Raw genomic sequence first — 144,179 nt, 5'->3', positions numbered from 1 at the left:
TGACAGCCCTTTTGAGTTTTGCCATCATGGGGAAGAGATTGTAACAGCTGGAGCTCGGGGTCCAGTGACTGAGATGGGTTATATATATGTTTTTTAAATGTACAGCAGTAGAGTTTGTTTGCCTGCCGATGGGAATGATCCAGTAGAGAGACTTAAAATAATTATTCATAAAGAACAAAATCCTTGAGAAGTTGGGGCTTGGGCTGCAGAGCACAAGACGAGGATGCTAGGGTATTTTAGGTGAGAAATGGTGAGTGCTTGAACTGTGGGGTGGGATGAAGTGGAGATGAATGTGTGGTCTGTTCAGGACAGAGACTCTTCAAAAAGTGATGTTAATTGGGTGTGTGGGTGGGTGGATGACACTGTAAATGGGGGTCTGGTTTGATTATAAGGCAAGACAAGGGGACCTCTGGTACGATGATGGGTCCCAGCCTTTCTGAGGGTGGTAGACGATGCTATTGTCACTCCTAAGGAACTTCTAATCTGCTCTGGAGAGTCCCAACAATCCACCTCCTATATGTACTAAAAACAAAGTGAATTCCACAACGACTACCACGCACTACTTTCTCCGCTGAGTTGTAAGCTTCCTCTGGGCCCTGGGGGTCTATTTTTATTGCTCCAGTGCCTCTCACACACTGGCTGTTAGTCAAGGCTGCTCTGGGAAAAGCACACTGCGCTGGGTCTAGTCCTGCCTCTACTGCTTTACTAATTCTAGAGCAAGTCACGTGACGTCTGCGGCCTCAGTTTTCTACCTCACAGGGCGCTTAACTGCCTTGAGGCTACGGCTGGTGAAAGACTCCGGGGGTGGGGCTGGGGGTTAAACCTTCCCCTGAACCCCAGGACTCCAGGTCTAACTGCTCCCACCCCACCTCTCTCCCGTCACCACCGCTGACCCCTCTCCAAACACATCCTCGCATTTTCTTCCCCCCCTTTATGGCTCCAAGTCTCCACCAGAGTCTGTGGTCGGACGTCACCCCCAAGGGCCGAGGGCTCCGTCTGGGGCCCTGCCTCGCCCACCTGGCCACCCCTGCAGATTTTGGACCCTTCTGGGCTAACGGGGACCCAACAGAGCAGGCAGCCTTGGAGTCCCCACATAGGTGGGTGGCCACCACCCGTCCCCCGGGGTGTGCACCTGTCTTGGTAGACAGTCCGGGGGTTCCAGGTGCGAGCCAAGATGAGGTTATCTGTCTGTCTGAGGGTCCGTGGGTCCCGCCGGCTGGTGAGCGCTTGCTCGCGTCGTCCGCTTCTCTGGCTCCCTGTCCCTGGTCCACCGCCCCCTCTGTCCCTCCTCCAGGACCCTCCCCCGACACCTACCCCCACCCCTCCACCCAGGCTCTCGGTCCTTCCTCCTGTGGGTGTCACTCCGCCCCTCCTCTGCAGGAGCCAACCGGCGCGCCGAGGGGCCGCTGCGCTCGGGCTGCGCTAGAGCATAAAACTCGCTCGGCCGCGCCGCTGCGCTCCAGCTGCCGCTGGTCGCCGCACGCCGGCCGGGGCGCGTGGGCTCGGCTGGGGCTTCCAGGCCGGCGGGCGACACCGATGGCCGGGAGCGCGCCAACAAGCAGGCTTAGGGACATCCGCTTTCCGCTTCCAGAAAAGTTTGGAGAGAGTGGATTTGGGGTGGATTTGGGAGTGGTGCCAGCTCCCCCAGCCTTCTTTCCCGTCCAGAGGCCCCACCGTGCGCAGCCTCATCCATTCTTCCTTTCCTGACACCTTGCCTCCCTGACCCCTCCTTCCCTTGGCTCCTGGGTTCCCCCTCCCCTCTCCGGGGTCAGCATCTTCTCCTTCCTTATCTCATTCTCCATCGTCCTCTCTATCCCCATCTTCTTAACGATTGCCATCCAGTTTCAGCCTTTTCCCTGTCATCCCCAACCTTCTCCTTTTTTCCATCTTAAAACTTCCCCTCCCCACTCCATCTCATTCAACCAACCTCTCCACTCACACTCACACTCTCCATCCATCCCTCTCCTTCCTCCCGTTCCCTCCCAGCACACTTCCACCATGGATCCTGGGCCACCTTTGATCACCAGCCCCGCCCCCGGGAGCACCCTCTCTGTCCCCAATGCCACCACACCCTGGCTGGGCCGGGATGAGGAGTTGGCCAAGGTGGAGATCGGCGTCCTGGCCACTGTCCTGGTGCTGGCGACAGGGGGCAACCTGACTGTGCTGCTGACAGTGGGACAGGCAGGCCGCAAGCGCTCCCGCATGCACCTGTTTGTGCTGCACCTGGCCCTGACGGACCTGGGTGTGGCGCTCTTCCAGGTGCTGCCCCAGCTGCTGTGGGACATCACCTACCGCTTCCAGGGCCCCGACCCCCTCTGCCGGGCCATCAAGTACCTGCAGGTGCTCAGCATGTTCGCCTCCACCTACATGCTGCTGGCCATGACACTTGACCGCTACCTGGCCGTTTGTCACCCCCTGTGCAGCCTCCAGCAGCCCAGCCTGTCCACCTACCCTCTCATTGCAGCTCCTTGGCTGCTGGCCGCCATCCTCAGCCTCCCTCAAGTCTTCATTTTTTCTTTACGAGAGGTGATCCAGGGCTCTGGAGTGCTGGACTGCTGGGCAGACTTCCGCTTTCCTTGGGGGCCACGGGCCTACATCACCTGGACCACCCTGGCCATCTTCATCCTGCCTGTGGCCATGCTCACGGCCTGCTACAGCCTCATCTGCCATGAAATCTGTAAGAACCTAAAAGTCAAGACCGGGGCCTGGAAGGTAGAAGGAGGGGGTTGGAGGACTTGGAACCGGCCCTCACCTCCTTCTGCCCCAGCTGCAGCCACACGGGGGCTGCCATCCCGGGTCAGCGGCACCAACACCATCTCATGGGCCAAGATCCGAACAGTGAAGATGACCTTCATCATCGTGCTGGCCTACATCGCCTGCTGGGCGCCTTTCTTCAGCGTCCAGATGTGGTCTGTGTGGGACGAGAATGCCCCTGATGAAGGCAAGTGTGTGGTCTGGTGAGGGGTGATGTGGGAGCAGGAGGTGGAAAAGTGCGGAGAGGAGAGGACAAGAGTATTAGGACAGGGTCACAATGGCTCACAAGGCCACATAGGTAACAAATGAGCAGTTAGGAAAGACGGCGCCTGTCCCATGTGAAAAGGGACAGCTGCAACTCCCCTCCAGCCAAAAGACGCCATGTGAGTATCTTTGGCGTGAATTTCCATCTTTTAAAATTTTGGGAACTAATGTAAACATTTTAAAATACTCTTTGGCCCTAAAAAAATATGACCATTAGTAGATTTGGCCAAGCAACTGGTAGTTTGCTAGATGTTTGAAAGGGATTTTCAAATGATTCCATCCAGGATGGAAATTTGTGGCCCATGAACTACGTCTCTCGGCACTCTTACCCCCTGCAACTAAATATGACGTTGAACTCCTTTACAACAGCCACTTTCAATGAATTAGCCTTGGTGCACAACCCTGAAATTTCAAGTTCAACACTTTTGTCTTGCTAATGAGCAAGCAGAGGCTCAGAGAGGAAACATGACTTGCCCAAGGCCACACAGCAAAGTGAAAAGTAGAACCCAAGCCTGGTGCCTCCTTGTTTTTTCCCTCAATACATCCTCCTGCCCCCCCCCGCACCCCCATAACCCTGGCTCTGAAAGTGATGAGGAGAGGGCCGTTCCTCCTACGTGAAAAACAAAATGGGACTGTGTTCCGGTTGGCACATAGAAGGCCTTGTTCTGGTCATTTTTTGGAGTGAGGTAGATGGCAGCCTCCTAAGTTTTAGACACTGCCAGACGATCAGGCCATTTGGGGGTGAACTTGTCCTCAGAAAGGTAGATGCGGTGTCTGGGCACCCAAAATGTTGGAGAGGGGTATTCAAAGACATCTGTTCCTGCTCCCCTAAGAAGAGTGGGGGACGAGTCTATGAAGAGGGGTGACTGTGTCCTCTGCAGTGCATCACATCTTATGCACCGCTTGGGGTATATAATGGGTGCAGCATGTGACTGCCCTAGGGAGGCCCTGTACACAGTTTCCTCTGGAAGCTTCCAGGGGGTTCACTGGCCAGCAGACCCTGGCTACCACTTCCTACCAGCTCTTAGGGAGTGGTCCCCCTTCCCTGTGCTTTTGTCTCTAATCTCATTTTGCTCATCCGAGCACACACTTAAGTCAAATGCTTTGCTTTTCTGGAGAGGCGAAGCAAAGTGGACGGCTGTTCATGTTGTTAACACAACCCTGTGAGAGAAGTGTGACAGCAATACTGACTCTTACAGTCCCATCACACCCCTTCTTAACCACCTTTCAGACACCAGTCTGGACCAGAGACTTTATAAATTACCCTTAAAGCAATGAGCACATTAATCCCAACCACCTGTAGGGACCTCCCTGCTCTAGTCAAGCACAGAATAGAAGGAAGGAGGGCTTTCTAGTGCCAAGCACATTCGGGCCTTGTGCTACTTCGGGGTGACCTTCTCTACATCTGAGTAACCTGAGACTCAGAGAGGTGAAATAACTGGTCCGAAGTGCCACTGCTTAGTAGGGGATGGAGCCAGGAATCGAATCAAGGTCTTTATGGGCCAAGCTTTAACCGTGGCATGGCTTTCTTCCCAACGATCACAGCTGAGCTGATGTCACCAGGGGTGAGAAGGCCGTTCACCCCCTTTATCAAGGAACCTCCAAGAAGATGGGGATCCTGCCGTTCAGCCGGTGCAGGCTTTCCTGCTCGCCTGCTGTACTCGCTGTCGTCATCAGCCTGTCCCAGAGACCCGTGTATAGAGTGACTGACCGCTTACCAAGAGCCTCACTGAGTATGAAGTAAGGAGCTAAGTATCCCTCAGAAAACTGGAAGCCCTCTGGGACCTTTGAGTCGGGCTGACATTCATTACTTTAGACTTACTTTCCAGTACACCCAGTTTTCCTCCACAGCAAACTAGCCTCCTGGCCGCCTGTCCCTGAGTCTTTGGTGAGAAGCTGCCTGTATCCTTGCCCTTGGCCCTGCCCCCGACTGTCAGCTGAGCTTCCATCAAAATGAAGTGCAGCGGCTGGCCAGGACTAGTAGTGGATCTGCCCTCGGGGGCTGAGAGGTGAAGCCTCTGCGGACTCCAATGCTCCGGGCCCATCTCCAGCCCCTGCACCGGGCCTGGCTCAGACAGGGCTAAATCAAACAGATGCTTCCCAAGTGAAGAAACTTCTGGAACCCCTAAGTCTCAGGCCGAGTCTAGGCACTACATATATAGGTCGATGGAGCAGACAGGATGAATACCACCCCTTAGCCAAAGCAACTTCCCAAGTCTTCTGCAGCCCCTGGGTATTAAGTTAACTGGGGAGCAGGCCAGAACCCAGACAAGCCTGAAGGAGGCTGTGCTGGTTGCTGAGGATGGTCTCTCCTCCACTTACAGGTGCTCCCTCCTTGCCCTCACTTCTGTGCCCTAGACCTGCCCATCCAGGCCCAGGTGTCTTCAGCTTTCTAACTCTATGATTCAAGCCTTCTCTCAAACATTCTGACCCTGTATCTTCCCTTCTCTTGGGCTATGAGTACCGCACTGGAGAGCATACCCTCAGGAGAGGCGCATGAGGAATCTGTGTATCGGAAGATTTCATGGTGCTTTACGGAGCAGGCACTTGAGCTTTGCCCTTCAGTTTGTTGGTTGAAATGGTGGCAGGGTGCAGGATTGCTGTTTCGAAGAGGGAAGACCTAGGGTCAAGTCTATGCCATAACCCTTAAGGTTCCTTCCAGCTCTGACATTGTATTTGATGATTCCACCTCTAAGGTTCCTTCTAGCTTAAGCATTGTGCTCAGTGATTCTACAGCCTCCACGGAAGAGGAGGGTAACTCAGTATGCAACCCATGCCATAACTGTAGCCGTGGTGCATCTAGCAGGAGGACGGGGCCCATCCCAGCAGCTTTCCTGTTGTCATAAGTTTCATTTCATTTTCAGAAAGAGTATTGTATCTGGAAGAAATCTTACTAGGGTCTTTGAACTCTCACATTTTGACTGCCCAGGAGAGAAATTAGCTCCCCCACCCGCCAAGGATGGTGCATTCTTTGGATGTAATTTCTGATGACAGAGAACAAGTACTGGTCTGGAACGGGATGCCTGGATGCCCTGTACCTAGAAGGTGCACAGTTGGAGATGACATCATGGGACCTGTAGGACTGTCAGGCTCCACTGATCGCCCTACCACGTCCCTATCACTGGCCTGGCACAGTTGATACTCACATGCAAAATGACTGAATGACAGAATGACTGGGACTGACCCCTAGGGGTCAAGGAGGACAGAATTCGGAAGGCAATGTGCACCCGTATCTATGACATAAGTGGGGATGGAGGTGTGCCTGAACCTGGCTAGAATCATGGTTATTTTTCCTGAATGTTTTATACAAGTTGCTTCATCCTAGCTCTACATCCATTAGGGGATTCAAGAGCGAGGTTTTGGAACAAAGACAGTGTCTCCTATTTGGGCTGGTCCTGTCCCGGACTATGTTTGCACCTCTAAAGTCAACTCAGAGCAAGCCTTGGATCCTGTCATCACCCTGTAGTACAAAACGAACAAATCAATCAGTGAGGCAAGACTCTGGAATCAGGAGTCCCAGGTTCATGCCCCAGCTGTATTCCTTTCTAATTACAGAACCCCACGTGAGTCCCAGGTCCCCTCTGGGATTCAATCTCCTTCTCCGATCAGTAGGGACCGGGAATCTCTCCCAGGTCTAAAATTCTTGTGCTTGTCTCTTGGCAGATTCAACCAATGTGTCTTTCACCATCTCCATGCTTTTGGGCAACCTCGGCAGCTGCTGCAACCCCTGGATCTACATGGGCTTCAACGGCCACCTGTGGCCGCGTTCCCTCTGCCGTCTGGCCTGCTGCGGGGGCCCGGGGTCCAGGATGCGCAGGCAGCTCTCCAGAGGCAGCCCATCCAGCCGCCGCGCCATGCTGCTGACCCGCTCCAGTGGCCTGCCCACCCTCAGCCGCAGCCCCAGACTCAGCCAGAGGCCGGGGCCCGAAGACCCACTGAAGGATGAAGAGCAGGCGGACAGGGACACCATCACCAAGACCAGCATCTTTTAGAGAACACTCCCCGGAGTGTGGCGAGGGTCTCTACCCATCTCAGCGCTGGGTGTAAATGCTGGGAGCACAGGGCTGGAGTTAGGGGAGCCCAGTTTGAGGCAGGGCGAGGAGGCCAGAATGGCTGCTCCTCTTGGTTACACAGCTGCTGTCGTTTGCTCCCAACCTCACATGCTGGGAGTCAGGGAGAATCGAACTGTCTGCTTCCCTGATCCTGCCATATTCACAGGGTGTCTGGGAACCACATGGGCGGTAGATGTGGTGCCCCGGATCTGACAGGCCTAGGGCTGTCCTGTCTGGGGGTCCACAGGCAGCAGGGACTCAGAGGCTGGTCTCCTATCTTGTTTGTCTCATCCTAACCTGACTAGCGCATCCCAGCTCAACCAGGAGAGGGAAGGAGTGAAAACCTGTGAGAAGGACCCTGTCTGCATCCTGAGGTTTTGTTTTTTGGGGTTTTTGGTAGAGAGAGGATTGTTTAACGAAGAAAGTGAATAGGTGTGAGGACTTCGCCTGCTATGCCCACCTGTCTACCAAAGGGAAATGCAGGGTTAGCACAGCACCTGGTAACTGGTAAAAACTCTGCAAACGCTACTTCTCTTCTCCCCACGCACCTCGTTTAGAGTTAGGGTGGGTGACGGGGCAGAGTATTGCATATTCTCAGTGGAATGACCAACGGGGGGTGAGTGTGAGAAGAAAGAGTGAGGAAAGGAGGAGATGAATATGGTCACAATAAAATTCCGAGTGGGAGGAAGCCTCGGAGGCAGCAGGGATTGGTTGCTCTCCCTCCTCCCCTCAGGGGGTCCACATGGCTCCTGCCTCTTGGGGATGCACAGAGGAGACATCCTTTGAGAAAGTGTGACTTAGTCATGGCTCTGGATTTGTTTGAGGCTCCTCAAAGCTTCCACACGAATCACATGCTTGCCGTGATCAAATCAGGAGCCCAGGACTGGAAACTCGGCTCTGCCGTGGGGTATCTGTATGACCTTGGGCAAGTCACCTCCCTCTCTGGGCCTCAGCTCCTCACCTGTAGAACAGAGATGATCTCTAAGGTGTTTCTCAGCTTGAAACTTTCATGACTTTGCAAGACTGGAGAAGCGTTCTCTAAGGACGTTCTAACCAGTAGGCTCTGGAAGAATTGTTGTATTTTCATGACAATGACATTTATGCCCTTTGACTCAATTCTGGTGACTTTGGTTCCTGCCTTGGCCGTACTGTCCATTTTTGCCCTCAGTCCTGTGATGCTGATGACAAGAGAGCCTGGCAGGTAGAATCTGGGGCTTTGTCCCGCACCTCATTATCCGCAGTGGGATTTATACCATGGGATAACCTCCGCACCATGATTCTGGTTCTACTCAAAGCGATGGTCTTGATGGTGGAAAGACCATCAGCTGACGTCAGGAGAACTGGGTCCTGGTTCTACCACCATGCCACCACCAATGGCCTTGCTCTCTTCATTATGAGGGTCAAATAGGACTGTGCGTGTGTAGGTGGTTTGTAAACTCTTGAACCATACTAAACACATGGGCCCATATTAATGTAGGGATTGCTGATCTAATTAAGAGCTCCTGAGTGCGCTCCAGGGAGCAGTCACTCTCCACCCTCCACTCCTAGGGAAGTTTTGAGGAGTGACTGTGGCTTTGGGGATACACTTCTTTAAGAGGCCACTTAGCTCTAAGAAGTCTCATTAGGCTTCCTTAAAAGAAAAGAACCTAAGCTGAGTGTTGTGAGTGAACAAAGCACCCCGGCCCTTCAATACTAGAGAAGTGGAGAGCGGGACACAGACCCTAATGAGACCAAGGCTCAAGGTGGATGTGGGAACCCACTGTCTCTCTTCACTGCACCCTGTTGCTAATGTCAGTCCCTGACGTCCAACCACTTCTTCCCTGTCCATCTGTCCTGATGGAGCTGGGCTGAGGAGCCTCCCATGCCAGCGTGAGCTGTTGAAGTTGCTCCTTCCTCTGCTTCCACTTCAGACCACAGTTCCTGACCCTGGTGCCCATAGTAGGTACTAAGTAAATCTTTGCTCATCACGATGACTGGGAGGTACAAGGGATACCGGCCTTGTACCCCCAAACCTGGGTTTGAGTCCTGATCTCACCTCTTTTCTACCTGTTTGAACTTGGGCAAGTTATCCAATCTCTCTGAGCAACAGGCACCTCATTTGTTAAATAGAAATAACAATGCCCGTCTTGTTGGGAGGGCGAGAATGTGAGGCTGTAGACTATGCAACACTCTACTGACGTTAGAGAAGATAGTGGCCTGGCTCGGGATTGCATCCAATGGGTGACTTCCAGGGCACTGGGCCCAGGAGACTCTACAGTAGGGAGGCGAGAAGAGACCTGGAATCAAGATTGACTAGAGCCCCTTCCATGCCTACTCTGTGCCTTCTCTAGCAAAGAGTAGCACATAATCCCACTATTATATTTCCAGCTTTGCATCGCATGAGGGCGGATTTACTTGTGGTGGTGGTTTGGGGCCCTCCCTCTTCCTCCCATGGAAAGGCTGCAGTTGACCTTTTCTGGAAAGCTAGTGCTGTCCTATGATGAGGCCAATGGGGAACAGCTGGACACTGGGCTGGGGGCTTTAGGAGCCTATTCTAGGAGGCTCCTGAAGGAGATGGCAGGATCCTGTCTGGATCTATGAATGATGGCGTTTGCCGTCCCTGTAGGAAGCTCTCACAGGCATTCAGAGCCAGCACCAGGGCCTCGGATAGGGTCCAGGGAGGTGGGCCTTGTGGGAAGCAAGAAGGAGGTCCCGTGCTCTCTGGGTCATCCTCATTTCTGACAGCTCACCCCAGGAAAAACTGAGCGATACTGTCCCTGGGCTGAGCAATTTTGTAAAATGTTTATGCCGTCCTGTGGACTCTGTGAAATACAGTACTTCAGTCCCGTGGAACCCATGTGGGAGCAGGGGTCTGGGGGTGGGCAGGGCAGAAGATGGCGAGAGGAGGTTAATCGCTTGACTGTGGGCATTTCTCAGAATGGCTTTTTATGTTGTTTGGTACAGGCCAGTAATTTTACAGATGGCTCTGTGTTTTGTATGTAAATAGGTATTTTATCTCTCGAGGGGCTATAGCCTCAGCCTAGGCCACAGCAACTCACTCCTGGGTCCAGAACCCAGACGTGGTTGAAATTGACCAATACAACTACTTAATAACCAGGAGATTTCTGGGCATCTTTGTTTCCTGTGGGCAATGACAATGGGATATGTAAGCTAAAATACAACTGTGATCTCCTTGAACAGGGCAGGACCAAGGGCAAGGTTGAGGGGCGGGGAGCCACCTTCTTGGTACCCCTACATTCACTTAAGAGGGAAAAGGAGACAAGAGTGACCTGGGATTTGCCCTGGGGCCACACGGTGGCAGTGTGGAGCTGAAAGTGTGTCTGAAACAGTAATGACCCACAGGGACCTACTGGGAAAGTCACACGGGTCTTCCAGTTCTTATGCCATACTACCTTTCCTTCAAGTTCTAGAGTCTTGATCTCTCATTTGACCAGCTCTGTTGAGATACTTGGACGTGCAGTTCTTTTCGTCTAAGTTTATGGAGGATGTATTTGGCAAGGAGGGGCAAAGAACGAGAGGTTTCTTCTGCAGGATAAGGGCCTGATATAGAAATTCCTTCCTGAAAGGGTGAGTGTATGAGAGAGCTAGGGGACCTCAATGATGAAATTATAATGTGTTTAGTTTAGAGGCCAGGGGCTTGGGTAAGAAGGCCTCTTGAGACCCCTCTGGGCCAGGAAGACTGTCCTGATCTGAGAGCGAATATCCCACTGGTGTTGAGCATAAAATACCTCCTCACCCTGTGGGTCTTGCTGGCCAATAAGTTAGTGTCCCTCATGGAATTCTGCTTCAGTTCTATGGTGAGCATTGGGTGCTTGCTCCTTTAGAATAAAAATTCATGGAAGACAGGTCACATTTACTCTAGTCTACTGTGTATTCCCAGTTCATCACTGGCATGTAATCAACTTTCTACTGGTTGCCAGTAGCAAATCAGTTTATCGGTACCTAGGTATAAGATAGGTTTGGAGAGATTTTATCCAGTCCTTATCCACAGAGGAGCCCAGAGTGGGGCAGCATGATTCTTCCCTGGAGGTTCTGATGACATACAACATGGGAGAGGGTGATTTCATTGTACCAGAAGCTGTGCTCCTCCGATGGTGACTACTCGTACAGGCAACCATTTATACAGATTTAGGCAGCTAACCCTTTAAGCTCACAGAGGTATCACAAACAAAAGGCCGTTTTATTTCTAGTAACATGGCTAGCAATGAGGGTCAGGTCATATTGTTAGCTGGCCCCAGTCATCAGCTTATGGGCCCAAGCTCCTTAGGATGTGAAAGCAGTCCTCCTCTTCACTTATCAGGTCATCTAAGTCATCTGCACCACTGATGGTCAGTCAAACCTCTGTAAGTCACTTGGAGTCACACTTTCAACTCTATTCTTAAACAGCAGTTGCCAAGAACACCTTCCCCCTATAAGCAACTGGAGTGAGTGCTGATGTTAACCTCTATGATATACTTATCTGCCATGAACGTCATACTTTTGAAGCCAATCATAGCAGAAGTTCACTATTGACCTTAATCAGGTGGTCAGTGGCATTCTTGTCTCTGTTTTCTCTGACATCAACACCCTGCTCCCAAGTATCATCACTGCTTCTGAGTTCAGTTCAGGTCAGTCCCTGGAGAATTTATTGAGTGCCTCCATTGCGTCAGGCCTGCTCCCTTTCCTTCTGCCTCTTCTCCTATCCATCAATGGTCCATCCTTCTTCCTAAACTGAGGTCAGAAACCACCTCTCTCTGAGATGTTTCTTTCTGTGCTCAAAGTTTTTTTTTTTTTTTTGCGGTACGCGGGCCTCTCACTGTTGTGGCCTCTCCCGTTGCGGAGCACAGGCTCCGGAAGCGCAGGCTCATCGGCCATGGCTCACGGGCCCAGCTGCTCCGCGGCATGTGGGATCTTCCCGGACTGGGGCACAAACCCGCATCCCCTGCATCGGCAGGCAGACTCCCAACCACTGCGCCACCAAGGAAGCCCTGAGATGTTTCTTTCTGATCAGGCCCACCTGATCTTAACATTCTTATACCCAATCTACTTAAACATTGATGAGCTCTGGTTTCATTGCTCTGTGTTAATTCTCCCTTGTCACATGTTGTTTTGTACGTGTTCTTGCCTGTCCCCACAACTAGGTCATACATGCCTTGACCCTATCCACATGCTCAAGTCTTATTTTTGTGTTTGATCCTCCTAACTCCCAGGGCCTATCCAGAATTCTGCAGAAAGCAGGTGCTCTGTCCATGCTACTGCAGTTGTCCCCTCTCCTGGTGTGGGAACTGTCTCAGCAGTATCTCTGCCCAGTCTCTCTTGGGTGTGCTGTAACTTCTCTGAATCTCTTCAGCACACTCTTGAATTCTCTCTTTTTTTTTTTCTTTTAAAAAGAGATCAATAAAAAGTAGAGTTTTATTTCTGTTTGCAAAGACGGGGTCATTGTTGTTGACTTTGGTAGTGGTTAGTCTTCATTCTGCCTCTCTAATCAGTAGAATCTCTTTTTCCCCATTAAGAAAAGCTTCAACAAAACTGATAAACCTTTAGCCAGACTTGTAAAGAAAAAAGAGAGAGAAGGCCCAAATAAATAAAATCAGAGATGAAAAAAGAAGTTATAAACGACACCACAGCAATATAAAGTATCAAAAGAGATTACTACAACTATATGCTAATAAAATGGACAACCTAGGAGAAATGGACAAATTCCTAGAGATGTACACTCTCCCATGACTGAATCAAGAAGAAATAGAAAATATGAACAGACCAATCACCAGTATGAAATTGAATCAGTAATTTAAAAAACTCCTAACAAACAAAAGTCCAGGACCAGACATCTTCACAGGTGAATTCTACTAAACATTTAGAGAAGAATTAACGCTTAGCCTTCTCAAATTATTCGCAGAGAAAGGAATGCTTCCAAACTCATGCTACAAGGCCAGGCACACTCTGATACCAAAACAGACAAAGATATCACAAAAGAAGTAAATTACAGGCCAATATCACCAATGGACATAGATGAAAAACTCCTCAATAAAATGCTAGCAAACCTAATCTAACAATACATTAGAAAGATCACACATCATGGTCAAGTGAAATTTATTTCAGGGATGCAAGGATTTTTCAATATCCACAAATCAATCAATGTGATACACCACATTAATGAATTGAAGAATAAAAGTCATTTGATCATCTCAATAGATATAGAAAAGGCTTTTGACAAAATTTAACATTCCTTTATGACAAAAATTCTCAACAAAGTGGTTATAGAAGGAACATACCTCAACATAATAAAGACCATACATGACAAGCCCACAGCAACATCATGCTCAATGCTGAAAAGCTGAAAGCATTTCCTCTAAGATCAGAAACAGGACAAGGATGCCCACTCTCAACACTTCTAACCAACATAGTATTGGAAGTCCTAGACACAGCAATTAGACCAGAAAAAGAAATAAAAGGAATCCAAATTGGAAAGGAAGAAGTAAAACTGTCACTGTTTGCAGATGACATGATACTACACATGGAAAATCTTAAAGATGCCACCAAAAAACTACTGGAGCTCATCAATGAATTTGGAAAAGTTGCAGGATACAAAATTAGTATGCAGAAATTGGTTGCATTTCTATACACTAACAACAAACTATCAGAAAGAAAGATTAAGAAAATAATCCCATTTACAATTGCATCAAAAAGAATAAAATATCTAGAAATAAATATAACTAAGGACGTAAAAGACCTGTACTTGGAAAACTATAAGACACTAATGAAAGAAACTGAAGATGACACAAACAGGTGGAAAAATATACTGTGCTCATAGATTGAAAGAAATAATATTGTTAGGGACTTCACTGGGGGCACAGTGGTTAAGGATCCGCCTGCCAATACAGGGGACACGAGTTCGAGCCCTGGTCCGGGAAGACCCCACGTGCCACGGAGCAACTAAGCCTGTGTGCCACAACTACTGAAGCCCGTGCACCTAGAGCCCATGCTCCGCAACAAGAGAAGCCACCGCAGTGAGAAGTCTGTGCACTGCAACAAAGAGTAGCCCCTGCTTGCTGCAACTAGAGAAAGCCTGCATGCAGTAACAAAGACCCAACGCAGCCAAAAATTAAATAAATAAATTTATTTTTTTAAAAAAAGAAATAATATTGTTAAAATGACCATACTACCCAAGGCCATCTACAGACTCAGTGCCATCTCTATCAAAATACCAATGGCATTTTTCACAGAGCTAGAACAAATAATTCTAAAATTTGTATGGAAACACAAAAGACTCTGAAGAGCCAAAACAATCTTGAGAAAGAAGAACAAACCTGGAAGTATCACACTCCCTGATTTCAAACTATAATACAAAGCTACAGTAATCAAAACAGTGTGGTATTTTCACAAAAGCAGACACAAGGATCAATGGAAAAGAATAGAACAGCGGTACCCAACCCTTTTGACACCAGGGACCAGTTTCATGGAAGACAATTTTTCCATGGACAGGGGTGGGAGGATGTTTCAGGCAATAATGCGAGCAATGAGGGCAATGTTTGAGGCAGTAATATGAGCAATGGTTTAGATGGTAATGCAAGTGATGGTTCAGGTGGTAATGTGAGCAATGGGGAGCAGCAGGTGAAGCTTCCTCACTCACCCACTGCTCACCTCCTGCTGTGTGGCCCGGTTCCTAACAGGCCACAGACTGGTACGAGTCTGCCGTACCAGTCTGCAGCCCGGGGGTTGGGGACCCCTGGAATAGAGAGTCCAGAAATGAACCCACACTTATATGAAGTGTGGGTTAGCCTATGACAAAAAATGCAAGAATATAAAATGGGGAAAGGAAAGCCTCTTCAATAAATGTAGCACAGCTACATGCACAAGAATCACACTGGACTACTTTCTCACACCAGGCACAAAAATAAATCCCAAGTGGACTAAAGTCTTAAATGCAAGGCCTGAAACCATAAAACTTCTAGAAGAAAACATAGGAAGTACACATTTTGACATTGGTCTTAGTAACATTTTTCTTGGATATGTCACCTCAGGCAAGGGGAAAAAAAGCAAAAGTAAACAATTGGGACTATGTCAAACTAAAAAGGTTTTGTACCATGAAGGAAACTATCAATGAAAAGACTGTCTACTGAATGGGAGAAGAAATTTGCAAATGATATATCCAGTAAGGGAGATATATGGATATCTCCCTTACTGGATATATCATTTACAATATATATGCATGTATGTATGTATACATGTATATATGTATATATATAGCCACTTCTTCTTTATTCATCTATTGATGGGCTCTTAAGTTGCTTTCATATCTTGGCTACTGCAAATAATGTTGCCATGAACATAGGAGTGCGTATATCTTTTTCTGCCATAAAAAGAATGAAATCTTGCAGTTTGCAACAACATGGATGGACCTAGAGGGTATTCTGCTAAGTGAAGTAAGTCAGACAAAGAAAGACAAATACTGTATGATTTCACTTATACGTGGAATCTAAAAAACAAAACAAATGAACAAACATAACAAAACATAAACAGAGTAATAGATACAGAGAACAAACACATCGTTGCCAGAGGAGAAGGGGTGAGGGGAGGGGAGAAATAAGTGAGGGAGATTGAGATACAAACTTCCAGTTGCAAAATAAATGAGTTGCAGGTGTGAAATGTACAGTGTGGGGAATAATACATAATACCTTTGTATGGTGACAGAGGGTGATTAGACTGGGTGATCATTTTGAAAGTATAGAAATATCAAATCACTATGTTGTGTAACAGGAAATAACATAGTGCATAGGTCAATTATACTACAAAAACAAACAAAAAAACTCATAGAAAAAGAGATCAGATTTTTGGTATCAGAGGTGGGAGTTGTGGGAGGGGAATTGGATAAAGGCAGTCAAAAGGTACAGACTTTCAGTTACAAGATAGTAAGTACTAGGGATGCAAAGTACTATGTGATAAATCTATCACACACTGCTGTATGTTCTATGTGAAAGTTGTTAAGAGAGTAAAGAGTTCACAAGGGAAAACATTTTTTTCTATTTCTTTAATTTTGTATCTATACAAGACGATGGATGCACCCTGAACTTATTGTGGTAATCATTTCTTGACGTATGTAAGTCAAATCATTGTGCTGTACACCTTAAACTTATACAGTGCTGTATGTCAATTATATCTCAGTAAAACTGGAAGAATAAAAAGAAGAAAAGCTTTCTAAGGAGATGTCCTGGTCCCTACGGCTCCATAAAAAGTACCATAGACTGGGTGGCTTATAAACAACAGATACTTATTTTTCATAGTTTTGGAGGGTGCCAGCATGATTGGTGAGTGTCCTCTTCTGGGTTGCAGACTTCTCATTGTATCCTCACATGATGGAAGGCGCTAGGGAGCTCTGTGGATTTCTAAGAGCACTAATCTCATTCAGGAGGTTGCCACCCTCATGATCGAACAACCTCCCAAAGGCCCCATCTCCCAATACTATTACCTTGGATTAGGATTTCAGCATATAACTTTGTCGGGGGACACAAGTGTTCAAACAATAGTAGGAGAGGAACAACAGTGGTAGCTAAAAGGTGTAGGGACATGTGTCAAAAGTTTCCAGCCCCAGAAACTCAAAACCATCTCTTCAGGTCATCTTGGGGAAGAGGAACCTGGGAAGATGAAAGCTGCCCCCGCCCCTCCCCCCCACCCCCCTCAGTGCCAGGACTAGAAAGGTCATTGATAGCCAGCAGATGGCGCACAGTTAATGAATGGTCCCTAGACCTGAATGCCACTTATCTGGGGTTTGAATTTGGCTAGGAATATTTCTAGGGTTTCCTTTTTTTTTTTTTTTTTAGCATTTTTTTGGAGTATAATTGCTTTACAATGGTGTGTTAGTTTCTGCTTTATAATAGGGTTTCCATTTTTGAGATGTTTGCTTAGTTATTGTGAGCAATTTTTTTTTTTCATTTCGTGTCTTAATTAGCTGCTGGGAAAATAAGTTGTATATTTATCTAGTCACTGCTAACTGCATGTTATTAATTCTAAAACATAGTTAATTCTCTAGCATATCGCAAACAATGACAAACTTATCCTCCTCTTCCATAGTTATAGCCTTATTTTTGTTAACTGTTTTATTGCACTGATTAGAATTTCTAGAGCAATGTTAGATAGTAAAGAAATGTCAGGCTTTTGGACATTCCTACTTTGTTCATGATTTAATAGGACTGTGTCTAGGACCTTACAGTTAAATATCATGCCATTAGCTGGTTTCAGATAAGCTGTTCTTAATCCAGTTAAGAAAGTGTTCTTTTACTACTAATTGGTAGTAAAAGTAAAAACAACAACAACCACAAAGCAAGAATGGATATTGATTTTTATTGGATTGAATTTGGAAAGTTTTTTTGGAACAACAGATTGTGATGCTACTTGGCATTTACTACTCTGTCATCTTTCTTTCCTAAGAACAGCAGATTCTTAGGTTAAGTAACGGTGAGCTTTCCAAATGCATTATTTAAAGTTCTGAGGGCAGAGCAGGATTACTCAGCAAGATACAATACTGATAAAGGAACAGGATGCAAGTTTAAGCCAGAGGAAAATAGGAACCTGTGGTTGCTGTTTTATTTAAAAATTTTAAGGAAGTTGTTTATTACCTATAATTAAATGGCTCAGAGAGGCATTTAATCATAAGACTGTCAAACAGAACTCTACTACAGTTGATTAAAATCTTTAAAAATTTTTTTATGGAGAGAGACTTCATCACTTTCTCTACTGATATGCGCCAATGTTTTCATACTTAACCTGGAAGTTCTTCCTAATCTGAATATTCCTTGCTGACATACAGGCATATTTTTCTGCTATTTCCTTGTCAAAAAAATAACCAAACACTAGTCCGCCTACAAAATAAGTGCAAGAATTCATAAGGAACTACGCCCCATTAAAAAGCCTAGAATTCACACGGCCACTTGGTTGTATTCTACTGGCTCAAAGACACCAGGGTTCACAAAAGTCCAGAAACTGGGCTTGTGGCTTTTTGGTTTGACATTGACATGATCTGTGGCTTCCTTTATGTTCTCATAGTCCAGGACAGAGTCATTTCTTCGTCCTCCAGGAGCTGAAAAGGCCACTTGTGTGTAGTTCACATCCGTGGTGGCCTTAGGGGAAAAAAGCAAAGAAATTTGGTCAAGATTCCTACCATGTTTGGAGGAGGTACTCAACTCTCACTCAAAGAGGCTCGCCCTAGGCTGGATGGGAAAGAACCTGGGTCCCGGGTAGCTGTGTCTGAGAGCACGGTCAGGGCAATGAGGAATATTGCTCCTTGTGCCTGTGGGAATGAATGGGTTTAAGGAAGAAAGACGTTGAGACTTAATCCAAGTGAGGTCAGGACTCAGAGTAGACCTTGGTCAGTGACTAGGACATGGGGAGAAAGGGGTTTCCCGTTAGCACCTTCATTTTTATAGCTCACTCAGACCCACTTTGTTTTGATGCTCTGTGCTGATATGGGCCTGGGAATGAAAGCCCAACCACCCTCACCTAAGGATGATGTAATGCCTCCGGAAGCACCTCCTTCCTTACTCCCATCTCTGGAGCCACGGTGACCCCAGACTGCATATGGAGGGCTTGGATCATTGGGAGTGTCCATTACCTGGTGGGTGGGAGGTGAGCTGTCTGAGCTGTCGGAGCTCTCTGAGGACGTGTCACTGTCATCTAGGGTGAAATAGAAACTGTTCTTCTTCTAAAGAAAGCCAAAGGGTGTAAAGAGAGGATAGAGGCAGTGGAAGGGAGAATGAGATGAAGACAGAGACAGAGCGAGGAACTCAAAGAGGAGTGGGGGAGAGAGATACAGAGCCCCCCAAAGAGAAAAAAGGAATAGAACAGAGAAAGGGGGGAGCCTCCCAAAATAATCAGGAACATGTCCAAGAGTCCAGGCACTGCTGCTTTGTCCAGCTCCATCTAAAAGTAATACCAAGCCCACCAGGCTGGACTGTGCTTGGGAAGGGCTATCTGCTGGAAGGGGAGTAGGCAGGGCATGCTGAGCCGCTGTGGCCCAAGGCAAAGAGCTCTGGGCCCAGAAATCACAGGCACAGCTTCTAATCTAAACCTGTCACTAACGCCAGGTAGGTTACATTCCTTTTTGTGCCCTGGTCTTGTCCCCTGTAACACAGAGGGTTGGACGATGATCTCTGAGGTCCCTGCCAACCATGGAGGCTTTGATTCTGACCAGGCTTCAGGGAAGCATCAGGATCAGGGGTTGTGGCGAGGCCCATGCCTCTCCCCTTCCATTGAGACCGTGAGTTCATGCAAATGGCATCTTCCGATTCCCACATGCATTGAGGCCTTATCTTGGTGGCGAGGAAGCCTGACAACCAGATTTCTCCAACTGAAAAGATAAAATTTAGAAGGACGGAGCAAACTCAAATCAACCAAAAGATGAAGCAGTGGAAAGAGCAATCTCTGGTGAGTGACTCTCTTGCTGTGGAAGCCGCAGTTTCCACTGTGTGAATAGTGACCTGGTGGGTCTCCCAAGCTGAAAGAGAGAGAAAACAAGAACGTGATGTCCCTGTTGGTTCACTTGCCAGAGGGGGATATAGATGTGAGCCATCACCAAGACTCAGATTTATTAAAGTGCCCAGATTCCATGGCTGGGGGCAGACAGAGGCAGTTGAAATCTCGGCTCCACCACTAACGGGCAGGCAGAAGAAAAGATGCCATAGTATCACAAAGACAGGAGCAGAGACAGCCCCCAGTCCTCCGCGGCAGCCATTCACACATGACCAAAGCTAGAGAAGAACTTAGACCCACACAAACCCAATGCAATCTGCCCCGATGAACAACCTTCTGAAAATGGGGGCCTGGCTTGGCCTGTACAGGGGAGGGTGTGAGGAATCCTCGGGCTAGTGGTTTGGGTAGGACAGACTAGGGCTGCTGCAGGGAGGCACCCCGGGAGTCCAGACAGAGCAGAATAAGCTTTGTGACAAGTTCTCCCCCCACCCCTGTACTCACGTGGGTAACGGGGCTTAGGCACAGGGGTGCTTCTCTCTGCCCTAGGCTCCTTCGTCTTCTTGGCAGCAGGTGGGCAGTAGTGGGCACGGCTGGGCCTGGGGACCTGGAGCCTGGCCCTTTTCAGTATCTGCTCATTCTCCTTGGCTAGAAGGGACAGGGCAAGAGTCAAAAGTGAAAGTTCGCTAGGTCAGTCTCATCCTATCCGTGAGCACAGCTCTCATTAGAGAAAATTGATCAGAGGGATCTCTTCAAACCTCAGCACTCCTCTGCTCAGAACCCTGCAATGCCCCTCGCCTCACTTGGAGTAAAATCCAAAGTCCAGCCTGAAGGCCCTCTGGGCCTCACTCCTCCTTCCTCTCCCTGCCCCACCTCAGCTCCAGCCACCCAGCCCCTTTGCTTCTGCTGTTATGAACAAACTCTCCTGGCTTATGGCCTTTATAGGTGTGGCTCACTTCCTCACTTCCCTGAGGTTTAGACTCAAGTGTCAGCATCTCAGGGATGCTGACCCCCATCCAATTCATATCTCCTTGCCTTGCTTCATTTTTTTTCTCCCTAGCACTTACCGTAACCTAACACACATTTTACTTGTCCACTGTCTGTGTTACCCATAGAATGTAAGGTCCATAAGTGCAGGGATTTTTATTTTGTTCCCTGTTGTATTGAATGAATGATTGACTAGAGTAGCTTAGACATACACCATCTTGCCCAATCCCTTGTCTTAGCACAGCCAAAGCAGTTTTATTTTCCTTAATTGTAATGTCTTCCCTGGACCGAGCTTCCTACTTTCCTACTGCAAATCAGCTCAGGAATTTAAGCTAATTTCTTAGTCTAACCATACCATTCGCCCTTCTGTTGTAATTCAAGGCCATTTCTTCACATTAAGCCCCTTGGCAGGGATGAAGGAAATTCACCAGGCTCAGGTTAAGTGAGCGCACCCTCAGGAGCATCGCAGCAGCTTGTCTCTAGGCAGAAGCTTGTCTGGGCAGTGGAAGGACTCTGAGCCATCATTCCCAACCGCAGATAGGTTGGGTCAGAGTGGGGGTTACCGGCTTAGAGGTTGGTGGAGTGAAGGGGCATCTGGCCAGGGATTCCTCAAGTAGTGATATTCGGGGGCTCCAAAGGGGGCTCATCTTGCTGCAGGCTTGGGAGTGGTCCCTGGGGGGAACCAGGAGGGAAGAGGATGTTGAGCCAGTTACCCATGTGCCTGCTGAGCAGGTAGTTGACGGCTGCGAGGAGGCAGGCCTGCAGTACCAGAGACACCACTGCGATCACTATTCCGTGCCAGACCTTCATTTCTCTGTTGGGAAACGAGGAAATCAGGTTAGAGGTTGTAGAGGTACCGAGACGGCTGCAAACCCATCCCTGCCCCAAGCCAGAGGCAGCCTGCTGGTGTTGCTGTGCGTCTTGGGTCTCTTCCCTCTCAAATGGGAAGGCTTTAGGGGCTGGGGAGGGTGATGTGCACACTTGGAAGCTGGCCACATCCATCAGCCTGATGGGAACCTGGGCTGGCTCTTCCCGGGCCACTCACTCTGTCAGCATGACAAGTTCCTCCCAGGGCCGTCACAGGTCGCGAGAGGGGCTTGGGCTCTCTCAGGGGCAGCAGGAAGAGACGTGGATGGAACCACTGGGGGTACCTCGTGTCCAGGCAGCACCAAGAGCGGGACTGCCCTGGAGACCCACGGAGGCGAGGCAATGGGTCAGGACTCCTGGGCAGTCTTGGCTGCTAGAGCGTCGTTTGCTTTCCTCTCCCCAGATTCCAGTTTTTGAATCTACAAAATAGGCAGTAACAATATTAGCACCTGCCAACCGGTGGGTACTCGCTCGCTGCCAGCCACAGGGTTGAGCCCCCGGCACACCCTCCATCCTACCTGATTCGCACGATCCCGTGACCTAGATGTCACTACCCTCGTTTTATAAGGAGCAATGTGAGGTCTAGAGGGCTGAGGGAGGAGTCTGAGGCCGTACAGCCAGGCCTGGATTTGAGCTCTACATCCAAGCCTACACCCCCAACCACTCATCTCTGCTCCCGTAGCCTTACCTGCTGCTGGAAGCACAAAGGGGTCTAACAGGAGCAAACACACTGAGGGAGATTCTGTGAAGAAGCCCAGTGTCACACACACACACATGCACACACATTCACCCACACCCTTCATGCCTTCATTGGGCTTTAGGCCCAGGACTGTGGATGCTGTTCCACCCTCATGAGTATGTTTATTTTAAAAATTAGCATATCAATTCCATCAACATGGTGCTGAAAAGGGATAAATTAGGAGTTTGGGATTAACAGATACGAATTACTATACATAAAATAGATAAACAACAAGGTCCTAGAGTATAGCACAGGGAACTGTATTCAACATCCTGTAATAAACCATAATGGAAAAGAATATGAGAAAGAATATATATATATATTCTGAATCACTTTTTTGTGCACCAGAAGCTAACACAACACTGTAAATCAACTATACTTCAATTAAAAAAAATTTTTTATTGTCAAAAAAAAAAATGGTGCTGAATATGAAGTTTACTGCAAGAAAAAGCCAGGATGGTTTCAAAGCCTTTGAAATGATGTTCACTCAGCACAAGATGGGGCCTCAAGAAGGCCCACTGTCCTCCTGCAGATGGTAAACATTGAAAAGCCTTTTATTGCTGGTAAGGCTTATTTTCCCAGTCAGCATTTCCAAGTGATAAGGGCAGTGTGGAATGTCCTGACATTTTTTTTTTTTTTTTTTGCGGTACGCGGGCCTCTCACTGTTGTGGCCTCTCCCGTTGCGTAGCACAGGCTCCGGACGCACAGGCTCAGCGGCCATGGCTCACGGGTCCAGCCGCTCCGCGGCATGTGGGATCTTCCCGGACCGGGGCACGAACCCGTGTCCCCTGCATCGGCAGGTGGACTCTCAACCACTGCGCCACCAGGGAAGCCCTGTCCTGACATTTTTGTTTCTGTGTGTGGTTCTCACACTGGGGCTATCCAAGATCAAACCTGGACCAAGTTGGGAGAGTGGGGAGGGAGGAACTGGGGAGGGAGGCTGTGGGGTTTGCCACCACTGCCTCTCCAGGGCTGGGTGTTGACCAGCTGGAGGTTGCCAGGAGCTCTTCTTCTTTGCTTAATAGATCATAAACTTGTTTCCAGATCAGAAAACCTTCATTAAACAGCCTCAATCTGGGGCCCACAGGCCAAATTTGATGCCTAGATGACTTTGTTTGATAATGTGCTTTAAGGATTTGTATGCGGATGCCCTGAGGAGGGCCACGTACTTTTCAGTCCCTGATTGATCCCTGAAGGCATCTGAGTTTGCCACCTTCAGCTTTTTGCATCATTTAAGATTACCACTATTCCATTTTATTAGTATTTTTTAGTACTCTTGACATTCAGAGACAGGCAGTTCCTTGTTGTCTAGAATTGTGTCCTGGCGGACCACCAATAACAGGTGTAACAGGTTAATGCAACAACCAAAATGACCAAAAATGACCCCACACATTTCCAAATGTCCCCGAGGCAGTCACTTTTTCCCCCAGTTGACAATCACTGCATTACATAAATGTTCCACTATTTTAAAACCAATATCTTGGGCTTCCCTGGTGGCGCAGTGGTTAAGAATCCGCCTGCCAATGCAGGGGACATGGGTTCGAGGCGTGGTCTGGGAAGATCCCACATGCTGCAGAGCAACTAAGCCCGTGCGCCACAACTACTGAGTCTGCGCTCTAGAGCGTGCGAGCCACAACTACTGAGCCCACGTGCCTAGAGCCCGTGCTCCACAACAAGAGAACCCACCGCAGTGAGAAGCCCGCGCACCGCAACAAAGAGTAGGCCCCGCTCGCTGCAACAAGAGAAAAGCCCGCGCGCAGCAACGAAGACCCTACGCAGCCAAAAATAAATTAAAAAAAAAAAAAACCAATATCTTATTTTGTCTCTTTATACAAAACTATGTTGCCTATACTTCCTTCTATCATCTTAATATACTGTGAGCACCTTACTAGCCAAATGACACACAGTACCTGTGTCAATATATAGCATAAAAGTCAAACAGATCTCAATATAGATCCAAGTTCTGTTCCCTTCTAGGTGCGAATTATTGAACTTCTCAGTGTCTCAGTTTCTGTACCTGTAAAATGGGGACAATGATAGTATGTACCTCACAGAGTTCTTGTGTGGGCTTGGGGAGTTATGTTTACAAAGACCTAAATACAACGGCAGGCATGTGGGAAGCACTCAGTAATTACTAGGTATTATTCAACCCTAAAACACTGCACCAAGATGATGACTAGAGTTGAGCTATTAAAATTGGGTCTGTCTATTTTTGGAAACTTAGGCATTCATTTTGAGTAGTTTGAAAATAAAATCTGGGCAGGCTGAGGTATGAAAATGATGACAGATATCATTATTTAAGTGGCTAATGGCCTGTAACGTCAATGAGCAGGTTGTTCCTTAGGGTCTAATTGCAGATTGCTGATCAGACAGTCAGCAGAAACATCTGCTCATTTGTGCACGCACACACACACACACACACACACACACACACACACACACACACACCAAACAACCGGGAAATGAGCAATTTGATGTAACTATGATCAGAAAAAATGTCTGGGCCATGTGAGAGTTTCGTACACTTCATTCCATCATCAAGATGGGACTGTCCTGCCCTGTCCTCTTTCAGGTTTGGATACCCAGCCCCACATTAATGCAGTGTCTTGCCAGCTGCCTCCAAACCACACGTGAGCAGAGGGCTAAGAACATTTCTTCCGTTTACTTCAGACCTGGTGGAAACCCTGAGCCTTCCAGATAGGGCTGAATTCCATTTTCTTGTTTCCCCTTCTCCTGATAAAGGAGCTCTCTTGTGGCCTTTCTAGTAGGTACAGCATAACAAAAGAGGTGAAATAATAAAAACACACCTTTTCCTGTCTGAAGCCTGCTTTCTTTGGTTAGATATATTCTGGAAAGAGTGCACAAGAGAAGATGATTTACGTGAAAATCATATGGATTAAAGTAATCCTAATCAATATTGCTAAGCTGACTTGATCAATCTTTCAAAATTAAGTAGCTTTAAAGATTTTTTTTATGAAGTGTTTAAAAAGATTTTTTGGCAGCGTTCATTAGCTTACTGTCTTTAAAATGAAGAATTTGAGCTATAAGAGAACAAGACAGGGAGATGAGAGCCAGGCTCCTCCTCCTGGGTCTGTCGCTTGCCAACTGTGTGACCTGGGACAGGTAGAAGTCCTTTCTAGGCCCAGCACTTGACAGTACTCCTAAGGCTCTTTCTAGCCCTCAGCATTCTGTTCTTTAAAGACTGGAGGAGGGGAAAGGGAAGCATAGCTGGATGGAAATGGAATATTTTGAAAGAAAAAAATACTTCTTTCCATTTTATAATATCATCCAGCCTCTTTCATATTACTAGACTTTTCTCCCCTAATTGAATATGCAGTTTTGAAGAATCAAGAAAAGGAGGAAACATAAATACACCAAACTAATAATGAATATAACCACAGAAACAGAGAAAGTCAAAAACTGTGAGACTCCTGAGATTTTCTTTTTGTGAAATATCAATAAAATTATTGATTTCCTAGAAAAATATAATTAGCAAAATGGATTCCATAAGGCACAGAAAACTTAAACAGACTAAAGCCAAAGCAAAATAACAAGAAAGCAATTTGGGATCCAAGTTCAGTTCCCCTCTAGCTGCTAGGGGCAGAGAACTTGGAGTCAGACACCTTGGGTTCACATCCCAGCTCATCCTCTGCATGAGTTGGGTCTACTTATTTAAGCTCTCAAAGCCTCTGTTTTCTTGCCTGTAAGATGAGAGCAATAATAACTAATTCTCAGGATTAGATAGATGAATATAAATGATACCTACTTCTGTGAATGAAATAAGATGCAGTAGGAGAAGCAGTTATTCTACCTTTTGTCACAAAGTAATAAGCATCCTATAAATGGCAGCTATTATTATTTAGAAATTAAAAGCATTATAAAAACTATGTACTCAGGGCTTCCCTGGTGGCGCAGTGGTTGAGAGTCCGCCTGCCAATGCAGGGGACACGGGTTTGTGCCCCGGTCCGGGAAGATCCCACATGCCACGGAGCGGCTAGGCCCGTGAGCCATGGCCACTGAGCCTGCGGGTCCGGAGCATGTGCTCCGCGATGGGAGAGACCACAACAGTGAGAGGCCCACGTAACACACACACACACACATAAAAAACTATGTACTCAAAATTTGTGTCCAGATAGTTTTACAAATGAGTCATTTGAAATTTTTAAAGAACACAGGGCACCAAAAAAAGAAAGAAAAAAAAGGAAAACTCTCCAGGCTTATCTCACTTATGAATACAGAGGTAAATACATAATATTATATCAAAAGTTACTCCCGGGGACTCAGGCTCCCTGACTTCAGACTATAATACAAAGCTACAATAATCAAAACAGTATGCTACTGGCACAAAAACAGAAATATAGATCAATGGAACAGGATAGAAAGTCCAGAGATAAACCCACGCACCTACAGTCACCTGATCTATGACATAGGAGGCAAGAATGTACATGGAGAAAAGACAGTCTCTTCAATAAGTGGTGCTGGGAAAACTGGACAGCCACGTGTAAAAGAATGAAATTAAAACACTCCCTAACACCATACACAAAAATAAACTCAAAATGGATTAAAGACCTAAATGTAAGGCCAGATACTATAAAACTCTTAGAGGAGAACATAGGCAGAACACACTTTGACATAAAACACAGCAAAATATTCTTTAATCCACCTCCTAGAGTAATGAAAATAAAAACAAAAATAAGCAAATGGGACCTAATTAAACTTAAAAGCTTTTGCATAACAAAGGAAACCATAAACAAAATGAAAAGACAAACCTGAGAATGGGAGAAAATATTTGCAAGTGAAGCAACTGACAAAGGGTTAATCTCCAAAATATACAAATAGCTCATGCAGCTCAATATCAAAAAAACAAACAACCCAATCAAAAAATGGGTGGAAGATCTAAATAGACAATTCTCCAAAGAAGACATACACATGGCCAAAAAGCACATGAAAACATCACTAATTATTAGAGAAATGCAAATCAAAACTGCAATGAGGTATCACCTCACATGGCTCAGAATGGCCATCATCAAAAAATCTACAAACAATAAACACTGGAGAGGGTGTGGAAAAAGGGAACCCTTCTACACTGTTGGTGGGAATGTAAATTGGTACAGCCAATAGGGAGAACAGTATGGAGGTTCCTTGAAAAACTAAAAATAGAACTACCATATCATCCAGCAATCCCACTCCTGGGCATATACCCAGAGAAAACCATAATTTGAGAAGATACATGCACCCCAATGTTCACTGCAGCACTATTTACAATAGCCAGGACATGGAATCAACCTAAATGTCCATCAATAGGAATGGATAAAGAAGATGTGGTATATATATATATATATATATATATATATATATATACACAATGGAATGTTACTCAGCCATAAAAAAGAATGAAATAATGCCATTCTCAGTAACATAGATGGACCTAGAGATTGTCATACTGAGTGAAGAAAGTCAGGCAGAGAAAGACAAATATCATAGAATATCACTTATGTGTGGAATCTAAAAAAACAAAAAGGTACAAATAAACTTAGTTACAAAACAAATAGAGTCACAGATGTAGTAAACAAACTTATGGTTACTGGTGGGGAATGGGAGGGGGCGGGGAAGGATAAACTGGGAGATTGGGATTGACACATCCACACTATTATATATAAAATAGATAACTAATAAGGACCTACTGTATAGCACAGGGAACTCTGCTCAATACTCTGTAATGACCTATGTGGGGAAAGAGTCTAAAAAAGAGTGGGTATATGTATATGTATAGCTGATTCATTTTGCTCTACAACTGAAACTAACATAACATTGTAAATCAACTATAGTCCAATAAAAGATTTTTTAAAAATTAAAAAAAGTTACTCCAGGGATATACAGGAAATTAATTATTACAATAATAAAAGCTAACGTTGAGTATTTGCCATGTGGTTTATTTATCTTCTTGCTCTACAAGAACAGATATTATTGCCATTTCCTAAATGAGGACACCGAGGCTTGGAGAAGTTGACCAATTTGCCCTGGTCCCCCCACTGGAAGAGTCAAGTTTTTTTTTTGTTTTTTTTTTTTTTTTTAATTAATTTATTTTAGTTTTGTCTGTGCTGGGTCTTCGTTTCTGTGCGAGGGCTTTCTCTAGTTGTAGCAAGCGGGGGCCACTCTTCATCGCAGTGTGCGGGCCTCTCACTGTCGCGGCCTCTTGCGTTGCGGAGCACCGGTTCTAGACGCGCAGGCTCAGCAGTTGTGGCTCACGGGCCTAGTTGCTCCGCGGCATGTGGGAGCTTCCCAGACCAGGACTCAAAACTGTGTCCCCTGCACTGGCAGGCAGACTCTCAACCACTGCGCCACCAGGGAAGCCCCAGGAGTCAAGTTTTAAACTCAAGCCCATCTGACTCAAAAGTCTAACCCTCAATCATTACAAGGAGCTGCCTTTTATATACTATAAATACAACATGGATAAATCAAATATTTTAAACGAAGCTGGAAGTTTCTCCAACCTATAATAATAATACTGAATATTTATTGACCATGTTCTCTGCGTACTTTCACATGTATTAATTCATCTGATTCTCACAACCACCTTAGGAGGTAGGTACTATTATTATTTCCATTTTACAGAGGACAAAACTCAGACACAGAGAAGTACGTTGGCCAAGATAATGAGAAGAGTTCATGAGGCTTTGTGCCCAGACAGGCTGGCGCTGGAGCCTCAGCCAATAACTGATGCAATGGAGCAAGGAAAAGTCAAGTTTATTCTTATTTGCAAAAGATGTGATTTTATACCTAGAAATCCCAAAAGAATCAATTGAAAAACTAGTGAAATTAATGAGACTGCTCAGGAAAGTCCTGAGGGCATGATAAATATTCTAAAATTACCAGCCATTCTTTGCAAGGTAGTTCTACCCACTGTGGATTATAAAAGTGAAAAATGGAAAACAATCTGATTGAAAAACAAAGATTAAATAAATTAGGGCAAAGGTATAGGATGGAATATTATACACTTAAAATTATGTTTAGGAAAAATTAATCTAAGGAAGGAGTCTTCTGTGAAAAAGTACAAGACAGTTATATTTAGCTTGTACTTTATCAGTATATATATATATACATTATATATATACAGTATACAATATACAATATGATCACAGCCCTGTAAAATGTAAATATAAAAAGAATGAATATTTGCAAAGAAAAAAAAAAAACTCTGGGTCATTAAAATTTTTTTGTCTATTAGTTTAATAACCCCCACCCCTCAATTCGCCTGATTCAGTTAATCAAATCCAGAATAACTCATTGATCATTATTTTGCGTATCAAATATAAATTTTCTCATGAATATACATTTATGAAAATTAAATTGGGGAATCTATTTTCAAAACAGGGAAATGGAAGAAAATATACCTAAATGTTAACAAAACTAGGTACTGAAATGTTCTGGATGATTTTTTCCAATCAGGAAAATATTTTAAGAGTATGGAAACAAGTCTAGAATTTCTGAGTAGCTTAAATTAGCATGAGACCAAATTTATCTACATAAACATTTTATTTACATCTAAATTCTATCTCACCATATTAATATAACATTGAGATAATCAGCTAAATGCCTGAATTTCAGTCAATCAAATATTTATTGAGTGGTCTATGTGTGTGGTCCTGGGTGAAATACCCTGATGGCCACGAAGGAGAGAACGTTACCTGAACTTCCAAGAGTTCATGTTGTACTTGGAAAATCGAGACATTAATGTGTAAAAAAAATCAAAAAATACAAGAGATGCCACAACAAAGCATGATGAATTGTCAGAAGGCGTGTTATCAATAGTACGTAATGTTTCAGAGGAAAAAGAGATCCCCATGCAATAGAATATTCAGAGAGGATTCACTGAGCGGGTATTATTCGAAGAACAGAGGGTGATGGATGGGTGGAGAGTGGGGAGCACAGCACTCCAGCTAAAGGTGTCTGCCGACCCTGGCTGTAGGGGACAGTTTTAGCGGAATTAATTGTCTTCAACAAAGTTCACTATAGATTTGACCACATGGGAATAAGATGATATGAGAGAAAGCTGAGTATGCTGCCAGGCAACCTTACAAGTAAGGGCAGGAAAATGGTGAGGAACAGGGACTTAGTGGCCAGGTGAACTGGGCTGGGGATTCCAACTCTGGCCTTCCTTAGCTGTGACTTGCTTTCTCTTGTCAGGCCCCAGTGTTTTATGGGAAAAATGAGGACGTCACCTGTTTCACTTTTTTAACTCACACATGTTTTGTGCTTACTTTATGCCAGCATCATGCAAAACATTTTGCATAAATTATCTCATTTAAGCCTCAAAATAACAACCTTGTGTGGTAGATAATATTGCTGTCCCCATTTTACATATGAGAAAACCAGGCTCTAATCCGCCATGCAGGAGAAAGAATTCAAACCCAGGCTGTTTGGAGCGAGAGCCTTCGCCACACTGCACATAGCATTTAAGAAGCTTAGTCGAGTGCCTGGCATATATAGGTGCACAACAGGGGTGATCCTCACACCAGAACAGAACGTTCAACCCCAAATTGTCTTACCTATATAAATGCACCCATTTCCACAGGGGCTCACACATGATTTTCAGGTGGGAGGTGTAAGCAACCCATAAACAAAGCTATATGGTCCTGGGAGGTCCTTGGTCCTAAACAGTCCCTGCTCCTATGACTGTCACCATGTCCACGCACCAGGAGACAGAGAAGGTCCAAGTACCTAGCTGTGAAAAGGGAGGAAATTGCGTCTGACAAACACCACGGAGAAGAGGACGACAGAGGGTTAGGGCGTCACCTCTGTCCTGGGTATCAGAGAAATTGTCTCTGGATTTCCTTCAGCTCTGGTCACCATTGCAGGGGCCTCACCCCAGGCAGTTGGGATGCATCTGGACTATAAAATGAGAACCTGGATCAACATTCCAGCTCGGCAACTTTCTAAACTCAGCCACCTTGGACACCTTGCTTCCTCTCTCTGAGTCTCAGTTTCCCTGTCTAGAAACTGAAAGGGGTGAGATAAATAGATTTAGCTCTGACATCTTGTTGTTCCATGAGAATTCCATGAGTCTAAAATGACATAAAGGATAAGACTCAAATTAACCAGAAATAGCAACTTTGAATCTCAACCAGCTAAGCCACATTTCCAGTCACACGGATTTATAGGTGCAGGCACAGCCAATTTTTTAGGAGGGAAAATAAGTCATCCAAAATTTTTAACTAGGAATTTGACAGAAAGCATTTTTTGCAAGAAAGTACTTGAGATGAATGCAACTTGGTGATTTGGGGGAAAGCATTTTTACAATTACCTGAGATGAATGAAACTTAGTACCGAGACTAAATCAGCAGGACAAAGAATTGCAAGCAACTTCAGGAGTCATTTTGCTAGTTCTGCAAAGCTCCAGGTGAATTGGAGGGGCCAACTAAATTTTATAGAATTGACCAATTAAATTTTAGAGAAACTAAACACCTTCCTCAGATTATGCTCAGTTTGTGAGCCCTTTGGTGGCTGGGACCATGTCTAGTCCATACTTTAGCTCCACAATTCCTGGCACAATATTTAGAGACAACGTGTGGGGAAAAGCACTTTGTAACATTCTGTACTCATCGCAGTTCAATCAGTTTGCATATAATAAACACTGTTTAAGCTTGGTGGGGGGCACTTGATGTCCCTGAGTCTCAATTTTCTCCTCTGTTAATTAGAAAGCCAAAGGTCTCCCTCACATAATTTGTCAAGAGGGGTAAGTGAGACCATGGAAATTTCCAGCACTGTTCCTGCCTCATTACTGGGTCTCAGGGCCATGGGCATGTCTCCTGTGGAGTCCAGTAGGACCTCATGCTCAGAAGGGCCCCATGATGGGTTTAGTGCTCTGCTGTTGCCATCTTTAAATTCTTAATAATTTTTAAAAAGGGGTCCAAGATGTCCATTTGCACGGGGCCCTGTTGATTACACAGCTGATCCTACTCAAGGCATTGTACTGAGTAGGGTTGCCGAAGCCCACACAGGGTCAGTGCCTCGAACAAGAGCAGAGTCGACCAATAACCAAGTCTTCCTTGAGTGCCTGGTCTACACTTCTGAGCTCCCAGGCTGCAGGGACAATGGAGAGAAGCCTGCTCTAAGAACACTCTTCTATGCTAAAGTATTCTAGAAGAGTTTTCTGTCACTGACTTCAGTCAAGTCACTCAACACCTTTGTGCCTCAGTTTCCTCAATCATAAAGAGAAGCTATGAACAGCGCCTATATTTTCAGAGTTGTTGTGAGGATTAAATGAATTAATCTACGTGATGCTCTTAACAGTTCCTGGGACATAGTAAGCTCTATGTTAGAGCCAGCTATTATATTTTGCTGTTGTTGTTGTTGGCTTTTCCTTGCCCAGATGTTTGCCTGGCTTTTTTTTTGACAGTGTACATTTTCTGATTCTCATTCATAACATTTTTAAACTGCCAGGCTGGTTCCCTTCCCTCCACACACCCCAGTTCTTTGTAGCTCAGAATGAATCTTAAGGGAAAAACTCCTGCAGGGAGATATTCTCTGGGATCTGGTTCCCAGTTGACTTTAAAAGAGTAAATAATTTATAGCTACTATTGATGGAGTACTGGACTGGGCACTAAATGTATATTTTCTGTAACCCTCATAGCAACACTGAAAGGTGGCTGGTTTTATACCCATTTTACAGATGAGGAAACTGAGGATTACAAACATTTAGCAAAGTTCTTTGGATCTGGTTCTGTCTGCATTCAAAGTTTATTTACCTTCTAGCCAGAGCCCTGAAGGACACTGCTGCTACTGAAGACAGATCTCAGGTCTCAGGAGCAAGAGACTAATGTCCATAAAGTGCACACTGACAAACCTTAAGTTCACTCCAAGCCAATGGCAATTGAATTCCACACCCTGGCATTCTAACACATAAACAGAGAACCTCCTCTGAAACTTCTACACATACATGTTCACAAACAGACACACACTCCTCAAACTAATTTAAAATCCTACGTGCCCAGACAATACTTACCCCCAGGACCATGAGAAAGTTCTGATCCCAGCCTGTGTTTCAGCAATGTCCTGATGGAAACATCTCCCTCACCACCCCCCAGCCCCACCCGGAAGCTTCTCAGTCACTGGAGGTCAGTCGCCAATGTTTCATCATTTCCAACAGGGTGAGGGCATGCTGCTCAGAAGATAATAATCTAGCTCAGTTTTGTAGAGCGGGGTGAAGCAACAGACAACACCTCCTGTCTCTCTTGGCAGGGCTCTACCCTACTGCTCCATGCAGACAGTTTACGTCGATGGAGGTTAGTAATCTCTTTCCCTCCATGTGAACAAATGTTTAAATTCCACAAATATGCACACGTCCCGGTAGAGCGGAAAGAGCCCTGGAGGAGAAGTCAAGAGGCCTGGGTTCAAGTCCCAGCTCTGGCACTAACTTGCCGTATGAGCTCAGACAAATCACTTTCCCACCAGTGGACTCATGATCTTCCTTTATAAAATGAAGAAGTGGGTCTCTACATATTAGCAAAGGTCCCTTCCAGCTCACCTCATCTCCGAATCTGTGTGTGATACGACCATAGATTATTATGAGTGTGTATATGGGACGCACGGCAACTGATAAGGATAATTTTTTAAGGACTTCTTCACCGTTAAACATGGAATGAGGCCGCCCTCAGACGGCTGTTGTAGTTTGTATGACAGTGCCAAGGAAGGGAAGGAAGGTCAATTGCAGGCTTTTGGGGGGTGTCTCAGGCTAAACCCCCACAACCTAAATTTGGGAGTGAAAAAGAACAGGAGGAGCATAAAATGATCCTGAGATAAAACAAAGAAAACAGTACTTTATAGGCCTCTGTGATGTCACCTCCCTGCTCACAACAAGATAACCAATATAGAATAATGGCTTCCAAGTCAGATATATTCAGGTTTGAAAGCTGGCTGTACTACTTGGTAGCTGGTTGACTTGGGATAAGTTACTTAACCTCTCTGGTTCTCAGTCTTTTCATAGGTTAATAATAAATGTCTAATTTTAAAAAATCTCATAAGGCTTTTTAAAGTTAAATGATACAAATAAATAGGCAAAACACTTAACAGAAGCTCCTTTCTCTGGTACACAACAAGTGGTAGCTATTTACATTTTTATTCTCTAAATTAAAGTTAGAAATCCACCCCTTGGGCTGAGTGCTGCTCAGTGTTTTCCGACCCGCAATGTATTATCAGTTCACTGAGGAAATATGTCCATAGCTACAGTCTTCTTTCCTTTGCAGAGCTATGTTAAGAACAGGAAGCACCATCCTTACTCAAAGTTTAGGAATGCATGGGGATCCTGGAAGCTCTACAGAATGATTTCCTAACTGGGTTTTCAGCCCCTCCAGGTTCACCCTTACACTGTCAACATACACCTCGCTGCTCCTGACTCTGCCAGAGTCTCTCAGGTTTTTTTTTTTTTTTGCGGTACGTGGGCCTCTCACTGTTGTGGCCTCTCCCATTGCGGAGCACAGGCTCCGGAGGCACAGGCCCAGCGGCCATGGCTCACGGGCCCAGCCGCTCCACGGCATGTGGGATCTTCCCAGACCAGGGCACGAACCCGTGTCCCCTGCATCAGCAGGTGGACTCCCAACCACTGTGCCACCAGGGAAGCCCCTCTCTCAGTTATTAACTCTAGCTACAGTTAACCTACAGGAATCAAGCCAAGAATGTTGACCCAATACCTTGATTACCCTTTTACCTGAACCCGGGGTAGATACGGCAGCAGCTAGGGTTGTGTATCATTCACACTGCTCTGCTCTTCTGTGTAGACCACTCTTGGACTAGAACCTTCCGTGATGCCTCTTCAAGGCTCACAATATCATGTAGTTGTTAAGGAGTTTTGAGCATGACATATTTGGGGTCCTCCATGTGTGTACTCTCCCTACGACAGTGTTGCGACAATAGAAAGTCCACTTGACTTGGACCTCAGGAACCTGGAGCCCCGAGGCATTCGACCTCTCTGGACTACATTTTCTTCATAAACAATTGCAAGTAGTTTTGATTCAATCATCCACGACTCTGCTCTAAATCGAGAGTCTATGTCTTACTCTACTGTGTCCCTTGTTACCAGAACTCTGCCTGCGTCTAGTAGGTGCTCAAGCAGTGCTTGTGGCATGTGTAAGTGAGTGAATGAATTGAAGTGCTGTTACTTATACATGCCTGGGGTATGCCCGCATCTCACACACTGCGTACCTAGATGCAAACACTTGCTGAAGATGAGATGATGGTTTGCTCACAAAAGCACTTAGCCTGCTCCTTCCCAGAGGCCGCTGTCAATGGATTCCTGCTGGTGCCTCTTGGGAGGTCCACATCCAAGCCTCCATCTGCCTAGCCCGATGTGATATGGTCCTCCTCTCTCTGCTTTGAGCTGACAGCCCTAAATGAAGCTATAACATCTGTAATGTCAACAGGAAGCTATTTCTGATAGCTTATCACCTGGTGGAAGAAGGAGTGGCTGATGGAGGTCGATAACTCACATTCACTTCCCACACCCTACACATTTCGTAAGACTGCATCCCTCCCAAGCCCTTCTCCCCTTGCACAATGCCTCCAACATTCGTGGGATGCAACGCCTCACGGAAAACATAGCTACTTTCTGCAGGAGAATCAGTTATCTCTCCCATTTTTAAGGGGGAAAAACGGTGTGTCAAGAAGACTAAGGAGGGCTTCCCGGGTGGCGCAGTGGTTGAGAGTCCGCCTGCCGATGCAGGGGACACGGGTTCATGCCCTGGTCCGGGAAGATCCCACATGCCGTGGAGCGGCTGGGCCCGTGAGCCATGGCCGCTGAGCCTGTGCGTCCGGAGCCTGTGGTCCACAATGGGAGACGCCACAACAGTGAGAGGCCCGCGTACCGCAAAAAAAAAAAAAAAAAAAAAAAAAAGATCTTCCTCCAAAAACTGAAGTGAAAACTCATTGACAGATGCAGTCAAATGCCCACCTCACAGAGTTGTTCAAGATTCAACGAGCCCGCATGGGCTCTGTTAACCCACGTGAAACACGCTACAAATACTAGGCTTTATTATCTTTTTAAAATAACATAGAAGGAAATGGTGACTGACTGCTAATGAGCACAGGGTTTCTTCTGGGGTGATGAAAATGTTCTAAAATTGTGATGATGGTTGCACACCTCTACAAATATACTAAAAGCCATAGAATTGTGAATTGTATGGTATGTGAATTCTACCTCAATAAAGCTGATATCTTATCAAATAGCAAGGGCTTTGCTACTGTGGTCACTATGTTATTCCCTCCAAATTGTTCTGCCATTCATTCATTCATGTTACAGATATTTCTTGATAGTTGACAATGCACCTGGTCCTGCACTTGGGATCCAGAGGTAAAGAAGATGGACTTGATCCCTATCCCCATGCAATTGGGATCATAGACTTCAGACAAGAAATTACACTAAGGTGTGATGAATGCTGTCTCCTGGAAAGTTAAAGGGAGTCAGGGAACATATAGCAGAAGGGCTCATCACAGTCTTTGATCAGAGAAGGACTCAGCTCTGACCTAGGGAGTGGGGGGAGGGCTACAGGCAGAAGAAAGAGCATGAGTAAAATCTCAGTGGGGAGAGAGAGAACTAGTGCATTTGGAAAACTGAGAGCCAGCCAAGATAAAGGGGAGAGAGCGGGAGGGCAGTGAGGAGTGATGAGGCTGAGGGGATGTGTATGGGTGGGATCACAGAGGGCCTTGTGGGCCCTGCTAAGAAGTTAGGATTTATCCAATGGACAACTGGAACTCACTGAAGGTACGTTGATAAGCTGAAGAAACGTTAACTGATAATGGCCACTCAGAGTTTGTTTTTTGAAGAACCTCTGGTTGCAGCGTAGAGAACAGATTAGAGGGAGAGACAGAGGCAATTAAACAGATTTTTAAAATACGCAAGGTGTAGAAGTGATAGGATTTGGTGATCGAATTACTTGGAATGGAAGTGGGAGGTAGAGAATGGCAAAGTGACTCATAGATTTTCAGATAGGGCCAGTGGGTGGCCAGTGGGGAGGGAGAAGGCAATGGGGGAGCTGCAGCATGCTTTCTGTGCCCGACGTGTTGAGTGTGAGCACAGGGACCCAGTCCACAGAGTGGTTAAAGATGGGGCCCCTGAAGCCAGACTGACTCTGCTGCTACCTGTCTTCTCTGTGACTTGATTTCTTGAAGACAAGAATAACAGTAGCTTTCTCAAGTGCTGCTGTGAAGCTTATATGAGTTATATGTGAGGCACTTAAAATATGTCTGTTAAGACTATGTAAGTGTTTACACACGGTTACGGCTACAAAAGTATTTATCATTATCATTGCTGTCACACACCCAAGAGGTGAAGGCCAGTAAGCAGTTAGTTGTGTGTCTACAGATGTCTACAGTTGGAAACGTAGATTTCAGGGGCGTCGGCAAGCAGACAGCACTAAAGCCTTTGGGAGTAGAGTGAGAAGGCAAAGGGCCAGGAGAGAGCCCCGAGGTGCTCCAATATCAGAGGGACAGGTGGAGCCTGCCAAGGACACCCCGAGGGCATGGCAAAGACACAGGAGGTGGGGTGGGAGCGCCCAGGTACCAAGTCTCAAGGAACATCCTTCTAACTCACTGGGACCTCTGGCTGTCCCCCCACTTTCCTTGTGCAGTCAAGATTGCTCCAGCTAGGTGTTTCCAGGGAACATTGGTGAATTCAGTAAATCAAGTTTTTAACATCTATGCCCAGAGTGTATTAGAGGAGGGCACTGTTTATACAAAGCTGAAATACACCCACTTATAAAGACAAGAATCCTTTTGGAAGGAGGGACATCCCTCTACACTCAGTTTCGTAAGTTTGGACCTTTGTACGTTCAGTATGTCCTTTTCTCTATCTGGGCTGGGCTTCTTTGCACACAAATTTTTTTCCCACTGTTTTTTGTGTCTGCTTTAACTCCCCTTAGATCATCGGCTCTTAAGGAAGTGAAAAATTAAGGACCACGTGATTTATTTATTTGTTGAGTTCCTGTTTATGAGATGTTGCTGCGTAGTACTTGAGGCAGGTTCTCAAAAAAAAAAAAAAAAACGTTACTGATAGCGGCCACGCCCTTCTAATGATGGCAAAATCGTCCTGCTGTTCCAGTCCATTCAACTATCCATGAGAAATATCTCCTTGTAACATGATCAATTGTCATATGTCAGTTGGTAATAATTCTTCACATTTTTCTACAGCATCTTGTAATTTACAGAATATTTTCATATAACATCATCAGACAATGCCTATCTTCAAAGCAGTCGCAGATTATTTCCATAATCTGTGAACTTATTATTTCCATTTTACAGATGAGAAAATCTGAACTTAAAGAAATTAGTTAACTTGCCAAAGTTGTACAAGGTAAGTGAAGGGCCAAGGCTGATAGCTGACAAGAGAGTGGTGCATGGATTGGGTGGAGGGCAGGTGGCAGTGGGAGTTGTCCATCCTGGAAGCAGGAGCTCAAGGGGTGCATTGTCTGCAGTGGATTTAAAAAATAATAAAACCAACTAAAGGCAGTCTGCTTTTTGTTATTACCATGCACCAGTAATTCCAAATACTGTCAGAAATACTCCTCCCTGCTGGGCACCGAGAAGCTGGCTTTTTCTATCCTCTAATAAGAGACATTAAGGGAGCAAGTGAACCTCATTTCCAGTCACACAGAGAGATTTTTCTCAGGACTTTGCAAAGCGTTTTACGTTCCAAATCCCTGCCCTTGTTAAAACAGATACATTTCTTTGAGGGTGTTCAGAACATTGCAGAATTATGTTTTCCCAAGAGAAACAGCAACCACCACATGGCCAAATGTCTAGAAGCTCCTCAGCCTATTTAACAGAATTTCCCAAGAATCTTTAGAAGAGCAGCACCCATTCACTCATTCAGCAAAATGCACTGAGCAGCTCATCTGAGAGTGATGTAAGGCAGGAGCCATGGGTGCGGATGGGCAGCAAGGAAAGGAGGACAGCTACATCCGCCAGGCCAGTGGGTTGTGGACAGCTTCTTCTGCAGGTGAGCTGGAGGGATTTGTCTTAGTGCCCAAGACCTGGGCCTCCTTGGAGTGTATAACTCACTTGCCCTCTGCTTTAGCTGTAAAGGCCCAGAATTCTCCCATCCTAACTGAGAAGGGCAGCTGTTTGCTCTAAAACCACAAAGGCTAAATTCAGAAGTGGAGAGTCCTAGCTGCTAGCAGCCCAGACCTGAGGGGTTTCCTGGAACCCATCAATACTAATACTCAACGCTCTCAGTGCTAAAACTAGGACAGTCCAGGGCAAATCGGGATGGTTGCTCATCCATCCTTCTAGTTGCTGAGATTTTGAAGTCATTATTTAGTGCTCATTTTACTTCTGTTGAAATCACTGTGGGTGCCAAGCTTGGGGCATGGAGAGTCTGGTCAACATCTTCATCTTAGCTATGTATCGGAGCATGAGCTCCAGGAAGAGCCTAGAGCAGGGCTTCTCGACAGCAGCATTTTGTGCAGGATAATTCTATTTTGTGGAGGGGCTTTCCAGTGCATTGTAGGATGTTTAACACTATCCCTAGCCTCTACCCCCTACATGCCAGTAGCGCACACACACACACACACACACACACACACACACCCCACTCCATTGTGACAATCCAAAATGTCTCCAGGGGCTTCCCTGGTGGCGCAGTTGTTGAGAGTCCACCTGCCAATGCAGGGGACACGGGTTCATGCCCCGGTCTGGGAGGATCCCACATGCCGCGGAGTGGCTGGGCCCGTGAGCCATGGCCGCTGAGCCTGCGCGTCTGGAGCCTGTGCTCCGCAACGGGAGAGGCCACAACGGTGAGAGGCCCGCGTACCGCAAAAAAAAAAAAAAAAAAAAAAAAAAGTCTCCAGATATTTTCAGATATCTGGAAAAGGGAGCAAAATTGCTCCCAGCTGAGAGCTACTGCCCCAGAGAGATGTCTCTGGCTGCCTAACTAAAAATTGGGGGCTGTTGGGTACAGATCAAAGCTGGAAGAGGGGGTGTCCTTGCTTCAGACTGGGCACAGCTACCCCATTTGCCACATAAAAGACTAATAATGACTATTCTGCACCCTCCTTGGATAGAATCAGATGCAGAGTTAGACTGGGGTCTCCCTGTGACAGTCCCGCCTGGGCAGGTGTCCCCGTAAACAAGCTCTTCCCACAGGGCATTACAAGGATTACTTCCTGTCCTATGGAATGCTCCCTAAGAAAACAAGAGGGAGTTTAAAGAATACTATTCATAAAGTACATTACCTATCGGAGGCTCTGAGAAGTCTCGCCATAAAGAAACCTGTTTAAATTTTTCAACACAGATATATGCTGAGGCCAAAGTATCCATTTAAGCACCATTGTTAATATCCCAATTGTAAGTTCTTTGGAAACTCTGGTGCCCTCCCTGAGATTTCTGAGAATTTTCAGAGGGTTTGTGTGCTTGTGTTTGCTTCCAGCTCTGAGTTCATCCTCCCCCTGAATTGTCCAACTCATTCAGATTGCACCTCTTACCACTTCTCTCTTATTTCTGCTCTATGCTGACCAAGATGTGGATTTCAGTCCCTTGTCCATGATGTCCCCTTCCCCAAAATACCCACACCAGACCTTGGTGTGTTCAGCGGGCTTTACTGAGGTTTGTGGTGGTGGAAATCTTTTACATGATTTTAGCCCCCTTTTCCCTCAAAAATGTCCTTGTTGTCTCCCCAGCAGCCTCTTCCACCCCCACCCCAACTCTATTCTCACTTTATTGTACAAAACAACTTTGCTCTCCACTCCTTATTGGCCTTGGACTTGCTTTTGCACTTTCAAAGCCTTGTTAGTGGGTGACCACATAATTTATCACCCAAACTATGACACTTTTGAGAATGAAAGTGGACCTAATAATAGTTTATCTGGGACAACAGTTGTATACCAGGAAAGTCCCCAACAAACCAGGGTGTGTGGTCACCCTACATCTGTGCTATAACAAAGGACTCTCTGCCCTTGGACTTGCCCAGTATCAACAGAAAAGAGGGCAGAGGCTTAAAAATCTTTGTGTTTCCTTTCTACTTCCTCCTCCCCTCTCCAGTCTCTATGAGTGGAAGGAGCCATAAAGAATGTGTTTTCTTACTGATGTGAACCAGTATGGCATACCCTCCTTTGAAGACAGAAGTGGCTTCTATCATGTTTGGTTTTAAATGAAAAATTATTTTTCTCCATTACTCTTTACTTATTCATCATTTCCCAAACTTATCTGGTCATAGATCTCACCTACTCTCTACATCCCAACATCCATTAACATCTCTCATAACTGGAAGAACACACTTTGGGAAACTTTAAGCTCAAAGGTAGGGAGGATCATCTACACTGCCACGAAATAACCTTGAGTGATGACAGGATTAGGGTGGAGCAGAGACCAGGAGTCCCCTATAAATGAGGAGAATATCCGGAGATTAACAAATGTGAGCAGCGGGAGTAGAGAGAGTGGTGCAGCCAGAGGCATGATCCCCAAAGGACCAGGGGTCCCTGTACTCCCACTGCATGGAGTATGCTGTGGGAAACACTGCCCAAACTCAGGTGCTGATTTGTTGCACACACCTCATCTCCCCATACTGCCCCTGCCCCCACCCCGGCCAACTCCAGACACACTAACATCCTTGATATTCTTTGACCATGTAAAGTATACTTCCACCTCAGGGCCTTTGCACTTGCTGTCCCTTCTGCCTGACATGCTCTTCCCCATTTATCCTCAGGTCTCACTTTCTCACTGCCTTCAGGTCAAATGTCAGCAAGCCTGTACCTGACCATCTAATACAAAATAGCAACCCACTCCCACCTGGTGTGTCCCTACCTTCCAGGACTTGCTTTATTTTGGTCCATAGCACATGCTACCATGTGACAGTCTGTGTACTTTCTTGTTTATTTGTTCACTGCCCCCCTCCTAGAAGGTAAGCTCCATGAGAATAAGGTTTTGTCTGTTGGATTCACTGCTGTATTCCCAGGGTCTAGAATATGGTGGTGTTTAATGCATGTTTTATTTATTTTTTTTTTTTTTAGGATTTTTTTTTTTTTTTTAAATTTTTGGCTGCATTGGGTCTTTGTTGCTGCGTGCGGGCTTTCTCTAGTTGTGGCAAGCGGGGCTACTCTTTGTTGTGGTGCGCAGGCTTCTCACTGCAGTGGCTTCTCTTGTTGCAGAACACAGGCTCTAGGTGCACGGGCTTCAGTAGTTGGGGCACGCGGGCTCAGTAGTTGGGGCTCGCTGGCTCTAGAGCACAGGCTCAGTAGTTGTGGTGCACGGGTTTAGTTGCTCCGCGGCACGTGTCCAGGACCAGGGCTCAAACCCGTGTCGCCTGCCTTGGCAGGCGGATTCTTAACCACTGTGCCACCAGGGAAGCCCTAATGCATGTTTTTAAATGAAGGAAAGAAGGAATGAATCAGTTGCAAAGTTCCAGACATCTTCCGAAGTTCCCACGGAGCAGACACTTGTTGGTGGTGACATGTACCCACTTCCACCGGGTGATCCTTCCCCAGCTCCTGTCCCGGGTGGTCCCGAATTCTCTGCGTTCACTCCCTCAGGAAGAAGACTTTACACGTACTTGTAGCTCTCCCATGCCTCCTCCCCCCACACTTGGTACATAGTCCAGCAAAGCTGCTGTGAAGACATAGACACAGCAATCAGCCATTCACGTCTCCAGACGTGAGTGTGACTCATGAATTAACCTCTACAGGGTGTCAATTCCTGACAGGGCAGAACAAGAGAGACAAAATACAGAAGCTGGTCCTTAAGTGGTGCGAACCCCACTCCTCAGCCCTTGCCTCAGGAAGGGCAAGGGCAAGAAAGGGCTGGAGAGAAATGGCTGGAATGATTGTGTCCCTTGTCTCTCAGATGTCACTCCTTTCCATTATAACTGCACTTTGTTTCCAATAAATTAGAAGAAATACCCAGTCGTTTACCTCCATCAGAATATGGTTTATGCACTTTAAACACACACACACGCACACACGCACACGTGCACACACACACACACACACACACATACACACACACACATCTAAAGGAAAAGCCGTTTCAGGATCTAGCTGGGGCACAGGTCTGACTTTCCTCTCTGAAGCATCTCACTGGCTTCCCATCAGTGGAATACAATGGAGGCATATTCCACTTGGTCTGGTGATGTCCTCCTGGGGCGATTGAAAGGGGGCATGTTGGCATAGACAGCGAAGTCGTCCGCTTTCCTGGGGGCCAAGTTGATCACGTTGGAATATATGGCATCAGCATGGCAGTAAAGCTCCTTTAGAGATAGGACACAGGTTAGAGGTACCAGCCACTTCCAAAGATAAAACCAGCTACTGGGGCCCCTATAGGACAGCAAGTGGAACACTGGGTTTTTGCTGAGCAAGCCCTAGATCTGCCTTGATTTTCGAGAACATTTCTTTCAGGGCTGTTCTCTGCCTTATCACCACCCCTGTATGGGGTCTACCTAGGAACAGCATGAAATCCTGGCAGAGATAACCAGGAGCCCCTCTAGGTATGACTCCACTATTTCCTTACCAAGGATTTGTGGAGAAGGTTGGTCTGATGCTTCAGTTGTTTCTTAGATAGTCCTCGAAAAATTAATAAATTCAGAGTCAGCCTGAGTTGAGGTAGTAACCATCTCTCTTTGATTGATTACTGGGCTTAGGGTTGGACTTCAGAATGCAAAATCCACCATGTTCAACCCATTGGGCCTCTGAGACTGAGCTAAGTGCCCAGGAAGAGGCAGGGAGAGTAAGCACTGTTGGTATACTTTATAATTTTGGTTAGTATTTAGATGAGCTTGGCATCTATATTTATTTTAGTTGATGCATATAAACCATATCTATACAGATTGCTTATGTATGGCTTTTAGCATAAAGAATTTGTACCATAAATAAATCTTGTTGCTATGTGCTGAGTCCCTGGCAACTCCAGAGAACAGACCCTATAGCCTGCCCTCTTCTACCCTCCCCCAAGGCTGCCCCATAGGAAAGACATCCCATCTCTGCCCTTGGTTTCTCCTCTTTCCTGGTTCCCAGCTCCAGGGCCAGCCGTTCAACTCTCTCTCATGCCTCCATTTCTTCAGAGTCATGGACAAGAGCCCCACCAGCAGCAAGATGAGGGCCACGACACCGATGGAGCTAGAAACAGCTGTGGCTGCTGTGCCTAAGCTGAGGGAAGCAAACAAGACAATGAGGATGGCCCCAGCTGGCTGCGGTGATCATCCACAAAATTGCCCTGGGGCCTCCCCGCTTCTGTGGGAGCTCTCTCACCTCTGGGCTTCCACATCCCCAGTAGCCAACCATCTCCTGCCCCCATTTTGAGCCTCTCTCCTCTGCCCCAACCTCCATGGCCATGGTCCCACCCACACCAGTCCACAAATGGGGGCCAAGCAGACCGTCTTCCAAGATCCCTGATACTCCTGCATGGGCCACCCCTTCTCTCACCCACTTGCTGAGTTCTTTAGGGTCAGTGCCTATCTTCAGGGTGGTGATGTTCTCTGCAGAAAGGGAGAGAGAAGTTCTTTTATTTTGTTTTGTTTTGTTAGTTATTTCTGAGATATACATTTTAAAGTAATAACTAGAATTATGACTTATAACATTATACCAGAAGACATAAGATTTTTAGAAATTTCATGTAATGTCTGAAACATTTATATTAACATATCTCCATACAAATAACCCAAAGAAAGTTTAGTATTAGTTGTTTTTTTCTGTTTCTTTGTTTGTTTTTTTATACTGCAGGTTCTTATTAGTCATCAATTTTATACACATCAGTGTATACATGTCAATCCCAATCGCCCAATTCAGCACACCACCATCCCCACCACACCGTGGTTTTTCCCCCTTGGTGTCCATACATTTGTTCTCTACATCTGTGTCTCAACTTCTGCCATGCAAACCGGTTCATCTGTACAATTTTTCTAGGTTCCACATACATGCGTTAATATACGATATTTGTTTTTCTCTTTCTGCCTTACTTCACTCTACATGACAGTCTCTAGATCCATCCATGTCTCAACAAATGACTCAATTTCGTTCCTTTTTATGGCTGAGTAATATTCCATTGTATATATGTACTACATCTTCTTTATCCATTCGTCTGTTGATGGGCATTTAGGTTGCTTCCATGACCTGGCTATTGTAAATAGTGCTGCAATGAACATTGCAGTGCATATGTCTTTTTGAATTATGGTTTTCTCTGGGTATATGCCCAGTAGTGGGATTGCTGGATCATATGGTAATTCTATTTTTAGTTTTTTAAGGAACCTCCACACTGTTCTCCATAGTGGCTGTATCAATTTACATTCCCACCAACAGTGCAAGAGGGTTCCCTTTTCTCCACACCCTCTCCAGCATTTGTTGTTTGTAGATTTTGTGATGATGCCCATTCTAACTGGTGTGAAGTGATACCTCATTGTAGTTTTGATTTGCATTCCTCTGATAATTAGTGATGTTGAGCAGGTTTTCACGTGCTTCTTGGCCATCTGTATGTCTTCTTTGGAGAAATGTCTATTTAGGTCTTCTGCCCATTTTTGGATTGAGTTATTTGTTTCTTTAATATTGAGCTGCATGAGCTGTTTATATAATTGTGAAACTGATCCTTTGTCCATTGATTCGTTTGCAAATATTTTCTCCCATTCTGAGGTTTGTCTTTTCGTCTTGTTTATGGTTTCGTTTGCTGTGCAAAAGCTTTGAACTTTCATTAGGTCCCATTTGTTTATTTTTGTTTTTATTTCCATTACTCTAGGAGGTGGATCAAAAATGATCTTGCTGTGATTTATGTCAAAGAGTGTTCTTCCTATGTTTTCCTCTAAGAGTTTTATTGTGTCCGATCTTACATTTAGGTATCAAATCCATTTTGAGTTTATTTTTGTGTATGGTGTTAGGGAGTGTTCTAATTTCATTCTTTTACATGTAGCTGTCCAGTTTTCCAAGCACCACTTACTGAAGGGACTGTCTTTTCTCCATTGTATATCTTTGCCTCCTTTGTCATAGATTAGTTGACCATAGGTGCATGGGTTTATCTCTGGGCTTTCTATCTTGTTCCATTGATCTACGTTTCTGTTGTTGTGCCAGTACCATATTGTCTTGATTACTGTAGCTTTGTAGTATAGTCTGAAGTCAGGGAGTCTGATTCCTCCAGCTCCATTTTTTTCCCTCAAGACTGCTTTGGCTATTCGGGGTCTTTTGTGTCTCCATACAAATTTTAAGATTATTTGTTCTAGTTCCATAAAAAATGCCATTGGTGATTTGATAGGGATTGCATTGAATCTGTAGATTGCTTTGGGTAGTATAGTCATTTTCACAATATTGATTCTTCCAATCCAAGAACATGGTATATCTCTCCATCTGCTGGTATCATCTTTAATTTCTTTCATCAGTGTCTTATAGTTTTCTGCATATAGGTCTTTTGTCTCCCTAGGTAGGTTTATTCCTAGGTATTTTATTCTTTTTGTTGCAATGGTAAATGGGAGTGTTTCCTTAATTTCTCTTTCAGATTTTTCATCATTAGTGTAGAGGAATGCAAGAGATTTCTGTGCATTAATTTTGTATCCTGCAACTTTACCAAATTCACTGATTAGCTCTAGTAGTTTTCTGGTGGCATTTTTAGGATTCTCTATGTATAGTATCATGTCATCTGCAAATGGTGACAGTTTTACTTCTTCTTTTCCAATTTGTATCCCTTTTATTTCTTTTTCTTCTCTGATTGCCTTGGCTAGGATTTCCAAAACTATGTTGAATAATAGTGGTGACAGTGGACATCCTTGTCTTGTTCCTGATCTTAGAGGAAATGCTTTCAGCTTTTCACCACTGAGAATGATGTTTGCTGTGGGTTTGTCATATATGGCCTTTATTATATTGAGGTAGGTTCCCTCTATGCCCACTTTCTGGAGAGATTTTATCATAGATGGGTGTTGAATTTTGGCAAAAGCTTTTTCTGCATCTATTGAGATGATCATATGGTTTTTATTCTTCAATTTGTTAATATGGTGTATCACATTGATTGATTTGCGTATATTGAAGAATCCTTGCATCCTTGGGATAAATCCCACTTGATCGTGGTGTATGATCCTTTTAATGTGCTGTTGGATTCTGTTTGCTAGTATTTTGTTGAGGATTTTTGCATCTATATTCATCAGTGATATTGGTCTGTAATTTTCTTTTTTTGTAGTATCTTTGTCTGGTTTTGGTATCAGGGTGATGGTGGCCTCATAGAATGAGTTTGGGAGTGCTTCTCCCTCTGAAATTTTTTGGAAGAGTTTGAGAAGGATGGGTGTTAGCTCTTCTCTAAATGTTTGATAGAATTCACCTGTGAAGCCATCTGGTCCTGCACTTTTGTTTGTTGGAAGATTTTTAATCACAGTTTTAATTTCATTCCTTGTGATTGGTCTGTTCATATTTTCTGTTTCTTCCTGGTTCAGTCTTGGAAGGTTATACCTTTCTAAGAATTTGTCCATTTCTTCCAGGTTGTCCATTTTATTGGCATAGATTTGCTTGTAGTAGTCTCTTAGGATGCTTTGTATTTCTGTGGTGTCTGTTGTAACTTCTCCTTTTTCACTTCTAATTTTATTGATTTGAGTCCTCTCCCTCTTTTTCTTGATGAGTCTGGCTAATGGTTTATCAATTTTGTTTATCTTCTCAAAGAACCAGCTTTTAGTTTTATTGATCTTTGCCATTGCTTTCTTTGTTTATATTTCATTTATTTCTGCTCTGATCTTTATGATTTCTTTCCTTCTGCTAACTTTGGGTTTTGTTTGTTCTTCTTTCTCTGGTTCCTTTAGGTGTAAGGTTAGATTGTTTATTTGAGATTTTTGTTGTTTCTTGAGGTAGGCTTGTATAGCTATAAACTTCCCTCTTAGAACTGTTTTTGCTGCATCCCAAAGGTTTTGGCTCATTGTGTTTTCATTGTCATTTGTCTCTAGGTAATTTTTGATTTCCTCTTTGATTTCTTCAGTGATCTCTTGGTTATTTAGTAACATATTGTTTAGCCTCCATGTGTTTGTGTTTTTTACGTTTTTTTCCCTGTAATTGATTTCTAATCTCATAGCGTTGTGGTCAGAAAAGACGCTTGATATGATTTCAATTTTCTTAAATTTACTGAGGCTTGCTTTGTGACCCAAGATGTGATCTATCCTGGAGAATGTTCCGTGTGCACTTGAGAAGAAAATGTAATCTGTTGTTTTTGGATTGAATGTCCTATAAATATCAATTAAATCTATCTGGTCTATTGTGTAATTTGAAGCTTCTGTTTCCTTATTTATTTTCATTTTGGATGATCTGTCCATTGGTATAAATGAGGTGTTAAAAGTCCTCCACTATTATTGTGTTACTGTCAATTTCCTCTTTTAGAGATGTTAGCAGTTGCCTTATGTATTGAGGTGCTCCTATGTTGGGTACGTATATATTTATAATTGTTATATTTTTTTCTTGGATTGATCCCTTGATCATTAGGTAGTGTCCTTCCTTGTCTCTTATAACATTCTTTATTTTAAAGTCTATTTTACCTGATATGAGTATTGCTACTCCAGCTTTCTTTTGATTTCCATTTGCATGGAATATCTTTTTCCATCCTCTCACTTTTAGTCTGTATGTGTCCCTAGGTCTGAAGTGGGTCTCTTGTAGACAGCATATATATGGGTCTTGTTTTTGTATCCATTCAGCAAGTCTGTGTCTTTTTGTTGGAGCATTTAATCCATTCACGTTTAAGGTAATTATCAGTATGTATGTTCCTATGGCCATTTTCTTAATTGTTTTGGGTTTGTTTTTGTAGGTCCTTTTCTTCTCTTGTGTTTCCCACTTAGAGAAGTTCCTTTATATTTGTTGTAGAGCTGGTTTGGTGGTGCTGAATTCTCTTAGCTTTTGCTTGTCTGTAAAGCTTTTGATTTCTCCATCAAATCTGAATGAGATCCTTGCTGGGTAGAGTAATCTTGGTTGTAGGTTCTTCCCTTTCATCACTTTAAGTATATCATGCCACTCCCTTCTGGCTTGTAGAGTTTCTGCTGAGAAATCAGCTGTTAACCTTCTGGGAGTTCCCTTGTATGTTATTTTTCATTTTTCCCTTGCTGCTTTCAATAATTTTTCTTTGTCTTTAATTTTTGTCAATTTGATTACTATGTGTCTAGGTGTGTTTCTCCTTGGGTTTATCCTGTATGGGACTGGCTGTGCTTCCTGGACTTGGGTGGCTATTTCCTTTCCCATGTTAGGGAAGTTTTCGACTATAATTTCTTCAAATATTTTCTCTGGCCATTTCTCTCTCTCTTCTCCTTCTGGGACCCCTATAATGAGAATGTTGTTGCGTTTAATGTTGTCCCAGAGGTCTCTTAGGCTGTCTTCATTTCTTTTCATTCTTTTTTCTTTATTCTCTCCCACAGCAGTGAATTCCACCACTCTGTCTTCCAGGTCACTTATCTGTTCTTCTGCCTCAATTACTCTGCTATTGATTCCTTCTAGTGTAGTTTTCACTTTAGTTATTGTATTGTTCATACCTGTTTGTTTGTTCTTTAATTCTTCTAGGTCTTTGTTAAACATTTCTTGCATCTTATCGATCTTTGCCTCCATTCTTTTTCTGAGGTCCTAGATCATCGTCACTATCATTATTCTGAATTCTTTTTCTGGAAGATTGCCTATCTCCACTTCATTTAGTTGTTTTTCTGGGGCTTTATCTTGTTCCTTCATCTGGTACATAGCTCTCTGCCTTTTCATCTTGCCTATACTTCTGTGAATGTGGTTTTTGTTCCACAGGCTGCAGGACTGTAGTTCTTCTTGTTTCTGCTGTCTGCCCTCTGGTGGTTGAGGCTATCTAAGAGGCTTGTGCAAGCTTCCTGATAGGAGGGACTGGTGGTGGGTAGAGCTGGCTGTTGCTCTGTTGCTCTAGTGGGCAGAGCTCAGTAAAACTTTAATCCTCTTGACTGTTGATGGATGGGGCTGGGTTCCCTCCCTGTTGGTTGTTTGGCTTGAAGCAACCCAACACTGGAGCCTACCTGGGCTCTTTGGTGGGGCTAATGACAGGCTCTGGGAGGGCTCACACCAAGGAGTACTTTCCAGAACTTCTGCTGCCTTGTACCCACAGTGAGCCACAGCCCCCCCCCCACCTCTGCAGGAGACCCTCCAACACCAACAGGTAGGTCTGGTTCAGTCTCCCCTGGGGTCACTGCTTCTTCCCCTGGGTCCCGATGTGCACACTACTTTGTGTGTGCCCTCCAAGAGTGGAGTCTCTTTTCTCCCAGTCCTGTCGAAGGCCTGCAGTCAGTTCCCGCTAGGCTTCAAAGTCTGATTCTCTAGGAATTCCTCCTCCCGTTGCCGGACCCCCAGGTTGGGAAGCCTCACGTGGGGCTCAGAACCTTCACTCCAGTGGGTGGGTTTCTGTGGTATAAGTGTTCTTCAGTCTGTGAGTCACCCACCCACCAGTTATGGGATTTGATTTTACTGTGATTGCACCCCTCCTACCGTCTCATTGTGCCTTCTCGTTTGTCTTTGGATATAGGATATCTTTTTTGGTGAGTTCCAGTGTCTTCCTGTTGATGATTGTCCAGCAGCTACTTGTGATTCTGGTGTTCTCACAAGAGGGTGTGAGAGCCGAGAGTAATTCTTTAACACATGCTGTAGACTGAATGTTTGTGTGCTGCCAAAATTCGTATGTTAAATCCTAACCCCAGGGTGATGGTATTTGGAGACGGGGTCTTTGGGAGGTGAGTAGGTCAAGAGGGTGGAGCCCTCATGTATGGGATTACTTCTTTTATAGAAGACTCCAGAGGGTCTCCTCATGCCCTTCCAACTTCCACAGCAAGAAGACAGCCATCTAAGAACAAGAAGTGGGCTCTCACCAGACACCGAATGTGCCAGTGCCTTAATCTTGGACTTTCCAGCATCCAGAACTATGAGAAATAAATTGTTTATAAATCACCCAGTCAAACAGTAATTTGTTATAGCAGCCTAAACTGACCAAGACAACACATATACAAATGAGCTCTACAGGATCCTAAGCAGTAATATTAGCTGCCTTACACTGGGGACTTAATATATGCCAGGCACATTCATTATCTTATTTAAGCTTCATAAACAGGCAATAAGGTAGGAACAATTATTATTCCCACCTTACAGTAAGGAAACCAACTCTCAGGGATCAGACTTGCTCAAGGTCATAGAGCTAGATAGTGGCAGAAATCAGACTTGAACCTGCATCTCTCCAACTTTAAATTGTGTGTTTATGAATACTACATTTTGTTGCCATTGTGCCATCATTTTACTCTTGAGTTCTGCCATTCTTACAAAGAAGTAAGGGTTACCAGACATGACAGGATATCCAGAAAAAAGACAACCAGGAGGGTGCAGGTGATCCATCCCCAGGGAGGGGCATGTGAGGGGGTGAGGAGTGGTCAGGATACCAGGTAATTGGGCTGGAACTAGGCAGAGGTGGCAGCTGTGAGAACCTGCCCATGCTCAAGTGAGGAGGTGATGGTGATATTATCCACACTGAAAAAAATTCTCCTACATCAAGGGATGAAGACCCCAAGCCCATCCCCTATCCAGCCATAGTCTGTCCCTGGATTCTCAGGGTTAGAAGGAATCTTAAAAAACATTTCTAACCCAACCCTCTTTCTGTATAGATCTTTAGGGTCAGCCACTGGCCCCTGCTGAGTGCTGGAGCCAGGACTGGAGTTTTCAATTCTAAACCCGAAGCACTCTTGCCTACACTCGGGCCTCTTCCTATTCCTTCCCTCTTAAAATGGAGGTGAATGATTCAGCCCCTATAGCAGGTGGCACGTTCCAGACACACCTTGGGAGCTGGCTACTCAGACACCCGAACGCAGAGACTGCTGCTAGGGTGGGGTGGAGGGAACCTAGTGGATCACTAGGGCAATTTAATACCCACTGACGATACATAATATCTGAAAGTGGAAGTACCAATTACAGCCTCTTGGGGCACTAAGGCCAGTTGGAATTGTGTCAAGCACCTCAATGGCTCACTTCCTCTCTGCCTTCTTTCAAGTAAGATAGCTGACCTCACTAAGTTTTTCTTTAACAGCTCCTGCCCAACTTCTGGGCAAAGGGTAGGGAGGGGACTCGGAAACCAGATCTTTCTAGTGCCCATGGCACCAGCAGGGAATTACCCAAGATGAGGTACCAAGTCACAGGGCTTGGTGTTTTGTGGTGTTTTGTGCTCCAAAAGCCTGGAGCAATGAGACGGGAGCCTGGGGCTCCGGCTGGGGGTTGCTGGCCGGGGGTTGCTGAGAACAGGCCACACCTGTTCTCAGCAAGGATGACAGACAGCATGAGGGTGTCCACCTAGGGTCAGAAAGACAAGGGCCTATCCTGAAAAAGCAGAGGAGGGTTGGTGGGGGTGAGGAGAACAAGCATGAAGGATGATATCATGAAAGAGCCTGAGCTTTAGGGTCCCATGACCCAGTCTCAGGTACTTCTAACTATGTGATCTTAAGACAGTCACATAAGCTCTCTGAGCCACATTTTCCTCATCTGTGAGATGGACATAGTATTCAACCCATAGGGTTTTTAAAGAACTAAATGGTGAGACAATTATTTAACAGTAATTAGTAGTCACTTTGCCCAGGGCTCACTTTCAGCTAATCTTACCCAAGCTGAACAACTGTGTGGTGTTGTCTAAGACGTCACCACTGGCTCTTGAATCCTGGAACCTATAGTTGGTCCAATTCATCTTGCCAACGGGTCTACCCAGGAGGTTCTTGTCCCATGTACCGAGGTTCCCAGGATAGGTGGTCCTCGTTAGCTGGAAGCAGATTTTCTCAGAGGTACTTAGCAGCCGGCAGACTGGGAAGCCCAGGGAACTGGAACCTCTCTTCTCCTCCCTGTCTTTCATCCCTCCACAGGAACCTGTTGGGTGCAGAGAATGTTAGACTCTCACCGCTGGAAAGGAGGGCCTCAAAAGGCATTGAGATAGCATTTCCCTCTTAAAGAAGTCATCTTCAGATTGGTCTTCCCCAAGCACACGGTCCAAAGTTGGCTTCCCAACCTCTCTGCCACATCACCCTCTGATCTCTTAATTAATATGTGAATTTACCTCAACCATCTATTTGTTTGCTTGTTTATTGTCAGTTTCTCATCACACGAACGTAAGCTCCACAAAAACAGAAACCTTCTCATCACTGCATCCCCAGGGCCTAGAATAGTGCCTCACCAACAAATAGGTTCAACATACACTCGTCGAGTGAATGGAATAAATGCCAAAAACTCCTTCAGAGCACCCTGACCATGTTCTGTCAGAACCGTGGGGAGTCTCCACCACAGGATTTGAATCCCTTAGTTGATGACAAACCTTTATCCTTTGAAGGAGAAGTCGATTTTAAAAAACCCACAGTCATCTGAACCAACCAAATTGTGTGACAATTAGGTGACAATTGATCTGGGAAGTGCCAATTGTGGAAATAGAGGCATTATGCCAACCGAACACCAAGAGCAATGTCCTGGCAGAGCCTGGAGGAGGATGCTATACCTGGGCACATGGGGAGCCCTGAGAAAGAGAGTGAGGACAACGTAGCCCTGCCAGCCACCATCAGAGGCACGTGTATCTTGCCTGGGCCTCCAGCCCCTGCTTCGGGTGGGAAGTGAGGAGAGAGGTGTGTTTAGGACCACATGAAAGAGGATCTATCATCCTCTGTCCCCCACTCACTGCCACATCCCCACAGAGATTTGCAGGAACTGTCAGGAAATCCCCTAATAAGGCGAGAGTTGGAACCCAGAGCCCAGATGACATAGATGAGTCATTAAGCTCCCCTGGAATCAGTTTCCCTATTTGTGAAACAGGGCAAGGGTGAAAAAATTAAGGCATGACTATAAAAATGACCAGTTCTTTTCACAAATGTATCTCGTCCCTTTCTAGCGTCCTCTTTGCATATGCCCCCGTGTACATTGTGTATTTTTTCTGATAATCATTCTATTGCTCAAGCAATTCTAAGAACTCATTTATGGAGTATAGCCTTTGTAAGTGTTAAGAATTGTTTTTATTTTTAATTTTGGAAGAAGGAGGGGATGTCATAATATTTTCAGTTTGGGGCTTCTAAATTTTCTATTTTATTAGGTAACATTCATATGGTTTCAAACTTAAAAGGATAATCGTTGAAAAGCTGCTTTTCTACCCTTCACCCCAAGCAGCTAGTTCCTCTCCCTGGAGGCAACCAGCATTCTCAGTTTGCTGTATACCTTACGTATACATGAGCAAACACACAGACACACAGGCATATAGACACACACACACGATACAGTTTTTTTTTTTCTGTGGATGACAGCATACTATATATATTGATCTGTCTCTTCCCTTTTTACTTAATATACTTCGGAGTTAATTTGTAATCAATATGTATAGAACTTTCTCATTCTTCTTTTCAGCTGCCAAGTGTTCTATCCCGTGGATGCCCATGGTTTATTGAACTGGTCTCCTAGTTGTGGGCACTAAGATTTTGTTTCCAATTTTTACTCTTCAAAGGATGATGCAATTATTAAACGTATTCAAACATCATTTGCACATGTGTGAATATACATGTAGAATTAGGGGAATGCTTGTTAAAGTAGCTTTGCAATCCAAATTTTAAGAAGTCAGTGTTACTTTTTAGAACTCCAAAAATGCAGTGCTACCCAATTGACTACCCAAATAATTAACAAGATTTCCCTCCACATAGCCTTAGGCTATTTCCAAGCATCAAACTGCTCCTAAAAGAACAAAGATCTGAGACCACTGAGGGTATTCGACAGAATTGCACCACCTCTGGAGGCTGCCTTCTGTAAGAATCCAAATGCCATCCGCAGCAGTAGCACTAGATGAAGTGGAGTGTTTCCCAGGGTGACTGTGAGGGTGGGATAACTCTCAATGACATAGATATTTCCAAGTATTTCAAACAAGATTTACTGGGTCCCAATCCATAGTCTGCTTAAAATAAGGATGAACAGGGAATGGGCTTGCCATCAAGAAACCGATGGCCTAAGGCGGCAGGCAGTTCTCAAAGTGTGGTCTAGGGACCTCCTGGGGGTTCCAGAGATCCTTTCAGAGATTTGGTGAGGTCAAAACTCTTTCATAACAGTGCTGAGATGCTAGTTGCCATTTTCGCTCTCTGCCTTTCTCAAGGTCCAGTGGAGTTTTCCAAAGGCTACGTGATGTGTGATATGGCAACAGACTGAATGCAGAAGCAGATCTGAGAATCTAGCTCTCTTTTATCAAGCCAGATATTAATAAGGAGATTGGCAGAAACATAAAGCAGCACCTTTCTTCTCACTAAATTTTTCATGATTTGGAAAATATGGTTATTTTTTATAAAAGCATGTTAATTATATTAATATGTAATAGTTATAGTACCATTTAAAAATTAGTTAAATACATATCTTTAAATTGTCTTAGTTTTAATCCCTAATGTGGTAAATATAAATAGATATAGCCTACATAAGCAATAGCTCTTTGGGTTCCTTAATAATTTTTAAAAATTAATTAATTTATTTATTTTGGGCTGCGTTGTGTCTTCGTTGCTGCGCCCGGACAACCTCTAGTTGCTGCGAGCCGGGGCTACTCTTCGTTGCGGTGCGCGGGCTTCTCATTGCTGTGGCTTCTTTTGTTGCAGAGCATGGGCTCTAGGCGTGCGGGCTTCAGTAGTTGCAATGCGTGGGCTCAGCAGTTGTGGCTCGCGGTCTCTAGAGCGCAGGCTCTGTAGTTGTGATGCAAGGGCTTAGTTGCTCCACGGCATGTGGGATCTTCCTGGACCAGGGATCAAACCCGTTTCCCCTGCATTGGCAGGCGGATTCTTAACTACTGCGCCACTAGGGAAGTCCTCCTTAATAATTTTTAAGAGTATAAGGGGGCGCTGAGACCAAAAAATTTGAGAACTGCTGGGCTAAGTAATTTCTTCACCACAGGGTAGGTGAGGGGCACTTCACCAAGGGTGTAATCAAGCAGCACAAACCAAAAGACGCAGGAGAAACAGAAATGGGCATCTCAAATGGCAGTATATGTCAAGGAGAACAGGTAATCTCTTGGAAGCAAGAACTCTCTGGGGCCTCCTGGCTGGCAACATGGCAGCTGTAGACAGGCTCTGCCAGAGAGGACAGAGCCCAGATGTTGGGGAACAGGCTCTGAGGTGGAGGGAGCGGGGGGAGGAAGCAGAAATCCTGTGCCAGACCAAGCTGCTGACTGCCTCCCCCTTGGATTCCAAGGGTCACCTGCCCTGCCCCCAAACAAATCCACCCTGGCTGCTGGTGCCTAAAACTCCAGTGAAGTGTTTCATCCTCTTGGCCAAACGGCAAGTTCAATCCCAAACAATGCCAAGGGTTCAAGCCTACACGAATATGGTTACTTAGATGCATTAGAAGGTTGCATTTTATTAAAACAAGAGTGTGTATCAATGGCAGGGTGGGGTGGTTGGGGGCAGGGGGTGGGGAATAGGTATGGAGACCAAAAAATATTAAATATATAGACCATAAGAGCTATGCATGGACCCATGATGGCAGAGCGCCACCAACAGATGAGTTTGATCAAGCTAATTCTGGGCAACTAACATCAAAGAAAAAAATCCAATCCAGCCAAATTGTTTTTAGTGTTTGGTATGTATCCAGCAGCATAAGGCAGGCTGCTGGGGTAGAGAGGAATTAGACATGAGCCCTGGGCTCGGAGAGTGGTATCCCCTGTCCTCCCAGTCCAATCTGGCAGAAAAGGTCTCCACTGACCCCCAACAGCTGTAAGAAAAGGCAGGTGTGTGGTCAGTGCTAAAATGATGTACCAACAAAGGGCTATTCATCCAACAAAAGACGAAACATTTCTAACTTGGGCAATGAGGGAAGGCTGCATGGAGAAGGTGCCATTTGTGCTGATTCTGGACGATAGGAAGCCTTTCTATAGGCAGTGCTGAGACTCTGGACATACCAGGGTGCTAGGAGCAAAGGCAGGGCAGTTAGAACACGCAGTCACTTTTCCCTCGGTGAACATCTGAAATCACGCATAAAAGGAGGAATCCTGGACACCTGAGGATGAAGGGAAGCTGTCACCTAGGATGGCAGAAGGAAGGAGGGACAGAACCTGGGGAAACAGGGTGTGGGGAAGACAGTTCACAAACGAGACCTCAAGAGCCCCATGTGGACCGAGATCACACCTGATCTGACTCATACCAGCCCATAGGCCAGTACCTGGAATGTAGCAGGCCCACAGTAAATGCTTAATGAGTGAGTGAAAGGTTGGACACACTCCTTTTTCCCAGGCTGGCCACAAATGTACTGTTGTAATCAAGCGGGGCCATCAGGAAAAGAGCGGGAAGGATGTTCAACCAAACTTCCTCCTGGCTTCCTCTGAAGTAAATATTCTCACCATTTCTGGGACTTTAACTGCTTTTCTGTTTGTTTTTGCAAAATTTCATTTCTCAAAATAGAAACTCTGTGTCCTCTTGAGGTTTATTACAGAGCCATTTATTGGTTGGGGGTTGCTGTAAAGATCACCTTTAGGTTTTCAGTTTGCATGGTGGCTTATTTGCAAGCTTCCAACAATTGCCTTAACATTTGGCTTCCTAAGAAAATCAGAATGTCAGCCTCTCAGGCTCCTACAGAAGCTCACCTCCGGACATGTGAAACCAGCAGCTGTCCACAGGTGACTTAACAGGAACTGATTCCAAATTCATTGGTATTACTGTCTTTTGCTGGCTCTGCACATGTACTTCATTCAATTTGAAAAACATAATACAATTTATTTATTATTATTATTTTTTTGCAGTACGCGGGCCTCTCACCATTGTGGCCTCTCCCGTTGTGGAGCACAGGCTCCGGACACGCAGGCTCAGCGGCCACGGCTCACGGGCCCAGCTGCTCTGCGGCATGTGGGATCCTCCCGGACCGGGGCACGAACCCATGTCCCCTGCATCGGCAGGCAGACCCTCAACCACTGTGCCACCAAGGAAGCCCAATACAATTTTTAAAGAAAGCACATTTTATCAAGTGCAAAATGGAAACCCCACGCACATCTCACGATTTCATTTACTACTCAGAACTGGGAACATCTCCCATGGCCTCCATGTAGCAGTTGGAAGGATTAGACATACTTATTCCCATTTGCAGATGAACTGATAGAGGATCCCTAGGGAGTGGTGAGTGAATTGCTCAAGGTCACAGCAAACCTCATGATGAGTATCCAAACACAGGTCTCAGGATCCCTTAGTCTTTCCTCCATTACCTACACAGGCTGTTTCTATGTATATGGGAGCACTTAATTAGCTGTAATGGCCACAGAAATGTTTAGAGTAGCCAAGGAGGGTTGTTCAGGTTGTTTATTGCTCAAGGGCATGACATCCAAGGGGACTATCCCCATCATAGACATTGTTATTATTTTGAATTTTTTCCACATTTTTATTTGACTACTGATTCCAAAGGTAGATGATTTATATTCTTACTACAATAATTTTCTGAAAAATAACAATAAAATATCTTATCTAACAAAAATCCATTTATTATGATAATTTTCTGACAGATGGAAATAAAAAGACTTTTTCTAACAATGTCAACATTTATTTGCTTCATAAGTAAAGCAGAAAGAAGTTGATGAAGACTTTGTTAATTTAAAACATCTACAATGACTAGTGTTTCCAAACAAGGAGCTGCTTTTCCAACTGTTGTTTTGATTTTTATCTAGATTTTTAAAAATCCTCTGTAAGTATTTGTGTATTGGCTAAATTTAAAATTTTGTGTTATAATTCATATTGTCTGCCTGAACAGTAGCTCAGAGTTCCAAATTTAATCTACCAGATTTTCATTATGACATAACTTACTTTTGTAGTAACGGATGTTCATTTATCACTACATATATACAAAGTAATTATTTATATTCCTAAATTAGAGATTGTTATGTAATGAATTAAAGGAGCGCTACTGTTTACGGTTGTTAAAGGAATTTTTTTCTTTCAGTTTTATTGAGATGTAATCGACATACAGCACCGTTTAAGGTGTACAGCACAATGATTTGACTAACATACGTCATGAAATGACTACCACAGTAAGTTTAGTAAGTTTAGTGAACATCCATCATCGCATATAGATATAAAATTAAAGAAACAGAAAAAAAATGTTTTCCTTGTGATGAGAACTCTTAGGATTTACTTACTCCTTAACTCCTTAACAACTTTCATGTGTAACATACAGCAGTGTTCGTTATATTTCTCAGGTTGTACATTACACCCTAGTACTTATTTATCTTAGAACTGGAAGTTTGTGCCTTTCGACTGCCCTCATCCAATTCCCCCTCCAGCCACCCCTCTCTCTGGAAACTATAAATCTGATCTCTTTTTCTATCAGTTTGTTTGTTTTTGAAGTGCAATTGACTTACAGCACCATGTTAGTTCCTGTTACACAACATGGTGATTCAATATTTCTATACATTTCAAAATGATCACAGTAAGTCTAGTCACCCTCTGTCACTATACAAAGATACTACATAATTATTGACCATAATCCCTGTACATTTCATTCCCATGACTCATTTACCTTGCACCGGGAAGTTTGTACCTCTTAATCTCTCTCACCTATTTCTCTCCTTCCCTCACCCCCCTCCCCTCTGACAACCATGTATTTGTCCTCTATATCTATGACTCTATTTTTGTTTTGTTATGTTTGTTCATTTGTTTTGTTTTTTAGGTTCCACATATAAGTGAAACCATACAGTGTTTGTCTTTCTCTGTCTGATGTATCTCACTTAGCATAATACCCTCTAGGTCCATTCGTGTTGTTGCAAAAGGCAGGATTTCATTCTTTTTCTGGCTGAGTAGTATTCCATTAAATTTCTTTCCTCCCTGTATAAAGGAAATTTCTTTATGACAAAAATTAACTGCAGTTACATTTCATAGCTTGCTACATAATATTTTTTAAAGCTACACATTCTAAAATAAAATACTAAGCTCATATGTTATTGCTCCCATGATATTGGAAAGAAAAAAGATATCAAACCAAAAACAGAAAATGAAAAGCTGCCTACAGAAGAAATGAAATAAAATCTTTTGTATTGTTGAATAAATTTGGGGAGGAAAAGGTGAAATGCCAAAAAGATAAAAATAAAAGTTCAGAGCCGTAGGTTTCATTGAATGTGTCACAGAAACGTGAGTAGGATGTGAATTTACGTTTTCATTCCATCGTCAACCATGACTGATAGATTTCAAGGAAAACTAGAAAAAAATGCAAAGAACCCAAATATATGGCCAAGTAGTTTGAGTGTGAAACAAAGGCGCACTCTTGCTGAAAATTACCCATGTCAAGTATGAAATTTTTACTTTACATAAGATAACACAGGTTGGAAGTTTAGGGCAATATAACGGACACAAATTTTTCTAAATGGTGAGGGAAAAAAATCACTAGGTTCTGGTTACTTATTACACTTCAGTCAAAGGATTCTACCTTTTGCCAGCAATTTGAGAATGAAAAAAATCAACTGGAAACTAAGAAAGAGCACAAAGATTGAGAGCATTTAGCACTATTATTTTTTGTAATCATGAAGAATCTAAAATGAACATTAATAGTAGTACCATATATTCAAATTTCAAATCTGATTTGAAAAATATGTAATTATTAATGCTGCAAAACAGATTCTGTATGATAAAGAAAATATTGACATTCTCTTGTTGAACACATAATAAACACAATTATGTTTTTAGCAAGATATTATCTAGCATTGAGGATGACCCAAGAAAATGTATGAGCATTCGTTTTGTGTGTGTGTGTGTGTGTGTGTGTGTGTGTGTGTGTGTATGTGTTGAAACCATCATTTTATCATTTCTTTTCCAGATAGTATAGTATCTATACTGGTTTTGTGGATCACATGCCATACTCTTTTCTTGTAGTTAGAAATAAGGTAGAGAAATTTACTCTGTAAAAAAAAATAATAATAAATAAATAAATAAATAAATATATGTATATATATATATATATATATATATATATATATATATTAGTGGATAATTGAAGACACTCTTCTAAATTAAAACCAGTTCTCTTAACGTGCTGTTTTATTCTTGGGTCACATTATGAACTCTTCCCGAGGCCACATGGCATGTGTACTCTTTTTTTTTTTTTTACATCTTTATTGGAGTATAATTGCTTTACAATGGTGTGTTAGTTTCTGCTGTATAACAAAGTGAATCAGTTATACATATACTGTATGAGCATTCTAATGAGATTTTTCTCCACTTGCAGAAATCATAGAAGATTAATAATAGCAATGAAGCAGAACATTTATCCAGGATACAAACACCAAATAACATTACACATTATTTCGTGAATGAAAAACAAAAGTCGAATAATTAAAATATAGCAGATTTGTTGACCAAAATAGTTTTGAACATTGTAAGAAATGTTAAATGTTACACAATTAAATAACTAAGGCACATCTCTTTTTTTTTTTTTTTTTGCGGTACACGGGCCTCTCACTGTTGTGGCCTTTCCCGTTGGGGAGCACAAGCTCCGGACGTGCAGGCTCAGCGGCCATGGCTCACGGGCCCAGCCGCTCCGCGCCATGTGGGATCTTCCCGGACCGGGGCACGAACCCATGTCCCATGCATCGGCAGGCGGACTCTCAACCACTGCAACATCAGGGAAGCCCGGCACATCTCTTGATGTAAGCCATGTGAAACAGTTATTTTTAGATTTTTAAATTTTCAAAATGCAAATATATATACATGAAAACATTAAAGAAATTTTTTCCACAGTAAATTTTATAGCCGGAGGAGGGTTTTTAGTAGATTTTTAGTAGACCGCCAACAAGAAAACACTGAAGCTAGGCCATAATAACAATTTGAGGGGGCAGGGTTACAACAATGACAAAAAAATTTATGACAAACTTAATGGATTTCAACATAAGATACCCCAAAAGTTCTAAGGCTGCCCATTATTTAAACCTAGTAGAAAGTAATGTAGCAAAAAATTCTTTTGACATTGCCAAATCCTGTATAATCCAAGAACTGTTTGAATTCAGTGAAACATTGGAGAGTATTGAAAACAGAGTAATCAAACATAAATTTGAGACAACTGTCAAATAAACGATGGAAAAGTCAATTGAAAGCAGTGTGACTGGAAAAACTCAATTAGAGGCAGTATGGAAAAGTCTTTTAGAAATCATTGATATTAGTAAAGATATAGATTCTAAAACACAAGCCAAAGCTATGCTTTTGAAAAAATATTTTTTAAAATACATTTGTTCAACACTAATTTGGCATAAAATTTATGACAACATATGACAAATTTATGACAACATAAATATGAAAAAAGCAAAAATCAAAAGTTAATGTACAGGAACTTCCCTGGTGGTGCAGTGGTTAAGAATCTGCCTGCCATATATGTGGAACCTAGAAAAATGGTACAGATGAACCGGTTTTTCAGGGCAGAAATTGAGACACAGATGTAGAGAACAAACATATGGACACCAAGCGGGGAAAGCGACAGGGGGTGGTGGTGGTGTGATGATTTGGGAGATTGGGATTGACATGTATACACTAATATGTATAAAATAGATAACTAATAAGAATCTGCTGTATAAAATAAATAAATAAAATTCAAAACAAGAAAAGAATCCGCCTGCCAATGCAGGGGACACGGGTTCAAGCCCTGATCCAGGAAGATCCCATATGCCACGGAGCAACTAAGTCCGTGTGCTGTAACTACTGAGCCTGTGCTCTAGAGCCTGCGAGCCACAACTACTGAGCCCACGCACCACAACTACTGAAGCCCATGCACCTAGAGCCCGTGCTCTGCAACAAGAGAAGCCACAGCAATGAGAAGCCCGCCCACCACAAGGAATAGGAGTCCCCACTCGCTGCAACTAGAGAAAGCCCGTGCACAGCAATAAAGACCCAACGCAGCCAAAAAAAAGGTAATGTACACAATATATTTGAAAACATTACAGGAGATTAAAGCACTTTGAGGGACTTTCCTGGTGCTCCAGTGGTAAAGAATCTGCCTTCCAATGCAGGGGACACGGCTTTGATCCCTGGTCGGGAAACTAAGATCCCACATGCCACGGGGCAACTAAGACCATGCCCCACAACTACTGAGCCCACGCGCCTCAACGAGAGAGACTGCGTGCCACAACGAAGACCTGATGCAGCCAAAAATTTTAAATAAATAAAATATAAAAAAAAAAGAAGCACTTTGAAAAAACACAAAGTTTTACCCGGCTCATAAAACAGTTAATGAAATATATATTATTGATGCCAAACAAATTGTAGCCTCTTGACATTGATGCCACCTTCTCCAAAATAGAAAATATTAGAAAAAGGAAAGCGAAGACTCATCTTAACTGTGAACCCCAGGACCAGCCCTTTTACAATACAAAGGTCAATATCAAAATCAAAAATTTTTTTCTATATTGGAAACAGCAATAGCTCTTTAAAAAGTGCAGTATTCTAGATGACATGTGTAATTTGAAAACAATTATGATAAATATGAACTTCTACAACCATTAAAAATACATAATTGAGGGAACTCCCTGGCAGTCCAGCAGTTAGGACTCTGCAATTCCACTGCTGGGGGCATGGGCTCTATCTCTGGTCAGGGAACTAAGATCCCACAAGCCTTTGTGGCATGGCAAAAAAAAAAAACCATGATAGAAATGGAGGAACATGGTAGGAAATATGATAACAATGAGACATTGATGTCAGAAAAATCTAGTTGACTCATATGAAATGCATCAATATATTTGCATCAATAATATATTAGACACATTTTACTAAAACCACTGTAGCTCTCAGGATACAATAACCTTGGCAGTATCAGTCACCAGTGGAAAATGTAGATTCTCACATTTAAAATTATTTAAAAACTACTTAACACCCATGATATCACAAGAAAGACTGTCAAATCTAGTGACCATTTCTATGGAAAATAAGATATTGGAACAAGCAAGCATTGACATTGCCACAGAAACTTTTGTTTTCATGAAAATTACTTTACAACTGAAACTATCTTACAACAAATTGTTATATCCCAGAAGTTTTGCGTTCCTAATGTTTGTGACTAAAAACACTAATTTTCTACTATTTTGTATTCGATAATTTTGTGTATATAATTTATGGAGAATAAACTTTTGTTTGCTTTGTTATTACTGAGAAGTACATAATCTACTAACTTGAAAAGACTTTTCTTGAGAAAGGGGCACTTCTTTGTTATTCCCACAAAGGTACCACAGGAGACAGCAGAAACCCTGCACTTTCTCATGATTTGTTATAAAGTGACTGGAGCAGAGGCCAGCCAGTGAGGCATCCAGGTCTCTTCTAGGACCATGTTGCCTCACACATATTATTATTATTGTGCATAAATCTGCTTGCCAGGGGTCAGTGTCTCCCAACAACTGCCAGAATATTGTCCAAAGGCCTTACACAGGCATGTGAAGCCTGTCACCATCTGGCTGCCCACATCTCCAGTCTTGTCACTTAGTAGTTCCTATTATACCTGATGCTACCACCAAATTGCTCTTCTTAGTTTCCCCAGACCCTGTGTCCATCCTTGCCTGTATATAGGCCCCTGAACACCTTCCCTTTCTCCTATTCTTCCATCAGGACTAAACTGAGCTGTCCTCTCCTCCAGGAAGTCTTCCTTCTCCACTCCCCACCCCTCAAGGTTACCAGGCTGGGTGACTCTCCCACACAACATCTCAGACCATAGCACTTGTCACACAAAGCTGAAATCTTCTGTAACTTTGTCTGGCTTCCCCACTAGACTGAGACCCTTCCCGAAAGGAGGCATTGACTCACCAATCATTGCACACTGCTGTAAACCCAGCCATAGCACCTAACTGATGCTCAAGAAATGTTTGGACAAATATGCATGCAAATGGCCAGATGCATACATCTTTAAATAAGTTCCATCTCACTAATAATTAAAGAAAGTTAAAGCAACAATTTAAAACCATTTAAAAAAAAAAAAAAAGGATGAGGGACTTCCCTGGCAGTCCAGTGGTTAAGACTTTGCCTTCCAATGCAGGGGGTGTGGGTGCCCTGGTCGGGGAGCTAAGATCCCACATGCCTCCGACCAAAGAATCAAAACATAAAACAGAAGCAATATTGTAACAAATTCAACAAAGACTTTTAAAAAAATGGTCCACAACAAAAAACCTTTAAAAAAATAAAAAAGGATGAAAATGCTCAGCCTTGGCAAGTGTTCTGTCAGGCAGGCAAGTTGTTGCAGTCTTTGTGAAGAACAATTTGGTGGTATGCATCAAAAAGCCCTGAAAATGTCCATACTTCTCTGACCCAGCAACTCCACTTAGAGGAATTTATCCTGAGGAAATTGCCAAGGATGTGTGCAGAGATTCGCACGTTAAGACAGGTGACTGCCAAGTCATTTACAAGAGCAGCAGTAAAGAAACATCCTCGGGATGAAGAAACAACCTTGGGATGGTGGATTGTGGTGTCAGTTGTGGGATATCCATAAAGTGGAATAAGATTTAACCATTAAAGTGATCTGTGGAAACAAATTTATTGATAGGGAAAGATGCTCACATCATACTGTTGAGTCAACAAAAGGCAGATAACACAATAGAATGTCAAATATTCTCCATTAAAATGAATACACTGTATGTGTACGTGTCTGCATGCATGCACTGTGTATTCTTTATTTCCCCACCTAGCAATATATTATGGCCATCTTTCCATGTCCACATCATTGGCAATGATCATTTTCTCTGGGTGGTGAGATTCCTTATGACTTTCATAGTCTCCTTTCTTACTCCTCTGTGTTTTCTAATTTTTCTTCAGTGAGCGTACATTATACTGAAAGTGGGGAGGAGAGGAGAGAAAAGATAGAAGGGGAGAGAGCTGCTCCCACTCTCCGGTGCGTCAGGCCCTCATGAGGTTAAGGATGAAAGGAGAGAATTGGAATTAGGAGAGTGAGGGGGAGGAGGTGGGTTGAGAACTCTGAGACCTCCAGTACCGCGATAACAGAAGCTTTGGAAAGTGAAGCTAGTTCTTTCAAAGTGTGCAGAAGCAAATGGAATTGCCAAAAGGCAGCCTGGGCATAACTGAAGCTGCCTGTGAACCCAGCAGCTGGAGGAGAAAAAAAAAATTCTCCTGACAGTAAAACTTCTTTTCACAACCCCTAATTTTCCCCTTCTATTTACGGAGCATCTCTCCTTGCATCTAACAGAGATCTAATTTATCTTGCCACTCTGACCTCTTTCTAGTAACGTCTGCTACTTCTAATGTAGGTCAGTGAAGCAGTTTGCAGTGAACCTGTTTTTTCTGCCAGGAATCTATTTTGATATGTGATGAGCAAGGGTTAGACCATCTCCATTTTCCTGGGATCTATTTTAAAACACATTTCAGTAAATGTCATCTTAATCTAGTGCACCCAGCGCCTACGCCTCACTGGAGTCACTTTATATTTAGCTCATTTTGAAATTCAAAGCTGTATGCAGAGGAGGAGCCGCTGTGAAAGAGGGAGCCAGGGAGGGAGCCAGGGAGAGCACAGTGGGTGGCTTGGGAAGAATCTGCTGCCAGAGCGAGGACTCAGGTTCCAGTCCCAGATCCTCCGGGCCTCCACCCTCCATCACCCTCCAGACATTCCTGCCAGATTTACTGGCTCTCACTGTTGTGGCCTCTCCCGTTGCGGAGCACAGGCTCCGGACGCGCAGGCTCAGCGGCCATGGCTCACGGGCCCAGCCGCTCCGCGGCATGTGGGATCCTCCCGGACCGGGGCACGCCTGGCTCTTTTTTTATTTGTGCAGCTTGGAGGAAGGACTAGCTGCATCACCCGACGTGTTGTTGGGGACGGGGTGTCAGCATCCTACCGGGCCCCTCTGAAGGCCCTGGAGCACCTGCAGCATCGCCCTCATGGCCAATGTCCACTCTCCATCACCCTTCTCACTGCCTCCCTCATCTTCATCCCGCACCCGGCACACCCAAGGGCGTACTGCCAAGCTTACAGCCAAGACTGCTCTGTCAGGATTTCAAGATGCATCCAAATAGAGACATCACTGAGCCCTTAGGAAGAGGTGTTTGGCTGTCGCTCCATCATTCTGTGGACCACTGAATGGGCATGTGTGTGCCCCACTCCTTTCTTCTCTGTCTTTGAGGACGCAGAGCCCTTCCAGCAGTTTTAGGAGCAGGCGAGAGGGCCCGAGAATAGCAAGTCAGCAAAGGGCCAACCCCTCACCACGTCCTATTTATTCGGCATTTATTGAGTGTCTACTGTGTGCTCCCTGCCTTAAAAGGCTCTTGACCCAGTTTAAAGCACACATCAATTTCCCTCTGCAGTTTCTGAATGTGCAAAACTGTTCCCTGGGGTAATGACGTGCCCTTATAGCCTTGCTAAGATTAAGCTTTGTCATTTTTGCCTTTGTTTTTTCAGATGCTTTTTCCCTGTCTGTGAAGGTTGTGGTCTTTTGGGGTGTACAAATAACAAGCTTCAGCAAAACTGAAAAACATCTTTATCTTGTTCTTCCCATCAAAGCTGCTGCCTTACAAGTTTAGGTTACCCACCTGTGGTCTTTTCTTACAGATTCTCACAGAAAAACTTAATTTGAAGGTAACAGAATGCCTTGACCATTGCCATTGTCAACACGCTGAAAAGATCTTTTAAAAAGCTAGTTTGTGGTTTGTTTTCCAGAAGTAACTTAACAGGGCTTTTGCTCATATAAAACGTTTCCCTCATTTTATTTACAGCCACACAATGTCAGGCAAGGGTCCCTGACTAGTTAGCAGTCATGGAATGCGTTGAATAATAGTCACTTGTTGCTAATAATCACATTAAAAAAAGAAATAGGTTTTACTACTTCGAAAAGATACATGCACCCCAATGTTCACAGCAGCATTATTTACGATCGCCAGGAGAGGGAAGCAACTTAAGTGTCCATCAGCAGATGAATGGGTAAAGAAGATGTGATACACAGACACACACACACACACACACACACAGACACACACACACACACATATACATACAATGGAATACTACTTGGCCATAAAAAAGAACAAAATTTTGCCATTTGTAGCAGCATGGCTGGACTTGGAGACCATTATGCTAAGTGAAATAAGTCAGACAGAGAAAGACAAATACTGTATGTTAACACTTATATGTGGAATCTAAAAAATTCAACAAACCAGTGAATATAACAAAAAAGAAGTAGACTCACAGATATAGAGAACAAACCAGTGGTTACCAGTGGGGAGAGAGTGGGGGAGGGGCAGGATAGGGTAGGGGAGTGGGAGGCACAAACTATTGGGTGTAAGACGGGCTCAAGGATATTGTACAACACGGGGATTAGAGCCAATATTTTGTAATAACTGTAAATGGAAAGTAACCTTTAAAAACTGTATAAAAATTTTTTAAAATAAATTTAAAAAAAGAAAGAAGTAGGTTTTGAAATCCTTACTAGCAGTTCTTTCTGTCCCTTTTCCCCACCCCACCTTGGAACTCCAGAGCCAAGTTTCAAAGGGGTTTAGATGAAGGATTTATTCCCTGGCCCATTTTTTTCAAACATCAAGGTCTCAAAGACTATCATTGAATTAATTTAGGGCTCTGCCAAGTTAGAGAGAGAAAAATTATATTCACCCTGAAATCCATTTAGAAGAACTAACTACTTCAGGACACTTCGATTTACCCTTCAGAGACTGGGAACAAGAAATGGCAAGTCGTTTGGAAAATTAGCCTTCCTAGGCCTTCTTAGCAGCAATCAGAAGGCATTGAATAAAAAGGTTTAAGGCCTGAGTTGGGGGGCGGGGGTGGCCTTAGGGAGCTTAACTGCCTGTGGATGCATCAGAGCTGCAGCTGGAGGAGCCCCCAGGCTGGACTTTATTTGCTCTTTCCATTCAGCTCTGACAAGGAGAGAGGCTGCTGTCAGAGGCCTAAAGAGAGCATTCCTCAGGGCGTCCCAGCTTTCATGCCGCTCTCATAAAACGGCTTTTCAGGGAGGATTAGTAAGCAGGTTTTGAAGAGATTGGCATTCCTCTCCGATCTGCTAAACAGATAATGAGGATTTCTAGTCATTAGAGCAATGATACCAGAGCAAAATTCCCATGACACGCACCAGCATGAAACCCCTCTGGAAAGTGCCTGCCGTGTGGGCGGGCATCAAAAGCCCCCTGATCCTTGAAAGCGAACTTGAGGTTTCCTGCCCACCCGCACAACGTGGATTCCCTTGTCTGGAATTTAGTTTTCAGCATATTCAACACAAATTTGGACATGAGGAAGTAAGAGGCTCTCACAGTGTTGAAAAGAAATCTTACATAGAAAAAAGTCCTCTAATTTCAGGTGTGAACCATTAGTGATGAAGTGACAAGGGCAGCATAATTCGGTGTCCCCAGCTGTCACAACTGGGATCACAGCTGTGAAGGCCCTCTTTGTTTTACAGAGGCGAAAGCTACCTGTCCTAAGCCACTTAGTAAGTTAGGGGCCACGCCAGAACTAGGATGCACCCAGGTATCCTGAGACCCAGCCTTGTGCTCGTGCACAAGGGGTTACTGAGCCCCTTCCATGTTCAGGCAGGACCCACAGAAGCATGGGGGAACCCCTGTAGTCTCATTTCAAATGATGCAAAAATGAAGCCTGTGCTACTGGTCGGGGTGTGGGTGGGGGGGAACTTGCCCTTGAGCCAAACACACCAGGTTTCAAGTTCTGACTCTGCACCTCCTACTAGGTGGGTAATCTTGGGCAACTTACAGGAGCCCTCTGAGCCTCAGTTCATTTATCTGAAAAAGTAAATATGCCCACCACACAGAGCTGTCATGAAAATAAATGTAAAGGAGATTAACATCTGTGAAGTTGGTAGCCCTGGTGCTTAATAAAAGTTGGTCCCCCTCCTATCTGTTGCCACCTGAATTCCTTTATCCTAGAACAAAGGGTGTGGTTACAGACTACATGCATGAACAAAGCATTGCTAAAGTGCAATCAGTGACTTAACAAATAAAAAATACACAGGAGATCCTACCCTGGCCAATGAGAGTCTGAGGGCTTTAGATGTCCAGGACGAAGGGCATCTCTAGTCTGATTAGAGAGTTGAGGAGAACAGGAAAAGGTGGGAGAAACGAGGCCAGGGCAGGATAGACCAGAGATGTCCAATAGAAATATAATGCAAGCCACATGTGTGATTCCAAAAGTTCTAGTAGCCACATTAAAGAAAATAAGAAGAAACAGATGGCATTCATCTTAATAATATATTTTTTGAACCCAATATATCCAAAATATGATCATTTCAACTTGTACTCATATAAAAATTATGAATGAGATATTTTATGGGTTTTTTTTTTACTAAGTCTTCAAAATCAGTAAGCACATTACACCTACAGCACATCTCAGTTCAGACTAGCCATCTTTCAAGAGCTCACCATATTGGACCACGCAGGTGTAGACAAATCCCCATGTGCCAGCCACTGTGCTGGGTTAAGAAGTCTAGGACTAGAACATGGTTCCTGCCCTCAAGGGTCTCGCTGTCTAGTTTAGGATCTAGGACAAATGGGGGAAATTTGTACTCAAAAATATGCATTTGGGGCTTCCCTGGTGGTGCAGTGGTTGAAGGTCCGCCTGCCAATGCAGGGGGCGCGGGTTCGTGCCCTGGTCCGGGAGGATCCTGCGTGCCGCGGAGCGGCTGGGCCCGTGAGCCATGGCCGCTGAGCCTGCGCGTCAGGAGCCTGTGCTCCGCAACGGGAGAGGCCACAACAGTGAGAAGCCCCAAATGCATATTTTTGAGTACAAATTTCCCCCATTTGTCCTAGATCCTAAACTAGACAGCGAGACCCTTGAGGGCAGGAACCATGTTCTAGTCCTAGACTTCTTAACCCAGCACAGTGGCTGGCACATGGGGATTTGTCTTCTTCTTCGTGTTTCAATATGGTGAGCTCTTGAAAGATGGCTAGTCTGAACTGAGATGTGCTGTAGGTGTAATGTGCTTACTGATTTTGAAGACTTAGTAAAAAAAAAAAAAAAAATATATATATTTGTCTGCAGGTTCTCAAGCTACCTGTCATTAGGCACTAAACCTGCAGCTCAATCCTTTTCCTAAGAGCCTTAGACATACCTTAACCACAGGGACAATATTCTTTCCCATTGTCCACATAAACAGCTGTCAGATTATGCATCTGATTTGGGGGTTTGGGACATACAGCACCCTAGGGAGCAGTTTAAGGGAAGGGGGAGGTGTCTTGTTCTCTAATCCCTTTAGGCTATACAGCACCCAGTTCATCCTTGTTGAGCCCAGATTCCAGGCAAGTAGGAAAGAAACGGAAAGCAAAGTCTCAGCCCTCCTTGAACAGGTTACCTGTCTCTTGGGCCAGAAGCAGCAGCAGCAGGAGAAGCCATCCATGCTGAAGAGGCAGCTGCTCTCACCCCCTGCTCTCTATCACCGTACCCTGGCCTCTTTCCCTTGCCCCTCCCTTGAGAGCCTCTTCATTTCCTCCACTGCCTGGCTGGGCTCAGAGGGAAACACACCACTCCCCGAAATGAAACACCAGTGGCTGGCGCTGCTTGCAGAGCAATCTTCATGCTGTGTCAGTGTGGGCCTCAGCAAAACCACAAGTTGAGATTTGCTTTAGATTCCCTAGTGGTTTTTTGGAAACCTTTCTCCCTTTCTGCAATTCCACCCCTGCTCCCACCCTGAGGTCCTCCCTTAACCATTCCTGCTGAGAAACTAATTCATACTAAGGGGTTAATGATGACTCAGTGGGCCATCTTTCCCAGGGGTATTTGCATCACTAAAAGACCAGATAAAAAGAATAGCTAAAATGTATTGAGTGCTTGCTGGGTGCTAGGTGCTATGCTAAGAAGCTAATGACTTACCCTAGGGAATACGTGGACAATGGTGGAATTTCAAGCAAGCCAACACCAGGTGGAACAGAGGTATCTTCCTGGTTATTTTAAAATCATGCCTTGTAGACAACTGCTATGCAAGCCTACCTAGGGGCAATAGTCAGTGGAGGATATAGAAGGTCAGCACTGTTTTTTCCTTAACTTTGAAACTTTAGAGCCATCTTCTTTGTTTATGGATTGGGGGTAAATGTATGGATTAAGTTTGTTTGTTTTTATCCACTCATTCAATCAACAAGTATTTATTGAGTGCCTACTCTGAGCCAAGCACTGGGTTAGGTGCTGGAGATACAGCAGTGATCCAGACAGCCAGAGCCCTGCTCTCCTGGAGCTCGCAGGACAGTGGGGGGAGACACACTATCAAGAAACGATAAAAGAGAATTACAGGGCTTCCCTGGTGGCGCAGTGGTTGAGAGTCCGCCTGCCGATGCAGGGGACACGGGTTCGTGCCCCGGTCCGGGAAGATCCCACATGCCGCGGAGCAGCTGGGCCCGTGAGCCATGGCCGCTGAGCCTGTGCGTCCGGAGCCTGTGCTCCGCAACGGGAGAGGCCACAACAGTGAGAGGCCCGCGTACCGCAAAAAAAAAAAAAAGAGAGAGAATTACAGATTGTGCTCATCCCTGCAAACAAAATGGACACGGGAGGGTGATGGAGATAAACCAGGGAGTGGAGAGGAGGCCTCCGGGAGGGGGTAAGGTGGTATTTTCCAACATCATCCCTGTGCTCCTTCTTAGCCCTATCTGCTCCTTCTTCCTCCTTCACCCACCTGTGGCTCTACTCTTCTCCATCCAAGCACACTCCTGGGAATTCTCAGCCAGTTTCATGGCTTTAACCACCTTCTATACATCTCCCAAACTTATATCTCCAGCCCCAACAAATCCTATGAGAGCACCAAACCCATAAATTCAACTGTCAACCTCATTATCACCCCTGGAAAGGCTACCAGCGTCTCGAAATTAATATGCCACAAAAGAGACATTGATTCTCCACCTCCCCCAACTTGTTTCTGCTCTCCTGATCCTGTACTCAGTAAAAGACACCACTATCCCCTCCAACAGCTCAAACGAAAAGTTTAGGAATTGTTTCTTTTCTGCATTTTTAAATATTTGGAATAGGTAATTATGATAGGCAGAATAATGGCCCTTAAAAATGTTCATATTCAAATTCCTGAAATCTGCGAATGTTACCTTACATGGCTAAAGGGACTTTGCATGTGGGGTTAAATTAAGAACCTTATGATGGGGAGATTATCCTGGATTGTCTGGGAGGGTTGAATCTAATCACAGGAGTGCTTAAAAGGACCTCTGGCTGGCTTAGCATCACTAATCATTAGGGAAATGCAAATCAAAACCACAATGAGATGTCACCTCACACCTGTCAGAACGGCTATCATCAAAAAGACAATAAATAACAAGTGTTGGTGAGGATATGGAGAAAACGGAAGACTTGTGCACTGTTGGTAGGAATGTAAATTGGGGCAGCCAATGTGGAAAACAGTATGGAGATTCCTCAAAAATTTAAAAATAGAACTACCATATAGTCCATCGATTCCACTCCTGGGTATTTATCCAAAGTAAGCAAAAACATTAATTAAGAAAGGTATATGCACCCCTATGTTCATTGCAGCTTTATTTACAATAGCAAGATATGGAAGCAACCTAAGTGCCCACCAGTAGATGAATGCATAAAAAAGATGTGGTATGTATACGTACAATGAAATATACTCAGCAATAAAAAAGAATGAAATCTTTGCAACAACATGGATGGACCTAGAGGGTACTATGCTAAGTGAAATAAGTCAGACAGAGAAAGACAAATACTGTATGATTTCACTTATATGTGGAATCTAAAAAACAAAACAAATGAACAAACATAAAATAGAAACAGAGTCATAGATACAAAGAACAAACAGGTGGTTTCCAGAGGGGAACGGGTAAGGGGAGAGGAGAAATTGGTGAGGGAGATTAAGAGATACAAATTTCCAGTCACAGGGTAAATGAGTCACAGGTATGAAATGTACAGTGTGGGGAATACAGTCAATAATAATGTAATATCTTTGTATGGTGACAAATGGTAACTACACTTATTGGTAACTACACTTATTGTGGTGATCATTTTGAAATGTATAGAAATATCAAATCACTATGTTGTGTAACAGGAACTAACATAGTGCTGTACGTCAATTATGCTACAAAAACAAGCAAACAAACTGATGGAAAAAGAGATCAGATTTGTGGTTACTAGAGACAATGGGTGGGGGGAGGGGGAATTGGATGAGGGCAGTCAAAAGGTACAAACTTCCAGTTCTAAGATAAATAAGTACTAGGGTGTAATGTACAACTTGAGAAACTTAAGAACACTGCTGTATGTTACACATGAAAGTTGTTAAGGAGTTAAGGAGTAAGTAAATCCTAAGAGTTCTCATCACAAGGAAAACATTTTTTTCTATTTCTTTAATTTTGTATCTATATGATATGATGGATGTTCACTAAACTTACTGTGGTAATCATTTCATGACGTATGTAAGTCAAATCATTGTGCTGTACACTTAAACTTATACGGTGCTGTATGTCGATTATATCTCAGTAAAACTGGAAAGAATAAAAAGGACCTCTGGCTGTGGTCAGAGGGATATGACTATGGAAGGACATTGGAGACATGCAATATTGCTGGCCATGAGCCAAGGAATATGGACAGCCTCTAGAAGCTAGAAAAGGCAAAGCAACATATTTTCCTCTATAGCCTCCAGAAAGGAACACAACCTTTCTAACACCTTGATTTTAACCCTGTGAAACCCAGGTCAAACCTCTGACATACAAAACTATATGATAATAAATTTGGGCTGTTTTAAGCCACTGCATTTGTGGTAATTTGCTATAGAAGCAATAGAAAACTAAGAAAGTAACATAGTCACATGATTCAAAATTCAAGAAATACAAAATGATGTACAATGACAAGGCTCCTTCTCACCCTGCCCCCATCCACCTAGTTCCCCTCCCCAAAAGTACCCAGTGCTACCAACTTCTTGGTATACTCTTCCAGAGATATTTTATGCATATATAAGCAAATGAGACTAGATGTATTTTTCCCCTTTTATTATATGCCAATGGTAGTATACTGTACATACTGTTAAGACAGTTTTTAACACAAAGATATATACTAGAGATTTTTCTTTGGAGTTTTTCATTGTTTTATTCTGGTTCTACCGCATTCCATTGAGTAGATATACCATAATTATTCAGACAGTCCCTTTTTTTTTTTTTTATAAATTTATTTATTTATTTATTTTTGGTTGCACTGGGTCTTTGTTGCTGTGCGGGCTTTCACTAATTGTGGCAAGTGGGGGCTACTCTTCGTTGTGGTGCACGGGCTTCTCATTGCAGTGGCTTCTCTTTGTTGTGGAGCACAGGCTCTAGGCACGCGGGCTTCAGTAGTTGTGGCTCACGGGCTCTAGAGAGCAGGCTCAGTAGTTGTGGTGCACGGGCCCAGTTGCTCCGTGGCACGTGGGATCCTCCCGGACCAGGGCTCGAACCCATGTCCCCTGCGTTGGCAGGTGGATTGTAAACCACTGCGCCACCAGGGAAGCCCCAGACAGTCCCTTTTTGATGTTTATTCCTAAGCTTTCCTATCACAAACAATGCTCAATGGAAAAAAAACAAAAAAAACAAAAAAAAAACAAGCTTGAACTAGCAGCATTTTGCACAGGACTAAGTGTGTCTGTGGGACAAATTCCAGGAGTCATCCTAGATCCTTCCTTTCCTTCATCCCCATCCAATTCAGTGTCACATCCTATGAGTTCTATCTCCACTTCTTTCCTAGTACTCCATCTCTGTCCATTTCAAGCCACTATCATCTCTGGCTGGGGACAGCACAGTGGACGCATCTATGTGAGAGTTTGGTATGGAAGACCCTCCATTCCCTAAGCTTGCATCTTGCCCTTTGGGGGAAGAGCTCTCTTAGGACCTTGGGTTTCTTGTTTCTGAAATATGATCAATGAGACTAGGTGTCCCGATTTTGTGTGGATAAATGAATGGTGTTTGCCAAAACTTTAGTGATGGGGCTCCAATTAGAGGCTCTCAGATAAAAGAAACTTGTTAAACCTGAAAGGAAGATCAGACAAGTATCTTGGCATCCTGGAATAGACAACTTTTTTTTCTTTTTGAATAACTACTTTGGGAGCGGTCCATAAGCATTAAGAACATACATAAAAAGACACACCACTGTTGATAATGAAAAAAACAGCATTTGATCATTTCCAGCTTTATAAATTTTAAAAAAATGATTCAGTCACAACAAAAAAAGTTTAGATACTTTAGCAAGTATCACCTTGCAGGACCATAATCACATTTAAGCCACTGACTTACTCTTAACGGAAAAAAGTCACATTGCATCTAGTTACTGTAGTATTTCTAAGCATAATTACAGCAGATTGAATGCAATGTGATATACACCAAAATTCATATGGATGTCATATAATGACAGCATTGTACAAGTAACATTAATGACCTCCAACAAACACATTTTAAATTAGACTGGTCAAGCTAAATGGAATGTTGGAGCCAAACAGAAATGTAGTGGAATTCAGATTGTCTAGTAAGACTTGAAACTATACATTAGGATGACGTAAAAACTAAATACTGGTAGAACCCTAACAAAATACTAGCAGCAACAGTTACAGCCCTCTTAAAAGCTTTTAAAAATCTAGCAAATAAAGATAATACCATTTTTGAGAGAGTATAAAACTTTATATACTTCAGCATAACCTATTTGCTTTAAATCAGGCATTTATTTTTAAGACTGGGAGTATATTCCAGCTGTTGCTTTTCATAAAAGTTTTAAAATTAAGCGGATTTAATGCTGGAATGCCGAATCCTCCTTGGGAATAAAACCCCCAAAATGAACTGTAAATATATCTTGGTTCAGAAAGCAAGATATTTGAATCACTTGAAGTTTGCAGTACTAAATAAAATAGCACCTTTTAGCTAAGCTGTTTGAAGGGCCAAGCAGTGATTTGAAGACTGTCCTAATTCAGTGCCCAATGCTGAAAGTTATCTATGTATAAAACTCCTTCTTGTGGGCTTCCCTGGTGGCGCAGTGGTTGAGAGTCCGCCTGCTAATGCAGGGAACACGGGTTCGTGTCCCGGTCCGGGAAAATCCCACATGCCGCGGAGCGGCTGGGCCCGTGAGCCATGGCCACTGACTGAGCCTGCGCGTCCGGAGCCTGTGCTCCGCAACGGGAGAGACCACGACAACGAGAGGCACGCGTACCGCAAAAAAAAAACCCAAAAACTCCTACTTGTTACAGCAGGCCATGGAGAAAGTCAGAAATACTTTTCGATTTCAGGCATAAATTAAGGAAATAACACCCAATAAGCTCGCTTGCTTACAGCACAAAGAAACACTGGCAAAACTCTTAATTCCTAGATGCATGTGTTGTTCTCAGTTTTATTTTTTGTTTTAAAGTTCATTGAATAAGAGGAAGGGAACTGGGGAAAGGAGGAGGACTAAATGAAAACATTTTAAATGGAATGGAACGAGTTTGGCTCTTAAATATCTGAACAATAAGATTTTTAAAGGAGCTACATAGGTAGCCAAGCAGATTAAAACAAAGCTGCCTGCACGTAGTTCAAATACAGTTTACCTGGCATAAATGAAGACCATGGAACAGACATCATCTTTTTTTTTTTTTTCGGTACGTGGGCCTCTCACTGTTGTGCCCTCTCCCGTTGCGGAGCACAGTCTCCGGACGCGCAGGCTCAATGGCCATGGCTCACGGACCCAGCCGCTCCGCGGCATGTGGGATCCTCCCGGACCGGGGCGCGAACCTGTGTCCCCTGTATCGGCAGGCAGACTCTCAACCACTGCGCCACCAGGGAAGCCCTAGACATCATCTCAATTGCATCTCTAATATGTGTTTTCCTCTTGTGGGTTTCCAAAACATCTAACGGACCAGGAACAAGGTAAGAGTTTTTAGGAGTGGAGACAAATTCACTTCGAATAAGACCCTGAGATTAAAATTCTGCCTTTATTCTATTTAGCTACAGCCTAAACCCTACCCTGAGGGTGCTTGGGGAAATTCCAGGATGGGAACTGGTTCAGAGAGTCCAGTCCTGGTAGAGGAAATAAAAGTAGTCAAGAAAGGAGTACTGCCGAGGTGAGGCCCCTGTCATTAGAAATCTGAAAATGAAAACCCAGGGAGATAACAAAGGAAGGCATCAGATTTATGTCACGTTTGCCTAAGCATAATCTCTCTTCCCTTATAATAAAAATTTTAGCAGGTATTTATTGATCATTTACTGTGTGTCATGCATTTTCACAAATGCTTTTATTTCATCTTCCTAACATCCCCATTTTCCCATTTTACAGATAAGGAAACTAAGGATCAGGGAGAATTTTCATTTTCTAGACTTTAAATTGTTGAGCCCCTGATCACACAGTAAAAACTAAGGACATGTGGAAACCTTGATAACATTCTTGAACAGTTACAATACACATAAGGGTAGATGATCTTCACAATGAATTTCAGTCTGTTAATACACACAGTAATATACACCTATGCTCCAGACAGCAGTGTTGTGTAAGATCGCAGACTCTATAGTGAGACTTCCTGGGTTCAAGCCTGGTTCCGTCATTACCAGCTGTGTGGCCTTGGACAAATTCCTTTACCTCTCTGGGACTATTTACCTTATGGGGTGGTTGAGAGGATTACATGACTGAAGATATTTAAAGCATTTAGAGCAGCACGTGGCACTCAGTTAATGTTGGGTACCTGTACCGGTTCATATGGTTTCGCCCGGGTACCAGCCCTGGGCTGGGTGACACATAGAAAGCACTCACCCCAAGGACGGTCTCCTGGAATCCTCACATCATCCAACAACGAAATCATTCTTCCTTTTCTACAGTAGAGGGGTCTGAAACTCCAAAACTACCCCAATGTCACACAATCATCTAAGCAGCAGCATTGAAATCCAAACCCTGCTTTGCCTGCTTTTGAAGTCTGGGCTCAGTAACACGCACAGAAGCTGGCGGTGCTGGCGTGTGTCCTGTTCTCTGGCAAATCTGAGACATGATCTGCTCTTCCTGCTTACAGGCACAGGGACCCGTGCATGCGCATGCACAGGCACACGCACATGCAATATTCCAGTGGGAAACTTCCCCCGCGCCTGTGCCTTTTGCTGACTATACACCCAACAATTTCTGGTCTGAAAGGCACTTTCCCAGAATGGAGTTGACAGCGGTTTGGGAAATGACTCAAACTAATTGAATTCTTGACATGGCGAGATGCTGGGGACATTGGATCCTTCTTATTTCCAGCTGCACGAAAGCAAGAAGCTTTGCCAAACCAAAGAAGAGCAAGGCATGGGAGAGAATACACGTTCAGTGCCAGATGCTCTTTATAGCAGTAAACAAATGGTTCGACCACCATAAACTATTGATTTTCATAATTCAGTGTCCGGGTGGGGGAGGGTAACAAGCAGAGGCGTGCATGGGAGAATTTTTGCACCTGTCAACAATACAATAATGATACTGCTGAGAGGTCCCTTGAAGACGAAACAGAAACACTTGCAAAAAGTAAGCAATGACAAGATTTCTCGTCACACAGCTCCTTACCACCATACTCCATCCTGCACACACCCCTCTCTCTTACAATGAAAAGGCCTCAAAATTTCCACCATGTAGGAAATTAGTCTCTCTCCCTCTCTTCCCCTTTCCTCCTCCTTCCCATTCTCTCTCTGTTTTTCTCTTCCAGGAAGAAACTCTTGAATGTCAAACGCTAGACATTATCTAGTACAGACCATCAACTTGAAAGTCAGGAAAACCTGGGTTTGAAGCCTTGTTATGGCACATTATGCAAGTTACTTAAACCGTCTGTGATTCAGTTACCTCATCTGTAAAATGAGCTTAAAAATAATACTTACCTGATAGGACTGGTGTGAGTACTGAATGAGCTAATGCTTGTAAGATCCTTAGGGCAGAGGCTGGCACATAGCCTATGCCCCCAAAATGTTCCTTGTAGTATCACCCAACCCACCCTCTTCATTTTACAGACAAGGAAACTGGATTTAGAGAAAAGTGATCTATCCAAAGTCATATGGTGAGTGAATGGCAGAGCCAAGTCTGGGTCCAGGCACCCCATCCAGGCCCTCTTCCTGCTGTACTACACATCGCATAGTATAGTTCCCGCCAGTCATCAACTTCGAGCCGAACGAGGTTGGGACGTTTTCCAGTTGGTCATGTCCGTGCTGAGCTGCTGACGTCAGCAGAGCCGGGGCCAAGAGCATCCTGGGTTGCTGGCCCCACTGTGGCCAGGGGCCGGCTGAGCATGAGGGCAGGTGCTGCTTTTGTCGCATAATGACGCACAGTCTCCAGGACTATCAAACCCTGCTAAAGCCAATTTCCACAGAGCACTGAGCCACCAGCCTCTTATTATTAATTTACATTCTGGAAGCTGAAGCTCCAGAAAAGTTGACTGCATAGTGTCACCCTCAACAGCTTTCAAATGTTCTGGTAACACAAAACCTCTGCTTCCAAAGCAGCCTCCAATCCACATCCCTGAGGCCTGAGGTGCTGCATGCTCTCTGTCTCTCTGTCTCTCTCTCCCCCCGCTAGGACCCTCTCCCAGTGCTGACAGACTGCAGAGACCGGATCATTGTCTGTATTATGACCTGTTTTTGCCCACATGGTACCATTTCACCCCAAATGCTCTTCCCTCTCCCTTTTCGTAAAGAACACACATACATACACATGCGAACTCACACCATCACCCATGGGCCCAAGGGCTCTTGTTCCCTAAGGGAAGTGTTCAAATCGTCCACAACAATATTTGGTTCTAGCGTGGGAGGATCAGAAACCTGCAGCCAGGGCAGGTGCGGTTCTGGGTGTTTCCAGAGATAACAGACCCATTAGTTCTGACAAACGTTCCCACGTTCCTGCCTCTAATCTGTGCCAAACTTCCCAGATCCAGCCAGAGCCTGGAGCTCCTCGCAGGCCATCCAGGCTGTCTCTGATCTAGTCAGTGGCCGGGTGGCCACGGCTGCACAGACCAACAAACTTTTTCTCACGTGTCAGCCAGCCACACCCTCCACTCACAACAAACAGAGGCAAGGGGATATGGGAACTAACTGGCCTGGAAGATGGGAGGGAACAGAGGGATCATGGTGATGATGATGGTAATTCTATAGCAGAAAGATCACTGGCCTGGAAGGCAGGAGGCCTGAGTCCCTATCCTGGCCACTGAGTGAAGTGCATGCTCTTGGGCCAGTCACTTAACCTCTCTGTGCCTCAGTGTTCTCACCTGCTATAGAAGTGGGCTTGCCTGGAGGGTCTGAAGGAAGTCTCTCAGGGTAAGGTTTCCATAGTGACCATCTTCAGTCCCGATGGCACATATGGGCAATTAGGGGCAAACCACGGCAGGGCTCAGCGCTAACCAGAATTCTCACCACTTCCAGCCATTTCTGGCTCACACTTTCTCCTCAATGAAAGGTCAAAAGGAAGAACTCCTGGAAAGTGTGTAAATGCCAAAGAGGATTTGTTCACTTGGGGGCAGGGGTCAAGGGCCTGGGCTGGTCCCTGAGTCCTTTTGATGTCCTTTTTAACATTTTTGGAGCCCAAGGCAGGGCCCAAGTTATCTCCAAGCTCCAAGTCCATCTGCCTCTTGGGCTTCAGAGACGGAAAGCAGAGCTCGCAGTGGCAGTTAAGAGACTTGCCAGATCGCTGGCTGGTCATGGCAGAGCTGACCTAATCCAGGTCCCCTACCTCCTACTCCAGAGCTAGGAAGTGTTGGCATGTGTGACAGCAGTGGTGGCTTCTGTGACAGACAGTGTCAGCTTGTGCTGCAGGCTCCCCCATCACTGAGGCTTAGAGGCGGTGAGAGAACAGTGCAGGTTCCCGTTCCCCTTCAACCTTAAGGGTTCAATTCACCCTTCTTCTCCCACTTGACATCTGCCTTCCCTTGCTGACTGTCCAAACTGTAGACTTGACACTGCAGCACCAGGGCAGAAGCAACATCCTAATGTACTCTGTTAGCCAGGACCTACAATTGCATAGAGTCAAATATCTAGAATATAATCCTTTCTAGATATAGCTCCTAATGACTCTGTTTCTCTTATAAAAAACCTTGACTGATACAGATAATGAAGATATGACATGTCAATATTTGTGAATGCACCTAAGGCAGTCCTTCAAGAAACAATTACAGGCTGAAATGTGAGTATTAGAAAAGCTGAAAATCAATGGTCTCAGCAACTATTTCAAGTAACAAACAAATAAAAAAACAAGAGAACCACAAAGCAGAGCAAATCAAACCCAAAGAAAGTAGAAGGAAGGAAATAATAACTGGAAGAGTGGAACATTCATGCAATAAGAAAAGTCACACAATAGAGAAAATCAACAAAGCCAAGAATGAACTCTTTACAAAGATTAATCAAGCTGGTAAACCTCTAGCAAAACTGTTCAAGAAAAAGCAAGAAAATACACTTAACAATATTAGAAATAAAAAGTAATATGTTACTAAAGACGCTACAGACATTAAAATGATAAGAGGATATCAAGAATAATTTTATTTTGATAAATTTGATAATTTTTTAAGATTGGCAAATGCCTTGAGAAATAGAGCATGTCAAAACTGACACAAGAAAAAAATTAGAAAATATAACCCTCCAATATCTATTTAAACATTGAATGAATACTCCAATATCTATTTAACACTGAATGAATACTCCAATATCTATTTAACATTGAATGGATACTCCAGTATCTATTTAAACGTTGACTCTATTATTAAAAACCTTTCCACAAAGAAAACTCCAGGTCCAGGTAGCCTCATTGGTAAATTCCCTCAAACATTTAAAGAAGAAATAGCACCAATCTTAGACAAACTCTTCCAGATAACTGATAAAGAAGAGACACTTCATAACTCATTTTATGAGGCCAGCATAAATTTAATAACAAACTTGAAAAGGACATTACAAGAAATGAAAATTACAGACCAGTCTCTTTCTCGTGAACGTAGACACAAAAGTTGTAAACAAAATATTAGCAAACAGAAACTATTTGTGTTTCAAAAATCACTGAACTGTACACTTAAAAGGGTGAAATATTGTGTATAAATCATATCTCAATAAATCTGACTTCTAATAAAGAAAAAATGGATCTTAACTCACACATTATCAAACTTCCAATAGATTGTAGATATATATAAATGTGAAAAGCAAAACAATAAAGCTCTTAGAAAAAGCGTAGGAAGATGTCTTCATGACCTTAAGGTAGGCAAAAATTTTTGTAACAAGTTTTTTAAAACTACTAATTATAAGGGGGAAAACTGATCAATTTGACTACACTGAAATTCATATCTTCTGTTCATCAGAAAGCACCATTAAGAGAGTAAAAACATCTGTCACAATCTGGGAGAAGGTATTTGTAGTACATATATCCAACAAAGGACTTTATTCCAGAATAAATAAAGAATTCCTACTAATCAATAAGAAAATTGTAGATAACCCACTTCACAAAAGAGGATATCCAAATGTCCAATTTTATTAGTCATCTGGAAATACAAATTACAACCTTAATGTAGCCCACTGCATATTCCCTAGAAGACTCAAGTGGAAAAGGTAGGCAAGAGCCGGTATTGGTGAGGATATGGAACAGCTGGACCTTTCAAAACATTGATATTGGAAATGTTAATTGATACAATCACTTTGGAAAACTGTCCGTATTTACTCAAGCAAAACACTTGCAAACCCATTATCTAGCAGTTTTACTCCTAGGCATATATCCAACAGTAATAAGTACACATGTTCACCAAAAGACAAGTAAAAGCTCTATTAGCAATAGTCAAATACAGGAGACACCCCAAATATCCATCAGTGGTAGAATGGATAAATAATGATGATATATTCATACCACGGAATACTAAAGACAATGAAAATTCTACAACAGCATGCAATAACATCATGTTGGGTGACAAAAGCCAGATAAAAAAGAATTCATACCATATGATTCCATTCATATAAAATTCAAAAATAGGCAAAGACAGTATAAGCTGTTAGAAGCCAAGAGATGGGTTATCTTGCTGTTTTGTCTTTTCTTTTGAGATTGGTTACTCTTGAGGAAAGTCTCAATGACTGGCAGGGTAGTTGAAGGGGTTTCTGGCAATGGGGTTGTAACGTCTTGTTTCTTGATTTAGGAGCTTGATTACATGGATGTGTACAGTCTGTGAAAACACTGTACACTTGTGATTTCTGTATTATACTTCAATAAAAAATGTTTACATAGAAAAAATTAAGTGGATGGGAACACGGCAAAAATTGTTGTATCCATTTAACCAAGGAAACTTGAGTAGGGGAAGAATTAGCTTTAGGACAGAGGAAGATTTCAAGAATCTGAGCCCGTTTGCCAAAGATCTGTGTGATTTTCCTTCAGGCTCCACCTTTAGGTAGAAGGACTGACTGAGGTCGGTCAGCAATTTGAAGAGAGTGTCACAGAGACTGACCAGTCCTTTATGAATGCAGAGTCTTATGGCATTCTGGGCCTGGGATAACCCTGCTTGGCTGCTGAAAGGGTGACCCCAGTGTTCGACACAATGGCCCAGAAGCTGGTGGATCTACCCATGTTTTCTGTGTACATGAGCAGGTAAGGCCCATCAGCCCCACCAGGTTAAGGTTATGACTATAGGGAAACAACACGTCTAGACTTAGCAGTCACAACACCTGGGTTGGAGCTCTTGCTTGGTCTTGTATCAGCTGTGTGATTTGGGGCAAAACACTTGCCCTCTCTGAATATTGAGAAAATGGGGTTTGCCTCAAAGTCGTTGAAAAAAGGACTTTTTAAACTATACCACACTGGAGTAATTAAAGAATCTCTGGGACTGGACATTCATTTATGCAGTGAATAAATATTTATCAAGCCCCTATTATGTGCTCACCATGCTGCTAGGCACTGGGAACACAATGGAACAAGAAAGACAGTCCCTGCCCTCAAAAAGCTTAATTCTAGGGAGAGGAGGTGGGGAGAAAAAATTCAAATGTTAGCTGACAATAAAATAATTACACATTAATGGCTGGAATAACAGAATGTAGTATATGCATACAACAGAAAATTATTCAGCCTGAAAGAGGAAGAAAATTCTAACAGTAGCGGAATTCATAGAGACAGAAAGTAGAATGGTGGCTGCCAGGGGCTGGGGAAGGAACAAGCAGGAAGTTATTGAACGGGTATAGAGTTTCAATTTTATAGGATGAAAAGGTTCTGGGGATTGGTTGCACAACCATGTGAATATACTTAACACTACTGAACTGTACACTTAAAAATGGCTAAGAGGGTCGATTTTATGTGTTCTTTGCCAATTTATACAATTTTTTAAATTGCATGTTGTGGTTGGAAAAGGTCATGAGACTCACCAGCCCTCGGACACGTTTACCTGGGGTCCTGGGAGGGTCAGGGAGGAGATTTCTTACCTCTCTGACTCCTTCCCAAGGAAACTTGGCCTGAGCTTACCCTGTTTCAGCAGAAGCGCATTTCTCTCTCTCTCCTCTCTCACATGGAGAGCCTTGAATCTCCTCCATCACATGGCTTCCTCTCCAGCCTGATTGTAGTGGAGACCAGGCCTGGACGGACCTGTGAGTAAGAGGGCAGGCGTCTGGACACCTCGCTTCTTCCCTTCAGAGCTTCCTGCTCCCTTTCAGCCTGGAAAGATGTGAATTGTGGTGGAAAACAGCAAAGCCTTTGCAGTCAGACTGACCTGGATTTAAATCCCCCTCTCTTGGGACTTCCCTGGGCGCTCAGTGGTTAAGAATCCGCCTGCCAATGCAGGGGACATGGGTTCGAGCCCTGGTCCAGGAAGATCTCACATGCTGCAGAGCAACTAAGCCCGTGCGCCACAACTGCTGAGTCTGCGCTCTAGAGCGTGGAAGACACGACTACTGAGCCCACGTGCAGCAACTACTGAAGCCCGCGTGCCTAGAGTCCATGTTCCACAACAAAGAGAAGCTACTGCAATGAGAAGCCCTCTCACCAGAACAAAGAGTAGCCCCTGCTCGCCGCAACTAAAGAAAGCCTGCGTGCAGCAACGAAGACCCAACACAGTCAAAAATAAATTAATTAATTAAAAAAAAAGAAATCCCCCCTCTTGCATTACTTCATCTCCATGAGCCTCATTTTTCTCAAATGGACACTAGGTTGACATGAGAATTAATAAGATGAGGCAGGGAAAATTCCTAGCACAACGCCTTGCATAAAGGCCATCAACAAACATCAGCTCCTCCCCCCTCGTGCCTTGAAAACTGTTTTCCTTGGATTCCCACAGATATCCACTTCCCTTCCCCTTTACTGCCCTGCATACAGGGCCCCAAGTTTTGTCTTTCTCTGATCCTTTTCCTCCTGAAAACAAATCAGTTTTAGGTCCTATTTCTGCAGGATCCTGCTAGGTGGCAGAACATATTCTGAGAAATCAACACAATATTAATAAATATTCAAGCTCCAGTAAGTCACTTGGTGTTCAATTAGCGTCTTTGCCTAGCACAAAAGAGTGAATACTGTGGAAATTCCAGGCACCACCATAATAGTGGAGAAGATACTTGGGGCAAAGGAGTCTTTGGGGGTGTCTCAAGTTGCATGGTGAATGCACACCCCATGATGGTCCTGGCCTTGGTGCTGCCTGAGTTCTGCTTGATCAAATCTGTGGTCTCCATTTCTCACCTCCTTACCCCTTCTATCCAAGAAGCAGGAGGATACTCACAAATCACTGAGCAGAGTTGTTTCTATTGTTTGCCCAAGAGGCTCCGACTAATCAACTTGCAGCAGTCAGAAGCCCTGGTCTCAAAGCCCAGGCTGATATTTCTGCCTATCTAGGTACTTGGTGTGAGTGACCAGACCAGGAAGCAGGGGCCTGGCTGAGGCTCGCCCCTGAGGTTTTCCAGTGGCCCTTCCTTGACAATCTGCCTTTCTTTCCATGTAGTGACACAGGAGGTGGTGCAGGTAGCAAGCTGATTTTCAGAGGCTAGGACCACTCCCATCTCTCTGGGAACATAGATTGAGTCCCAGTCACCAAACAAGTCTACTGGCAGATTGCAGTGGACACGTAAGTATCCTCCACAGAGTAGTTACAGAATGAGGGAAGAGCTCATAACAGGCTCAACTGAAATTGGATTAACTAAATTGACCTGAATGAAACTGCTGGTCACTGAGAGAGGATGCTGGGAGCTGGCTGCATGAGGCTAGAATATGGAGGTGCTGAGCAGAGGGGCAGGACGGGGCAGCAGACACATGGTACCCACTCTCAGCTTCCTTTCTTGTACATGTGGCGCATCTTCAATTCAACAGACAGTAAATACTAACACTCGGCCAACTACTCATTCAACATTAATTAACATGCAAGGCAAGGGCTGAATGATACAGGGGTGCAAAAGCGAATTGGACTCAGATTTTGCCTTCACAAACCATTGCAGAAGATGACACCTATACACAAACTACTACCATGTAGAGTAGAAGGTGGTCAGTACTCCATGAGATGGACCACCAAAGTGGCCCAGACAAGAAAGGGCAAGACCACTTCTATCTGAAGAACTCCTCAAGGGTCTCATGGAGGGGGTGGCATTGATTGAGTCTACACACACACACACACACACACACACACACACACACACACACAGAGGCGCGGAGCAATCAGGGAAAGTGGAACTAGATTCCTGCCACATACCTAGCACTGTACTAGACAGTGCAGGAATTCAAAGAAACGTAATTCAAGTTTCAATTCAGCTGAAGATAAGTTCCTGCAAGGGGACAGGCATGTGCTAGGCACAGAGATACAAAAGCCAAAAAGGCTCCAACGTTTACTGCCTACTGAGGGTTTTTCAAACTGCAAGGATTTACCCATTTATGGGTCACGACATCATCTTAGGGGATCGTGACCTACATTTTTTAATGAAATGGGCTAAAGTGGAAAATATCAGAGTGCACTCCACATATTAAGGTTAAGTACAGTGTCATGAAATTTTTATTTCTGCGTGTGTGTGTACATGTGTGTATGTGTACTGGGTCAAGAAGTAAATATATTTCCTGCTATGCATCTCAGTCAAAAAACAAAATATATATATATAGAGAGAGAACCACTCATGTGGTGAGAGCGACCAAAATGCAAGTTACTAACGTGCTTCAGCAGATTAGAGAACCCAGCAGAGTGAGAGCTGCTGGGGTGCCAGGGAAGCTTAGGGGGAGAAAGGGGAAGGGACAGGTAGGAGTATGCTGACGATGCTTCCTTTGTCCTCAGAATCCAGGTGGGAGGCACCACGATGTTCCTCTCCGAAGGCTGCAGGCCACTGTGGACCCAGGGACCTCCCTCATCACAGGCCCCTCAGGCGGTAGCAAGCAACTGCCCAGACCACTGGGGCAGAGCCCATGGACGGGGAATCGGGAGGCCTCTGAATAGATCCTCTGGGTTCTATTTTTGTACACTCTGGAGTGTGTCAACATCAGTGTCTTGCCGGATGTCACCTTCACCATCAATGGGGTCCCCCACACCCACCAACCAACTGCCTACACCCTGCTGGTGAGAACTGTTTCCTTATTCTGCAAGTCACAGGACCATCCTCACACGGCTGCCACTTCCCCTTTCCAAACAGTCGCCTGTACTCAGGGTGCCTTTACCCCTTGCCCCCCTCCCATCTTATCCAGCTCTGAAAGCATTCCCCCTGGGAGGGGTGGTACTGCCGATGGCGGAAACGCCACTGGGCTGGTTCTAACTTCCTGTTCTGCCATGAAGCAGCAGCAAACCTTGGACAAACCATTTAATGAGGTTTTCCGACATTGTCAGGTAGGACTTTTCAACTGACAAAACTTAATCTCTTCAACCACCAAGTCAGACTGGGATATTATTAGCCCATTTGATAGATGAGGATACTCAGAGAGTTAAATGGTTCAAGATACGAGCTGCTAGAGGTAGGGGGATACAGAATAAGGTTATATCTCTTCTAACATTCAAGTTAACATTCTCCTCACGCAAGAAAATGTCTTGTTGCAGGCGATTGGTAAGTTTGGAGAATGAGGTAGAAAGGGAACTTCCAGGTGTTTTGGAAATCTATGATCCCAAATTTTCAATATCGCATTTTTTGGCGACACACTTTAACACACCAACTTTGCCCAAGAGTCACCTGCAGCATCAGGGTGACTGCACCAGGATGGAAGCACTAAGGTGTAGACAGAAGGCTTTACCTACCCCCATAACTTGATCTCCATTCACACCCCTTCCCAAAGCCACCAAATATAAACAGACAATGCAAGTGAAAACAAATGTTTTGCTTTAAAACACAAGCTTCATGTCAAGCCTCCTAAGCTCTTCCAACAAAGGAATGGTAGAGCTGCCACTGTAAACACGATGCTGAGGACAAGCTACACATTTCAACTGTGCTAAGTTCATTAGTCTATACACCTTTCCCCACTCCAACACCCCACACTCTCTCCCCTTCACCCTATGTGAGTCCCTGCTCACATGCACACCCTACCCTGTACACATTATGGTGCTATTGTCCTTTTATGCTAGCAGTTTTCAATCAGAGCCACCTTAATCCATCAAGGATGCTGTCATAACTTTGCATTTTTGTCCCCTTCCTCTCAAGAAGACTCTTGAAGCTCTCAGTGAATTTTCCCAAACCTTCATCGGCAGCCTCAAATTTCAAATAGTTGCTGGAAAGACGACTTCTGCCTGTTAGACCCCAAGTCTTTACCAAACCAAATAAGGTTGGGAGAGGTTATACTCCTCTCACGGATCAATGGATACCTACTTGCCTTATAACTTGAAGGAGCCACTCGAATGATTCTTCCCAGAACTTAAACAAGAGAATGGCAGTGGCTAGCCACTTACAGAGCAATTACTCTCCCTTAAAAAATTAAGTTGAGCTTTGCTAGAAACTAAAGAAACCAGAATTTAAGCCAAGATCTTCTAATGCCAAACCTCTTGCTGTTCCAGCCATGCAACAAGGTTTCAGTTTTCCCAATCGTTAAGATGGTGGTAAGGAGTGGAGGTGTATAACAGATGAACAATTATCAAAATTGTAGAACTTAGAAGCCAAGACCCACGTATAAGAAATTGTGCAAACACTTTTTTGAGTAAACGTGTATAGGTATATGAAACGGAAGAAAGAACCAACCAGCCAAAATTGTGAAGCGGCTGTCCAAGGCCATTTGGTATAGCTACCACTACTACACAGTACAGCCTCTAGACAGCACTACTTCCTTCTTTCCCTATACGTCATTTATATTCTTCTTTCCAATTCCAGAAATTCATGGATGGCATGAAGTTCTTAATCAGTGGCTTTCAAGGTTCTGACATCCAACCTCCAGCTTGGTCCTTCCGGACCCTAAGCAATGTATCATTAAACAGTTTTACTGCCTTTGACCATGGGAATAACCATGTGGGGCTGGCCCCAGCAGTCCCCTAAGCAGGGGTCTTGTGTCTGTGCCAGCCCCCCTGGAAATTCACCTGGGCCTATTAGGTTGGGACATTCTCCACAGCTGTCAAAGTTCTTTTCAATAGAATGCAGCTTTTCCAGAGCTGCAACCCAAATTAGAATGAAACTGAGAACACACACATACACACTCACACACATACTTCATACACCCACATACACACCAACTCCACCAACATCATAATGGAAGAATTAAGTTGTATGCCCATACTTTTTATCGCTTTTTGCTAATGTTTTATTACGGAAATTTCCGAACATGTGCACAAGCAGAAATTATAGTACAATAAATCCCTGTGCAGCCCCACTCAGTTTCCACAACCCATCAACACATGGCAGGGCCTGTTTTATCTGTTTCACCAGCTACTCCTCTCTTCAGCCCCACATACCTGGATTATTTTGAAGTAAAATTCTTAGCATCACATCATAAATCACCACATCAAATATTTATCCATAAACCCTTCTAATACAGGTATCCCCTGCTTTGCAAAAGTTCACTTTATACCACTTTGCTTTTATGAAAGACCTACATTAGTACCTGTTTTCCCTAAACTAAAGGAATCCAAAGAGGATTTTTGCACTTATGAAAAAAAGACAGAAATCAAAAAAAGCAGTCAGTGTTTGTTTTGCAGCAAGCTTTTATAGAGGCAGGGCATGCCCCAGCAGTGAGAGTGGCACCAGCAAGCTCCTTCATGGGAACTATACTCAGTATCTGGGCATCAAGCCTCCATAGCTTTGAACTGTATCTGTGAGCATCTGAGCTTTATCTTGATTTAATTTGTGTGTCCATTAGCAAGGTGTGTCCATTAGCATAGTTTCATAGGAAACTTCTACTTTCAGATAGCAAGGGAAACCAGTATTCTTTTTTTGTTGTTGTTGTTAATTTTATTCAAGCATAGTTGATTTACGATGTTGTGTTAATTTCTGCTGTACAGCAAAGTGATTCAGTTATACATATATATATTCTTTTCCATTATGATTTATCAGAGAATATTGAATACAGGTCCCTGTGTGGGAAACCAGTATTCTTAAAGGTGCTGTCAGTGTTCAGATGTTTCCTATTGCCTCATAAATGTTTGGTCATTTTTACGGTTGACTTGTTTGTGTCAGGATTCAAAGGTTCACAAAGTACATTTGTTTGAAATGTCTCTTTTCATCCATAGTTGCACGTTCTGAATTTCACTGGTTGAAATCCAGAGCTGTCATGTAACATGTTTGTCTGAGTTCATTGTTCCTATAAAGTGATAGATCTAGAGGCCTTATTTCGTGGAAAGAACACTTCATAAATGGTGCTGGGTACCTCTACTGTGTCCCATCGGGGACAGATAATGCCGGGCGCCGCTCAATTTGTAACGTTAGGACTGATGGGTGGGTTCCCGAGTTGTCAGCCGCATCCACCCACGATAACGTTCCCTTCAGCATTTGACCCAAAGGTTTCAGCAGCCATTGATGATCCTCACTTAGATCCACACTATGACTAGGGGCTGAAAACAGGGATTTTTCTAATTCTATTTTTCCTCCTGTATTTGTTAGCTGGAACTCTTCTATAAAAAACAACCCTTTCATTAACTATTGTCCACTACGAGGTACAGCTCATACAAGAAGGGCAAGATTACCTGCTTCTTTCCCTTTATTTACCAGTTTTCAGAATAATGAGTATGTTTCAACTTTCCTGCCATTTTTTAATGGTCAGATCACCCCATGTTTAGCCAGTGGGCGCCCCTTCAATTTAGCTCCTGTGAACTTTTGACTTGACCTCAATACAAAGAGATGTTCTGGGCCCATTTTCCCACAGTTCTGGTTCCTTGCAGTGTGTTCATGTGTTTGTTGTAAATGAAAATATTTCACAGTACGTGGGAGGGGTGTGGTTGGAGAGAAAGAGAGAGGGAGAGAGAGGCTCTGAACAAACGCTTTTCACCTTTGGGAACCAGGGCCCATCCTAAGGGAGCTGATATGGGGAATCTGGGTCTAAGGACCATCCTTTGCCACTAGGAACAACTTGTCTTTCTTTTCCTTCCTTTCAATTTTGCTTTTTTCAAAATGGAAATATCTTCAGTGTTTTTCTTATTCTAAAATATGTGAAAGTCCCCCGTGAGCCTCCTCCTCAGAGATAAGCATTACTATCAACCGGAAGTTATCTTATGCAGACATTTTTCCTTGCATATGTAAACAGAGATGGCTATGGGTAAGGAAACCTTTTTCTTTTCTCATTTAACAGCAGATTTCCCATCAGTCCATTCTTCTAACTCATTCAGCACAGTGTCAATTTATTTATCAAACCCTCTCTTAACAAATATTTGTTTTGCGCCAGGTGCTAAGAGAGACACCCCAAGACCTGCAAGACAACTGGGGCGGGCCCTGGCTGTCACTTCTGGCAGCAGAGGTCCTGGAAAACACACCAGGCTTAACCCTAACCCTAAGCCTGTATCCACCTCTGTGCTCCACCCCTCACCAATCTGGCATCCTTGGCTAATTACTTTGTGTCTCTGGGATATTCTCCCTGCAGAGCTCTTGGGAAGAGTTGAGCTTATCTGGATGGAAGCACTTGGGTCATAATGTTAGCATCCCTTCCCTCTAAGCATCAGGATCCAAGAAGTTCACAGCTACACACATGCACACACTTTTATTTTTCTTTGTTTTTACTCTTTTTTTGCCTATATATATATGTATATATATATATATACACACACACATTTTTTTAACTAAATTATTGCTTTCAGAGCAATATTTAAGCAATTAAGTCAAAAGCAGCATAGTGGGGCTTCCCTGGTGGCGCAGTGGTTGAGAGTCCACCTGCCGATGCAGGGGACACGGGTTCGTGCCCCGGTCCGGGAAGATCCCACATGCCGCAGAGCGGCTGGGCCCGTGAGCCATGGCCGCTGAGCCTGCGCGTCCGGAGCCTGTGCTCCGCAACGGGAGAGGCCACAACAGTGAGAGGCTCGCGTACCGCAAAAAAAAAAAAATAAAGCAGCATAGTGGAGCGATCAACAACACAAGCTCTGTGAGGGCGGGGCGCCAACCTTTAGAGGGCATCCCTGCAGACTTTCTCCTCAAGGGTGACTTCTACATGGGCAGCAACCCTGATGTGCTGGCCTGGAGCCTGAGGGTCCAGGAGCCTGAGTGGTGGAGGCTGAAGTATGAAAGTGATGCTTTAATCACATCTGTAGGAAGTGAAATCAGGCTCAGTCCCAAGGCTGCCCGACCCCAGTTCTGCTCTGAGCACTCTGGTCCCTCAAGGCAGAAGTGGTGCTTTCAGTCAATGTGGACTAAAATCCTGCTGCCTGTGTAAACCTACTTAACCCTAATAGCTGCTTTGGGTTTTCCACAACTGACCTTGACTCTTTGTGACCTTCACATCAGTGGTTATTACCTCTGAAATCCAGGACCGTGTCCCATGTCCCACGTCTGATACTAGCTCACCACCTCTCAGGGGTGGGCCAAGAAGTTTGGCCAAAGCTTCACTGTGCCCTGGGAGTTGTTAAAGGATGCTGTATTCATTTCCTAGGGCTGCCATAACGAAGCACCACAAATTTAGTGGCTTAAGACAACAGAAATCTATTGTCTCACAGTTCTGGAGGCTAGAAGACCCAGATCAATGTGTCAGCAAGGCTATGCTCCCTCTAAAATCGTAGGGGAGAAATTTTCCTCACCTATTCCAGACTTCTGGCTGGAATCCTCGGCATTCCTTGGCTTGCAGCTGCGTCACTCCAGTCTCAGCCTCTGTCATCCCATGATGCGTCCCTGTCTCTGTGACTCTTCCCTCTTATAAGGACACCAGTCACATCAGATTAAAGCCCCATACTACTCCAGTATGAACTCATCTCAATTTTAATTGCACCTCCAGTGACCCTATTTCCAAATAAGATCATTCTGAGGTACAGGGGTTCAGACTTCAACCTATCTTTTAGGGAAACTCAATTTAACCCATAACAGATGCTCTGCTAACTAATTGCTCTTATATTTGACTTTTGGCTTCTTAAAATCCTTTTAGGAGTTTTCGATGTTTTGTTGTTCTTTTCTTGTCTTTTCTCTTCTTTTCTTTTCTCTTCTTTCCCTCACAACAAATCTGTAAATTAAGCAGAGGAGGTTTTCTTACCCTGTTTTGTAGATGGGGAAATTGCGTTATAAAACAATGAAACCATTTGTCAGAAGTAGAGATGGGGCTTCCCTGGTGGCGCAGTGGTTAGGAGTCCGCCTGCCGATGCAGGGCACAGGGGTTCGTGCCCCGGTCCGGGAAGATCCCACGTGCCGCGGAGCGGCTGGGCCCGTGAGCCATGGCCTCTGAGCCTGCGTGTCCGGAGCCTGTGCACCACAACGGGAGAGGCCGCAATAGTGAGAGGCCCGCATAGCGCAAAAAAAAAAACAACAAAAAAGTAGAGATGAAGGTAGAATTCATGTCTCTCAGCTCTTAATCCACTGCTTCTGATTCATCCTTCTCCCCCACCCAGGTAGTTGCCAGTTCAGGATATCTCAAAGGCAAGGATGAAAGGTAGATTCTAAACAGTCCCCCTAATAATGTTTACTTGTTAAAATAAAAATGTATAAGCTGCTGAAAAGTTAATGGCTGCTGACCCCCAAAAGGATTCAAACAGCGTCCTCATGTCTGCTCCTACATGGAGGTAAGACCTTGCCAAAGGATTCCGGGGAGGCTGCTATTTTTGTGTGTCGGGCATCATTTCCTTTGAGGAATTGTTCCCCTCCTGTTCTAAGTCCTATGGCCTCTCCTGGTTGTTCCTGGGTTCCCGTCATCACCAGTGACATTACAGGGGAGGACACAGGCCTCAAGTCACACCTGTCAGACTCTCTCTCCTGGGAATGGGAATCTTGAGTGGGACCCCACAGGACAGAGGGGCACCTGGAACTGAGCCGTCCATGGCAGGCACACAGAGAGAGCTCCCAAGTTCCCAGTGCCAAGGTCGCAAGGTACCCTGCTTCTGTCCTTCCTACTGTGTCTGTTCTCAGCTAAAGAACTCCAGCACGTGCATCTCACTGTAAGAGGGAGGCTGGGATGACCGTCCTGTGTGAGAGTCGGTGGCCTCAGGACTGTGAAGTCTGCTCTTTTCTCTAGGGAAAGTCCCAAAGCATGTCTCAGTGACTTTGGCTGGGGAACCCTTAAAAGAAGAACTTGTGCTTAAGAGGATGGTAAGGGGAGAGAAGCTATGTGAGAACTTACCCAACACCCCACACACTTGGGGTGTGTAAAACACATCAGGGTTTAGAGCTACAAGTCCAGGCCTCAGGACCATAGTGTGCCCCCTCTCCTCAGCTTCAACACCTGCCCTCATCTTTTCAACACTTGCCAGGTTATGACATAACACTAGCTTCTATAACAATGAAACCCCCAAATCACAGTACCTTAGCACAATCAAAGTGTATTCCTCGTTCATGGAGAGGCCAGTTGAAGAGTCGATGATTCAAAATCCTGGGATCCGTCTGCCTGGTGGTTCCCACATTCCCTAGGACCTCAGAGTCATTCTACTGTCCTGTGGACAGGGATAGAGTATGGCAGCTCCTGTAAGAAGTCTTCCCAGGCCAGGTTTGAAAGAGGCCCAGTACCAGCGGGACACTTCTCTATATCCATTTGACTTGAGCTCTATGGGACCAGGGGCTCTGTCTTGTTCACCATTCTGTCCATTGCTAAAATGTGGTCCATGACCATGCCTGTCTATAGGGGGTGGGAAATGCAGTGAGCTGTGGCCTGGCGGTGTAAGGGGGCTTGAATGAACACTGGTCGTCTTTGCCTCACCAGGCCTCTGGCTGGGATCCTTTCCTTTCTCCTGATTCTTAAATGTGAGTATGTCTCAAGCTCTGCCTCAGCCCTCTTCTCCCTCTCTCATTCTCCTGTCTCCATTTCCTTCCCCTCTCCCACATCGGGGATGATGTGTCTCTGCTGAGTGCAACCAATGGAGACAACCCCTGTGTCAACATCTCTAAGCCGACGACCTGTAAATTTATGACCTTTTCAAATTAGCTCCTGTATCTCTGTTTCTCATCCTACATTATCTAGCCTGACCTCTTGTCCTACAATTCATTCATTTACCCAACAAATATTTATGGAGTCCTATCTTGGGCCTGTTTCCTTAAGGGGAAATTTTTTTTAATGCCTGAGTCAGAAGCTTACATTTAACATTTTATTGGGAAGTTCAATTCAAAGGAAGTAAGAAAGGGGGAAAGGGAAGTGAAGAAGAAAGAGAAGGGGAATAGATACAAGGTGAGTTTCCAAGCTGACTACAGTTTTGCAGCAAACACAGGCACCTCCACCAAGGCGGTAGACTGAGGGCAGCTCAGAATGTACCATTGGCAGGGCGGTGGTGAGGGCCAGAGGTGAGTTTGAACCATGTCTTATTTCCACTGATAAAATACAAGTATCCATTTTGTGTCCCCCAAAGGGTCTGACACACTCAGATTATTGAATGAATGGGTGCAAGAGGGAAGAAAGGAAGGAACTTCAATGAACACAGTGTCAGGGCCTCCCCTGCAGAGTAGAAGCTGGACGCCATTTTCCAGTGGATCATGTATCAGAGGAAGAGAAGGGAAGTTGCTGACTTTTGATCCATGCAGACAGAGGAAGTGGGGACTAGAGCCTGAAGGTGGTTAGTGACTTGGCTTCCAAAGGTGTTAAGGGTAGTTTGCAAACATCCCCTAAAAGTATAAATTTCAGTCCCATATTCAGAGGCTGTAATGACTAGCTGAGGACAGTTCACTTCCCCTACCCAAAAGCACCCACAGCAGCCGTCGGGCCCATGGTAACTTTTACATGTTCTCTGAAAGAGGCTCAAATGTGCCTCTATACCTCTACAGATACCCGTCTCTCTCTCTCTCTCTCTCTCTCACACACACACACACACACACACACACACGTTCATTTAAAACCTGATCTCAGAAAAGCAGAAGAATGGGGGGGCAGGGGATTCCAAAGGGCACCAAATTAAGGGCAAACTGGCTGTCATAAACTAGTGGTTGTCCTGAGGGCGAATGGAGGCACCCTTTCCAAAGTAAACCAAGTGGAATATGCCCTAGAATTTTTCCAAATTTAATGTATCCTGTCCAATACTACACTTCATGGAAATCACTGCACCCTCCCTCCAGGCATGTTTGCTAGTGAAACAAAGAAATGAGCTTCAACTGGAGCTTTTGTTCCACCAAAAACTCCTCTCCAGGGCCTGTATCTAGCACTGCGTGTGGCCTAGTGTGGGTTGAGGGATATTAAGTCCACCCTTGAGGAATGTATAGTCTACCTGACCAGACAGACCTAGACAGTAGCAAAGAAGCAGCGTCAGAGATTCAGATTGGAGAAAAGGAAGAACTTTTTGACGGTGAGGATTATTAAACAAAGGATGGAACTCCAAGGAGGAAAAACCCCATCTCAGGAGGAATGTGGGAATGGAGGGGCGCATCAAACGTATTATAAGCCTTAAAGGGATCCATTTGGGCGTGTCTAAACTCACTTTATTCCCGTTTAATCTGCCAACCATAGTTACCCAAGGCATAGTTCCAGGCAGCTCAAATCTGTCTCACACTAACATTTTAACTTCCTGTAGTCTCCCAAGAACTTCAGGTTGGGTCACACATTCTCATCTGAGAGGCACAGGGAGATGTCAGGACTTGCCTCCCATCTCACAAGTCTGGTTCTGTGTGTGTGTGTGTGTGTTGATGTGGTGTGTTTGTGTGTGTGTGTGTAGATGTTGTGTGTGTGTGTGCGGTATTAAAGTGAGGGCAAGGTGTGAGAACTAGAGCTTCTCCCAACCAGGCTGATGGCAGGAGGGAATCTACTACACATGTGAGTCTGATAATTCAACCAACAAAAGGGCCCCTTTACTGGGCGGCTTCCAGCAACAGAGGCAGAAGTTCCTAAAAGCAGCCAGAGGCTTTTTGTGGTGCCCACAAACTGGTACGTTACCTTGCAGACCCTCTGACCCACAAGGGCCCACCCTCATGCCTCCTATGCCTCACTCCCCCCAGGACCAGAGTCCCTGTAAACTAAATTCTCAAGGGGCCCCAAATCTACTCAGCTCTGAAGCCTGGCTTTCCCACCCTCCCACTCCCTCCACCCACACGGCTGAGGTCACCACAGCCCAGCCTCTTTAGCAACTTTCCCAAGTTTGTGCATGAGAGGGAGAGGAGGAAAACTCAGAAGGAAGTGGCTTAGCCTCAACAAACTCTTTTTTACACCCAAAGCCTTTTTCCTCTGACCCGGCTGAGACTGCTGCTCTAAGAGGAGACCCCGACCCAGAGGGATTCCCCGCCTGTCGTCAGAGGCTGAAAGGGCCCTGGAAGCTTTCTCGGTTCCTGTCTATTCCAGCAGCCCCAGAGGTATTTGGGTTTTGGGGTGCGGAGAGGGGTGGAGGCAAGGGAGGCTTAGAATCTGTCAGCTGCAGGGTCTAGATCCAGCCCAAAGAACACCCACGCCTGAGTAACTAACTCCCAGGGCGTGGCAGCGAGCCAAGGCAGAAAGGACTCCCTGCCCAGCCAGGGGAGTTGGGGCCCGGCTCGGGGCTCTGCACGGCCGGCTGTCAGCAGCAAAGCCATGCAGCTGCCGGCACAGTCAGAGAAGGGCCAGCCAGACACCGGAGCCCTTCAGCAGGGCTGTGTCCTGCTAGCACCCAGAGTCTCCTCGCCACTTTGACAGGGCACCTTCTGGGATGAAACCGTGTCAACCCAAGGGTCTCATCGGGGAAGGGGGAACCCCTGGAGTAGGAAAGTGTCCCTCTTGTTCTAAACTGTAAATACGCCTCTCAGCACAGCTCTGTGATGCTTGGGAAGCCAATGAACAGCGTTGGACAGGCCCGGATGTTAGTCTCAGCTTGCCACAAACTAGTTGTTCCTGACTCTGAAATCCACTGGGCTATGATGGCATTTTTTTAACTGCAAAGTGTCCTATAGTTGCTAGCATTGTATATTAATAAAAATAATTTCTTTGGACTTACAGATCAATCCCCCACCACAGGTCACATAGAGATAGTAACTTACTTATATCCTCAGACCTACATAGTGCGTGGTAGGCATGCAGTCCATGTGCTGGATGGATGGATAGATTGAAGGATGGATGGACAGATGAATGGATGGATGGATGGACAGAAAGATGGATGGATGGATGGATGGGAATGGATGGATGGATGGATAGATGACTATTTATTGAAGACTCAGTATTCCCAGCATGGGTCAGACTCTTTGGGGGGATACTGAGAGGTGTGAGGCATTGTCCTGCCCACTGGGCACGGACAGTCTACTTGGGGAAATAGAACTAATACCCCCAAAGAACTTAAAGAACAGGAGTGCTGAGCCTCCTGAAACCAGGGCTGTGGGTACACTTCCCGAAGAGAGCAGGTCTAAACCTGCTAGGATTTAGGTGGGTGAGGCAGACTTGTAAGCCTTCCTGAGAGGCAATAAAGACGTATGCTCCCCGATAGCCTCTTTTCAAAGGCAAACTTACTTCAAGATTGTAAATCCCATTTATGTTTTAGGGTGGATACATTTGTTATTTTCCAAAGCGTGGGAGCAGAGAGGGGAGGCAGTGACATGGGGTAAGATGGTATGAGGAGGGGAGGCTTTGCCTGTTTCAGAAATCTCAGCTGCCCCCCTGCTCACTGCCTCTCATCCCTCCCCCCCGTCAGCAGAAATGACACCTCACCCAACACCTCTTTTAGGCGGAAGGTTGTGTCTGCGTCCCGGTTGGGGCCATGAGGGTAGAGAGAAGCAAAGTGAGAAGGTAAAAGCACAGCAGGTCCAAGAGTTCTTAGAAGACTGACTTTAAAAAGAATGTGTTGCATGGGGTGGGGGCACTGAGGAGGCATCAACTCCATCTTTCTCACTCCCTGGGCACTGAGCTACACTGAGCTTTGGCAGATGGGCAAGGCTAGGGCTTAGAAGTCCTGCCAGGCAAGATGGGGAGAAGAGTTAGCCACGTGAAGTGGAGAACAGTCCCCGGCAGACTCTGCTCTGTTCAGACCTGAGCCGGCTGAAGGGGGGCCCTGCATTGCAAACCTGCTTTTCACTGTTATTTAACGGTGGAGGGTGATGACTCAGTCTGGCCTCTAGGAGGATGCACTGGTTTAAAGTATCTGAGTCAGCTGAGTGGGAGGAAGGAGGCTTAAAAGGACAGACATTGCCAAAGCCCAGCCAAGGGCAGAGCCCAAAGCATACAAGAAAGACCTTCAGCCACAGTCTGAAATCTGCACGTGGTTCCCTGGTGAGCCCATCCAGTGTCTACCCTCAAGCCACCGTCCATTGCCAGTGACATAGTCCTGGTCACCCTCTTGCTGCTAGTTATCCTGGGACCAACGACCCGGCTGTTTTATTTTATTTTATTTTTCAAACAAAAGGGCTCACATATTTACTACTGAACCAACCTGCTAGTGCAGAAGCATAGAAACAAAGAGGAAAATCATTTTTCCCAATAGAACATGTCCTGCTGTCCAGACAGTGGACAGCTAGATATGGTAAGATGCCAGCGACCTTGATACAGCATGGATATGTGGGCCGTCTCGTGTGTGATTCCTTACAGACCCAGCTTGGCTCTTCTCCAATATCTCCTCTTAGAGTTGTACCTGATTTTATGACCAGTTTTCATGCAAATCCATTGGGCGAGTGGGACAATTCTGTTTTTGTTTCCTGGCCAGGAATTGCTTGATCCTGAATGTCTTGTGAGAAGGCATGGCAAGGAACAGAGTCAACCACACACACCAAGGTGGTGGAGAAGGGAAGAGAGAGACAGGCTATTGTAAATAGCAGACTCAGCAAATCCCTGCCCTTCTGGCGGGGTGTAGGGGAATCTGCATGGCAGCAGACTTTGAGGGCTCATCCAGAGGAAGAACTAGGGCAGTGGTGGGTGAAGGGGGCTCAGAGTAAAGGCTGGGGTGAGTTATAAGAATCTGGAGAAGAAAAGACTCAAGTAAAACTCCAAGACTTTAAATCTCAGGAGGGCTGGCATGTAGTAGAGGAACTGAGCATTTTTTCTGTGGCTTCCAGGAGAAATCCACCCCTAGTGGAGGCAAGTTCTGTGGGGCAAGTCTGGCCATCTTTCCATGAATATGGTGCAGGTGGCTCAAGCACTGGGTGGGAGGTCAGACTAGATGAACTTTGGGGTCCTTCTGTAGTGAACTGGAGAATGATCCCCACTGGTAGCTTGAAATCAGCCACGGTGGGAGTATTTACACCACAGAAAGCGGCAGGCACTACAAATCAGGTATCTGCCCCCCGCCGTGTTTAACCGTTTAGCCAGGTCTTTCCAATTTGCTCTAAGAGCATGACACATGCCACACTGCAGAATCAGCCACAGCCATGAGTGATGTCTATTTTACCCACAAGGGAACAGACTCACCAAGGTTAAGAAACTCTCCCAGGGTCACAAATATATGGTGGTGGGATGAAAACTCTGACTCCAAAACTCATGATCACTCCGGAGTCCCAGGAGGCCTCTCTCTCCTGCCCCAGACACAAAAGTGACTTGTCCTGTCAGGAAGCCACACTCAGATGTCTTTGGGCTGCCATCCTTCCACCTGCTCTTTATAAAGAAATGTTGTCTTTATCTGATATATATATATATATTTTTAGACGTGGTGAGGAATTCCAGGAATTTAAGCCAGGAAACTGGACTTCATGCCACATACACTGAAAAGTCCTCACCAGGCTTTTTTAAATTTTTTTAATTTTTTAAAAATTTATTTATTTATTTTTGGCTACATTGGGTCTTCGTTGCTGCGCGCGGGCTTTCTCTAGTTGCGGCGAGCGGGGTTTACTCTTCGTTGCGGTGCACGGGCTTCTCATTGCGGTGACCTCTCTTGTTGCAGAGCATGGGTTCTAGGCGCGTGGGCTTCAGTAGTTGTGGCTCACGGGCTTAGTTGCTCCGTAGTATGTGGGTTCTTCCCGGACCAGGAGTCAAACCCGTGTCCCCTGCTTTGGCAGGCGGATTCTTAACCGCTGTGCCACCAAGGAAGCCCTATTTGATCTTTTTAATTACAATAACAACTTAGACTTGTATAACAAATTTTAACAGAAGGCATATATAAAATAGAACAATAGCTCCTTGCCTCTAATCTACCTTTTCCCACCTCCTATTAATCATTTAGTATGTATCCATAGCTTTCTATGTATTGCAGGACAAGCATACATATAATATTAAACATATAGTCACACACATAGGGTTGTTGTTTTTATACAATTGGGATCATACTATACAAAATGTTCAGTGATTTTTTTTCACTTAAATTGTCATATTTTTCCACTTCATTACTTCACTCATTTAAAAACTGCCTAGTATTTCAGAGTATGTATGGATCATAATTTATGCCAAGGGTCTTTTATTGATGGACATTTAGGTTACAATGTTCTTCAGCAATTATCTTTGTAAAAATGTATGTTTGAGCATATGTGTATTTCTGTTGGATAGACTCCTAGAATTAGAATCTAAGGTGTATGCATATTAAATTGTGATACTGTCAAACTGCTGTCCAAAAAAGACAGTGCCAATTCATAGTCTATCAGCAGTAAACAAGAGTTTCCCCCACCCACTTGTCAACACTAAATATTATCATCAATCTTCTGAATTTTTGCCACTCTGGTGGGTAAAAGAGTGGTATTTTTTAACTTTGCATGTCCTTAAAAATTAGTAAGTTTAAGTGTCTCCCAAAGCTTACTACTTATCATTTATAAGATCTCTACTGGTTACTTATCCATATTCTTTGCCCGTTTTTATGTTCTGTGTTGTCTTTGATTGTAGAGTGCTTTACACATAGTGGATATTGATCCTCTGTTATACGCATGCACTTTCCACCTACCCCGCCCTCAACCCCAGCTTTCCCTTCGTACACACACCAGCTCTGCCGCACCATGTCAAACCCAAACCATCCAGCCCCCCAGACCCTCCGACAGGGGCACCAAGTGGCAGGGTGTGTGATCCTCATTCTAGTTTCACAGAAGGCAGTAAGTAGGACCTAGCAGCTAAGAGTGTGATCTCTGGAATCAGGCCTGTATTCAAGTCCCAGTTCTGCCACGTACAGACCGTGCTTTTAGAGATGAACTACATACTTAACTTCTCTAAACACCTGTTTCTTCAGTGGTAAAACAGAGATAAGAGTAGTATCGATCCCACGAGATATTTCTGTGTGCTAACGTTTCTTGAGCCCTTAATTTGTGCCATAAATGCATTATAATAATGTACTATGTGTGTCAAATGTGGTATAATAATGTACTCATTTATTAGCCTCCCGATGATATGTTTATTTGCACATTCGCAAAGTGTTCCGCAACACCTCCAGGCGAGTAAACCTTAGCTTATAGTGTGAGTGCTGACAACTCCGCATGGCGACGCGTGAGTCTGCTCCCCTCTGCCTCGGGATGCTCTTTTGACCCCTGTGGTCAGTCCACACACGACGGCTCCTGTTCAGCAGCCCATTCCCTTGGCTTCCACTGTGGCTCTTGTCACTTTGGCTGCCTTTCTCTCGATCCCCTACAGCTCTACCAGGGTTTTGTTGGGGTTCACCAAACCTGAGCCCAGTGCCCTAGATCCTGTGCACACAGATTCTACGGTTCAAACTCAGGACGTCAGGGGGCAACATGGCACAGAGCAGCCTTCTCTGGCCTTTGACTCATACATTAACTCATCCGTATACTACCTGTGGGGCCTTAGATGAGTTATGAGTGACTTGGCTTCTCTGAGCCCCCGTTGTACTCATCTCATAGCTCATGATTTCCTAAGCCCTACAGGGCAGCCCCTGCAGGTGCTCAGCCAATGCTGGTTCCCTTCCCACTTCCCCTGCCTCCCTTTTGTTCTGACTCCCTTTCCAGGGCACTCTATTGGCTTTTGAGGCTAAGTTAGCGGGCTGTACCAAAGCCTTTAGGAAAGAGCTCGCCCTTGCTCCCCTTCCCCACTGGTAACTGATGCTTAGAGACACATGCCCTTCAGAAGCTTCTGAGTCACTTCTCCCTTGGCTAGTTTCCTTGTGGGCGGTGACACCCATTACAAAATACCAGTCCCTGTTAATACTTTGAATTCTCTTCCTCTGCCTGTCTGAAGCGTGGGAAATGTTTGACGAATGAATAAATGAATGACAGAATCCTTGGTCTGTATTCATGACCCATCTTAATCTTGCTCTCTTTCTAGGCTTTTCTCTCTCCACACTCTTCGCCTCACCCTTCGCTGAAGCAAACCATCCACCTTCTCCACTCCCCTGTTCCCAGAGCTTTGATATTTCATTTCCTCCTTGGAAATATCACCCCCAACTACATGTGTCATTTCCTCAGGGCCCAGTTGGATTGGCAGCTTCTCCCCCAGCCCTGAATTCTCACAGCAGTTTCTTGGGGCCTCTGTCGGGGCACTTGACATTTTCTCTCTGCTGTTATCACTCACCCCTTTCCTTTCTCCCCTGATGACTCCCTGGAGTGGGCTCCTATTTGCTTTGTCTTTTGCCCTGGGCAAGGCTCTCGTGGCCCAGTGAGTTACACTCCAGTAGATAAAGCATTTTTCAACCAGAAGGGGCCTTGGGCCTTTGGGGCCCAGATGACTCATCCTCTAGTTGGAAAGCCAAGACTCAAAGAGGGGAAGTAATTGGCCCAAGGTCACACAGTGGCAAAGTGAGAATTAGAACCAAAACCTCAGGACGTCCAGTTGAGAGCTTTTTCCCAGTACCAGGCAAGTTCAAGCTGACCAACTTTTGCTACCTCAACCAGGCAGAGTCAGATCAAGGCTAACTCAATACATCTACCGCATCCAAGGTCAGAAGACCCAGGAGTTGGGAATAGTATATATGTGTGTGCGCATAAGGGTAGAACCAAAGAGCCAGTTAAGCATAATTCCCTGAGACAGTTTTGCTTTATCTTGTTAATAATCACAATATATATACATGTATAATTTATATGTATAAAACAGACATACAAGTATTTTTCTCTTATAGGAACAATACATGTTTGACATGTGTGTTGTTAAAAAAAATTGGAATTGGAACAAAATTAAAATCATAGTTTCCTACCACCCAGAATTAACCACTTACGTTTTTAATATATTTCTTTCTAGATCTTTTTCCATGCAAGTAGGAATTCATTTCAATACTCGGGGGGGGGCGGTATGGTATGTACAGTTTAGTGTCTTCTGTTTTTCATTTAGATCCTGTGGCGTAAACATTTTCCCACGTTATTATAATAAGCTCACAAACTCCATTTTAATGACTGCTTAATGGTTCATCGTGTGCCACGATTTTTTTTTTCTTTACTGTTGGATGTTTATAAATGACGCTGGGAAAGAACATTCTTGAAGAAGAGTCTTTGCCTGCATTTCAGATTATGTTTTTAGGACAAATTCCTAGAAGTGGAGGGCAGGGACATGTTTAAGGCTCTCAATACTCGCTGCCAAGCAGCTTTCCAGAAACATGTACCAGTTACACCCCCACCAGCTGCATTAGAGAAGAGTCTTTTGATTCTGCCAATGCAGCAACACCTCGGGCTGAAGGAAGGCCACTCTTCCATCCAAAGCCTCTCAGCAGTCCTAACAATGGACCCCTTGTCCCACCCCCATCTCCTCTTCCCTCCATCCCTGGCTCCAGGCTTGGAACAGAGGCTGTCTGCGAGGCCTCTGTTCAGTCCAGTCCAGCCTTGGTGCTCCACGGGGTTGGTAGAGCTGAAAGGTAAGAGGTGTGCCTGTCCTACAGGGCAGGGCCACCATCCTTCCAGCCTCAGGGAGACCCCCAGGGGGGGTGAGGAGGTGGGTGTGTAAGGGTTGCTGAGTCATCTGCCTCTTTTGGAGAACAAACCCATCCGATCCCAGGACAGAGTTCTGCACATGACGAGGGGAAAGTAGAGACCAGCCCCAGTGACGATGGCCACAGGGTGACTCCGGCCAGCATGTAGATGACTTCTGTCTCCCTACAGGCTCTGAAGCCCCCCCCATGAATCCTCAGAAGAAGGTGGACCTCAAGCTCATCATCATCGGAGCCCTGGGGTAAGCCCAGCTCAGCTCGGGGTCTGGGGGTTGGGAAGAAGCCCCTACCCACGAACAGTGAGACGTCCTGTATGTGCTCCCACCTCGCATGGGTCCCTTTCTGATTCAGAGTGGCACCAGGGAGGGCATTCCACCCCAGGGAAGGGAGCTGAGATGGGAGAAAGAGACTGGGAGTCAGGCTACCTGGTTTCTGACCCCAGCTCTGCACTTAACTCTGCAGTAACTAGGTGTGTGAATTGGGCAAAAGCCATTTAGCATCTCTCTGCCCTCCTACCTCCTGCCACATGCAGGAAAGACCTGAACCTTTTGCTGTGAGGCACTCAGCTCTCTGCAAACTTCTCTGCTCACTTTGGTCCCTGCTTCTTGTGTCCATTCCCTAGTATTAGCAAGCTACTCAAACTGCAAATGTTAGAAATTCAAAATCTCAGAGAGAGACAGTGGTGAGAGGGTCATGGTAAGATGTTGAGAAAGGTATGGATGTGTGTGTGTGTGTGTGTGTGTGTCCACATGTGTCTGGGTTTTTTCCTTAGTGTTGGAAAGACTTCCCTCCTCCACCGATTCGTGCACAAGACATTTTACGAGGACTATCAGACCACACTGGGAGCCAGCATCCTCTCCAAGATTATCATACTGGATGACACAACTTTGAAGCTACAGGTGAGCTGCCCTCTCATTCCCTCTTCAACATACACACCTGAATATCACCCCACATTCCCTGGACGGCCACTCACACAGCAATGTGCACCAGGAGCTAGAAGAGTCTAGAGCATAGATCAGCAAACTTTAATTCATGGGCCAAATCTGGTCCGCCATCTGCTTTTGAAAAGAAAGCTTTATTGGGACACAGCCCTGCCCGTTTGTTTACTCACGGTCTCTTTGGCTGCTTTCACAGTACAACAGCAGAATTGAGTAGTGGCAACAGACGGTGTATAGTCTGCAAAGCCTACGTTATTTACTATATGCCCCTTTACGGAAAAATGTACTGATCCCTGATCTAGAAGAAAGAGCACTAATCCAGAATTAAGAGGCCCCACCCTAAGGCTCAGGTTCCCTGGAAAACTTGCCAAGTGGACTTGGGCAAGTCACTCCCAAGGTCCAAATCTATCAGGTGGAAGAACAATGCCTGTCCTGATGCCCCAGGTGGAAAATGAGGACTCAGATGTGAAAGTACTCTTGGGATGTTAAATATTACTGCAGAGATTCTGTAGTGTACATGGGTGACAGGGTGTGTGATGCCCGTGTGTGAAAGGACCTCGTGCACCTGTGCCAGGGCTATCCGCCCCCTACCCAGAAAAGGAAGCTTTGAGATGATGTGACCTGGTTGGGCATACCTTCAGCCACTCATCACAGCCCCATGGAGCCTCTGTTCTTTCCCTCCAGATCTGGGACACAGGAGGACAGGAGCGATTCCGCTCCGTGGTGTCTACCTTCTACAAAGGCTCTGATGGCTGCATCCTGGCTTTTGATGTCACTGACCTGGAGACCTTTGAAGCCCTGGAAACCTGGAGGGATGATGTTCTGGCCAAAACCATTCCAATGGAGCAGTCCTACCCCATGGTGGTGCTGGGGAACAAGATCGATCTGGCAGACCGGCAGGTACCGCTGACTCATTCATTCATTCATTTACCAAACATGTGAGGGCTGGCTATATGCCAGGCACTGAGTTAAGTCCCACACATACAGAGTTGAATCGGGCAGAGTCCTTACCTTAAGAATTTCACAGTCTAGTAATGGATGCAGATAATTTAAAGACACTTATGATACAATAAGATAAATCATAAGCAATCATAGGGATACAGCTTGGATATTTGGGGACCATAGTGAAAGGGCATCTATCTACTTAAGCCCAGAGTATAGAAAGGGCTTCCTATAAGGAAGTGGGTTCCAGGCTGAAGGAACAGCAAGAACAAAGGTAAGAAATAGAATGACGTGAGCCGAGAACCGAAGGCAATTTTGTCTAGAGACAGGGAATGGAAGAATGAAGGCATCAGAAGTAGGCAGGTGGGCTTTGAATTAACCTGTAGAACAGTATTTCTACCCAGGGTCAGATAGGGGGTCTGCAGTTATGAATTCTTGAAACTACAAATTTTCTGGGAAAGTAGTGATACAGTATTTATTTCTTATTAGCTTAAGCATATTCTATATCATCTGGCCAGCCACTTGACGAATGATCGGCTTGCTCCATGGCTGCAGTGACCACACTTATGTAGGTGTTTACCACTGCAGTGGCATTGAGTAGAGCTCTGTTCATCGTTGCCTACTAATGAGAAAAGAATAAAGGTAGACAATTTATAAAAGATGCTCTTGTGCCAAACAAAGCCCAGAGGACACCAAAAAGAGCATCTGAACAAGTTGTCTTAGTGTTTCAAATAGAGAAAATAAATGGGGTTCATATCTGAACCACATTTTCACAAGTGTTCAAATGGAGAAAAGTGATAGGAGAACTGAGGCATCATTTGGAATGATGGATGGGTGGGTGGATGAATGGATGGTGGTGCTTCCAACTAAAGTAAACTAAACTAAACTATGAAGAAGAGCCTCTTGTTCAGAGAGAGAGATGAGTTTGGTTCTGACATGCTGAGTTGGAGGAGCTTGGAGAACAACTAATTGGAAATGACCAGTAGGCTTTAGAACACATAAGAATGAAACGTCAGAGGAGAAGTCTGTGCTGGAAATAGAAATCTAGAAGTCATCAATTCTATGGTAACTTCAGGCTGCAAACTTAGGGTCAATTCTCTCATTACAAATATCCAATCTCAAATAAGAATCAAAGCCCTAAGTTCATTCACAGCCACGGGCTCTCTCTTCTGCCCACTGGGGCCAGCCGCAAGCGAGAACACTGTGGTCTAGCAGGGGCACCTCATTGCCAACTTTATGTGTCCGCACTTCCTCCCCTTCTCAGGATAATTCTGGTTTCAGACCCCATCAGGAATGAAGCAAAAAGAGGGATAAGAGGCCAGGAGAAGCGAAAAAACCCTTATTTGACTGGTACTGTCTTAAGATAGTTTGTGCTGTCCGGACCCAACAGGTATTTCAAGCTGTCTCTTGGTGGATTACTCCTTTGGGTCCTAAGAGGTCTCCACTGGGAACATTTAACTGTACCTCCCCTGACAAGGGTCTTGCATATTCTTCCTCAGCTCCTAATGTAGGAGCTTAAGAGCCATCCTCCACTCCATGGGGTCCCCTCCTCCTGCAGACACTCTTCCTGATGGGGTTTACAACAGCTCCAGGCTGGTTAGCTCTCTGTGGAGCCCGCCTCTCTTTCATAAGGCACACCCATGCATTCTGGCTCCATTGTAGGGCCAAGGGTAATTCGTTCTCAGTGCAGTCTGTCCTCTCTCTGCCCTGTTGCCTTTTGCCTTAAATCCCTCAGATGCAATCAGATACCAATCCACTGTAGCCACCAAACTCCAGGGGTCACATGTTAACCTTTCCAAGTGGCCTCCTTGAAGCCCTCTTTTGGCCAGAGGTGAGGCCTTACATGGTCTTCCTCTTGGGAGGGGTGTCCCCCCAACACAACTCTCCCCCCGACAGAAAAAATCCTTTCTAACCCTCCTTTTCCATCCTTTTATTCCATGCCGGGGGTGTTAGAGTCGTCTAGCAGATTCTTGGTCATGAACTTTTGGAAATGTGCACGGTCCCAGGGGTGGTCTGTCTCCCAACCAACTTGATACCTGGCATCAATCACACTGTAGTGTCTCTGCCAAAACTTCCATTTCACATCTTGCTTCACATACCTGCAAGTCGTGGGGTGGGCAGTCAAGGGAGTTCAAGACTGAGAGTCCGACGCTTCCGCAGTGAAATAAGAGGCACCATCTTCTGTTGAGAAGGGAGCCCAGGAGGAGTCTCAAGAATCATGGTGAAGCTGTGCCAGTTACTCTGCAGAGAAACGGGTGAAGGGGCTAGTCAAGGACAAAGACCAGAACTGATGGGTGACACCAAGGGCTCGGGAGACCAGGAGTTTGAAGTGGAGTCTATGTTGTGTTTTTCTTCAACAGTGGTACATGGGGTAAAAGCCAGGGACCTGATGGAAGGTTTTTCCAGACAAGAGTAGCTGAAGAACAGAGCTGCAAGGGCGCTCACTGAGAACCCATGGAGGAAAGAGGAGAGGCAAGAAGAGGCTGAAGAACCAGGAGGCTGTCAGAGGTTGAGGAACAGGGCAGAAGGAGGGAGGGGAAAGGAGACCAGACAATGGAGGCCCTGGGTCTGGGCCTGGGAAGGAGAGGCTGAGTGGAGAGAAGGTGAAGACGGCTACAGGGGAAGGAAGTGTGAGGCTCTCGTGAGCATTGGGGGCTGCATGCAGAGGAAGCTTCACAAGATTGCAAGTGTTCAGTAAACCAGGGGGTGCCTGGCAGGATGGGAGGCATAGGTGATGACTCAGAGGGGTAGAGGGGGTCCAATCCCAGCTGCAGGGGGATGAGCTTTGTTCTGCAGAGAGAGGAAGAATAAAAGTTTGAAAGAAGCAGCAAAGACCCAGGCAAGCCCATCCAGGTCTCTGGGGTCTGTACTGAGTATGGTGTGGAAATAACCCGCACTGGAGAGGGTGACAAGGGAAGGGCTTGAAGGGAGGCAGGAGGAACAGAGGTAAGGAAGTGCTCGCAGCCATGAAATGAGCACAGGGAAGTGGAGAGGAGGAACTGGAAGTGGGGAGAGCAGAGGGACTTCCATCCAGAGACCCAGGATCGTGGAGCTAGAGGTGAGGCTGGGAAGCGGCTGCCCTCAAACGGCACAGACCCAGCAGGGGACACCGCCGGTCGCTGAGAGGCACACCCTGGGCTTGGAGATCCAGGCTGGAGACGCTCCCCGCTTGCACAGGGTTGAGTGGATAAGCGCTGAGGGCCACCGGAAGGGGCACCTTCTCTGGGCTCAAATTCATGCTCAAATTCGTGTGTGTCCTTGGCCAGTTCCAGCTTCTTTGTGAAATAGAGACCAGACTCAGATTTCATGAGGTTGTTTGAGGATTATAGGCAATGATGCCTACAAAGCACGTGGCAGTCTTAATACATGGAACAGTCATGTTACCCTCCTTAATTTAATATCTCCAAGGTGTGGGCTGGGAAGATCGGGAAGCTCTTCCTACTTAACAAAACGAAAATGAATATTTAAAACATATATGCTAGATGTGGGATGATGAAAAAGCTGTGGAAATGAGCAGTGGTGATGGTTACACAAAGATGTGAATGTACTAATGCCACTGAACTGTACACTTGAATATAGTTAAAATGGTAAATTTTATGTTTATGTATATTTTACCACAATCAATCAATCAATACCTCACCAGGATAATTTTAAAGAAATTACTGACTTAGATTTTTCTTAAAACCCCTACTCCTTCTACACAAGGTAAAAGTGAAAAAAAATTAGTTTATTGGAAAGAACAGTTCTGCTAGCATCTATGCTACAAGGAATTTATTCACTAGGATGTGAATTCTTTGCTCTACACTCAGGCAGTTTCTAACTTACTGCTAATTCATAACATTGCGATTATGTTTTCTTTGTTATTTTTGATCGGTTTAAGATGTATCGGTACACTAATCTTAACACACACAATTGATCATTTTAAATGCATAGGAAGTATGGGAACATATGTATATGTAGAGCTGATTCACTTTGTTATAAAGCAGAAACTAACACACCATTGTAAAGCATTATACTCCAATAAAGAGGTTAAAAATAATAATAATAATAAATAGGGGCTTACCTAGTGGTGCAGTGGTTGAGATTCCGCCTGCTGCTGCAGGGGACGCGGGTTCGTGCCCCGATCCGGGAAGATCCCACATGCCGCGGAGCCGCTGCGCCCGTGAGCCATGGCCGCTGAGCCTGCGCGTCCGGAGCCTGTGCTCCGCAATGGGAGAGGCCACAACAGTGAGAGGCCCGCGTACCGCAAAAATAAATAAATAAATAAATAAATGCATATTAGGGAATTCCCTGGCGGTCCAGTTGTTGGTACTCCGCGCTTCCACTGCAGGGGGAACAGATTCAATCCCTGACTGGGGAACTAAGATCTCACATGCTATGCGGTGTGGCCAAAGGCAAACAAACAAACAAATTAATTAATTAGATGCATATGAGATGGAAAAGCATCATAAATAAAAGTCTGCAAAGTGGACTAATTTTGTCAAACATCTGACTTTTAATGAACAAGCCAAATTGTAACAGGGAAAGTAAAATGTTAATAGTATATTGTCAGGACTTCCCTTGTGGCACAGTGGTTAAAAATCCACCTGCCAATGCAGGGGACACAGGTTCAAGCCCTGGTCCGGGAAGATCCCACATGCCATGGAGCAACTAAGCCCGTGCACCACAACTACTGAGCCTGCGTGCTAGAGCCTGCGAGCCACAACTACTGAGCCCACGTGCCACAACTACTGAAGCCCTCACACCTAGAGCCCATGCTCCGCAACAAGAGAAGCAACCACAATGAGAAGCCCACACACCACAACGAAGAGTAGCCCCTGCTCACCTCAACTAGAGAAAGCCCACGCACATCAACAAAGACCCAAAACAGCCAAAAATAAAAATTAATTAATTAAAAAAAATAGTATATTGTCAGCCAAAACAAAATCAATGGAAGTAACACTTTCAAAATTTTCATACTTCCCATGCCCCCACAGCTGACACCCTGAGTTTATTTCCACAGTCAGAGCCTAAATTATAAATAGCTGTTATTTTAAAAATAAAAGAAGACAAGATGATTTTAAAAATCATAAAGCTATAACTAGAATTGGAAGGGAAAAGTGCTGTGTGGGTCATTTTCTTCCCAGGGCGACATTCTGAGGCTGAGTGGGAGAGGTGAGGGGATATAAAAGGAATGTTAATTTGCAACACAATCTCAACTGATATTCTAGAGTGTGTATTTAATCACTCTATAAAAACCAGACAGAGAATGATCGGGGAGGAGTGAGAGAAAACGTCTGTCATAACCGGACTCTGGGCAGGCCCAGTCACTGTCAGTGGTAGAGAAGGGACAGAGAGATCATCGGGCTGTAGGTGTGGGCTTGTCTTCCTAGCTTTGTCTCTGGGTGACCTTGGGCACCAGTCTGGGCTTCAGCTTCTCACGCCATGGCATATGAAAAATCTCCCTGCCTCTTGGAGAAGCAGAGACACTTAACTTCACTGCAATTTACTTCCATTTTTACTGCAACTCCTGAGCACCAACAACGTGCCCAGAAAAATGCTCATTAGCTGGTGGCGGTAGGATATAAAGAAGGGGGAGCAATAAGAAGGCTAAGTCCAGTCCTTGCCCTAACGTCTTTTTTTTTAACTTCTTTTTCTTTTCTTTCTTTCTTTATTTTTTTAAATTTATTTTTGGCTGCATTGGGTCTTCATTGCTGCGTGTGGATTTCTCTAGTTGTGGCGAGCGGGGGATACTCTTCGTTGCGGTGCGCGGGCTTCTCATCGCCGTGTCTTCTCTTGTTGCGGAGCACGGGCTCTAGGCACACTGGCTTCAGTAGTTGTGGCGCACAGGCTTAGTTGCTCCGCAGCACGTGGGATCTTCCCGGACCAGGGCTCGAACCCGTGTCCCCTGCATTGGCAGGTGGATTCTTAACCACTGGGCCACCAGGGAAGCCCACCCTAAGGCCTTTTAAAGAACTTTAAAAGATGCAAAACATTTGGGATTCCAAAGATGCCATCAAGGTATTATTATAACACGTTAATTTCTAGTGATTATTTATTTGTGCGTTACTAGTAAGGGCAATAATAATCAGTAACTTGGCCACCCTTGATTCTCATCCACGTCGTTCAGGATTTCCCCCGATCTGTTAGGCTTCTTGGCTGTTCACCAGATCAAGGATGTCTATGCTCCACAGAACAGAGCAGTTGTGGCCAGTTCGGGGGCCCCTCGCCCCAAAAGGCAGGAGGACCTTAGAGATCAGAGGCCAAGACCAGGGCCTGGACTCTCTCCCTGCTCTGCTCAAGTGCAGCAGCTCCAGGGAGACTGAGCGTGGGGGGCCAGAGGTGTCATCCGGGCTCCCCAAAGGGCAGGCTGCTTAGCTACCCCAGTTTCTACCCTGCAGTCTTAGGAAGCGAGCCTCACAATACCAGAGCAATGCCACTGGACAACAGAGGCTTTGTGAAAGAGAGCCATGAGCCTGCTGCCACTCCTGAGGCCTGCTGCCTGCTGCCACTCCTGAGGCCAGGACAGCAAGGGCCAAAGAGACAGGGGACAGTGATGGTTCCTTGAATCCCAGTAAGCTAGACTTTCCAGAACCTGCAGGAGACAATGTGACAAGGAACAGTCTCAGATCTCCCCCTGGCTGCCCTGGGTTCAAGGAAAGGGGCGGAAAGATTCTTTCTCCATGAGAAAAACCTTGGCTCCCTTAAAGTGAAATAATGGTTAGAAAGTATCAGGCACAGCAAATATCAATATATGGTCATTCCCTCTTCCCCAAAATAATTGATTAGACTAAACTCAGTTGAACCAATTGTCTTTGGAAGTAACCCACAGGGCTGCCAGAGCATTCTCCAATGTAACATCCTCAAACTGTGATGGGCGTTTGCATTTGGGTACAGCCGTATTCATTCAGCCTGTACTGAGTGGTTCATGGTGCCAGGCCAAGAGCTAAAAGTCCTGACCCTGAGCTCAAGAAACCTGCAGTCCGGTGGGAGAGACAGACCAGCAGAATTCTTGTGCAGTGCCCTGAAGAGGGCAGTGCAGATGCCATGGGAGTACTGAGCTGTGGCTGGATCCAAGTTCTGCCTTCCTTAGCTGTGTGATCTGAGGCAAGCTGCTGAACCTCTCTGAGGCTCAGTGTTCTTATCTATAAAGTGAAGCTAAAAAGACCCATCTCACAAGGTTGTTAGAGGATTAAGTGAGTTAATATGATCAGATGTCTAACCTAGTATCTGGCCCAGAGTGGGAGCTTATCAACTGTTCCAAAGACTCTACCCTGGGGAAGAAGGGTTAACAGGGACCTGAGTCTCTGCCCAGCAGCGTGGGTCTGGTCAGCCAGCTCAGGAGAAGGAAGTCCTCCTTCCCTGGCTAGTGTCTGTTATGTCCACCTCCCTTTGAAGGGACTGAGGAAGGAGTCAATGGCAGGAAGAAGCTCCTAGTGTAGGCCTTAAGAAGATGGCATAGTGCAGAGGGCTCTAATTCTTCCAAGTCTGTATTCAAACCCTGCTCAGCCCCACACACTCCAGTCCTCGGACTCCTTATGTGTAAAATGGAGCTAACAATAGCTACTTCATTGGCTTATGTTAAAAAATAACACGTGGGGCTTCCCTGGTGGCGCAGTGGTTAAGAATCCGCCTGCCAATGCAGGGGACACGGGTTCGAGCCCTGGTCCAGGAAGATCCCACATGCCGCGGAGCAACTAAGCCCATGCGCCACAACTACTGAGCCCGCGAGCCGCAACTACTGAAGCCCATGTGCCTAGAGCCCGCGCTCCACAACGAGAGAAGCCACCGCAGTGAGAAGCCCACACACCGCAACGAAGAGTAGCCCCCATTCGCTGCAACTAGAGAGAAGCCTGCACGCAGCAACGAAGACCCAACGCAGCCAAAAATAAATTAATTAACTAATTAATTTTAAAAATAATAATAACACCTGTAAACTTACAGACACATGGAAGGTTCTCAATAAATGAGAGTGGTGGTGGGGAAGGTGGGGCTGTGATGATGGTGATAATCATGGTGGGGATGGTGGAGATGGGGACACAGGAACAGTGATCATTTCTTCCCCTCATGCAGGTGCCACAGGAGGTAGCCCAAGACTGGTGTAAAGAGAAGGATATTCCCTATTTTGAAGTCAGTGCCAAGAATGACATCAATGTGGTACAAGCCTTCGAGATGCTGGCCAGTCGGGCTCTGTCAAGGGTGAGTGGCACCTGCCAGCTGCCCCCTAGGATGGGGCAACTCAGGAGCGTCCGGAAAAGTATATATTGGGAGGGACGAGGGTGGGACAGGATTGCTCATCATCTTAATTAATCAGTTGTTGAATGGGCTCAACAGTATTCCAATTCTGGAACCACAGAATACCAGAGGCATAAAGCTTCCTTAGAATCCGTCATCAGTGGTCCCTCAATCCGGCTGATTATCGTTTGTGGAGTTTCTAAAAAACACAGTTCGATACCTCACCCCTGGAGACCCTAATTTAGTAAGAGTTTGAGAAGTAATGCTCTAGTTCAGTCCTCACGGATGGGAGAGAAGCCCCAAGGTGCCAAGTATTGGTCCAAGTGGAATAATGAAGCCTGCGGGAGTTGCTGACATCCTCCAATCAAAATGATGGATAGATGTAGACCACTTGGTGTAGTCTCTCAACAAGCATGTGTTGAGTATGTCACGTGTGTCAGGTCCCATCCAGGGCTCCGAGGTCCCTTGCTCTCATAAGGGAGACAGATCGGCACAGGAGTGGCTGCAGTGCAGGCACTGTATGGTGGGCAAGGACTGGTGATGGGGCCCCAGAGGAGGGACACACAGCCCACACTGCAGGGGAGAGAAGGGGGAGAGAGAAGAGGAAGATCAGAGAAGGTCACCTGGCAGTATTAGCAGGGTTTTAATGCCGTTCTGATATAGAGTTCAGAAACTCTGAAGAGGGTCCGTGAGAGATTTGCACAGGGAGGGGCTCAGCATGTTTCATTATTCTGCCATATGCAATCAAGGTGGGCTTCTTAGAAATGGGGAGAGGGTCATCACGGCAGTGATTCTGAACTGAGGAAAGGAGCAAATGAGGATGGGCAGTCGGAGGGCTCCCCTCTGTGGAAGGGCCTGCTGTCACTGGTCTGCCTGGCCCTGCCCTGTGGGTTGTCCACAACGGAGAGGGACAGCGGCCACCCCTAGCAGCTGCCCAGGGAGAGGGCTCGAGCTTGCCACCCTTACACCCCGTTGCCTTCATCTCAGAGTTTGCCCCCGTGTGCTATTATTCATGCTTCCCCTCCTGGCCCCCAGCCATCACTGTGTCATGTTAAAAGGAAGAAGAGGGGTGTCTATCTCTAGCACATGGTCAAGAAGTGCTGCTCTATCACACAGTCAGTGATACAGATGTGCCTGCTCATGCCGTTCCCTGGAAGGTGAGGGATGCTGTTTGACCTCATAGGGTGATACGTGATCACTGATCCTCCACAAACACAGTGCAATGATTGCCAAGTGCTTAGTCACAGGGAAGCTCCCTCAGCCCACAGCCAGTGTCTGTGTGCAGTTAGCATCTGTCCTTTCTGGAGAAGGAGTGTCCTTCATTCTTGAAACTATGTCCTTCCTGCTGTGTCACTTTTATGACACAGTGATGTGAGTGGATGGTAGTTTGTCTGCTTGTTTTTCTTTTCCATTGTCCTTACTTGGCAAAAGAATGGATTGGCGACCCCATGTCAGTCCCTCACAATGATGGGGGAAATTTACCGATGAGAAGTTTGGCGGTCACGGGTGTGATACCCGCAGTCAGACTGACTTGGGTTTGACCCCGCCCTCATGCTTTCAAGTGGACCCCTGGGCAAGACATATGACTTCTCTGAGCCTCAATTTCCTCATAAGATGGAAATAATTCCATCCCATAAACGTTCTTGAGTTGTCAGGCTAGTGCTGGAGATGTGGACCTCAGTGGTCCCACGGTCAGGTAAAGGAGTAAGGCATCCAAAACCAGAGGTCATGCAGAGAGAACAGGCTTGTGGTTGCCAAGGGGGAGGGGCGAGGGGAGGGAAGGACTGGGAGTTTGGGATTAGCAGATGCAAACTCGTATATATAGAATGGAGAAACACCAAGGTCCTATTGTATGGCACAGGGAACTATATTCAATATCCTGTAATAGGCCATAATGGAAAAGACAAAAAATATAGATTTACAAAAGAAAAAAGAAAACAGATAGACTGCCATGGAGTGAGGTAAGTGCCATGGGCTGGGGCGGGGAGGTGACACGGACAAGGCATCGAGGTGACTCAGAGGTGCTGGTGGCGAGGGTGGGCAGGGATGCCTGCCCAGAGAGGTGACGTGTGAGTTGGAGGTTGAAAGGTCATATGCAGTTTGCGTGGGGGACATGGTAGGCCGTTGAAAGCACAAGCAAGAGCCGCAGAAGGGCGGAGAGAAGGGCGGAGAGAGGACTCACCCAGGCGTGAGTCCACAGGGCTCACGTGAGGGACCACTGTGGGCTCCGTCTGTAAGAGGAAGAGCCGTGGCATGGAGGGAAGTGGGGCCGCTGGGCCGAGGTGAGCGATGGGGCTCTCAAGGCCAACAGCACCAGACCATGAAGGCCTGGTGAGCCCCAACCAGACCTTGGACTTCATACTCTAGGCCCATGACCTCTAGACCCGCTACCACACTCCCAGGGCACACAGGGGCCCAGTACGGACCTGGAGGCCAGCAGGGCGCATCTTCCAGCAATGTCTCTATTATTCAGAAATCTGGAAGGGAAACATTTCACCCTAAAATAAACATAACTACTGGAGCACTGAATGTGAAAACTCACATGGATTTTTAAGGTGAAACTGGAGTTTCCAAATCTATACTTTAAAATCAAACAGGAGTTTTCAAGGACATTTCCTACAAGTACCTCTCCCCTCCTTCCTAGGGAGGTCATGTGCTCATTCACCCCAGCCCAGAGTATTTGGAGAGGAAGACGTGAGAGGTGCTGCTAGAATAAGGAGGGAGCCGCAGCCTGGGGTGGGAAGAGTTGGGCTCTTAAGCCGGGTGGGTCTGGCTTATTTCCTGGCTCTACCTCTTACTCACTGTGTCCCTGACAAGTCATACAGCCTCCCCTAAGCCATCACCTCCTTCCCTTTAAAGTACAAGTAATAGTATCTTCCTCATGGGGTTGTTGCCAGGGCTAAATAAAATAATCTGGTAGCACAGAGAAGGCATTAAATAAAAGGTAGCTATGTTTAAATGAAAGCTATGGCTAAGGGCTTTCAGCAGGGAAGTTTCATGCTTCAGGGAGGATGCCCTTGATGGGTGATTCAGAAAGGTCCAGGCATGAGAGGATGAAGACGGCAAGGACGGGGTAGATTAAAGGGACTTTGGAGGGAGAACCGTCAGGGGTTGATGACGATCAAATGTAGGAGAGAAGGAATCAGGAGCTGTTGAGGTTGATACCGAGGTTTCTAGCTTGGCAAATGGAGGGATGATTGATTAGTGATGCTATAGACCAAGATAGAAAAGAGAGGGGAAAGCAAAAGTGTCACAAGAGGAGGAGGCAATGGAGCACATGGCATTTGGGGTTCCTTGAGGTTCCTTGGAATGTCTGAGTTCTGCAGTGAACTCTGGATGGAAAGAGCAGCTTACAGGTAGAGCGCCAGAAGAGGTACTCGGTTTACATTTTGAAAGGAGAGAAGGTAGCTAGTTACTTTAGTTTCCCAATCTGGCCACTTTCAGGATTAGGGTATTTAGTTATTCCAAAATATGACTAAGAATGCCCTCATAATCAAAGAAGGGACACCCACCTGCTTTGGGGGATTTGGGATGAAGGGATTTTGCTCTTACCAATTTGGCAATACCATCCCTGCTGGGGCCCGGCGTGACCTGCAGCATGGAGGCCGGTTCCTTTTGGATTAATTAGAGAAAGACAAACTTGCCACATCCGGGAGGGAAGCAGGCTGACAGGCAGGTAAGCTTAGTGAAATTATAGGACTTTTATGAGGTCCTCAGGATGTAGGATCTAAAGTCAGGGCTATGAGGTGACCAGTGACTTGGAGGGGCAGACTCCCACAGTCACATCCCCACTGAAATGATGCATTAGGATACTATGGTGTTACTTTACAGTTAGACATGCACATACTTGCTAAGATGACTGGGGTCTGGAGAAAAGAGTTACACAGGAAATCTCATAATGGACTGCCAGTGACTTGGAAGGTTTGAAGGAAACCCGAGGAGCGAGATGATGCCATTATCGAGTGAAATGATGTCATAAATGGGAAGAGCTCAGGGCTGACTTGGACCTGGGGAGGATGTGACTCTTATTGGGTGAAGAGAGCTGGCATGAAGACCTCAGGCTTTGCCGGTGTGTAATGAACGAGGGCGTTTCTCACACCTTCAAAGGCAGCATTGTTTGTTCCTAGAATAAAGTGCAAAGCAGCTCAGAAAGCCCTCAGCTTAGACTCTCCCTCCCAAAGGCTGGCATCGAGGGCAAGGCACAGGTTCTGTTCATGATCCCAGCTGGGCCTTCTGTGGACGTGAGGGTGAGGCATACTCAGGGGTGATGGATCAACAGGCCCTGCCCGCTGGGTCCAAAAGACCCAGCTAGGAAAGTTCCTGATCCCAGGCAAGGTCTCTTTGATGTTTATGGTGAGGGGGGACCAGGAAAGCACAAAAAATAAGAGAATCTTTTCAAAAGCCTGTCTTTCTGGGAGAAGTGGATCAGTCAGCTTAAAAAGGGACTTAAACAGCAATGCTCTACTCCCCCTCATCTCTCCCTGTGAGGCTCAGAGTGTCAGTGGAGTGAGTGGGCCCTGCAGATGGGGCCAGCTGGAGGACTGGATGGTGTCCCGGGCAGTGCAGCCCCGAGCCCGCACAGCAGACCTGGGCAGTGCTGGGGGAAGGAGCCTCAGGCACCTCAGGGGAGGACTCTGCTCTTTCAGGGCGAGGGGCTGGGGAAGGCCTGTGGTGCGCTGGGCCGGCTCTGCCAGCAGTGGGCTAGGATCCTCCCCAGCGGAGGGGAAGATGGAACTGGGGTGTGGAGACATCCCCAGAGGGACAGGCTTTCATTGGGAGACACTGCCCCCCACTCCCCAACACTAATCTTTCCTAATGTGTGGAGCACAGGCAAAGAAAGATAAATATATATATATATATATATATATATATATAACAAATAAAATTCTAATAGCTCCAAAGAATTTGCTGAGGGCTACTCAAAGCCCATCATCCCGGCTGACTAAAGGTAGCTGGTGCTCTGCTGGCCCAGACACCCTACCAGGGAGCGGGTGAGAAATGGGGGCTCTTCAAGAAGCAAAGGGCTTCCCTGGTGGCGCAGTGGTTGAGAGTCCGCCTGCCAATGCAGGGGATGCAGGTTCGTGCCCCGGTCCGGGAAGATCCCACGTGTCGCGGAGTGGCTGGGCCCATGAGCCATGGCCGCTGAGCCTGCGCGTCCTTTGCCTGTGCTCCACAATGGGAGAGGCCACAACAGTGAGAGGCCCGCGTACAGCAAAAAAAAAAGAAAAAAAAAAAGAAGAAAACAGTGAGAAGAAGGGCTGGGTCCCAGGCCTGGTGCCCTGAGCTCTGTGCTGTCAGGCTAACCTACTGCTTGCTGTCTGGCGGTGGCAGCGAGTGACAGGGCATCATGGGACCTTCTCATGTGTCTTGGGGGTTGACCATCATGAGGGTGCCGCAGGCAGGTCTGACACAGCCTCCTGGGGTCCAGAGTCACCGGCACTAAGGGTTTGGTTGACATTCATGAGCTGGGCACCATAGCCAGAGCTCAGGAGCCATGGAGGAGAAAAAAATCAGTGAAGGCACAACCGCTCTTCTGGAAATTGTCCCCTCAGAGGGGCACTTGAGACAGACAGCCCCACAGGGGGCTCTGTCCAGCCCAGGTCCACACCAGCGTGTCCACTTACCCACTCACCCTCACACACACACCACCGGCTGCGGGGAGAACATGAATGCTGGGAGCTCGGAGACTGGGGGGAGGCTTGGCCAAGGAAAGAGATGTGATCCCTCGAAGAAGAGACCCTTCAGTGTGTAGAACCCATCTCCTTGAGGAAGGACGCCCTCACCCTTGAACCAAGCTGGGTGGGTCATAGGTGAGGAGTGGCCAGCTGGGTGGGGAGAGGCTTGTTAGACTGAGAAGGGGCTTTCTCTGGACCTCGTTGGGACAGGAGACTTTGGGAGGGTGGGCAAAGAAGCAAAAAGCCCCAGTAGAAACATTGAGTCTATTTTAGGGAGGGATCCCTGGACATGGGAAGTTCAGAGGATGGTGGGAGGTTGAGAGGTGGGCACGGTGAGAGAAGGTTGGGGTGTGGGGACGTTTGCAGGGAGAGGTTTCCTGCAGAAATGAGGAGTGGGCTGTCATCATCTCTGCCTGAGGGCAAACGTCACCTCAGTTGTCCCCTCTGGAGAATGGCAAGTTATGGGACCTGGTTGGAGGTCAGGAGACCTGGGCCTCTAACGCAGCCGCCCACCTGCTCTGGGCTCCTGGGAAGGAGCTGGAGGAGGAGGTGAGGAAGAGGTGGGGGGGGAAGACTTCCTCCCCCCCGGGCCTCAGTTTCCCAGCTGCACAAGGTGGGGGAACAGAAAGCCCGACCACCATCGGCCATTAAGAAATAGAGGGCAGGGCTTCCCTGGTGGCGCAGTGGTTGAGAGTCCGCCTGCCGATGCAGGGGACACGGGTTCGTGCCCCAGTCTGGGAAGATCCCACATGCCGCGGAGCGGCTGGGTCCGTGAGCCATGGCCGCTGAGCCTGCGCGTCCGGAGCCTGTGCTCCACAATGAGAGAGGCCACAACAGTGAGAGGCCCGCGTACCGCAAAAAAAAAAAAAAAAAGAAATAGAGGGCAGGTGTCTGCCTGCCAGGATGCGAACGCTGACTCCTCTTTTCCTTCTCCAGTATCGAAGCGTCTTGGAGAATCACCTCACAGACTCCATCAAGCTCTCACCAGAAGACCCGTCCAAGAGCAGCTGCTGCTGACCTTCCAGACCCCCGCTCTGCACACCCAGGGACACAGCACGTGCAGGGCCTGGTCGTCCTGGGCCCCCACCAGCCCCACTGTCCACCCAAGCTCAGATGGCAGTCCAGGCTCTGTGGCCAGAGCCCTGAATCCCTCACATCTGCACTGGACCCAGAACCAGAGGGCGGCCCTGCCTCAGGCTGAGTGTAGAGAGGCTGGGGCTGGGCCCTTGAGCCTGGATGAAACTCCGGATGTCACAGCCAGACCCCAGAAGAGTCACGATTCCCTCGCGGACTCCAGCTTTCTTGCCACGTGCCCTTCCCAGCCACACCCCTGCTCTACAACGCACATCTCTGCAGACAGGCCGCTCTCTCTGGAGTCCTGTTATATTCTCCTATGGACTGGCCTTCCTCAGCGCATCCACCACCACCACCCTCAAGAGCCACAGCACAGCTTTGGACAAGGGTGCAGCTCAGGCTCCCTCGTAACCGGGGCCAGGGAGTGAGGGTCTACCTCAACCCCTGGCAGCAGCTGTTCAGGCCTGGGACACCCCCTGTTTGTCCCCTCCAGAATGCAGGACTGAGGGAGCGCAGGAAAAACCCACCGGAGACTGGTGCATTTCTCCCTGCTGGTGCTCAGGCAACTCCCATAACTCTCTTTGAGCTTCAGCTTATTCATCTGTCAAATGGGAGTCACATGTGCCCTGCCCACATCAGTGTGGTTTTGAAGACCAGAACCTCTGCTTGAATCTCAGTTGCTGTTGTTGAGATACATTTACTATTCTTTCAACAAGTATTTTTAGGTATCTACTACGTACGATGCATTGAGGTCCAGTGACAAATGTAACCAACCTTGCTCTCCTGGATCCGACATTCTGGCGAGGGAGAGAGTCAGTAAACACAGAATTTAAACAGGTATTTTCAAATAGCAGGTAAGTGCTTGAACAAAGTGAAACAAGGTAATGGGATAGAGAGGGACAGGGGGTGGGGTTGGGTGCTGTTTTAGACAAAGTAGTCCATGAAGGCTTCCCTGGGGAGGTGACATTGACTCAAAGGCTAGAGAATGAGAAAGGGGCTGCCACCTGAACTCGACAAAGAACATTCTGAGGAGAGGCTGCAGCAAGGGCCAAGGCCCCAGGTCGAGGACAAACTTGTGTTCCAGGAACAGTGAAAAGATTAATTCACCAGAGGACTCAAAGCCGCTGTCCCAGAGAAAAGCAAAGGGGACCCCGCCCCCTGGATGACTCTTTGAGTCTCTGTCAACTGGCCACCAGAGGGCAGCAGTGATCCTTTCCTTCCAGCAGAGCAGAAAGCGGAAGCTCCACGGGCCCATGAAGAGCTGCAGTTTTCCTGTGTAGATGCTCAAAGCTTATTCTCGGGCTCTGGGCATTTTCAACCCTTCGAGATTTGTGGGGCAGGAAAATCCCAGTTTCTTAAGCCTACAGAGAGACGAGCAAAAACTGCAGCATCAGTGATTCAGGCAAGAAATCGGCATCAGTGACAAATACTAGAAGAGGGGCCTGGAAAGCTCATGGAGTCTCTGTCCCTGCAATCTCTACAGCCATAATCTTCTTTTTCTTCTGGCGATAAACAACACAGATAGAGCCCAGCCTGAAGGGAATAGGCAAGATGACCCCCCAGGGTCTCCCATGACCACATCCATGCCCACCACAGAAGTCTCCTGTCTGCACAGAAGTATTCTTCCCTGAGCTCCCAGCAGAGCTGAGGATGTTAGCCTATGTCTTCCAAGTGTCATCTGACACTGAAGATATGAGGTGGGAGTCAGTAAGAAAGTCTGGGGAACCCCTTCTCCCCACCCAGCTGTGAAGTAAGAATTGCTCATCCTGGGCAGCGGCATGGACCTGACATAGGAGCAGGTGGCCTGGAGCACACCTTTGTCTCTGTGTCCTTCATGGGGGTGGCACCCTGCACGTCACACAGGCTCTCCTGGGAGTCAGTCGGACTGTGGATTGGACGTGTGGTGCGTGGGTGTGTATACAGCAGCTCGTGCACTGCCATGGACGTAGGAACCATTCTAAATGTGCACAACAAATAATGAGTGTGTCTTTCTTCGTTTTAATCTTTTGTGGTATTTAGTTTTTAAAGTTTTTTTTTTTCAATATCCCCATAGTTCAAAATTCAAAAGATAATAAAAGGGAAGACAGAGACAACAAAGAGTATAATAGGAACAGTGATGTAATTGGCAGGGCCCAAAATGGAAATGCCCCACCCCTTGACCAAAAATCATGAGGAGTTCCGAGACGGTGACACTGGATCATTACACCAAGCGTGGGGTCCTTCTGAGCGCAGGTGGCACACACCCAGGAAACTGCGCCTGAGTAAGCACTATGTTTTCAGTGCCCTCCAGAATGACAGAGCCCTGGCCAGGCCCACCTGGGCCGCTCGGAGATAAAAGGTTCTGTCTTTGCAAAAGCCACATGGGGATTCAACACCAGCCCCAAACCACGCATTTTGAATCTTCCCCAGAGTCAGGAGCCAGGACTGAATGTTCACATAGGGGGTGGAGAGTGGGGACCTGAGGCCCACAGCATCCCTCCTATCAAGACTAGGGGACATGCTAGTGACCAATCTCCAGGGCAAATGGAACTGAGCCAAAACACTGTGGGCCGCTCCACACCCCCTCCCCCACTCCTGAGTCTGAGACTGGCCCTCGGTTCCCAGCCAGTAGGGGCAGGTATTCGCAGAAAGAGGCAGGATGTGGGGCTGCAACTCCTGGCCAAAGGGAGCCCACTAGAGCCTGGCGGGGGCCGGAGGGGGGGGGCAGCATGTCCCAGGGCCCTGTCCTTAGCATTCTTTCAGAGAAGAGGACCTAGATTAACAAGACTGCTCCAACCAGGCTGCTCCTCTACCCACTACAGCCCTCCTCCGAGGGGCAGCTCCAGGCTGCTAGTGAATAATCAAGAGAATCCAGGCCAGGGCTCTGGGCAGCACACGCCCATGGGACTTGGAGAAAAACAAACCCAGATCTTCTCGCCAAATAAACCTGGCCAGGCCCTACTGGGTGCCATAGTGCCCAAGGGGATTTGGGGAAATGCTGTTTCTGCATTTGCTCTTTGCTCAGCAGAGGCTCCCACTGCAGCATCCACAGCCACAGGCAGATGCCGCAGTCAGGCACGTGGCAGGTGCCCACAATGGGGTCTTGTTCCCAGGAGCGCACAGCCCAATGGCAGCCTCAAAGCAGCCACGCTGGCAACAACACCAAAACTGGTTGCCACGCACAGCAGACACAGCTGCGACAGTGGACCTGCGTGAGGCCAGCCCTGCTGCATGGCACCTGGAGGCTCCCTCTGCAGTGTGTGCTGGCAAGGCAGGAAGTTTAGTTCCAGTAGAGGGCAGCGGCCTGTACCAGGACACTCTGTGCATGCCTGTTGGGGGCATGGGGGGAGCAAGGGCTTAGAAGATCAGACAGTAGGTTTCCCTTGCTGAAGTACAGAAAAATTGTAACTAAGCTCATAGGCTTGGAGGGGGGCAAACAAAAAACCAGGTGAAGGGATGCTGGCAGTGAGGGGACAGAAACACTGCCAAGAGCCCTCCTCATACCAGTGAATCCTCCACAACAGCCCACGGAGGAGGGCATTGGCCTCACTTTTCAGATGAGGAGACTGAGGCTTCCTCTCCCGCCACTCACATCCCACCATGTCCTGTCAACACCTCCTCGTCCTTGTCTTGAATTCATTTCCTTCTCCCCTCATCCTCTGCTCCAACGGGTCCAGCCGACCACAAGCCTTGCCTAGACCACACTTCCCTCCCCTTGAGCCCCCTGCCTGCCCTCTTGTCCCTTTCCTAACCACTCCACATGGCAGCCATCACAGTGGCCTCCACAGGACAAGTTCTTCTTGTGACCTACAAAGGCCCACCACCGCCAGCCACTGCCTGCTTGTCAGGGCTCAGCTCTGGCCACAGTCTCTCTCGATGCTGCAAAGGGAGGACTGTCTCTCAGTCCCCAGGGATGCCTCTCACCTCCCCGCCCCGCCTGGCAGGGGACCTCTGTTGGGAACACTGGCCCCTCCCTGGTCCTTCACCAGGCCAATTCCTCCTTAGCTGTTAGTTACCAGCTAAAGCATCATTTCCTTCAGTAAGGATTCCCTGATACCAAGACCAGGTTAGGGACCCCACCATGTGCCCCCCCAGCCCCCCTTATCACAGTGCCAGAACAGTAGCTCCACTAGGATGGAAGTGCCACGGGGCAGGGATTTTCATTGGTTTTATTCACCACCATCTCCCTCATGCCCAGAGCAATGCCTGACAAGGGTTGGGACTGGAGAAATATTTTTGGAAGAAAGAGCTCCTGCAGTATTTTATCATAATTGTTTGTCTGTTTGCACTTAGACTGTAGTGTCCCTGAGGGCAGGGCTTGTTTTTTTTTTAAATTAACTTCTATTGAAGTGGGCCTGTTTTGATTAATCATTTTAACCCCAGCACTCAGCATAGAGACTGGTGCATAGTGGATGATAAATAAATACTGTGGAATAGAATAGAATACTGCATAGGTATTTTTTTAATAACAATAAAATATTCTATGTAATGACATGGAATAGATAGCTGAGATTCATTGTTATGTGAAAAGGCAATGGCAGAATCATGGGAATAATATGCTATCTCTTCCATAACAGGAGGCTTAAATAAGACTTTATGTTCATCTTTGCTTGTACATAAAGAAAACTCTGGAAGAATGCATGGAAAATGGATAAAAGCAATTACCTTTCAGAGGGGGACTGGGCAAGTGGGAGTCAAGAGTGAGAGCAAGACTCTTCCTTGTATAATTTTATACTTTGAACTCTTTGAATGATTACATAATCAATAATTTAAAAGAAGGAAAATTAATATTGGTGGAAAAAAGTACAAGCAGGGAAAGAAGCAAAACTCCAAGCAGGACCTAGCTGCCTCCAGTCAGTCCACCCTATGGCCTTGAATCCAAGGCTGACAAACTTGGATTCTGCCACCAGAGGGTACACGACTAAGAAATGCTCCAAGCTCACATGCTCTGGCCAAGATGCCAAGTCCCCTGGGATGTGGTGAGATCATCTCAAGTTCTCTTGGTTCTCGAGTGTCCCATCGGAGGATCCTGTCTCCTGGGATGTTAACTAGTAACTGAGCGATCATTTCCAACATCAGAAGCTCAGCTCTGGAGATAAACTATCAAGTCTGTGCACTCCTTTGTGAATTACCACACTTAGAGGTAGAAATTTCCCAAGGTTAATCTCAGGGCTTACCAGTTTGTCAACACCCTGGAACCCCCTTTCCTAAACCCAGCACTGACCCCTGGAAAGACACTGCTCTAGCTTATAGGCTCCAAAGTAAACTGGTACAACTATTTTTTGGGGATATATTGAGTAAGGCACCACATACAGGCCCTCCAATCCAATTCCACCCTGCACATGCACAACCCTTGCTGGTGCACCAGAGGTCATGATCAAGAATTTTCTCCCACAATCAACATAATACTAAACAGTAAAAAGCTGAAAGCCTTCCTGCTAAATTCTGGAACAAGATAATGTTGCTCACTCTCACCACTTCTATTCAACTCAATATTCGAAGTCCTAGCCACAGCAATCAGACAAGAAAAAGAAATAAAAGATATCCAAATCAGAAGGAAGAGGTAAAATTTTCATTATATGCAGATGACATGATACTCTATATAGAAAACCCTAAAGACTCCACACAAAAAACTATTAAAACGATAAATGAATTCAGCAAGGTAGCAGGATATAAGATTAATATACAGAAATCTGTGGCATTTCTTTATACTAGCAATGAAATATCAGAAAAAGAAAGTAAAAAAAAAAAAGATACTGTTTAAAATTGCATAAAAAAAAATTCCTAGGAATAAGTCTAACCAAGGAGGTGAAAGACTTATATGCTGAGAACTATATATAAAACATTGATAAAGGAAATCAACAAAGATTCAGTGAAATGGGAAGAGCGTATCCCATGCTCTTGGGTTGGAAGAATTAATATAGTTTAAATGGCTATACTACCCAAAGCAATCTACAGATTTAATGTGATCCCTATTGAAGTATCCATGACACTTTCCCCAGAACTAGAACAAATAATTCTCAAACTTATATGGAACCACAAAAGACCCAGAATTGCCAAAGCAATCCTGAGGAAAAAGAACAAAGCTGGAGGCATAACCCTCCCAGACTTCAGACAACACTACAAAGTTACAGTAATCAAAACAGCATGGTATTGGCACAAAAATACATATAGATCAATGGAACAGAATAGGGAGCCTGGAAATAAACCCACACACCTATGGTCAACTAATCTTTGACAAAGGAGGCAAGAATATACAATGGAGAAAAGACAGTCTCTTCAGCAAGTGGTGCTGGGAAAGATGGACAGCCACATGTAAATCAATGAAGTTACAAAACTCCCTCACACCATACACAAAAATAAACTCAAAATGGCTTAAAGACTTAAATATAAGACATGACACTATAAAGCTCCTAGGACAGAACATAGGCAAACACTCTCTGACATAAATCATAGCAATATTTTCTTAGGTCAGTCTTCCAAGGCAAAAGACATAAAAGCAAAACTAAACAAATGGGACCTAATCAAACTTATAAGCTTTTGCACAGCAAAGGGAACCATAAACAAAATGAAAAGGCAACCTACGGAATGGGAGAAAATATTTGCAAATGAAGAGACAACAGGGCTTAATTTCCAAAATATACAAACAGTTCATACAACTCAATATCAAAAAAACAAATGACCCAATCACAAAATGGTCAGAAGACCTAAATAGACATTTCTCCAAAGAGGACATAACATAACATATGGCCAACAGGCACATAAAATATCCTCAACATCGCTAATTATTAGAGAAATGCAAATCAAAACTACAATGAGGTATCACCTCACTCCAGTCAGAATGGCCATGATTAAGAAGTCTACAAATAATAAATGCTGGAGAGGGTGTGGAGAAAAAAGAACCCTCTTACATTGTTGGTGGGAATGTAAATTGGTGCAGCCGTTATGGAGAACAGTATGGAGGATCCTTAAAAAACTAGAAATAGAGTTACCATATGATCCAGAAATCCCACTCCTGGGCATATATCCTGTAAAAAACATAATTGGAAAAGATACATGCACCCCAAAGTTCATAACAGCACTATTTACAATAGCCAAGACACAGAAGCAACTTAAGTGTCCATCAACAGATGAATGGATAAAGAAGATGTGGTACATATATAAATGGAATATTACTCAGCCATTAAAAAGAATGAAATAATGCCATCTGCAGCAACATGGATGGACTAGAGATTATCATACTAAGTGAAGTAAGTCAGACAGAGAAAGACAAATACTATATGATATCACTTGTATGTGGAATCTAAAAAATAGTACAAGAGAACTTAATTACAAAACAGAAACAGACTCACAGACATAGAAAACAAACTTATGGTTACCAAAGAGGGAAGGGGAGGGGGAGGGATAAATTAAGAATATGGGATTAACAGATACATATCACTATATATAAAATAGATAAACGACAAGGGTTTACTGTATATCACAGAGAACTACATTCAATATCTTGTAATAACCTATAATGGAAAAGAATCCAAAAAAAGAATATATATATAGATAGATAGATAGATATAGATATAGATATACACATATATAACCAAATCACTTTGCTGTACACCTGAAACTAACACAATATTGTAAATCAACTATACGTCAATTTATTTTTTTAATATTTGTTTATTCATTTTGTTTTTGGCTGCATCGGGTCTTAGTTGCAGCACATGGGATCTTTCGTTGTGGAGCGCAGGCTTCTCTCTAGCTGTGGCACACAGGCTTCTCTCTAGTTGTGGCACGCAGGCTCAGTAGTTGCAGTGTGCAGGTTCTCCAGTTGTGGCATGCAGGCTCCAGAGAACCTGGGCTCAGTAGTTACGGTGCATGGGCTTAGCTGCCCCACGGCATGGGGGATCTTAGTTCTCCAACCAGGGATCGAACCCACGTCCCCTGCATTGGAAGGTGGATTTTTAACCACTGGACCACCAGGGAAGTCCCAACTATACTTCAATTTAAAAAAAAGAATTTTCTTTGTAGTATTGTTTGTAATAGCAAAAAATTTTTTAAAGAAACTAGAAATGACCTAGATATCCTACAGGAAATTGGGTAAATAAAATGTGGTATATTCAAACAATGGAATTTCACAGCAGTGGAAATAAATAAAGCCACATATATCAACTGGGTGAATCTTAGAAGCTTATAGAAGATAGCAAGCCATAGAAGACATACTGTAAACCATTTATGTAAAGTTCAAAACTAAACAGTTTATCTTCATACTTATTTATCACAAATGCATGTGGTAAAACAACATAAAGCAACAAAAGACATGCAAACAACGGACTAATGGACCCCAAATTTAGACAGTGGTTACCTTGATTGGGGGTCAGAATGGGGGGAAGCAGAGGGATGCAATAGGGGCCAGACACACAAGGCACCTGGACGATGCTGGGAATGTTCTATTTCTCCATTGAGTTGTGGAGCCACAGGCAGTCATTTTATTATTACACCTTGCATCTTAGATGTATGTTACAGACATTCTTTTTAATGACTCAAGTATTCAAATTTTAAAATTTCAACCACAGCCTGAGCTTTGGCGTCAGGCCCACCCATCTGGGTTTGAATCCTGACCTTCTTTTCTTGGCTGTGTGACCTTGGGCCTGTCACCTGACCTCTCAGAGCTTCCACGGTCTCATCTGTATGTGGGGATTATAATGCTTACCTTGAAGGGTTATGCATGCGCTATGCCTGCTTGTAGTAGATACTTAATAAATGGTGGTTATTACTGGATCAGGAAGAATTGCAAGGGTGTTGGTTTAAATCTCTTATTTAAATAATAAAGTGAATAAAGACATAGGATTCTGGGATCACCATTGTAGGTTAAGAGCACAATAAATGAGGATGCAATGAATAAACGAGTGAGGGAACAAACAAAAAAACTCTTTCATCCTATTCGTACCTCCACATCTTCTCCCCTCAGTGACTTCTGGGACTCAAGTTGCCTGGTTAGCATTGTGGTCACTTAAAACAAAATCCAATTCTCATGCCTACCCAGGGCATCTGAAAGCAGGCAGCTGACAAGCTTAGCCCCAGGAAGATTCTGTCTCCACCCTCCAAACTGGACCAAAGAGAGGACCTTTGGGAAGAACTCACTGCATTCTCCCTACTGCCACGTACCTGGCACAGTTCTGGGCCCATAACAGCTGCTTTTGGGGAGGAGAGGGCTTTGGTCAACAGGGAGCTCCCCAGACATTTGCAGCCTTGGATCCATCACTCTTGAATCTGTGAGAGATTTCCTTGCCCTTAAAGTCTCAGGAACATTTGTTTTGTATACAATGACAGCCCATGATTGGAGAAAATTAAGTGGATTTCCAAATCCTGAAAATGGGAGAGACTGATGTTTTTAGGGCTTCTGAGAATCTCTGCCAGTCTCTGATTTTATTTTATTTTTTTTCCTGTTTCAGGCTAGATCTAGGGGAGAGACTTACCTGTGGAATCATGGACAGAATCATTGATTTGAAGTCAGGTTATTTTAACCAAGCTTTTGTGTGGTCTTGAGCCATTGTGCCTAGCCTCGGTTTTCTCCTCTGTAAAATGGGGACAATAATTATTTCTTGAGGACTTCCCTGGTGATCCAGTGGTTAAGACCCTGTGCTTCCGCTGCAGGGGGCACAGTTTCCCTGGTAGGGGAACTAGGATCCTGCATGCCTTGCAGCACAGCCAAAAAAATTATTATATCATTATTTCTCGGTCGTTCCACAGGGAAAGATAGAAAAATGATAGAAAGATAAAATAAAATCATGAATATGTTAGTCATTTGGAAACTATACAGCTCTACATAACATGGTGTAGAGAGAGAATGCTGGATTTGGAGTCAAAACACCTTGGTTGGTTGGTTGTTTTTAAGCTACCAAATATATATTGAGGCTTATTATGTACCAGGCACTGTTCTGAGCACTTTATGAATGTTAACTCATTTGGTCCTCACAACAATCCTATGAACTAGGTGTTATATTATCATCCCCATTAGACAGATGGGGAAACTGAGGCACAGAGCAGTTAAAGCCCTTGTCCAAGTTGCACACTAGTGTGTGGCAAAGCTGAGATCTAAACTCAGGCTGTCAGGCTCCAGAAGCTGAGCTCTTAGCCAGATATTCTGCCTTCTGCTTGAGAGGTTTGAAGCCTACACCTGCCTTTCACTAATTCTTTCTTCTATCTTCCATTCATTCATTCCATACATATTTACTGAGTGACTACTATGTGTCAGGCACTGTTCTAGGAACTAGGGATGGAGCAGTGAACAAAACAGACTGTTATGGAGCTTGCATTCTAGCCTGGGAGATGGAACATACACAGATAATCACGTAAGGTGTCCAGAGGAATGAGTCTAGTGGAAGAAGGATAGAGTGGGTGTCTGAGGCTGTTCAGGCTATTGTAACAGAATACTAGACTAGGTGGCTAATAAACAACAGAAATTTATTTCTCACAGTTCTCGAGGCTGAAAGTCCAAGACCAGGGGGCCAGTATGATCAGGCTCTGCTAAGGACCCTCTTGTGGGTTGCAGACGGCCACCTTCCTACCATGTCCTCACAGGGTGGAAGGGACAAGCTTGTTCTCTGGGGTGTCTTCTATAAGGGCACTAATCCCATTCATGAAAGTTCCACCCTCATGACCTGATCACCTCCCAAAGGCCCCACCTCCTAATACCATCAACTTGGGGGTTAGGATTCAGCATATGAATTTTGGGGGAATACAAATAGCAGGGCAAGGAGATATAGTGTGACCATGGGCCAGTGATGTCATCTCTTTGAACCTCTGATCTCTTATTGTAAAATGGAGCTGCTGAGGCCTTGCCTACTCCAACAGTCTAGGAGCCAAACAAATAAATGACAGAAGTGTACATGGTACATAAACTGTAAAATGCTATTCCAATGCAGGGATTGTGGAATTTGTTGTTATTTCCTCTGTTCCTGTGGTACTTGGTTCATATCTCTGTTTTAGTATGTTCACCATTGTTTCATAGTTGGCCATGGAGGTCACTGTGTCTCTCAATAAACTGAATTTTTGAGGGCAGGAACAGACTCACGTGCAAAGTAAGTATGAAACAAAGATGTAATTATCCATATCAATAATCTCTATTTAGTGAGCCCCTACTAGTGCCACACACATCACCTTCAATATATCTTATTATCTCTGTTCCCAGAAAGAGGCTCAGAGGCTCAGGGAGGTGAGTATCTTGCCCGTGGCCATTCACCAGTGAGTGACAAAACCAGGATGAGAACTTGCATCTCTCTGACTCCAAATCTATGATCTGTCACCAACCCCAGTCTGTCACTGGGTGTTATTATCCATCACACAGCAAATATTTAATGAGCACCTGCAATGTTCTAGGTGCTTTACCATGTGCTGGAGACATGGAGATGGATGAGGCAGGTGAGGTATCTGCCCATATGGAAGACAGAACTGGTAAGTTATCAAATAAATAAGAGAGGCACAGCTTTGATACTCTGGGAGTCCTATCCAGGTGGGGAGGCAAAGGAGGGCCTGTCTGAGGAGAGGACTGCAGAGCCGAGCCCTGAGCGATGAAAAGGAGGGAGACGCAAGAGGGAAGAGATATGGGAACATATGTATATGTATAACTGATTCACTTTGTTATAAAGCAGAAGCTAATACACCATTGTAAAGCAATTATACTCCAATAAAGATGTAAAAAAAAAAAAAAAGAATCTGGCTTTCAGAAGACCTTGGAGGAAGAGCCAACAAAGAAAAGAAGCTGAGGTGTGAATGAGCTAGGAATGTTCTCCAAGCTGTAGGGCAGCCAGGGGCCTGAAGAGTCATGAGAAAGGGGACAGTGGTAAGAGGTGAAGTAAGAAAGGAAGGCTGGATCTGCACCGTGCAGGGCTTCATAGACTGTGGAAAGGAGCATGGGGACTGACAGAGGCTCCCAGGCAGAAGAGTAATGTGATCTGAATGTGATTATGTTTTAGAAGAGATATTATTATTATTATTATTATTATTATTAGTTTAAATAGCATTGGAGTTTGCGAATAGTAATTATAACAATGTTTTTTTAAAAACATGTTTAGAAGACAAGAGACAGAGGGGAGAAGAGGTCAGGGAAGGCAGACGTAGGCAGGGAGTAGGAACAGTCGTTCAGCAAATGATTTTTGCAGGTGTTTCCCTTCGCCTGAGCTTCAGCAGAATTCAGCCTCCTTTATCTTATATACTGGGTTAGCCAAAAAGTTTGTTCAGGTTTTTCGTAAGAGTGTACGGGAAAACCCAAACGAACTTTTTGGCCAATCCAGTATACTAATAATGGGCTGTAAATGGAAAACACTAGATTTCCAGGGCTCCACTGTGAGAGGGATCAGGTTTCTTCCCCTTTCTCTTCCTACCCCGAAGAGAGAGGTGGCCTAGAACCCCAGGGCTGAGGGGAGCCATCTGCTGCTGTCTGGAGCAGTTTGGAGGATGCTTCTTAAAACCAGCCCTTTCTCCCCAGGAGCAAGGCTGTTGATTTCTAGATTCAGTTCAGTCTTGGCCAGAATGTGGCCTGGGAGTCAGGCCTTCTGGGTTCTTATTGTGTAGCCTTGGCTGCCCTCTGGGAAATGGGCAGACAAACCCAGCCTCATCCCTGCTCTACTCCCATGAATTTGTGAGTAGAAAGGAGATCCCCACAGAGTAGGGACAACAGAAAGGGGAGATGGTACTGCTGGGACCTGGCAGAGGCCTCAGATGTCTACACCACCCCTTTTCTCCAGTTCAGATGTCTACACTGCCTGTCTTCTCCACCCCATCCCTTTTACTATGCTCCTACCCAGTCCTCTTCTCCCTCCTGGAGAGGAAGCTGATCCACATCTTAGGAAGCTGACAACAAGCAAAGGAAAGAAAACTCCAAGAAGGGAGAATTTTAAGAAGCAAAAAGATCTAACTTGAAAGTTTCTGGACAACTGAGTAATCTCACCCATGCAAATTACACAAGATTATGCGAATTGTAATGTAAATCAGTGTACTGGCACCTTTCCTCCTCTACTTCCAATCTCAGCTCTTTGTACCCCTGGAGGTGTCTGGGGTGAGGGGATCCTGGCAGAACCCCCGGTGCTGATGCAAAGCTTGCAGGTTTGAGTTTTCCAACCTCTCCCACTCCCAGACTGCAGATTTCTTTTTTTTTTTAATACATCTTCATTGGAGTATAATTGCTTTACAATGTTGTGTTAGTTTCTGCTGTACAACAAAGTGAATCAACTATATGCATACATATATCACCATATCCCCCCCCCCCCCCTTGAGCCTCCCTCCCACTCTCCCTATCCCACCCCTCTAGGTCATCACAAAGCCTTACTTTGATTCTGTTTCCCTCCACTCAGGCCACAAGGCATCCCTGGAAGGGACCTAGGAAAAAAGGCTTTACCAACCCCCAGCCCCCAAGACATCCCTTGTCCTAGTGGCTGGACAGCACATTTATGTACCATATTCAGAGACGATGGGGCAATTTTGAAGGAGGGAGGAGCTTAAAATAGACTTATGCAAATAAAGCTTATTTATGCTAATGATATGCAAATACAGTTGGTTTTCTTTCCTTGGTCCCTGGAGCCAAGCAATGACTTGTCTATGTGCAGTGGACCGAAAAGAGGCCCAGAGAGAGAGCTAGAGAGAAGGAAAGGGAAGAAAGAGGCCTGAGAGCCCTGGCTGACAGCCCCCACCCCAAAGTCATCTGACCCCTGGGCAAAGAACAGCTGACAAGGCAGCCCAGGCCGCCTGGAGGAAGCACAGAGCTCAGATGGGTGGGGGTGGGGAAGTATCACCTGTGCCCTGAGCTTTCAGGACAGGTGCTGTCCCCTTCTTTCCCTGTGGGGAGTGCCTCTCACCACCTCCCTCCATCTGTATAGAGATTGTCTCTCTCTCTCTGCTATTATCTCCTACAATTGCTCATAAATGACAACACCCCCCAGCAGCCCGCCCAGCACTTGACCCCCTTCTGGCCCAGGAGGCTTGCCTGAGGATTAGCTCCTCTTTGGAGAGTCCACAATAGCCCTCCATATCCTTTGTGCCACTGTTTGCTGCAAATATTGAAGCTCTCTCCTGAAACCCCATTACAGGCCATCGGGACAAAGGCTTCCCACGGGTCTCCAGGACAGAGCCAGTGCCAGGATGTTCCTCGATACTATACCCACTGCCTCACCTGCTGCTTCTTCTCCAGTTACCCCCAAAGGGAAATAATCCACATTCACACCAGGCATCCCTGCGCAAGGCAGTGGGCAGGCAGACGCAATGGTGCTCACTCCCAGGCTTGCCCATCAGAGGGGAAGTGGGGAGCTGGGCATTCTGGGGGTGAAAGGGGTCACAGGCAGTTGGGAGATGGAAAGATCTGGGGCGAGAGAAACTCGGGTGGAGCTGAGGACATAGCAGGTGCCCCATGCGCTCCTTTGCCATTGGGTCCTCCCAGATGCTTTACCTCTGCCTGGAACCTTCCTCCCTCCCTCACCCCAGCCTAATTTTCAGGGGCTAGTTTTATTCATCCATCTGGTCTCACCTTAGATTTTGCCTCATCACCTCCTCCAGGAAGCCATCCCTGCTTCCCAAATTTAGGTGTCCTTCCTCAGTACTTGCACCTGGTATTATAACTGCCTGCTCACTCTTTGCTTCCCTTGTCTCTCCATCACCCAGACCTCTGAGGTCCCCAGGGCAGCTCATCATTGCGCCCTCATGTGGCACAGCTCTTAGAGCATGGCAAGTAAATATGGCTGAATAAATGAATGATTGAGTGAATTCAATCAAGTGTGGGCTATGCCTGGTCCTTGAGTCCTCAGAATTCTGACTAAAATGGTGTTTTAGCCCCATAAAGGGGCCTGGGGAGGGAAGGACCAAGAATCTCTCAGTACATTCTACGGAGACTCCTCCATTTAGTGAAGGGCACTGGACTGAGTCCACCAACCAAGAGACACTGTGTAAGTCTCTGATCTCACCAGAGCCTCAGTCTCCTCATCTGGCAAATGGGAAGAATAACACTGGGGAGGTGAAGTGGGAGAATGCTCCGAAAACGGCAAATGAGTTGATACACGAGCGTTACTTGAAGGGATGTGAAGGACCCTGGCTCGGGTTGAGGGGACCGCCTCACGAGAGGAAACAGAGCAGTTTTTCAGGTTGGCACCCAGCTGTCACCCAGGAACAGGTGCTGGGTTGCAGACACGGGGTCCTGCTTCCAGGTCTGAAGGTGGCATGTGCACCTCTTGGGAACCTCGGGAGGCAACCCTGGAGTCTGAAAGCCAGCTGGCCCTGCTTTTCCACCTGCCCTTTCACTCTCCCAGTTACTGTAAGTGAGAAGCCTGGTCAGACGGGCCAGGGGCTGAATCCAGCCACTTAATGGGCAAGTTCTTCATTTCTCTTTGCCTCAGTTTCCTCCTCTGTAAAACAGAAGTAATAACAGTGCTACCTCACAAGGTTGCTGTTAAGAAGCTTAGCTGAGTTAACTACATAAAGTATTGAGAACTGCTTCCAGCACCTCACAAGCTCTCCATAAACACAAGCCATTGTTCCTGTCTGTCCCCGTACACACCCTCACTTTGTTTCAAGGAAGCACAGAGATCACCCTCCCATTTTACAGAGGGAGAACCTAGAGAGGTTCCGCTGGAACCGGAACTTACTAGAAGTTAACTGTGATTCAGGAAAGGGAGTTAGACAAAGACCTAAGGTGTCCCAGTTTCTACTCCCATTTCCTTGTGGTTTCGGACTTGAATAAAATTCTCTCATTACTTCATGTCTATTAGTCCTGGCCACCCTATGAGTCAGCGACAGAGGTTTCTCCTGTGTCCCTCTCACCCCCTTAGCAGTGCTGGGATATAGACACCCTCGAAAAATAAATAGTGGGATGGCTGATGTATTGAGAGATGCACAGCAAAGCAGAAGCAATCCCCTGATCTCACCAGGCTCCCCAGGGAAGCTGAACTATGGAGCCCATCGCTCACCAGGGATGTCTGGGAGCCCAGATGTCCAGCGGTGGACAGCAGTGCCCAGGTGACTCTGGCAGCCGCAGGGGCTCAGGGAGGGTACCTGACAGGCCTGGCAAGTTGGGCCAGGGGCACTGGTTCTGAGACAGGAGATTTCCCCAACAGGACTGTCAGAGGTGAGGGCAGCCTGGGCTGCTCAGCCTGCCGACAAGTCTTTAGTCATATGGAAGGAGGCCCCTGTGGAAATGTGGCGGCATGCCTGAAAACTGGCAAGCAGTCAACTCTCTAGATGTTTCCCTGCAGGGGCACGGGGGTAGTTGGCGGGGAATGGGGCACCGCCACCCAGGAGTCTGCCCTGGGCAAGCTTGCTCCACAAGGAGAAAGGCTTTCCAAACAGAAGGGACTCTCCACTCGACCTCCAGCTCAGGGGGACAAGTCCTTGCTCGTGGCTTCCCCCTATGCTAAGCAAGTACCAGGCATACAGCAGACAACAAAACACACCTGAGGAATGACTGAATGAACTGTCCTCAAAAAACACCGGGATAGAAGCTTCCACAGCCTCTTCCTGGACCCATGTCAGGACCTCACAGGTCCCTTCCTCTCATCTCACCTCAGTCCTTTCAGCTGCCGTTTAATCTCTGATTGTTGGGTCAAGAGTCTAATAAATAAGCCTCTCCAAGTTCTTGGATGGTGATAAGGTGCCCCCTCGGCCTTCTCTGGAATAAGTAATCCTAAAAATATCTTTCATCACTTCCTTGGCTCTCCTCTTGGCCCATCTCCAAGCCCTTCCTCAAATTTCCTCCTTGGACCCAAACCTGAGTGTTCCTGGCTGGCTCTGCCAAGGAGAGAGCTCTTGTGTGAAGAAGCCTGGGGTGCGGGGGGGACGGACCCGGAGGTGAGAGCAATTTTCCGCTTCAAGGGCCTCCAGCCAGGGGATTGCCTCCCTGCCTGGGTTTCTGAAACTCTGCTCATTCAACCGGCCTTATCTAACTGCCACCAGCCCAGACTCCTTCCCGGCATCCTGGGAGATGGGTCCCTCCCTGGCAGGGTACAGTGTGATGATCGCATGCCCTGGCTCTCGGCTCTCTCCCTTTACCATTCCTAAGAACTCCCCCAAGGGAGCCTGTTAGAATGCAGATTCCCAAGTCCCATCCTCAAAAATTCTGATTCCAAGGATCTAGGGTGACGCCCAACCAGCTTCGTTTTAGGAAGCCCCCCAGATGCTGACGGTCCAGGAATACTGCTCATGGACCATCTCCCCAGGAGACCAAAGGGTCGAATGAGAAGTGGACAGCTCCGACAAGGAGGCAGAGACCTAGTCTTGCTGCCCATGCCAGGCAAGAGGCAGATGGCGAGCCGGGGGCCAAATAGAAGCCAGGATCTTGGAGCTGGCCACCTTGGGAAAGTGAAACCCTCTCGCACCATCCCCCAACTCAGGTCCCAGAGCATCAGGAAGACAGTGGAGGGAGGAGCAGGAAAGCCCCCAGAGGAGAAAAACTGCTGTGCAGCTTCTGCAGTGACAGAGGTTTTCCTCCATCCCAGGGCAACGAGAGGGCAGAGACTGGCTGCCTAGTTGATGAAGTCTGATTGCTGGGTGATGGGGGAGGATGGGGCAATGGCCTACCTCCACCCGGAATGAGTGGCCCCTTGGTGACCTGTAAGGCTGTCCAGTTATCCCTCCAGTCTCTGCCTCTCTGTCTTTTGGAGTCATTCTGATCCCTGAAACTGACAGCCCAGCTCAAGGCTCCTGAGCTTCCTGACTGCCCCTCCAGGTCGCCAGCCCACAGATGAGCAGCAAACGCCCCACCATCGCCCTTTCACCCCATTGGTCTCAGGACCCTCACCACAGTCCCACAGTCCCGATCCACCCTTGATTCTGTCAGTCTCTGTGCAAACCCACCGCACCCGAGGGGAGCTGCCTTCTGGGCAGCCTGGTGGATTTAGAGTTGGGAGGCCTGGCCCGCTAACTAGCGGTGCGAGCTGGGGCAGCCTCCTGGCATTTCTGAGCCCCAGTTTCTTCATCTGTAAAGTGGGACTAATCCCCACCTCCAGAGTGCCCGTGAGGATCAAATGAGTGCTTGGTCAGTCAAATGCAGGTTCTGTTGACTAGACATCCCCTGTTCAGCCGCAGCTGGCCCAGCCTCGTCACTCTTCCTCAGATACCCTACCCTCTACACCACCCTCACACCTTCCCTGTACACACCCAAACCCTAAGCATCTCCCAAAGCCTGCAAACTCCAGCCTGCAAGGAGTTCTTCTATTGCTCCCCAAATCAGGGTCACCTGTCAGTCTCCTCTCCCCACCTAGACCCCATGCTCCCCAGGTGCAAACTCTACGACTTGCCTGTTTGATCCCAGCTTAAATGATCAGATTCCAAAGAAGTCAAACGTCATAAAAGACACATCACACAAACCATCCCCAAATCCATCCCTCTCTAGGGACCTGGAAACTAGCTGAGGATTTTACAGTATCAGGTGATCTCATGGTGGGTGGCCCAGCACGGAAATTCAGGGTTGGGGGCATTCCAGTTGGTGGCCTGCCAATCAGTGTTCACGATTCCTATTTGGGGGCTTGGGAGAAAGAAAGAGACCCTCCCTGGTAGTGCTGGCCGCTGGCAGAGACCTTTGTGCTTGCAGCCAAATGGACCGGCTATGAGGACCTGGGGCATTTTACTTTACTTCACTTTTCAGAGCACATAGAACGTTAGAGCTGGAAGGAGTCTTAGGGGCCAGCAGGTCCCACAGCCCCTCCCACCTCCACTTTACAGTTGAGGAAACAGGGAGTGTCCGGCCCAAGGTCACCTCAGGAGACTGGGACAGAGCTAAAAGTCTCGATTGCCTAGCACTCTGGTCTTACTTGGAACTCCACTGGGAGGGAGAGAGGCTAAAGAGCTATGAAATGTACAAAGCACGCTAACATTTGTCTTTTATTTAGTCTCCTCTAACCTGTGAGGTAGGTGTATAATCAGTAGCATTCTCATTTTACTGCTCTGGAAGGAGGCTCAGAGCAGTTATGGTTCCTGCCTAAGGTCACACAACTGACACGTCCGGAGCTCTGGCCTTGGAGCCCATCATGGCAAGCTGTATTAGAGACCTGAACGCTTTTGTTTCATTGGGCTTAAGGGAAAAGGGCCCTTTGCCTCCTAAGTGGGAGTGGGAGAGTGGCCATTATAGGAGGTGGGAGGAAACCTCACTCCATAAAGTCTTACCTTCACAATATCCTGAGGAGACCGTCCCCAAAGTTACAAAGCCCCTGTAAGTTAGTGAGTGGTAGCTCTTGGATCCAGGCAACATGGAGATCTTCTGTTCTTGGGTGGTTTCCTCTCTCTGTAGTTCTCCACCTGTACATAAAAGTCCCATGGCAGGGACAGCTGCTGTGACCCAGAACCTACTTATTCATTCACTTGCTCATTCAACAAACACCTACTGAATGCCATGCACGTGCCAGGCAGTGTGCTGGCACTGAGGATGCTCAAGTGACTAGGACAGTCAGCAGAGCTCCTAGTGGGGCTGAGGTCCTCCCCGGTCCTCACCTCTTGGCCACTAACCTATATTCTAGTGAGGGAGACAGATACATAAATAAGGAGTTGACCATTCACTGTGGCAGGTGCTCTGATAAGGCTGTGCAGGGGCTCTAGGAGCCCAGGGAGGGGCACCTGGTCCAGGCTGGGGGATGACAGATGGAGAAAGTGGGCTGAATTCAAAAGTATGTGTAAAGGTAAGCCTGGCAAGAGAAAAGAAAGGGCATTCCAGGAAGAGGGTGCAGACAGCATGAGCAAAGGTGTGGGGAAACAAATAGCATGGCATGTGTAAGCTGTTTGTGTACACTTAGAGAAAGATCTGGAAGGGTGTATCCTCAACTGCTAAGGCTGGTTATCTCAGAAAATTAGATTACGGAGGCTTTTGCTTTCTTATTTGCACATTACCATTTTGTTTGAAATTTTTACAGTGAGCAGGAATTACTTTCATAAGCAGAAAAAAATAACACACAAAGAAAGAATGTTTTCTGTATGATAGATCTGAAAAAGCACGGTGTTTGGGGAGTGTAAAATTGGAGGAGAAAGTACAGGGAGCTGTCAAAAGTCCCCAGGGCCTGGAACAGCAGCGGGTCTGACTCTAGCCCGCAGGCAGTACCTGGAGTGCTCAGTAACTGGGTGAGTCCTTTCCTGAGAAGGCTCAGGGCAGCTGGAGCTGATGTATTCCAGCTAGAGCTCCAGGGAGCAAGCAGATCCCTGGGGTTCTGGTGCCCCTCAGCTAAAGCTCCCACTTTCCTTTAGGCTGGGAGCCGTGCTGAGCTCAGGCGGAGAGGTGGTTCCACTGGTAGCATGAGGGGTTCTAGGCTCCTAATCGGGGTGTTTCTCTTGGCCCCTATCTCTGTTTCACTACCTCACTCCCTAGCCTGGAACTGGGCTAGACCAGTGAAGGACAAAATACCTGAAGCTCTTTAAACAAGGTCATTTACAACAAAAAAAATATTTTTGATCTTACTGACCTTTCAAAGGAGTTTTCTATAGACATCATTTTTTTTTAACACCCTCAGTATTAGTAGGCTCTTCCTCTATTTGTCCTTTGCCAGAGAAGGAGGAAATAACTTGCAAGCTGTAACTCAGGTATATCATTCAAACACACACATACACTTACAGTTCCTTCATCCATTCAGCAGGGTCTGTAGGAAGTGGCTGCAACAATGTCTCCAATCCAGAATAACCTCTCCTTCACTGGTGTTTGGAATTTTATTTTAGGCTTAGGTACTGCTCATCCTCTTCCTATAGCTTCTCCTTTTTCTTCCCCCCTACTACAAACGCCTGGGAAGGTTAGGCTCGGGTTAGATCTCAGCAACTTAACACAGGTCTGTTGGTGGTGCATATTTTCTCTGCAGAGATCTCAGACCAAATTGGTATTATTGGTTCCCCTGCTTAAAGAGCTCAGAAGGGGGAGGATGCCTGGGGACAGATCAGGGGGGTAGGGGTTGGTGTGCCTTACCCATGCCCCCCTCCCAGTGGGGACTGTGAAGAGTCTCCCAAGAAAAGAATGAGAGAGGTCAGTTGTTCAGAGGAGGGGCTTGGTTCAGAGCCAGTCCCCAGTATGATCACTTCCCTTGTGGTTAGAACTGGGTGGAACTGCTCCCTCTCCCCTGAGGGGAGGTCTGCCTTCAGAGCCTCAGTAGATGAGGATCAGCTCCAGGAGACAGGGACGTGTCTTATTCAATGACACCGCTGATGACAGAGATGACAAGTTTCACTATCAGGGTGGAAGCAGCACAGGAGACAGAGGGATGTTTCAGAGAATATTTGATTTTAAAAGTGATGATGTGAAAAATCATCCATTACCGATCAAAATCACATCACTTGTGCCAGGAGACAAAACACATATTTGGGAGGCTATAGAGGGAAGAAGGGCGGATTAGGGGTAAGGCGGGGTTTCCCTTACCTAGCTGTGTATTTGAATAGTTTACAAAAT

General features: G+C 45.7%; 4 protein-coding genes and 1 pseudogene across 5 annotated transcripts; 3 read left to right on the top strand and 2 right to left on the bottom strand.

The window, feature by feature from the left end:
• The first annotated feature begins 1,828 nt into the window (after nucleotides 1–1,828).
• On the top strand, nucleotides 1,829–7,010 carry AVPR1B (arginine vasopressin receptor 1B). The gene is made up of 2 exons (XM_029230360.1): nucleotides 1,829–2,941; nucleotides 6,682–7,010. Exons 1-2 carry the CDS (start codon nucleotides 1,999–2,001, stop codon nucleotides 7,008–7,010), a joined length of 1,272 nt encoding a protein of 423 aa, XP_029086193.1. The 5' UTR covers nucleotides 1,829–1,998.
• A 10,955-nt stretch (nucleotides 7,011–17,965) lies between these two features.
• On the bottom strand, nucleotides 17,966–21,611 carry RHEX (regulator of hemoglobinization and erythroid cell expansion). Its single transcript, XM_029227298.1, has 5 exons — nucleotides 21,544–21,611; nucleotides 21,212–21,312; nucleotides 20,016–20,159; nucleotides 18,658–18,719; nucleotides 17,966–18,166 (listed from the first exon to the last, which is right to left on the bottom strand). Exons 1-5 carry the CDS (start codon nucleotides 21,552–21,554, stop codon nucleotides 17,966–17,968), a joined length of 519 nt encoding a protein of 172 aa, XP_029083131.1. The 5' UTR covers nucleotides 21,555–21,611.
• A 59,366-nt stretch (nucleotides 21,612–80,977) lies between these two features.
• On the top strand, nucleotides 80,978–90,256 carry CTSE (cathepsin E). The gene is given in 6 exon segments (XM_029226898.1): nucleotides 80,978–80,992; nucleotides 84,259–84,455; nucleotides 86,779–86,901; nucleotides 88,090–88,130; nucleotides 88,133–88,632; nucleotides 90,095–90,256. Coding segments are annotated over 6 exon segments (1,038 nt in total).
• An 8,166-nt stretch (nucleotides 90,257–98,422) lies between these two features.
• RAB7B (RAB7B, member RAS oncogene family) lies at nucleotides 98,423–124,954 on the top strand. Of its 2 annotated transcripts, XM_029227294.1 has the most exons (6): nucleotides 98,423–98,593; nucleotides 106,142–106,211; nucleotides 106,742–106,868; nucleotides 107,592–107,807; nucleotides 115,902–116,027; nucleotides 122,675–124,954. In XM_029227294.1, exons 2-6 carry the CDS (start codon nucleotides 106,159–106,161, stop codon nucleotides 122,753–122,755), a joined length of 603 nt encoding a protein of 200 aa, XP_029083127.1. In that variant the 5' UTR covers nucleotides 98,423–98,593; nucleotides 106,142–106,158; the 3' UTR covers nucleotides 122,756–124,954. The 2 variants fall into 2 exon arrangements, with proteins under 2 accessions (XP_029083127.1, XP_029083126.1); XM_029227293.1 differs by lacking the exon at nucleotides 122,675–124,954 and having other exon boundaries at nucleotides 115,902–116,138.
• Nucleotides 100,779–100,935, bottom strand: LOC114898177 (annotated as a pseudogene).
• Nucleotides 124,955–144,179: the final 19,225 nt, after the last annotated feature.

The sequence above is a fragment of the Monodon monoceros genome, unplaced genomic scaffold (genome assembly GCF_005190385.1).
Source record: "Monodon monoceros isolate NGI ecotype Baffin Bay Population unplaced genomic scaffold, NGI_Narwhal_1 Super_Scaffold_18, whole genome shotgun sequence".
In the NCBI taxonomy this organism is placed as follows: Eukaryota; Metazoa; Chordata; class Mammalia; order Artiodactyla; family Monodontidae; genus Monodon; species Monodon monoceros.
The sequence above is the reverse complement of the archived record's forward strand: the minus strand, read 5'-3'. Positions and strand labels throughout refer to the sequence as shown.

Excerpts from the sequence above, each read along its gene's own strand:
- RAB7B (XM_029227293.1), top strand. The coding sequence starts at position 106,159 with ATGAATCCTCAGAAGAAGGTGGACCTCAAGCTCATCATCATCGGAGCC. Across the intron at positions 106,212-106,741 it reads ATCATCATCGGAGCCCTGGG|TGTTGGAAAGACTTCCCTCC; the intron begins GTAAGCCCAGCT and ends TTTTTTCCTTAG. Across the intron at positions 107,808-115,901 it reads TCGATCTGGCAGACCGGCAG|GTGCCACAGGAGGTAGCCCA; the intron begins GTACCGCTGACT and ends CCCCTCATGCAG.
- AVPR1B (XM_029230360.1), top strand. The coding sequence starts at position 1,999 with ATGGATCCTGGGCCACCTTTGATCACCAGCCCCGCCCCCGGGAGCACC. Across the intron at positions 2,942-6,681 it reads CGAGAATGCCCCTGATGAAG|ATTCAACCAATGTGTCTTTC; the intron begins GCAAGTGTGTGG and ends GTCTCTTGGCAG.
- RHEX (XM_029227298.1), bottom strand. Across the intron at positions 20,160-21,211 it reads CCTGCTCAGCAGGCACATGG|CCAAGGAGAATGAGCAGATA; the intron begins GTAACTGGCTCA and ends TGTCCCTTCTAG. Across the intron at positions 18,720-20,015 it reads GCCTAAGCCCCGTTACCCAC|ATGACAGTGACACGTCCTCA; the intron begins GTGAGTACAGGG and ends ATTTCACCCTAG.